Source organism: Notolepis coatsorum (genome assembly GCF_963971535.1).
Source record: "Notolepis coatsorum genome assembly, chromosome: 1".
NCBI lineage: Eukaryota > Metazoa > Chordata > Actinopteri > Aulopiformes > Paralepididae > Notolepis > Notolepis coatsorum.
Genome location: NC_140165.1, coordinates 288304299 through 288448477, shown reverse-complemented (window position 1 = coordinate 288448477; position 144179 = coordinate 288304299). Strand labels below are relative to the sequence as shown.

Sequence of the window (144179 nt, the reverse complement as noted above, 5' to 3'; positions counted from 1 at the left end):
AATGATGATAATCATACACATATTTTATATTTTAGCTTCAATATGGTACCATATATGAGGTACTTTGAACATAACCACTAACAAATATTCCATCACAAACCCATGAAGTTCAAGTTCAGGAAGGTTCAGATTTGGGATGCTAGGCGTAAGAGTGTAACTTAAAAATCTACAGGCTGAATGAAAGTGGTGTTAAAAAGAAAAAATTTAACAATTCCAAGATAATTCAAAGATACACACCTTTGCCACATATCTTGGCTACAAACATAACCACTGCAAAGTTATCCAAAAAATAAGAATATCAAAGGACAATTTTTTATGACCCAATAGAATACACTTAAAAAGGTCAGAGGAACTCAAATCGTGTTTCGTGGAATGACTCAGTTGCTTATGAGCAAGCTCAGGGTCAGATAGAACTGCATGAGATCTGACAACCGAACCAGAGTGTGCAATGGACCTGGAGAGGCAATTAAAAACTATGTGGACTCAGCTGCAACAAAACTCAAACATCATAACGTGCACTGGCAGTAGACATTTAATCATGGCAGAGAATGTAAATATGAACTCGCTCGCATCCAAGACTGTTTTATTTTGTCAAAGGACATATAAAAAAGGTATCATGCTACTATTTTATGCATCCATGACATTTTTCACTCTGGTACTTCCTGGCAGTGGACTTCATGATGACCTTCTGCAGTCTTTGAGGAGCTGTCCTCTGTGCTGCATCCTAGCAGTTAACAGTATTATTATGTTGCTGTCGTATTCTCTGAAAAGCCTGGTGACTTGCAAAAACACCTTCTCAAGTAGGTAAACTGTGATGCAAAATAAAACAGTTAATTCTATTATTCAGTGAGGACTTAGAATGGGCCTACCTACAGACCTCTCAAGGGTCATGTATATTCTGGCTGCTCCAAAGTATCTAGTCTTTGTTGCAGCTATAGGAAAATTAATGAACTATTAATAGATTGCTCCTAGCTTAGTCTGTGGTCTATGCAGCTGTGGTCCCGTGAACAAAGCCTTATAATATATACGTTTATCGCTCTGATAAGGCAGGGGATTTCGAATTTTAAGCAGCAGTTTAGGAACAAGGAACAAGGAAAAATTGCTAGCCAAAACTAGCTTAGCATCACAAATCAGTTCACCAGTGTCAGTGCATTCTCTGCAACATCCGGTCATTTAATTACGTTAGCAATTTGGCTTTTAAAAATTGGAACTAAACATAACATCCTATGCAATGCAATGTTCCCATTAAGCCTCATGCAGTATCAAGAATCAACCATTGTCAACCATCACCCTCAACATAGGGGCCCCCCAGGGCTGTGTTCTGAGTCCCCTCCTCTACTCCCTGTACACACACGACTGTGTGGCTTAGCGGAGTAGCAATACAATCATCAAATTTGCTGACGACACAGTGGTGGTGGGCCTGATCTCTGCCAACGACGAGAGGGCCTACCTGGAAGAGGTCAAGGTCCTGGCGGGATGGTGCCAGGAAAACAGCCTCTCCCTGAACGTCAGCAAAACAAAGGAGATGATTGTGGACTTCAGGAGGTCGGGGGTCAAGGACTACAGCCCCCTCAGCATCGACGGGGCACCGGTTGAGAGAGTCAACAGCTTTAAGTACCTCGGAGACTTCATATCCGAGGACTTGACATGGACCACACACATTGACAGTGTTGTGAAGAAGGCACGACAACGCCTCTACTTCCTCAGGCGCCTAAGGAAGTTCCAAGTCAGTCAGAAGATCCTTAAGAACTTCTACTCATGTACAATAGAGAGCATCTTGACCGGCAACATCACCTCCTGGTTTGGGAATAGCACTGCACAAGACCGAAGCAGACTACAAAGAGTGACACATTCAGCCGAACGCACAATTGGAGGGGGGCTCCCCACCCTCCAGAACATTTACAACAAGCGTTGCAAGGGCAAGGCTAAGAGAATCATTAAAGACTCCAGTCACCCGAACAACTGCCTCTTTGAACTGCTGCGGTCAGGCAAGCGATACCGGAGTCTCAAGGCGAGCACAGAAAGACTCAGAAGAAGCTTCTATCCCCTGGCCATCAGGCTGCTAAACGAACAATGAATGAACACTACACAACAACAACCACCATAGATCCTCCCCTACACAACAACAACCACCAAACGCACATAGCACACACATCCACACGCACACACTCACTTTAAACAAACACACTGTAGCACCCACTCCACACACTTTATAGCACACACCCACTTTAAACAAACACACTGTAGCACCCACTCCCCACACTTTATATTTATTGATGAAGGATTGCACTACAACTCGTACACCTTACTGTAAATTGTACCTAAATTGTACCTCATCCCATTTCTGCTTTGCACTAGTACTGTACATTAGTACACTGCATAGTATTGTATATTATATGGTAACTCAGAACATTGTACATATGTCTATACCGAACACTGTGACCTCATTTTCTTCTTCTAAACTACATGCTATACTATGTTATTTGATACTATCTTGTCTAGCACAGTCTCTGGAGCGTAACAGTAAGAAGCATTTTGTATGAAAGTATTCTGTACTTCTGTATGACAACTATTAAAGAAACTTGAAACTTGAACAAAATGACAGGTAAACAGAAGAAAAAAAAAAGACACAAAATAATGCACCACGGCTTGATGTCATAGTGACGTGACAGCGTGAGACGTCTATTGGAATTCTGTTTGACCCAAATGCATCTCCTGTCAACTAATTAGCAAACATTGCAACAGGAAATAATCATGGGTCATTTGAGAATATTACTGTTGTCACTTTGAAACCATCTATAAAAGAAGAGCCAGACTGGCTACTTTAACTATGGCTGTAATTCTGTTGATGAAAACCAACATCAGACATGATGTGTAGTGTTAATATTAGTGAAATGTCCAATGAATGTTTAATATTTAGTTGTTCACAGTATTTGTATTGCATTTTAAAACAACACATTTCAACAACATAAACAAAAACAGAGACATTGAAAAGAAAAGAAATAAGAAAAAAAAGTCGAAAGAAAAAACAAACATGAACAATCAGCTATTTGAGGTACATCCAGTCTCTCCTTCAGGTACATCCAGTCTCTCCTTCAGGTCCATCCAGCCTCTCCTTCAGGTGACATCCAACCTCTCCTTCAGGTACATCAAGTCTCTCCTTCAGGTGCATCCAACCTCTCCTTCAGGTGCATCAAGTATATCCTTCAGGTACAACAAGTCTCTCCTTCAGGTCCATCCAGCCTCTCCTTCAGGTGACATCCAACCTCTCCTTCAGGTGCATCAAGTCTCTCCTTCAGGTGCATCCAACCTCTCCTTCAGGTGCATCAAGTCTATCCTTCAGGTGCATCAAGTATCTCCTTCAGGTGCATCCAACCTCTCCTTGAGGTGCATCAAGTCTATCCTTCAGGTGCATCAAGTCTCTCCTTCAGGTGACATCCAGCATCTCCTTCAGGTGCATCAAGTCTCTCCTTCAGGTGACATCCAGCATCTCCTTCAGGTGCACCAAGTCTCTCCTTCAGGTGCATCAAGTCTCTCCTTCAGGTGACATCCAGCATCTCCTTCAGGTGCATCAAGTCTCTCCTTCTGGATACATCCAGCCTTTCCTTCAGGTGACATCCTGCATCTCCTTCAGGTGCATCAAGTCTCTCCTTCAGGTGCATCAAGTCTCTCCTTCAGGTATCATCCAGTATCTCATTCAGGTGCATCAAGTCTCTCCTTCAGGTGCTCCACTAATTAACCCCAGAACTTCTCAAACAAGGAGACATCCAGTGTAGAAGGATCAGTCTCCATGCTAGCAATGTAACAAACCTCGTCATCTGGAGTTTAGTTGCAAAGAGATGCTGGATTCTAAAATATTCTAAAATTCAAAAGGCCTGTCAGCAATACGATAATGATAGGAGGCAAGAGGCAGCTGTAGATGTGTGTTTAAATGCCACATGCATTACATGGGGGGCATGGTCTGATATTACAACTGCTTCACTATTTCTTTTTTATTTAATTTTTTTTTTTTACAATTCACCTTTCCTAATCAATCTATGTGTATGATTGGTGGACAAGGGGGGGGGAGATAATCTTTGTGTGAATGGCTTTTAGAATCTCCCAATGGTCAACCACTCATCCTCTGCGGGTTCAGGACACAGTTGAAGTCTCCCGCCATAATTAAACGATGGGAGTTAAAATTAGGGATTGAAAGCCATAATTATGCAAAAACTTGTCATCATGGAAATTAGGAGCATATACACCAACCAAAACAAGTAGAACATTATATAACTTCCCCACTACTACCATGTCATCTTCCCTGGCTATCAGAGAAAGATTGGGAACAAACACAAGGGTTATTCTTATTTATCAAGATCACTGCCCCTCTGGGGGAATGAAACACCTGACCTACCTTTATGTAAATGCCATGATCTTGGTTTCTCAAGTGAGTTTCTTGAAGGAACACTATGTCTGCCTTAAAAAAAATGTAAGATGTGCCGATTCTAGGTGGCGTAACGGAGATTGCGTTCGTCACCAACCCCGGAGCGGCTGGATTCGCCTGTTCGAGTCCAGCTCACAGCTCCGGGGTTGTCACCAGCTTGGCTGGCCGTTCACACTAATACAATTGGCAGTATTAGAGGGTGGGAGAAACTGGCGGGGTGGGTCTGGGTCGTTGTAAACAGCGACTCCTACAGTTCGGTCGGGGCGCCTGCTAAGCGCGGATAGGATCTAAGTGGGATAGTGTGATCCTTCCACGCGCTACGCCCTCTCAGTGAGAATCCGCACTGCCAGGTGAAAAGAAGCGGTTGATTGGCTGGACGTGTGTCGGAGGAAGCACGTGGTAGCCTCCACTCTCCCAGACCGACTGTGGGGGGTAAGTGCGCAACGACCAGGAAGGGGATTGGGAATTGGCATAACGACTAACATTGGGATGGGAGAAAATCGGAGGAAAAAGGAGGGGGAAAAAGATCCAAAAAAATAAAGATGTGCCGATACTCTTCCCTCTCTTTCCTGCCTCAGTATACTGTACTGTAGCACTGGACTAATATATCCCCTCTATTCTCCACATGTATCATGCCATTCTATCTCCATATACGTTTGCTCAGCCATATCTCAAAACGTGTGTTGCTAAACTGCAGCTGCAAGAAAAACAAAAAGCCAAAAGAAAGAGAGGAAAACAAAACAATAAACAGATACAGCCCACCCCCTCTCCCCAACTAAAAGGTGTTAAACTCCCTCTTTCTTTTTACACCCTGCTCAGTGTCACGGTCCTGCTGAATTAATCAGCCCAACCCTATTGACTTTAGCTCCCTCCAACATAAAATATATCTAGAGCACCTTTCTTATGCTTTCTATGCAGCCCTGGGAGAGATTTGAAATACTTGAATGGAAGAAAACAAACAGTAAACCTTGTCCTTAACTCAATCTGCGCCATCCACGTATATATACGTGTTTGCTCGCCATGCGTTGAACACCAATCACATATATATACGTTATTAGATCGTTTGATCTTTTTCCTTTGATCCCCACGCTACAGACTCGCCCGGAGTGATCTGAATCATTTTGGCACAGCCACATACGCTTGAACTCCAATGCCGATCGAATATCACCAGATGGCAGTATCGTCTACCATTTGAACTCGGATAGGAAGGCAGCATTATTGTCATTGAATGCATCGAGGCATCGAGACTGGCTCTGTGGGGGAGGAGCTCTCCCACAACCAGAGCTGAGCAGATCCGCTCGCCTCAAAACCTAGTGTCCAGTAAACACGTGTAATTACTAAGGCTGTCAAAGTTAACACGGTATTAACGCGTTAACGCCCGATTCTATTAACGCCACAATTTATTTTTTACTCGCGATTAACGTTTTCCAAATTATTATTATTTTTTTTTTTACTAGACTTCACTCAAGTGTATTATTGATACTCTCATTGATACTATGTTTGTTTCTGACTCAAAGTGTGTGTGTGTGTGTGTGAGAGAGATAGAGAGGGCGGGTGAGAGAGATGAGGAAGGGGCAAGAGAGGAAGAAAGCTGTGAGAGTGTGTGTGAGAGAGGGGGGTGAATGTAACAAGTTCCTAAAAAATATTTTCCCCTATTATTTCATGCACTTTATTCATTGTTTTAAATTATAATTTTCTTTTAAGTTATTTTGTGCATCACTCTGTTTTGAATTTGATGCAAATTTGCAATGCATGAGGGTCATCCTTTTGTGTTAAATGGCTGCATAAAGAAGGCATTTGTTGACTCATGTTGATAAGAGTATTCAAACTTGAAAAATATCAGTTTAAGGTAGATACAATTTTTTTTTTAAACAATGCAATTAATTTGCGATTAATCGCAAGTTAACTATGGACAATCATGCGATTAATCAGATTAAATATTTTAATCGATTGACAGCACTAGTAATTACATATAAACTTGTAATCGCGATCGCCGATGGGATCATTGGAATTATTCTTTTTGGATTACCTTCTGGCTACGGTAAGGACCCCCTATGTCTATTTTACCGAACGTGGATCATGTTTATGTAACTATCACAGTGGCTCACTGTACCGGTCATAAACAAGGCTTTTTCTAACAATCAGATTTTCGGGGTAAGGCTATTTTCAGGAATTAGCCAGGATCACTCTGAAACTATACAATATTCAACACGGTATAACACGTGAACATATACATGAATAAATGTATTCTTTTTCACATGTTGAACGATGGATTGTTAATGTCAAATGAGCCATAGTATTGTCTCCATAGCTATAATATAGATATAGCCCTGCAAACACCCCAACGCACAGTGAAAATCCCTATACTTTACAGCGCTGGCACACTAAGTACAAAGATGGGAAAATAGCGTGGCAGTCAATGTGTTAATAGGACATTTGATATTTAAAATCAAACAACTGCCAGCAAAGCCTACAACCCCATCTACAAATACCACAAAAGAAAGTAGCCCATAGGCTCATATTTGGTTCACAGTATTTCAAACCAAATACAGGACTTGATTCTCTCTCAAAACTGCACAGTATTATTATTAATATTATTATTATGCGGGCTGCTGAGTGGCACAGTGGGCAAGGCGCTCGCCACTAACGCAGGAGATGCTGGTATCGAGCCCAGCTCTCGGCGTTGCTACCGGCTTGGCCGGCCGTCGTACTAACACAATTGGGCAGTGTTAGAGGGTGGGAAAGCCGGTGGGTGGGGATTGGACGTTGTGGACAGCGACCCCTACAGGTCGGTTGGTGCGCCTGGTGGTTAAACGTTGGAGCTCTATTAGAGCAAACACACAAGCTTCCAATAATGGTGACTGTACTGTTCCATCATGTGCAAGAGTTCGTTTGGACAATCTGCCTTCTCTGTTAACAGGGCAAACTTATCGAACTCTCTGCCTACTGGCTTAAAACTGGAGTCCAATGCCAACGTCTTCAGCAGAGGACTCAAGGTTGCTCTGGAAAATATTTGTTGTTGTTCTGATTTAATTTTATTATATCTTTTAGAAAAGCCTCAATGGACTAGTGTTGAAAACTAGCACTTGTGCTATAAACACGCAAAACAACGCATCTGGTCTGTCCACTGTGGCACATCCAATGTAGCTGTGCTGTCCATTTTAAATAAACGTTTTCATTCATTCATTCATTCATTCATTCATTCATTCATTCATTCATTCATTCATTCATTCATTCATTCATTCATTCATTCATTCATTCATGTATCCCCTCCCTACTTCCCATTTCCCCACGTGGAATGCACCTTTTTGGATAACTGACATGCTGGTGCTCTAGTAGTGTGCCATCTATTGGCTGAATGTTATCTGTAGTACTTTTAACCAGAATAATAAACTATTGTATCACCTGAACAAGAACAGAAAACAAAATGCCTCAATCCAGTTGTCCCTTCATTACCCACTACATATTACTGAAATTAAAGTAGAGTTACATGAACATCCGTATTAGCTTTCACAAACAATACCGTGAGTCTCAATAACCCTCTCAAATGAATGTGACCAGGTGAGTTGGCCTGTAACTGAGTCCATGGCTTCATGCAGGGTACCAAAGTTGATTGTTGATATTACACTCTTGTTCTCTTAAAAATAAAAATAATTACACTCTTGTTCTCTTAGCGGTTCAAAGTCATATCTGTGTTTTCTGCTTAAAATGTGTCTGCCCCCCTTCATCAAATCTTTATTTATTCTCGAAAAGACAATTGAGGTCACCCTCATTTTCAATGTCGTCGAGACTTTACAGATACCTTGGGTTCCATAAAAGAACATAGTCTAGTAGTAAACAGAGAAGAGAACAATGCCTGTCGGCTACTGTTAAAGTTAGAGGTTCTATGTAGGATTGCAAGTAACTGTCTAACTGTATATATAACTGTTTCCACTAGAGGGCGCTCTAGGCGGAGCCACTAATGCTGCCTCTCACGGAGAGAAGAACTCATGTGCTGCTGCTTTACCATGTGAATAATAAACCACGCCAAAGGCTAAAGATAGAAACCATGCCTCTTGACCACATTATTGTCGCCCCATAGCCAGATTCTGTCAACAGCTACCAGTATTATTCTTACCACGCCATCCTTTGTCTCGGTTTACTAGCCATACGTCTCTAATGGTGGTAAAAAAGAGCTTTGTCTTCACTACATTGAAGGTAGCCCTCTGCTTGCTTATTTCCGTTGGTAAATCAGGGTATGTGAACCACTGTGCCCTCAAAGCTGAGGGATGAAAAATGCTCAGCCCCCAACATCTTCGGGTTAGGTTTCTCCATGAATTTAGTGAGGCAATTTCCCTCTGCTCCTTCTGGGATGCCGGTAAACCTATATCCCCGACCCCCGTTCTAATTTTGGACTGCGGACGAGGGCATCCGTGAGACCCTGTGCCATATCAGCTTGCTCCATTTTCACCTGCGTCTGGTCTTGGTGGAATGTCCCCATTTGCTCCCCCATTTCTCGGCGCGGAGGGGCAGAAATATCTGCCATAGAGTGAATTTGTTGAAGACAAAAGTCACATTTGGAAATGTGTACTGGAAATGCCAACAAAACCTTCCCAATGTGCTTCATTACATGCACAATTTCTCAGGTATTTTCCTGCTTTTGGTCCGGTTTGCATTCAAACCTCAAACAAATTCAAACTCCTTTGGATAGTCGGGTTGGTTTTGGGTGGTGTGAAAGCTCATTTGAACTTGTTTGGTGCAGACCAAACAAGTGAACTCTGGTACGCCTGAAAATGTGGGTCTCGGTTTGGTTGCAAATGAACCCTGGTCCTGTTCTTTGAGGTGTGAAAGCAAACCGCACCAAAGGCAGTAAAACACTTGAACATGTGTGCATTTAATGAAGCCGACATGTCTGTTATATTTCCAAATGTGTGATTTTTCATCATCATTATTTTCATATATCGTTGTTGTTATTTGCTCAGCTGGTAAGTTAGAAATAGCCAAAGAATGTTGTGATATTAAACATACACCTCATATGCATAAGATGACAGTAGCCTGACAGTGGTGCATAATTCATTACTGACAAACATGTCATAACAGACAGAGATCATGCGATTCTGTGTAACAAACCATCTGGCGCATTAGGTTATATAATCTCCCATTTAAATACATCTTTAATTAAGTTGTATAGTGACATGAATGAAATTGTATGGGGGATATGTGTTGCCAGATTAGATTGAGAAACGTATCCCCTTCATACACTACGTTTAATATGCCTGTGCATCCTGGCGACCCAGCGTAAATGTACATGGTGCATTTATATAGCGCTTTTACAATTTGTTCCTCACATTTTACCCATTTACTCACACATTCACACACCGATGGCGGAGGCAACCATGCAAGGTACCAACCAGCTCATTGGGAGCAGTTAGGGGTTAAGTGTCAAGCTCAAGGACACTTCGACACGCTGCCCGGGAGGAGCAGGAATCGAACCGGGAACCTCCGGATTACCAGGCGGCTGCTCTACCTCCTGAGCCACTGTCGCTTCACATCTCCTCAGTGCCTATGCCTCTGATGAAAAAGAATGAGGACAAGACTACCAAAATGAAAGAAATATACCGGCAAGTTTGAAACCCCGTTTTCACAGCATAATGTTGGCAGGTATGGGATACATAATTAAAGACTGACCGGTTTGGTGCACTTGACATAGTACAGTGTGAAAGTAATGAAAAATGAAAAATACAACAACAATGTTGCAACTTCACCCCTGAGTCTATGGAACTATAGGTGCAAAAGCCATATATATCTTGAGTGGAAGGCAACTTTAAATATATTCAACAAAGTTTTCTGATAAACAGCTCTATTTGTTGACATTGTAACAATACACCAAATAGACAGTTTATATTGTGGTTCGTCATCTCCTAGTAGAATACATTTCATACCTCACAATCCCTTTGCAACTGATATTCTCAGTCATTCCTTTTGTCTTGTCAAGTATTTGTTTCACTTTCAGCTTGGCAAAGTTTTTAACAACTCCCCATTTGACAGGCAGGCAGGCGCGGAGTGGCCATTGGGAGAGTTGGAACCATTCCTGATGGCCAGCGCTCACCAGGCTGCCTGATTTAGCTTGTGATCAAAATACTGCACCAAATCAGTCAAAATTAAATGTTCAGTCCGAATCACATTGATTATATTAAGCAGATTGAGTGTAGGCTACAAGGCAAACCCTCACATATGGCCTGCAACATTTATTTGTTTATTAATTAATTTGGGCCCATTCCCTCTCCTCATGTCGCAACTCAACTGGCAAATCAAATGCACCTGGTCTTACTGTGCAAGCAGCAGCAAACTCTGGACGTCTCTATTGTCGCCTACAGCGCTCTCTGTTGCTTTGCCTGCATTGTTTTTTTTACGAGTGAATACAAATGCATCAACCCTGATTTCATGGGCCACTGGAGGAGCTATGACCGATTATATTCAGATTTTAGTTGTAAGGTGAGAATTTTATTTACTTTCACTTAAAGGAACACGCCAGCTTTTTGTGAAATTATCTTATTTGCCATCTACACTCAAGTCAAGAGTCAGAGTTTTATTTGTCACGGCATACAAGCATACAGTGAAATGCGGGTGGTCATGCCCGCAGCGATTGTGCAATAATACAGGTAAGAATAAGACATTTGTGCAATAATACAAGTAATAAGAATAAGACATAACAGGTATAATAAGACATAAGAGTTAGACAAGACATAAGACACCCTGGAGTTAGACAAGCAGATAAATACCCTTTTCCTCTCTGTGCATTAGGCTTAGGGAACAGCCTCGCCGTTAGCCTACTGTTAGCGTCATTCACTGGAAGTAGGTGTGCCAGTGTAGCCTAGTTCCCAACAGTCACAAAATACACTTCAAATTCAACTCCAAAACGTTCCTGTAAACATGTGACCTGTGTATTTACCACGTGGAGAAAAGAAAAATAATAATTATACATTTTCATTTTCTATGCAGATACTCTGAACTATTTTTTGCTGACCCACTGCTCCCTGGGTGCAGTGATTTCATCACCTCAAAAGCCCTGTTTTGAAGAAAAAAAATCAGAGTATATAGCTGCTTAGAAAACAAAAATATCAAAAAGAAATTCTCCACGTGGTAAATACACAGGTCACACATTTTTTTACAGGAAAGTTTTGAAGTTGTATTTGCAGTGTATTTTGTGACTGTTGGGAACTAGGCTACACTGGCACACCTACTTCCAGTGAATGACGCTAAGCTAGGCTAACAGAGCGGCTGTTCCCTAAGCCTAATGCATGCACAGAGAAGAAAAGGGTATGTATCTGCTTGTCTAACTCCAGGGTAGATGGCAAATAAGCAAATTTCCCAAAAAGTTGGCCTGTTCCTTTAACGTCACCCATTTTTGACAACTCGGACCGCAGGGGTAGTCCCATTTCTGTTGCATGGTAAATGGACTGCATTTATATAGCACTTTTATCCAAAGCTCTTTACAAGTCATGCCTCACATTTGCCCACTCACTCACACATTCACACCCCGACGGCAAGGGCAACCATACAAGGTGCCAACCTGCTCATCAGGGTTAAGTGTCTTGCTCAAGGACACTTCGACACAGTGCCGGGGTGGAGCCGGAATCTAACCGGGAACCTTCCGATTACCTGACGACCACTCTACCTCCTGAGTCGTTAAACCACTAAAATCCTGATCCTAATGTGGAGATTATCTGTATTGCACAAGACAAGTGAATGCTGAGAGAGAGAAAGATGCAGAGTTGAGGGAAATATGTGTGTGCGTTGTGTGCATGTTCGTAAACAAATAATTGTATAGGCATATTCTGCTCATTGAGGCATCAGTGTAACTGAAGTTTATTTATTTAATTTGTTTATTTGGACGGGACAATGCAAAATTAATGAACACTGTGGAGTGTAAAAATTGCCGGATTTAGCACGAGGCTAATTTCCATCCGTTGTCCCCAAACATAAAAACAGCACTCATAGAAACAGTAAGAAATGTAGTCTACAAATACATAAAAACAGGACACGTAAAAACAGTAAAAAAACGTACAAATACATAACAGCAATACACAGAAATACTAGTGGCTAGAGATATGTCACATGTGTTCAAGTGCATTTACAATAACGTATTAAGCCGGTATGGACAACATTTTAATGATTTAGCTGATCAAAGTAAATGTCTAATACAATATCACGGCATTATCATAGGAGCCCTGTTGTGATTGTTGTATGACATTGGTGAGAATATATAATGGTACAGTAGATGTAATGGCACAGTACAGGGAAGAAAAAAGCAATAGAAAGTGCTGTTTTTTACCTTATTTTCTAGCACTCGCTTGTATTTAAATATGTTTAAGTTAAGTATTGTGTGATTTTGTGTGAAGGGTGGACTAGCAAAGTAAGATTTTCATTGTATGGCAAACTGATGTCCTGATGTCAATGATGTCCATATGATTATGGTTTGCAGCTCTGTAAGGCTGTGCTGTGTGTGACCATGCCAGGCCTGGCCTGCGTGGGGTATAACTCCCGGGCCTGAGTTATAGTCCCAGTCCAGCCCTTCTGACAGGTAGTTTACTTCTGTCTAGGTTCTAGTTTCAGAGGGAGAGTCCAATTGCCATGCCCACAAACTATAGACCAATCAATTCACACTCTACCCCCCCCCCCCTCACACAGTGCACATCATCCCCATGCTAGTATGTCCTTGTGCTCATGCGTTTTTGTGTATGTGCTCATGCATCCTCAAAGGAAAAAGAAATGGGGCTGGGGGACATGGTTCACACTGTCAAGGACCAGCTTCTCTCTCCTGTGCTTCACTAGGACCACATTTCTAACTAATGTAATTTACCAGCATCCTGTGAAACAGAAATTGCTTTTGAGAAATCATTGCTCGAATTGAGTGAGGTACTTAGCCAGCTGTATGACTGAAGGTAAACATGGCTGACAGAAACAATTTAGCAGGAAAGTGATAACGCCACACAGACCCATGAAAACGAAATGTATAAATAATTACCCATAATAGCCCTTTGTTAGTGCACATCGGCTTGCTTTGTCATTCCATGTGTCTAATAGGCCAATATTCGGAAATGTTTCAAATGTGCATACGCATAGGGCCATAGGCAGACCAGACCGGACAAGGATCTCACTGGTACAATGGAGCTCAAACTGATAAATACCGTCTTTTGCAAGTGAATGAGGATATATCATTTTTAAGATTGGAATTAATGTATGTCTGGTCCATTATTTCAATGAATAATATAGTTAAAGAAAAGCCCATTTAAAACACTTCCAAGCTGTTAAGAAAAAGCAACTGGTTACATAGTTTTTCTGGGTCTCTTTAGCCGTTTGTACTTGTATTTTTTAGGGCTGTCAGTTTATCGTGTTAATTAGATAATTAATTACACAGCAAATTATCGCATTATGAAAATTAACTCAAAATTAAAATACATTTTTATTTTATTTACATTTGTTTTAATCTCATTCATTCCATAAGAACGTAGAATACACATTTACAGACTTTTTTTAATATGGTCCATTTGCATGTTCTTGGTATCTGATTCTAGGGATCTCAGGGACTGTATTCCCAGTGTCAGAAATACTGTGTCTGTTACTAGGCTTGAGTAAATTGTAATGAACCAAATGAGAATATCAATAAATCTTTTTTTTTTATCTTATCTTATCTTTATCTGATTATGAATAACACCATGCTAAAATTGACCAGACCTGAAAAATCTAAGCAAATGAATAAATGGAAGATGATTAAACAGAAGGTTTTGTAGATACAGTACTGAATTCTGCCATCCGGACGCAGGCCATTTGAAATATGATTATAGAATATAGAATATCAGGCCTAAAATGGTTATGCGATTAATTAATTACAAATCCTGTAATTAATTAGATAATATTTTTGTATCGCCTGACAGCGCTAGTATTTTTGTTTGACCAGTGCTGAATAGGGTGACCAAACATCCTGATGTGGGACAGTCACGCCTTTTAAACCTTTTTCCCACGTACCCCAACAGGGAAATTATATGAATTGTTATAGCTTTGGTCTATTTATTTATTAACCACCAATCTTGTACTGATGGCAAGTAGCCTAGCCTTACACACCAGTGTCTCCCTTACTTGCCAGAACCTCTTTTCACACTGCTGGCTACTTACTGCAAGCTGTATTTTCAAGCCCAGTTTGAGTAGACTAGTTTCAAGTTCAAGTTTCAAGTTTGTTTTTATTTGTCACATATAAACGTACATGTACTTCACAGTGAAATGCTTTGTTCTGTATGAGCCCCAGAGAATGTGCTTCATATAGTAAAACAAAGTAAAGGAGGAATAACACTATACAATATACAATATAATATACTCTTGTTCTGTTTTGAGGGTGAGATGAGAATCTGAAGCCTCTTGTCTGCCATGTCTCTTTCAGTTTCACTGACCCCTCCAAAGAAGCCCTTAACATCAGTGGCAGGTTAGATGCCTTCAAATGGTCCATACACACAACCCACCTTTTGTGGTATTCACAACATGTGTGGCTGTTCAGAATGCGTGGCAGTTGGGAGTGGGCCAATTGCTTGGCCCCTGGAAGTGCTGCTTGCAGCGTTTCTCAAGAGCTGCTGTATGGCTTCTTGCAGTGTTCTCCAGAACCGCTTATCCGATCGACTTCCCACTCAACACTGCACTCCCTTGGGTCGTCAGCAATACACGTGTCAATGCACTTCCTTGGGTCCTCAGCAATAGTGTGAAGTTGACTATCTCAGCCCCTACCACAAATAGGCAAAACAGGGAATGTATTCCCAGTGTCAGAAATACTGTGTCTGTTATAGGCTTGAGTAAATTGTAATGAACCAAATGAGAATATCAATAAATTTTTTTTTATCTTATCTTATCTTTATCTGATTATGAATAACACCATGCTAAAATTTACCAGACCTGAAAAATCTAAGCAAATGAATAAATGGAAGATGATTAAACAGAAGGTTTTGTAGATACAGTACTGAATTCTGCCATCCGGACGCAGGCCATTTGAAATATGATTATAGAATATAGAATATCAGGCCTAAAATGGTTATGCGATTAAAATGCGATTAATTAATTACAAATCCTGTAATTAATTAGATAATATTTTTGTATCGCCTGACAGCACTAGTATTTTTGTTTGACCAGTGCTGAATAGGGTGACCAAACATCCTGATGTGGGACAGTCACGCCTTTTAAACCTTTTTCCCACGTACCCCAACAGGGAAATTATATGAATTGTTATAGCTTTGGTCTATTTATTTATTAACCACCAATCTTGTACTGATGGCAAGTAGCCTAGCCTTACACACCAGTGTCTCCCTTACTTGCCAGAACCTCTTTTCACACTGCTGGCTACTTACTGCAAGCTGTATTTTCAAGCCCAGTTTGAGTAGACTAGTTTCAAGTTCAAGTTTCAAGTTTGTTTTTATTTGTCACATATAAACGTACATGTACTTCACAGTGAAATGCTTTGTTCTGTATGAGCCCCAGAGAATGTGCTTCATATAGTAAAACAAAGTAAAGGAGGAATAACACTATACAATATACAATATAATATACTCTTGTTCTGTTTTGAGGGTGAGGTGAGAATCTGAAGCCTCTTGTCTGCCATGTCTCTTTCAGTTTCACTGACCCCTCCGATGAAGCCCTTAACATCAGTGGCAGGTTAGATGCCTTCAAATGGTCCATACACACAACCCACCTTTTGTGGTATTCACAACATGTGTAGCTGTTCAGAATGCGTGGCAGTTGGGAGTGGGCCAATTGCTTGGCCCCTGGAAGTGCTGCTTGCAGCGTTTCTCAAGAGCTGCTGTATGGCTTCTTGCAGTGTTCTCCAGAACCGCTTATCCGATCGATTTCCCACTCGACACTGCACTCCCTTGGGTCGTCAGCAATACACGTGTCAATGCACTTCCTTGGGTCCTCAGCAATAGTGTGAAGTTGACTATCTCAGCCCCTACCACAAATAGGCAAAACACACACACACACATATACACACAGCTCTTTGGTCCCTGTTCACATTCCCCTAGGCAAAACTAAATCTTTCCAATGTGAGTCTCTGCGGGCTGACACGGACATACCTCACACGGGCGGGGAGAGACTAGTGTCTAGTGATCCAGAAAGTGTCATGTCCCGAATGTCCATATTAGTCCACGTGGGACCGCCCAATTATGGCATGACCCCAGTGGTATCAGGTTTGCTTAATTCCAAGCAACTCCTTGCGTCTATTCCTATCGTAAGGCGATATCCTACAGCCCATTCAGACTCCTTCCATCAACTCAAATCTCTCTCTCTCTCTCTCTCTCTCTCTCTCTCTCTCTCTCTCTCTCTCTCTCTCTCTCTCTCTCTCTCTCTCTCTCTCTCTCCCTCCCTCCCTCTCTCTCATGTATCCCAATCCAAACATGAGGCTGTGGCTAAAGTTAGCTTGGCCTACAGAGGTATATAAGCCCTGGGGACTCCGGGATTCAATGCGGCATCACCCAGTCTTCTCTTTCTTGAGCATTCAACTCCCCACGCAAACCGTCTCAACATGGCACCCAAGAAGGCAAAGAGGAGGGCACAGGGAGGCGCAGACAGCGGTTCCTCCAACGTGTTCTCCATGTTTGAGCAGAGCCAGATCCAGGAGTACAAGGAGGCTTTCACAATCATTGACCAGAACAGAGATGGTATCATCAGCAAAGATGATCTGAGGGACGTTCTGGCTTCAATGGGTCAGTTGAACACGAAGGATGCAGAGTTGGAGGCCATGGTCAAGGAGGCCAGCGGTCCCATCAACTTCACAGTCTTCCTCCAAATGTTCGGAGAGAAGCTGAAGGGAGCCGACCCCGAGGACGTCATCGTTAGCGCCTTCAAGGTCCTGGACCCCGAGGGTACCGGAACCATTAAGAAGGAATTCCTCGCTGAGCTCCTGAGCACCCAGTGCGACAGGTTCTCCGAAGAGGAGATGACCAATCTGTGGGCTGCCTTCCCCCCAGATGTTGCCGGCAACGTTGACTACAAGAGCATCTGCTACGTCATTACACACGGAGAGGAGAAGGAGGAGTAAAGAGAATGCTAGAAGAAAAGAAACAACAACCCTTGCTATACTGTCTTCCCCGCCAACCCTCCTTCCTCATCCTTCCCGCTTAACCCTCCGTGTTCTGTCCCTCGTGATCCCCACATCAAATACTTGTCTCCTTTTCCACCAAGACACTTTACGCCAGAAGGCATGGATCTGTGGGAATGTCTGTTTGCCTCAGGGGGAAATGGGATTATTTTTTCCAATAAAATGATCTTGCAAAACAAAACAAAAAAATGTCTTTCCTTAATTATGATTTGTCTTTGCATCTTTGACAGTGAATAACACCATGCTAAAAATTACCAGACATGAACAACTTGTGTGTACAAAAAATCTAAGGAAATGAATAAAGGGAAGATGATTAAACAGAATGTTTTGTAGATACAGTACTGAATTCTGCCATCCGGACACATGCAATTTGAAATATTATTATAGAATATAGATATCAGGCGTATAAATTACTTTATTATAGCCAACTTCCACATCTATGGATCGGGCCAAATCTACTCTTTCCAATGCCAGAGTTAAATTTGGATTTAGTATCACCATGCGTGCAGAAAGAACCGAGAATGAAATCTACTGTATGTACAGTTCCATTCTTATAATTCAATATTGTTTATTGTCATGTGCACAGTTAAACAGACAGTTTGCCATACAACTTACTTTGCTAGTCCGCCCTTCACACAAAATCACACAATACTTAACTAAAACATATTTAAATACAAGCGAGTGCTAGAAAATAAGGTAAAAATAGATAAATATAATATATACAAGGCACAGTGAGTAACATTGCACGTTCTGATTCAGTGTTTACAATATAAATGGAGGTGACAGTGGGTCACAGCAGCAGTTAAAAAAAGATTCATAGTTTGGGGGAAGGGTGACAGTGTGGTCACAGCAGCAGTCAGGTCAGAGTGTCTGCCTGGTGGGGGGGTGGGGGGGAGGGGGGGGGGGCTAGGTGGGGTCGCTGGCATTCACAGGCCTAATGGCCTGTGGGTAGAAACTGTTTGTCAGTCTCGTAGTTCTGGCTTTCAGACTCCTGTATCGCCTGCCTGATGGTTGAAGAGTCTGTGCTGGGGGTGTGTAGTTATGTGCTCTCCTGGTGGCCCTGGTAGAGTAAATGTCCTGGAGTGAGGGGAAGGCTGCTCCAGAGATGTACTGAGCAGTTTTAATCACTTAATGGATATGGCTCCACCATTTTGGATCGGTTTACAACAGGGATTGTTGCTAAATGTTCACAGAAGGTAAACACACTAACTGCGCTCCAATCTATGCCAATAATGTTCAGTTTTGTGGTAGATAATCCTGAGAAATAAGAGAAATAAAAAATAATTATCAGGAAGTCATTTGCTTGCAGAAAGCTGGAATCGGCTGGGAAAGGTAGTTTTTCGAAATTTCAACGCTCATTGAGAGCTCTGGATGCCCTCTCCTCATACAACTACAAAACTTTTAGCGACGCTAATTCAAAATGGCGGATATTCGCAAAATTATAAAGGCATTCCATAAACTAAAATCTCACTTATAACAATTATAATAACTAATAATAATTTACCCTATTGGTAAACAAACGTATTGTTGAAAATATACACTATGACTGCTGTTGTGACATGGTTAGGGTCTTTACTTAAAAAAAGGCTACTTATATTAATACAGTCTGGAGAGATTGATTTATGACGTGGTGTCATTTTGGGCCGGTGCCGGACCTGTCGGGCTTAAGAGGTTAACCTTTTATCCATCGGGCAAGCATCGGGGTAGTTTTGCATAAAACGCCTGTCGATTGCATACCCAAAGTCATTTGTGATTTATTCATTGAACCACTTTAGCACATGCATGGATCTCTTTTGAAAGGAAACATTCTGAATCACTCTGAGTGCTAATGTAATAGAGTTGCAGAGGTTTGAACACACTGCAATAAAAGTTTTGTTTACTTAATTCTGAATTAGTTTGCAAACAAATGCCTGTGAAAAAGCCTGACGTCTTATCTAGTACAGGTCCAAAGTTGAAAAACAACATTCGGGAATAATTCGGTATGCAATACATTTCGACACGCGAGCAAGTAAACCTCCTTTCTCCTTCTTCTTCTCTCCCTTAATCGTAGTAATCATCCCTCATGTAAGATACCGTTAGCTCCAGAATTTCATTGCCTACAACGGTCAATCATTTTCACTGTCAGAGGTGACTGGTCCGTTCCGGGCCAGGCGAAACCGGATGTGGTTACTTGTCCGAAAATGTCCGCTCGTTGGTTGTTTGGTCTTGTAACCTGAGATTGGAAGCATGTAATAAGTAGAGTAGGGTGTCAATAAAACTGTGGCTATTTTAGCTTTCAAACAATGTGTTGGTTGATCTGCAATAACACAGCCTGAAGCCGACAGACAAGGGCAAAGTGCCGCGACGGCCCGCCCAATACTTAGGGGAATACCATTGAAATCGTTTTTTTTTTAATGTTATTTCCATGACAGTTCAATCAGTATTTGTTAACATCCAAATCCAAAAACAAGAGAAGTAAGAATCAAACTAGAAGTATAAAGTCTGGAGCTGCTCCATGGGAGATGGATTTTGTGGACCCACAGAATGTTTGTTTTCTTTTGTATAATTATCTAAATTAGCTTTATTCTACAGTAGTGGTCTCAGTTCTTAAACAGAAAATATACCTATAGTATGTGTCATCTATAAACTCTTTCCTAATTCATTGTCTATGGAGCAGCTTCCAACTTTATACTTGATGGCATCACATGTTTGAGTTTTAGCACTTTAGTTTTGGGATTTAGAGTTTTAAATTGTCCCTAATATTTGTGTACTGTCTTTGCCCAGAGGAATAACCAACATGAATTCTGAAATTAGGCATGGTTCCCCTTTAAGTTACAGGACAAAATGTAAAGTTTATTTTTATAGCACCACCATCTGGCCAATTTGACACTGCACTCCCCTGGGTCCTTAACATTACACCTGCTGAGACCAGTTCTTGAGATATGCAAGGGACACACACAGACGTTATACTGTAGTTAGATTGTAATTTTAGTCATATAAAGTTTGGTACAATAGGAAAAAAGCAACACAAATCCCAAATGCATAAGCCTGGCTTTCTTTTCATTTATTTTGAACAGACAGTAGTAGCAAGTTATAGTTCCACCTACTGTAGTGTCATATAGTCCCCCCTGAGATGGTTGGTACAGCCTGTCCCTGTAGTGTATCAAGCAGCAAACACAACAGTGAACATACACAATGGTTTTGGCAGCAGGGGTAAGTAGTTGTTGTTGTCCCCCATTTTCTGTCTGGCTCCAGAGATTGGCACAGGTTGCTAACAATATCTAAAATTAGCTATCAAGATCCAAAAATATCCATCCAATCCTTGCCCAAAAGAAATCCACATTTTCTGTTATTCTTCTTGCTGATTGAAAACGCATGGCTCGTTATTTCATCTGGGATAAGGAACTGTTGCTCCCAGTGACTGGGATTCCATTTCAACCACTAGGGTCAAGAGACCTTTTCATTCCTGAGGCCATGACTGTTAACACATTCCCTGCCAACAATGTTTATATACGTGTTTGGTCGTTTTCCTTTTTTTCGATTTTAATATTCTATTCAATGTCACAGACCTGTATGTTGCCGTTAAAAGGCATACTGGGACCCTGAGGGTGCAGTACTGGCCAGATCCTGCCAGGTGGCAGTATCGAGAGTGCAGAAAACCCTGTTCCAGACCCTGTGTTACACTCAAATGTCTCCGGGCGCTATATTTAGACGGAGCCGAGTGAATCGCTTCATCCGACCACTTCGAAACGCATCTGGCACACTCGATCCATAAGTTGTGCCAAATTATGTCCGGGACCAGATGGACACCAATACTGGAAATCGTGATCAGACAATTGGAATATTCTTTTTGGAATACCCCCAACCAGAGGTAAGGACTATCTGACATCAATTTCAGCTTGATCCAACAAAGTTTTCATATCGATCCAGCTGATTGGCTTCCGTGGTGTTCAACACGAATGCAGTTACTGGCCATCAAAGCATAAAAAAACAACCCCCACGGGCCCCACCCCCCCTTTCATGCATTCATGATGAAACATAATATCTATTATATACATTTGATTTGGAAATAGTAGCGTGTCCAGGCAAGAAATGCCAACGCTTATAGTAGAATACACGTAGGTGAAATAGCGCCCTATAACAGCGTTTCATGAATTATCCCGGATCACTCCTAAACTATACTTATATTTACCACAGGATAACGCATGAACGTATGCATGAAAAAATTATCTCTTTTTTGCATGTTCGACGGAAGAAAGTCAGTGTCAAATGACTATAGTATTGTCTCCATAGCTAGAATATAGAATATAGATATAGCTCTACAAACAAGGTGACCCACTCCTATCTTTAAAGCGTGCAGCTACAATGGGACCCGGCTAATCCCTGGCCCTGAATGAGTTAAAGGAACAGATAAACCTTTTGGGAAATGAGCTTATTTGTAATCTACCCTGGAGTTAGACAAGAAGATACATACCTTTTTTGTCTCTGTGCATGCATTAGGCGTCGGGAACGCCCCCACCGTTAGCCTAGCTTAGCGTCATTCACTGGAAGTAAGTGTGCCAGGGTAGCCTAGTTCCCAAGACTCAACTCACTCACTCCAAATACACTCCAAATACAACTCCAAAACGTTCCTGTAAACATGTTGTGACCTGTGTATTTACCACGTGGAGAAATAAAAACATTTAATTTGACATTTTCGTTTTCTAAGCAGATATATAATTAAAAAAAAATGCCAAACCACTGCTGTCTGGGTGCAGTGATTTCACATCACCGTTGCACCTTTCTAATGTCAATAAATCCAATGTGACTAGTAAGCGACAAGACTAACCTGACTGCTGTCTGCTGCTAATCATGGCCGACTTTGTAAGCGAGGAATCCTCAGAGGATGATGATTACTTCTGGACAAACCAAGATCCAGAACTAGGGCTGGGACTTTATCGCATTCATTTCGATTAATTAACTAGACAGAATTAAAAGTTAAGAAAATTGATGCATTTAATCGCATCATGATTTTTCTTTATTGTGTAAGCATGTTACCTTTCAAAGGAGACCAGACTCCTGTCTAGCATGTGCTATAAGTATAAAGTATAATAAATTGCAAATAACCGCTGGTTTGTTCATAAAAGAATTTAAAATAAGAGAAATTGAGATCAATCAAGAGGTTTTTTTATCCAATGGTCAACTGTTCTGGAATGTACTTGAAAGTACTGCATTTTACTTTTACCTCGAAAGTGCTTGAGTTTACAAAAGGTCCTTTGTGCTATATATATATATTATTCCTAAAATTGCTGCACTTTGTTAAAAATTGCATTGATCTGTTGGTCTGTGTAGTAGCTAATACAGGATTTTGCTGCTTAAACGTATATGTATAATGTATATTCATTGATTCACTCATATACCTAAATTCATTTGAATTGAAAAAAATTGCTTTTGCATCAAATATTGATTTGCGATTAAAATGTGATTAATTTCTATTAATTAACTATAAAGTCTCGACTTAATTCGATTAACATTTTTAATCGAGTTCCACCACTATCCAGAACCTTATCTTTTTTAACCAGAATATACAGAGGAGGAACTACAGGTTTTGGAAGCTGACCGGGCAAGAAGGGAGGCTGAGGCAGAACAGCCTATGGGGGAGAGTCAGAACCAACATGGACTGGTGGTGTAAATGTGGATCACGCCAACCTATGCTGACAGAAATCGAGTGTTTCTGCTGTACTGAATGTGCTGCCATCAATGATTGGAAGGCTTTATATATTGGATGAAGAGGACAGTGCACAAAGACAGTTGTCTATCGAGTAAGTGACTATTATAATCATCATGATGCATGGGTCACATAGGCTATTGTATACATAATAATAATAATAATAATAATAATAATAATAATAATAATAATAATAATAATAATAATAATAATAATAATAATAATAATAATAATAATAATATATTTCATTTATATAGCACACTTTAAACTCAGTGAGCTCTCAAGGTGCTTCACAGCAGAAGGAAAATACAATTAAAAATCAAATAAAAAGTTTAAAACATGCAAACATTCAAACGATTAAAATAAAAACATAAGAATAAAAAGGTTTAAAACATAAAAACATTTCAAATGAATAAAATAAAAAAACATAAAACATAGGAGCAGATTAAAAAACAGGCCCTAGTTGAAGTAAAATAAATGGTTACGGCTGGCCTTGAAGGCAGCAAGGGAGACTGAGGCCTTGATGGACCCTGGCAGCTGATTCCACACGGTGCTCCATGCCCTAATGCGTGGGACGGTGAGGAGGTTTTGGCTGCCAGACCTGAGTATACATTGCTAACTATATACGGTTGGTCTATCCATGTATTATGTTTCACCTGGGTGTTCATTGCCTTATGGCTAATAAAAGACCCGAGAGGTCCGGTTTCACAAAATTATGTATATGGCTAGGCTAACACTTTCATGATGGTTTGATTGTTTATTTGTAGTTATTCATACAGCATTTTCTGTTTTCTCAGTCAATACAGATTGTTGTGCTACCGCATCGTTTTGGAGTGGGCCCAGTGGGAGAGAAGTTGGGGAGAGGCAATCGAAAACCCTTGCCAGCATGTGTCGTTGGTCCCATTCACCAAAGATATCCAAAGATAGCTGGCTGCCATCCTGGAGAATCCCTCCCACCACCTCTACAATTAGCTAGTCAAGATATGAAGCATGTTCAGTCACAGAATTCAACCCCCTTCCCCCTGTATAAACCATAAGCTGTGTAGTCATTATCTGTGATTAGACATGTACAACTCATGTCAAATGATTAGACCTACACATGGCAGATTAGCAAAAAAAACAAGAGAACTCAAACTGAGAAATGATGTCATTTATTTTACAACAATACAACAAAATTATTCCCACTTGTGAGTTGAAAGAGTGATCAAAATATCAGTCATATTCCATTTTGTATGTATGTATTCTGCTCGGATCCATTTGAAGTATAGGGTGGCGATAGAGAAGATCGCCATCACCACGAGACATCCACTATACCTTGGAGAAATACAGGGAGAAATACATAAATACATGTAATAAGCATATATATATATGAATAGAAGTACTTAGCTGTTACGTGTGCAGGTAAGCAATTGTGAGTCCAATAGTGGAGGAAATAATGTGAGACAGAGAATGGGTTGCTCTTTTTTCGAGGTGTCTTTTAATATAAGAACACTGAGCAAAAGGGATACCAGGAAAAGACGCCGAGCGTCAACTGAGAGAAAGGTATACGTAACAGCAGATAAATATACAACGAGAAGGTCAGCACTTTCTCCAGCTCCTTCCACACGATCGACAGTCTGAAGCCTTGACAAGGACAGAGAGGAAGAACAAGTGAATAAATAGTCAAATACCAAACATTCCAATGCATCAATCAGTGACAGGTAATTGACAGCTCGTGACAACAACCAGTTGTGACAGAACAATCAGTGACACATCAGGAATAGGGCGTGACCAACAAATTGTGCAGATACCAACCACCAGGTGAAATAACTCCAGAATGACAGTAGGGTTCCTAAGACAAGAACCCAGAACGTTACACAGAAATGGTTAGAGATCCTGTGTTTGCAGCATTTATTTTACAATAAACAGTGCAACAATACAACAACATTATTCCAACTTATGAGTTGAAAAAGTGATAAAAATATCAGTCATATTCCATTTTGGAATTTTTACACACCACCACACACACACACCATCACACAGACACACACTGCCATTATTTATTTGACTATGTACCACTAAGATTTGCACTAAGTTCTCTTTTACTTCTATATCTATTTCATACATTTTAGCTACTTTTTATATTGTATAGTCATGTATATTGTGTGTGTATATTGTGTCCTATATGTTACTTTATGTTTATAGTGTCAATCTTTTTATATATACCATGGGAAGGGGGGGGGGGTAATAAAAAATGTCTGTATGTCTTGCACATTATGGGAAATGACAAAGTGTACTTATTTTGTATGTATTCCACTCTGATCCATTTGAAGTATAGGGGCGACATAGAGAAAATTGCACTACCTTGGCCATCACCATGAGACATCCACTCACAGAGACGGGGAGAAATAAATAAATACATGTAATAAGCATATAATATGAATAGAATAGAAGTACTTAGCCCAGCAATGAAGTAGAGCAGGCATGGTTTAGATGTTGGTCAGTGTAGGATCCAGAGTATGTTTACAATATAAATATGGAGGTGACAATGGGTCAGTTAAAAGTGTATTTAGTGACTCACAGTTCGTCAGGGGAAGGGTGACAGGAGGTCACAGCAGCAGTCAGGTCAGAGTGTCTGCCTGGCACAAAAGAAAAAAGGAGGGGGCGGGGTCATAGTAGGGCTTGGCGATATGGCCTATGGCGATATAATCCCAGATTATTTTTTTTAAATCCGATTTACGATTTTAATGGATTTTCTTCTCATGAAAACTAGAAACGCCAAGGAAATCATTCAAATAACCTTTGTTTTTATTTGACAAAAAAAAATTCAAACCAAGATGAATGTCCCTATTGGGATTGAACTGCAAACCTAACTTTCACCAATCTTCACTTAAAAAGAAATATATATAATATAAAAGGTTACTCTTGATCAAACAAAGATGAATGTCCTATTGGGATTAATAGTGCAATAACTTGCTTTTTCACCAAACTTCACTTAAAACAAATAAAAGGTGCCTAAACTATAAAAAAATAAATATAATAATATATATAATATAAAAGGTTACTCTTGATCAAACAAGAATGAATTTCCCTATTGGGATTAATAAAGTGCAAATCTAACTTTCACCAAACATCACTTTTTGTAAAATAAAAGGTGACTCTTAAAAAAAAATTATAATAATAATAATTGTTGAAAAAATCAATTTAAATAAAAAAATTCAAAATTGTCCTAAATCATTCATTCAAATTAATCAATAATATCGATTAATCGCCCAGCCCTAGGTCATAGAAAGGGTTAGAGTTCCCGTGTTTGCATTGAGCAGACATAGGAGCTGTAATAAGCATATCTTTAAGCATTACATCACACGCAGGAGTGGTTTGTGACCAATAAACCATGCCTAGGGGTGGTCGTTAGGCCCGAGGCGCAGCCGAGGGTCGTTAGACCCCCCTAGGCATGGTTTATTGGTCACAAATCACGACTGCACGTGGTGTAAAGCTTTTATACAACTGCCAGATTCATCCAACCTTATTTCTATACAATAAACACACATTAATCGAAGATTTATTGAAAAAACCATCCGCCAGAAAAAGTAGTTCCCACAACTCCATGTGGAAGCAGCTTGAAGTGCATCCAACCAAACTAACACATCCAACTGTGTATTATTGGAATGATTGAGAGAAGTTGCCTCATGTGGAAGCAGCTTGAAGTGCATCCAACCAACTAACACATCCAACTGTGTATTATTGGAATGATTGATTGAAAATTTTATTACCAGATGCAGAATGGGTACAATACAGTACGGCTCAATACACACAATTGTTAAGGGAATGCAGACCTACTTTCCATAGAACTTCATTCTTAGATGCTTCTATAGGTAAAACAAATTAAAACGTTTTCTTTGCCCTATAGGAAAAAAACGTTTTCTTCGCCCTATTTTTTTATTTATTTCTTTTAGCCTAAACTTAACCAGTTGGAAACCAGGGGTACAGTAATAAAATTAGCAATCAACCAATCAATCAATTCAATAGACCATGCTCACTTAAAACAGCGCTGCTTCTCTCTCAGTCTGACTCCCCCGCTGTTGCAGACAGGAGTGTGTGTGTGTGTGTGCGTGTGTGTGTGTGTGTGTGTGTGTGTCACAGTGTGTGTGTGTGTGTGCGTGCGTGTGTGTATGTGTGTGTGTGTGTGTGTGTGTGTGTATGTGTGTGTTTGTGGGTACGCCAGCGTCGGACAGTGAGAGAGAACGCTGCAGTCAGTAGAAAGAAGGAAGTAGAAATTTAAATCAATCAATTAATCTATCAATCAAACCGCGATTTTTCTTTTGTTCTAGATTGACTCAAGACCCATCAATTACATCATCCAACATTGTTTAAAGGGCTAACACATTCCCCTTGACAGAATCGCTTCATATTTAGTCGTTATGGTGCTTTCAACATAACCATTTGTTGTCCGCGATCTTGTTTTCTCCCGGAGTGAGCCGGGGAGGGTTATGTGATTCGGTTGTGGGCGGGTCCTGAGCCCAGGACCGTGGATTGTTGCCAATAAAGACGTGTGAATGGCCAATCAGAATCGAGAAATTTGCATGCCGTTGTATAAATATGCATACATAGTAGCAATAGAATCAAAGTATATAAGACAATTATAAAATTAAAGTAGTAAATAGAAATAAGAACAAAGAGGCACACAAAATGGCAACCAATGATGGAAAGCCATCAATAGACGGGAGCAGGAACTTGATCTCACAATAACCCCAAGGAGATCGAGACGACACCCCGCCGTAGTCCTAGCAGACCTGGATTACGCGGACGACATCAGCCTGCTCTCTCACCACGTAGAGCAAGCACAGGAACTCCTGTGCAGAGTGTTGAGACGGAGTGCGCCAAGGTTGGCCTTAGGCTAAATGCCAAGAAAACCGAGGTCATAATGTATAACATCCTCCCGGATCATCCACCTCTAACGACAACAGGATGCACTGCTCTAAAGGGTCAACTCGTCCGAGACAATTTTGAGTAAAAAAATAAATAAAGAAATTTAAATTTTAGAATACTTGTGATATTTCTTAATAATACTGTGTCATTTTAAAGTAAACAGAAATTAGTTTTGAAGATACATTTCACGGGTCGGGTCGGGAACCAATGGCTCGCGAGCATGTCCGGGTCATTGTAAAGGTAAAGAAATAAATTTTATCAGATAGCCAACTAGTTTATCCGCTTCAACCCTTGTAACGGAAAAGATGACGAAAAGAAAAAAAGACGATGATTACCATGCATTCCAGGCTGCGTGGACAGAGGAATTTGCATTTGTGGAGAGAGCAGGATCTGCGGTATGTCTAATATGCAATGATAAAATTGCATCGATGAAACGGTCAAATATAAAGCGGCACTTCGATACACACCATGCTTCATTTGCATCGAAATATTCAGCAGGGGACAGCAGGAAAAGGGCATGCGAGGAGCTACAGCGGAGAGTGCAGACGAGTCAGCAGCAACTACGTGTGTGGACCAAGCAAGGTGACAGGAATTCTGCTAGCTTTGCGAGTGCTTTGGCAATAGTAAGGAATGGACTGCTTGATGACTTCCCAAATAAAGACAATCAAACGAATAAAAGACATGCCCCTGTCCTGTCAGCAAGAACTGTGCACGATCGTAGCATGATGGCAAATCAAGTCGAGGAAACACAAATTAAGGACATAAACGCCGGGACATATTTTTCTCTCGCGTTAGATGAGTCAACAGACGTTAGCCATCTATCTCAGTGCATTATAATTGCCAGGTATGCTGCAGGTGACACACTGCGTGAGGAAAGCTTGGCTGTTTTGCCAATGAAAGGGACAACAAGAAGAGAGGATTTATTCATGTCTTTCATGGAGTTTGCTAAAGAAAAAAAACTACAGATGGATAAACTTATTTCTGTCTGTACTGATGGTGCACCCTGTATGTTGGGGAAGAACAAAGGATTTGTAGCGCTTCTCCGTGAACATGAAAAGAGAGCCATCCTAAGTTTTCATTGCATCCTGCATCAGGAGGCGCTTTGCGCTCAGACGTGCCAGGAGCTTGGTGAGGTGATGTCGCTGGTCATTTGAGTGGTCAACTTTATTGTTGCCCGAGCTTTAAATGATCGCCAGTTTAAAGCTCTGTTAGAAGAAGTTGGGAATCATTATCCCGGTTTGCTTTTACACAGCAACGTGCGTTGGTTGTCAAGGGGGAAGGTGCTCAGCCGTTTTGCAGCTTGCCTGAGTGAAATCCGGACTTTTCTTGAAATGAAAGGCGTCAAGCATCTATAGACAACACTGACTGGCTCCTGCAGTTTCACTATCTCGTGGACATAACTGGCCATCTGAACCAGCTCAATGTGAAAATGCAAGGTATTGGACATACAATCTCATCCCTTCAACAAGCAGTGTTTGCATTTAAAAGCAAGCTGGAAGTCTTTCTCAGGGACATTGAAACAGGTTGTCTTCTGCACTTTGAAAGACTGCAACAATTTAGAGATGCATGCTTAGCAAGTGACTCCACTTAAGATCTGGATCTCCAGCAGCTAGCTGGCTTTATGTCCAATCTCCTGCAGTCATTCAAAGCACGTTTTGGATAATTTCATGCGCGCACTGGTCTTTTCAAGTGCCTGAAGACATCAGCCATGTGGATTTGAGGGCTGTGGGTGTGTGTGTGTGGGTCACGAGCAGATAATAGGGAATCTTAAAGTTATACGTAAAACGAATAACCACAAAACTGCTTATGCAGACGTTTTAGGAGAAGGGGGAAAATAAACAACGCAAAACAACCTTTACAGGTGAAAGCCTCAAAGTGAGTATTTAAGAAAATAAGTAAAGTCCAAAAAAACAGGACGACACTCATTAAAGGGGTATTGTAGAAAGAATAAATAAGCCACAAAGGCAACTCCTAAAACCAGAGTTTATATTGAAAACATAAAACAATAAACCTCCACCAAGGGAATTTATGTGCAACGGACAGTTCCAAAAGAACAAAAGAAAACACTACCATAAAGGACTCAGCCTCTATAAAGTAAAGTGTAAACTAAGCCGAAAACAAGATGGCTACAAAAGAAGGCTAAATGCTGAATAGGGCAGCGCTACACTTAAATATAATGAGCCTGACCAAACGTATAGCCAGCATAAGGAAAATGAAAAAGCAGTCTCCAAACTTAAATAGACTCCACGTGGCCATAGGCACAGCTGCACTGCATCAGGTGCAATCAAGCCCACACACCTGCCAACCCATGAGGCAATTAACCACAGGGAACAGGGATTGCCAGCTATCCCTCACAGAGAGGTGAAATAAAGCAAAAATAGACAGCTGTCCCTCTCAGAAAGGTGAAATAAGGCAAAAACCATGACAGTGGATGAGTAAGTTCAAGTCACCTTGTAACTGAGGGGTACAATTCCCTGACTGTATTGATAAGTATGGTATCATTAAACCACTACCGCTTTATGTACTTTAATTACTGGCCATACAGTACATGATATATAAATATGATGAACACTTCCCACAATGAATCGGTTCCACACAAAGTGGTAATTAAGTATTTATTGCAGCAAAAGGTACATAATATACTTCTCTATTTTACTTTGGATGCGCTTATAAGGCAAAGGAATGTGCGTAGGCAAATCAATAATGAATGTCCATTCTCTGGTTACGCAGGAGATAATTATACAACCTGAATCTTAGGGAATTATATCTATGGTACACTAGTAATATATAGCGGGAGATACTGGAAGGGTCCCCCCGGTTGTAAGCCAGCAGGGGTAGAGGATCTGTCGGTAGTAGAGAGTCTGGTCAACGATGACTAAGGAGACTCCAAGTACAGGAGATGGTGCAATAGTCTCTTGATCCACAGACGAATACAGCTGTTCTCCGTAGACTGTAGCTCCACAGTGAAGAAAGCTAGCCGGCCTCAGGCTCTCTGAGGCGCAGACTCGACGTGGCTCCTCACAGGGTAAATCCCACACATGTAGGCGTCGGCGATTCTCCGCTCCATAAATCACAGGACCAAAACAAATATAATCCAGCCGCAAAGGGCTATGCAGTCGTCGGGTAGATTAATCCAGTGTACATGTCCACACGGTTCTCGTCTAGGTCTCCTCGGGTGAAAGCGCCATGAAAGCAGCCCAGCCTGGGTAAGCACTCTAGCTGGTACGAGGAAGCGTTGGTGATGCTGGTCACTGTAGAACTTTAGCCGCACGATACACTATACACAAATAGACTATTACTGACTTAATAGAAATATGTCGCACTCGACGGTATAGCGCCAAACTCTGACAATTCAGTTATTAATTCGCACGCGGTCTCAATGCTCTATTTGGGGCCAAACAGGCCATACTTCACCGCACGTTGTATCGTGGGTGAGGCTTCAACTTATTGGGTAACTCTACTTCTGTATTCACCTGCGCCATATTTATATGCACGGCGAACAATCTAGTGCCAACCTCATTTCTGTCTCGTATTCCTGGGCAAGGCCGGGCATGTACAGACATGTCTTGACGGTGGCCTTGAACCTGACTCTGGAGGCATGGCCCTGGCGCCTGTGGACCGCTGTCCAATAGGAGAACGAAACATCATGGTCCGTACTAGGCTAAAGGGATATTCCGTGTATATGTACAAGGAATATACAAGGGATATCAAACGATATACAAATACTATGCAATATATATCAATCAATAAATATATATATTCGGTTTAATCTGATCCTTTGTAACACACCTAATGGAGAGTTGGAAAGTATTGCGCGACAGCGAGCAGAGCTGGAGAGGGAACACAAGACAAGTGGACAGAAATAAAAAATCTTCAACCTGAAGACCAGCTGATTCTTAAAACTTGGAACGAGCTTCCTGTGACATACCACAAAATGCAGCATGTGAGTATTGCCGTATTGACAATGTTTGGCTCTCCATATGCATGTGAGCAGTCATTCTCGCATATGAGGAACATTAAGACCAACCTACGCTCACGTTTAACTGATGGAAGCCTCAACGCCTGCATGAAGCTCAAACTCACCACGTATGAACCAGACTACAAGGCCATCAGCAAAACCATGCAGCACCAGAAGTCGCATTAAAAGTAAGACATATTTTATTTATTATACGTTAAAAATACTATATGGCTCTCAATGAAATATATTTAGAAATATTTGGCTTTTATGGCCTTCCCAGTCAAAAAGGTTCCTGACCCCTGACCTAGAAGAATGTAATAAAAAAAGTCAACCAACGAACAAGATTCTTGTACCGGATCTCCTCTCTGGTAAACAAGAATACCCTGAATACTCTAACAGGAGGGCTTGCACCTCATGGTACCAAAGCACCTCATAGGCACTAAAAACAAGATTACAAACATCACAAAACAAACTAGTCAGACTACTGCTTGATCTTACTCCTAAAACCCACCTCACCCCTGCCCATTTTGACAACCTAGGATGGCATAGATTAGATGACAGAGTACAGCAACTTGCAATGGGCCTAGCCTACAAGATACACTACACCACTAAGGTACCCATGTACATGTCGAAATACTTCCCAAAGGTCAGTGAATACCACGACCACAACACCAGAGAGAGTTCCACAAATCATGTTCAACCCAGATTCGGCTTAAACAAGGGACTAAACACGTTTCGCAATTATGCTACAACAAAGTGGAACGTCCTACCCACAGCCGTAAAACCCACCTTCAAAACGGCCTAAAAGAGGACCTACGGGAGGCTGCAATTCGAAACTGGCCCTGGTAAATGTCCAAACCCCCCCCCCACCCAAGCCCCTCCAATGTGTACTTTCTTCAAAATTGCGAGAGTAACCCCCTGCACAAAAAGGGCAGCAAATTGGAGCCAGGCAACTACCGCCCCGTTTCAAACTCCAGACAGCAAACGTTGACGCTGCCATTGTGGTTCTGGGCGATTTCAACAGCGCGCGTCTTAAAAAGGTGTTGCCGAATTTCTATCAGCATGTGACCTGTCCCACCAGAGGCGAGAACATATTAGACCATGTATACTCGCAATTTAAGAATGGGTACAAGTCACAGGCTCTTAGTCCATTCGGTAAGTCCGATCATGCCGCCATTTTTCTTTTGCCAAAGTATAAACAAAGTCTCAAGCGAACGCCGGTGGTCTCGCGAGAGGTTAAGCGTTGGACCGTGACGTCAGAGGAGTCACTCCAAGCTGCACTTCATTGCACAGACTGGAGTGTATTACGTGATAACACAGCCAATATTAACGAATACACTGAAACGGTGCTTGACTATGTCTGTACTCTGGTAGAAGAAACAATCCCCTCCACCACAATTAAAATCTACCCAAATCAAAAGCCCTGGGTAGACAAATCCGTCCGTGAGGCTCTGAAAGTGCGCACATCAGCATACAACACCGGGCTGGTGACAGGCAACATGGAAGAACACAAGATGGCAAGATACAACGTCAGGAGAGCAGTAATAGAGGCAAAACGGCGTTACAGGGATAAAGTTGAACTTCAGTTTGAACAGGCTGACTCTAGAGGCATGTGGCAGGGCCTCAGAACAATGACAGATTACAAAGGCACCTCCCTCAAACTGAACAGTGACATCTCCTTAGCAAATGATCTCAATTCCTTCTATGCGAGGTTTGAGGCTGTGAATAAAAACACCAGCCTACAAACCACGGCAATGGGGGGGGGGGGGGGGGTCTGCTGATGGAGACTCAGTGTTCAGGGTAACAGAGCATGAGGTGAGACGGATCTTTAAAAAAGTGAATATCAGGAAGGCAGCAGGACCGGACGGCATCCCCGGCCGCGTCCTAAAAGTCTGTGCCGACCAACTGGCCCCGGTATTCACTGACATCTTCAACCTGTCCTTGGAACAGGCTGTCATCCCCACCTGTCTGAAGAAGTCCACCATCATCCCTGTACCCAAAAAATCTACGCCCGCTTGCCTCAACGACTACCGCCCTGTAGCCCTCACCTCCATAGCCATGAAGTGCTTTGAGAAGCTAGTGAAGGGCTACATCTGTTCCTCCCTCCCCATCAACCTGGACCCTCTGCAATTTGCATATCGCCCCAACAGGTCCACGGAGGACGCCATAGCCCATGTGCTGCACACAGCAGCATCACACCTGGACAAGAGGCAGGGGAACTATGTGAGAATGCTGTTCATCGACTACAGCTCAGCATTCAATACCATAGTCCCCTCCAAACTCATAGCCAAGCTCAGGGACCTGGGCTTGAACTATGACCTCTGCCAGTGGGTCTTGGACTTCCTGACGGGCAGACCCCAGGTGGTAAGAGCAGGCAACTGCACCTCCTCATCCATCACGCTCAACATAGGGGCCCCCCAGGGCTGTGTTCTGAGCCCCCTCCTCTACTCCCTGTACACACATGACTGCGTAGCACAGCGGAACAACAACACCATCATCAAATTAGCTGATGACACAGTAGTGGTGGGCCTGATCTCTGCCAACGACGAAAGGGCCTACCTGGAAGAGGTAGAGAACCTGTCACAGTGGTGTCAGGAGAACTGCCTCTCCCTGAACGTCAGCAAAACAAAAGAGATGATTGTGGACTTCAGGAGGTCGGGGGTCAAGGACTACAGCCCCCTCAGCATCGACGGGGCACCGGTTGAGAGAGTGAACAGTCTCAAGTACCTCGGAGCCCACATATCCGAGGATTTGACATGGACCACACACATTGACAGTGTTGTGAAGAAGGCACGACAACGCCTCTACTTCCTCAGGCGCCTAAGGAAGTTCCAAGTCAGTCAGAAGATCCTTAGGAACTTCTACTCATGTACAATAGAGAGCATCCTGACTGGCAACATCACCTCCTGGTTTGGGAATAGCACTGAACAAAACCGTAGCAGGCTACAAAGAGTGACACGTTCAGCCGAACGCACAATTGGAGGGGGGCTTCCCACCCTCCAGAACATTTACAACAAGCGGTGCAAGGGGAAGGCTAAGAGAATTATTAAGGACTCGAGCCACCCGAACAACTGCCTCTTTGAACTGCTGCGGTCAGGCAAGCGATACCGGAATCTTAAGGCGAGCACAGAAAGACTCAGAAGAAGCTTCTATCCCCAGGCCATCAGGCTGCTAAACGAACAATAAACACTATGCAACAACAACCATCAAATGCACACAGCACACACACCCACACACTCACTTAAACAAACAACACACTGCAGCACCCACTCTCCACACTTTAGATCACACAAACACACTTTATATTTATTGATAAAGGATTTGCACTACAACTCGTACACCTACTGTAAATTGTACCTAAATTGCACCTCATCCCATTTCTGCCTTGCACTATATAGTATTGTATATTAGTACACTGCACAGTATTGTATATTATATGGTAACTCAGTTACGTCTATTCTGCATCGAACATTGTACATATGTCTATACTGAACACTGTGACCTCATTTTTTTTACTTCTAATTTACATGCTATACTATGTTATTTTATTTCATACTTATCTTGTCTTGCACAGTCTCTGGAGCGCAACATTAAGAAGCATTTTGAAACTATTCGTACCTCCATCTCGAAAGTCATGGAATTTCTTTTTTATACGAACAGGTCGAAAAGTACCTTGCGGAAAAAAATCAAATCTACGAATTCCAATCTGGCTTCAGAACATTGCACTCCACTGACACATGCCTTCTCTATTTGAACGACCACATCAAACAAGAGGTGGAGACGGGCAAATACTGCGGCATGGTCATGCTGGACCTACAAAAGGCCTTCGACACTGTCAATCACAAGCTAAACGCAATTGGTTTTGATAGTCTACCAGTGAGCTGGAGGCAATCCTACCTGGAGGGGAGAGAACAGATGGTGGAGGTAAACAGTACTCTATCCATCCCCCTCCCAGTGAACTGTGGATGTTCCACAACGAAGCATACTAGGACCGTTACTGTTCATAATTTATGCAAATGACATGTCGTCAGCTTGTGACTGCAACTTGTTCCTGTTCGCGGACGACTCAGCCCTGCTAGTCTCTGACAAGAACAAGTTACAGGTTGAAAAAACCCTCAGCTTGGAACTAGGCAGAATCTGCACCTGGCTCGCTGATAACAAACTATCATTACACCTGGGCAAAACAGAGTCCATTCTCTTCGGTTCAAAAAACAAACTCAGCAAGACAGACGGCTTCTCAGTTACAGTGGGTGACAATATTGGAAAGATGAAATTGATCGGATCGGGAAATCCCTATCTAAAAATATACTCATATTCACCACCACGGTACAAAACGGGAATGTATGGATGACATTTTTTTTTATTTTTCACAAATTGAAAGATAGGGTCTCGCCACCGAGGAGACCCTAGCCCCAGGTCCCACTCCTGAGCCATCGCCTCTACCCTCCTCCCTCCCCTGCTCCAGCCCTCCTCGTCTCCCTCGTCGACCCCCTCCCCCCGGCCAAGTTCCCACGGGTCCCGTTCCTCGACCCCCCTTCCCCCAACCCCTCTTCGCCGGCGCTGCGTCCCACCCTCCCACCCTGCCCATTCCTGGGTGGCCTGGCTGGCCGCCTGGGAGTCGTACATTGAGGGGGGGGTACTGTAATCAAATCAAATCAAATCAAATTTATTTATAGGGCCCGACAACACACGTTAATGTCCCCATGGGCCGTACAGATCTTCTTTAAACAAGTCAAGAAGAAAACATAACAATAAGTCAAGAACAGAACAAGAACACCATAAGGTGCAAACATTTTTAGATGGATGCAAATAAATGAAAGAATGCAAGCACTCCCAGACATACCCCACGCGAAGGTAAGGAAAAACTCACTAAAACCTAACAATAGGGAAAAAAGCTCCACAGGCAGTGTGGAGGAGAGAAACCTTAGAAGGGCCATTCAAGGGGGGATCTCCCTTCTTAGATGTTGGTGATAGTAGTGTTGCAGACGGACAGTTGGTAAGCATGCACTCATGTGTGTAGTGGAACACAGATGAGTGCATGCAATAGCAACATTTTGAAAAATTAAAGATAGAGCTAATAGCGATAGCAACTGAACATTTTGAAAGATTAAAGATAGAGCTGATAGCAATCTATTTGAGGCACAGGGGCGGCGCAAAGAGGGTCACGTCCTCCCCGTCTTAGTCAAGGGACATTTAACACTCCGGTCGTTGCTCAGGGACAGCCGGAGACAGGGAGATAGGGGGCGGCGCAGAGAGGGTCACGAACTCCCCGACATCATCGCGGGACATCCGGCACTCCGGTCACCACTACGAGACCTCCGGAGACAGGGGGGCACGCAGAGGGGGTCGCAACCTCCCGGCCTTCGTCACGGGACGTCCAACACTCCGGTCAACACTCCAGGACAGCAAGTCATAGGGAGACAGGGAGACAAGACAGGCGTTAGACAGCTCATGAGATTGTAGTAGGCGGACATAGCAATAGATACAAGTGGTAGGCATATATGTGAATGGAGTAGATATATGAAGTAGGCGTATTATGTGAATAGAAATGGAAGTACTTAACCCAGCAATGAAACCGCATTGACTGTTAATCTGTTAACAGTCTGTTAATACTGTTAATCAGTTGACAGGACCACGGACAGACGGCGGTGAATAACTGATCCAAGGCCTCGGAGGTGCATGTAGAGCAGTCACTACAATCTTGGCCAAGACCCCGAGGCATCCATCACCTTAGTCAGCGCCAGGAGACGGGCACTCAGAGAGAAGGGGGGGGGGAGAGGGGGGGGGGAAGAGTTAGAGAGTTCCCATGTTTGTGGTGCTGCAAAGGAGCAGACATGTAGTACCCTGTAGTGCCATGTAGTACCATGTAGTACCCCGTAGTGCAATGTAGTACCCTATAGTACCCTGTAGTGCCATGTAGTGCCATGTAGTACCCTGTAGTACCCTGTAGTACCCTGTAGTGTCATGTAGTACCCTGTAGTGCCCTGTGGTACCCTGTAGTGCCACGTAGAGCCATGTAGAACCCTGTAGTGCCATGTAGTACCATGTAGTACCATGTAGTACCCTGTACCCTAACTAAACTACCCTGTAGTAAACTACCCAGTGGTACCATGTAGTACCCTGTACCATAACTAAACTACACAGATTAATCTAAAGGTCAGTCCCCGACCAGGTGAGATCAGGGTAGGTTGAAGGAGAGAGAGAAAAGATGAGTCTTAAGCAGGGATTTAAAAGCTTCGACAGAGCAGGCGCCCCTGATGACGGCAGGTAATTTGTTCCACAGGTAGGGAGCGCGGTAGACAAAGGCTCTGTGGCCGGCGGACTTCTTTTTAACCCTAGGGGTCGATAGAAGCCCCGCATTTTGTGAGCGCAGAGCACGAGCGGGCGAGTATCGGGAGATGAGATCGGATAGATAGAGCGGTGCAAGCCCATTTAAAATTTTGTAGGTGAGGAGTAACACTTTAAAGTCAGAACGGGCTTGGATAGGAAGCCAGTGTAGGGCGGACAAAACTGGTGTGATGTGATCAAATTTTCTAGTTCTAGTTAGTATCCGTGCAGCCGCATCTGTAACGCTTCCCCCGGTCCTGCTGGAGCAGACGGCAACCCTCCCCCCGGTTCGGCTGGTCCAGGATTCGGACCTTCACAACTTCCCTTCATACCCCCTTTCAATAACAATACACCACTGCACAATACAACACTGCCACCTGGTGGACTGATCCAGATGTGGCAGCTCTGGCATCAGCTCACTCACCTGTGTAACATTATTTGCCTCATTTATGTTTTGTATATTCGTTGTCTTTGTTGTCTGTATTATTTCCACTGTGTTAGACTTGTGTCCCTACTGTAAATGTGTTTTAGTCTTGTGTGTCTCAGACATCCAGAGCTTTCAATGAGCTTTGGAGATTTTCAAAAATACACTTCCCAGAGGCCTCTAGGTAAAAAAAAGCTAATTACTTCTGCATGAATTCTTTTAATATCTCTTATTACTCGGGATAATATACCACAAAACTGAATGTTATTGGAATATATTGGAGCACAGTTAGTTTGTCTCCCCTATTTTGAGCATTTAGCAACCATCCGATTTGAAATCAGTTTAAAAATGGCGGCACTCTGGCAAGAATAAGAAACCTACTGTACATACAGTAGATTTAATTAGCTGTTCTTATGCACGGCTGGTGATACTAAATCCAAATTGAACTCGGCCATTTGAAAGAGAAGATTTGGCCCAATCCATAAATGTGCGAATTGGCTATAATAAAGTAATTTATAGGCCTGCTATTCTATATTCTATAATAATATTTCAAATTGCATTGGTCCGGATGGGAGAATTCAGTACTGTATCTACAAAACCTTCTGTTTAATCATCTTCCCTTTATTCATTTCCTTAGATTTTTCTGTACATGTGATCTCAAGAAGGTACTGAACAAGCTCATGTCTGGTCATTTTTAGCATGGTGTTAAAGATGCAAAGAAAAATCATAATTCATATTCACCTTTGTTTCATCAGAATTTAAGCAAGCCTAGTAATAGACACAATATTTCTGACACTGGGAATACATTCACTGAGGTCCATAGATGTCCCTAGATACCAAGAACATGCAAATGGACCTTGTAGAAGTGGAGCAATATTCCATTTACTTAGGTATGTATTTTAGGCAGATTTTCAGAAAATAGGGCTCCAGGTTGAAGAGGTTAATGCAGTATTGCTGTAGATGAGTTCATGTCTGCTAGTTGGCTTAGAACTGTTTGCATTCAGACAGACAGCCCCCCCTCTCTCTCTGTCCCACACATGCACATACACAGAGATCACACACACAGGTTAAGTCAGCCAGATCAAATCTTTCCTGTGACAAAATGGCATCCAATGTAATAAAAAAAGTCAACCAACGAACACGATTCTTGTACCGGATCTCCTCACTGGTAAACAAGAATACCCTGAAGACTCTGGCAGGAGCACTCATGCAAGGGTACTACGACTATGCATGCACCTCATGGTACCAAAAGCACCTCAAAGGCGCTAAAAACAAAATTACAAACATCTCAAAACAAACTGGTCAGACTACTGCTTGACCTTACTCCTAGAACCCACCTCACCCCTGCCCACTTTGACAACCTAGGATGGCTTAGAGTAGACGACAGAGTACAGCAACTTGCAATGGGCCTGGTCTACAAGATACACTTCACGACCAAGGTACCCACACCAGATTCGGCTCAAACAAGGGACTAAACACGTGACGTTTCGCAATTATGCCACATCAATGTGGAACGCCCTACCCAAAGCTGTAAAGGAATGTGAATCACTACCCACTTTTAAAAACACTCTCAAAAAACACCTACGGGAGACTGCAATTCTAAACTGGCCCCTGTAAATGTCCTAACACAACCCCCCCCAATGTACAGTAAATTACCAAGTATGGTCTTGTCAATATTCCAATGTACAGTTTTTCTTGTTCAGTTGTACAGTGTCCCCCACCCACTCCTCCTACCCAACCTCCCCCCCCCCCCCCCACCTCCTCCAATGTACAGTTTCTATGTCAAATGTATATACTCTCTTTTCTGGACTCTTTTCGTATCACAAACGGTACTGTATTTGCAAATCTGGTATGTCATAAATGTATAGATGTAGCAGTACTGTCTATCTGTATGTCATGTATGTCATATATGTTATGATGAATTGAAAATGGGGGACCCTGATGTAAACAAGACAAAAGTCTTTCTCTGGTCTGCATCCCCTTAACAATTGTATGTATTGAGCTGTACTGTACTGTACCCATTCTGCAATCTGTTAATACAATTTTCAATCAATCAAAAGGATATAACACCAACATTGCATTCAGTGTATTAAATGTGTTCCTCTTTATCTTTTCAAGATTCACTTGAAAGTGACCGGGTTGAGCGCGGCTGGGTGGCGCAGCAGACTAAGCGCTCGTCACCAACGCAAGAGACACTGGTATCGAATCCGGCTGTCACCGTTGGTGATCAAGCCAACAACCGTTGTGTCGTCTGCAAACTTGATCACCAGGTTGGAGCTGTGTGTGGCTACAAAGTTGTGGGTGTACAGGGAGTAGAGGAGGGGGCTCAGGACGCAGCCCTGAGGTGCTCCTTTGTTGAGGGTCAGGGGGTCAGAGATGATGGAGCCCATCCTCACCACCTGGCGCAGATCCGACAGGAAGTCCAGGATCCAGCTGCACAGGTTGGAGTTGAGGCCCAGGTCTCTGAGCTTGGTGTCCAGTATGGAGGGGACTATGGTATTGAAAGCTGAACTGAAGTCTATGAACAGCTTTCTCACATAGGTGTTGGGTTTGTCCAGGTGCATGAGGGCGTGGTGGAGGGCAGTGTTTATTGCGTCGTCTGTGGAACGGTTTTGCCGGTAGGTAAATTGGTGGGCCTAGGGTGGGTGGGATCTCTTTGAGGATGGACTTCTTCACAATCCTCTCCAGGCTTTTGCTCACTATGGGAGTGAGAGCAACAGGGCGCCAGTCGTGACCTTGCTTTTCTTGGGCACTGGGATGATGGTGGCGGATTTGAAGCAGGCTGGAACTTTGCATGTGGTGAGGGAGAGGTTGAATATCCTGGTGAACACCCCCGCTAGCTCTGTCGTGCATGCCCAGAGCACTCTGCCTGGAATTCCATCCCGGCCGCGTCTATATTAAAGCCAGCCCAAGAGTGCTTCCGCATTCGCCTGATTGGCCCCGGTAACGCAATGCAATGAGCATTTTCTTTTTTGCCACTCACTCGCGGAAATTGAATACATATTATCCAAACGAGGACCAGATTCACTCATAACGCCATAACGTTATTTCACGAGCCCAGCTGTCAGAAACTGTACATTGTAACGTTAACACAGCCCAGCTGTCAACTGTACATTGTAACGTTATGTTATTTCGGGTATTCATAACGTTATTTTGCGCGACTGTACATTGTAACGTTAACACAGCCCAGCTGTCAACTGTACTTTGTAACGTTATGTTATTTCGGGCGTTTTATTCATAACAAACATTGACGCGATTCCGCCAACACATATGTAATATTAATAGGTTTTGCTATGCATAGAATAACAGAACAGATTGACAGGTGGTGACAAAGCACTGGGCATTTATTTAAAAAGCTGTCAACTGTACTTTGTAACGTTATGTTATTTCGGGCATTCATAACGTTATTTCGCGCGACTGTACATTGTAACGTTAACACAGCCCAGCTGTCAACTGTACTTTGTAACGTTATGTTATTTCTGGGCTGTGTTAACGTTACAATGTACAGTCACGCGAAATAACGTTATGAATGCCCGAAATAACATAACGTTACAAAGTACAGTTGACAGCTTTTTAAATAAATGCCCAGTGCTTTGTCACCACCTGTCAATCTGTTCTGTTATTCTATGCATAGCAAAACCTATTAATATTACATATGTGTTGGCGGAATTGCGTCAATGTTTGTTATGAATAAAACGCCCGAAATAACATAACGTTACAAAGTACAGTTGACAGCAGGGCTGTGTTAACGTTACAATGTACAGTCGCGCAAAATAACGTTATGAATACCTGAAATAACATAATGTTACAATGTACAGTTGACAGCTGGGCTGTGTTAACGTTACAATGTACAACATGGCGTTATGAGTGAGCGAGTGAGTGGCAAAAAAGAAAATGCGCATTGCATTGCGTTACCGGGGCCAATCAGGCGAATGCGGAAGCACTCTTGGGCTGGCTTTAATATAGACGCATCCGGGCCAGCTGCTTTTCTGATGTTAATGCGCTGGAACTCCTTGCGCACTTCCACATCAGTGATGACTGTGGTGGGGACAGGCATGATGGGGGCGACGCGGGCAGGGGAGGGGTTGTTGACCTCGAACCGGGTGTAGAACGTGTTAAGTTCATCCGGTAGGGAAGCAGCAAGGGTGGCTGTGTGGTTGTTCCTCCCCTTTAAGTCTGTGATATTCTGTAGGTCTCTCCAGACATTCCTTGTGTCGTTGCTGTCCAGCAGCTCTTCTATCTTCTCCTTGTATTCCTTTTTTTTGCCGTTTTTATTTCTCTCCTGAGATTGTATTTGTTATTTTTTATTTTGTCCATGTCTTGAGATTCGAAGGCTTCGTCTCTTTCCTTGAGGGCCACTCAAACTGCAGTGTTTATCCAGGGCTTTTGGTTGGGATAAACCCGGATTGTCTTTTTAGGTACAATGTCCTCCATGCATTTTTGGATGAATCCACAGACTGCTTCTGTGTATCCATCTATGTTCTCTGGCTCCTCAAACACACTCCAGTCTGTGCATGCAAAGCAGGCTGAAAGCGTGGCCTCTGATTCATCGTCCCATCGAAGTACTTCCTTCTCGGTGGGCGGGGCCTGCTTCAGCTTCTGCTTGTAGGTGGGAAGCAGCAAGACAATAAATAAATTAAATATAAATTATTTAAAGGGGACATGCATTGCTATTCCTTTCACTATTTGGGCAACTTTACACAATTCCTGTGAGTCTATGGAACACATCTGTAATGTTTTTTTTCAAAAAAATGCATTGTTTTATATTTTTTATCAATTACTCAAAAGCAAAATTTTTCGACTTCAAGATTCCAAGCTGTTTGTGCTGGGCTCCGCCCATAAGCGCTTTGAGTGACAGTCGCCCACAGTCTGCGACTGGCAGACAGAGAGAGACATAGAGAGATTGAGGGGGCAGGGCCGCAGGGGGTGTGCGAGTAGTGCGGTCGCACAGGGCCTCGCGGGAAGGGGGGCCTCGAGAAAAAATAAATAAATAAATTATAATTTTTTTTTTTTTTTTTTTTGCGATGCCCCCCTTCCCGCGAGGCCCTTTCAGACCCAAAATCTAGTTTTGCTTATATGCTTATATATTTCACATTAGACACGTTTGTAGAATGTGTCTGACTTGTTCCTGGCTCTGCGGCTCTGCAGATTGGAGCTCTGAGGCTCTGCAGCAGATATACTATTGGTTTCAATGAGGGGAGGGGTTACAGGTAAGGTACAATCGGCCGGCGTGTGTCTGACTATTTCGCGCATGCAGCATTGGAGGTCATGCCAGCCAAGACGAAGAGGACGGTCGTTCGGCAGATAGATTGAAGATGAAAGTTGTTGCATGTTAGAAAGTTCAGTCAGGCTAGCCATGTCGGCTTAGCTAAAGGCAGGGACAGCTAGTTAGCTTTAGCTACGTTATCGAGTGCTAACATGTGGTTCAGTCAGGCTAGGCATGTCGGCTAGAAGCTTAGCTAAAGGCTAACTAGCGTTAGCTCCACGGTAGGAAAATGCATCGACGTCATCTCCTTCCAACTTTGCCATTGAATCTGCGTTAGGGTGAGTTTTTCAAGCAATCTATTCTGTTCCCGCTGTGGTCTCTGTCTCTCTGTCTCTCTCGTGCTACACCCACCCGCCGTGGTGTGTGTCTCTCTGTCTCTCTCGTGCTGCACCCACCCGCCGTGGTGTGTCTCTCTGTCTCTCTCGTGCTACACCCACCCGCCGTGGTGTGTGTCTCTCTGTCTCTCTCGTGCTGCACCCACCCGCCATGGTGTGTGTCTCTCTGTCTCTCTCGTGCTACACCCACCTGCCGTGGTGTGTGTCTCTCTGTCTCTCTCATGCTACACCCACCCGCCGAGGTGTGTGTCTCTCTGTCTCTCGCGCTACACCCACCCGCCGTGGTGTGTGTCTCTCTCGTGCTGCACCCGCCTCTCTCTCTCTCTCTCTCTCTCTCTCTCTCTCTCTCTCTCTCTCTCTCTCTCTCTCTCTCTCTCTCTCAATTCAATTCAAAAAGCTTTATTGGCATGAAATTTCACAAATGTTGCCAAAGCACAATATAAGATCAAAAGAAATAAAGGAGATGGTGCGGTGAGTAAAACATGGTACATATACAGTATATGTGTCCTACTGGTTGTCCCTTTTCTTGTGACATGAATTGACATATTTTGCAGCTAAAACTGCACATTCTTTCTGTTCCCCCAGGAGGAATGGCAATTTCTGCACTTCTGTCATACTTTGGAATTCTGGGGAAATAATTTCAATTTTTGGAAAGAATTCCTCCCTAATATTTCTGTAATTTTCACATTGTGTTAGGAAGTGTAGTTCTGTATCTACGGCTCCCTCATCACAAAGACAGCACAACCTCTCCTCTCTGGGCAGCCAGGTCTGTCTGTGTCTGCCCTTCTCTATCACCAAACCATGGTCACTCAGTCTGTACCTTGTCAGATTCTTTCTTAGATTCTTATCAGTTACTGTGCTGAGGTAGTCTGCCACAGTATACTTCTGTTTCTAATTTGTGTTGTGATTGTGTGAGTTGATTCCAATACGTAATGTATTTATCTTTTTCTTTGGTTATAATTTAGTTAGGTCTAATCTTCTGAGGCTGGCTAGGGTTTGTGATGTGAGATGTCAGCCAGTTTCATTATGAGTTGACAAAAGGGGCTCTTTGTAGGTCTCTCTCTCTCTCTCTCTCTCTCTCTCTCTCTCTCTCTCTCTCTCTCTCTCTCTCTCTCTCTCTCTCTATAATTGACAGTTGACAGTATCATGCCCAGCCTCGGGCAGCGCTATTATTTAAGAATATGTTGACTGTATGCCCAGCCTCGGGCAGCGCTATTATTTAAGAATATGTTGACTGTATAAAAAAAAAAAAAAAAAAAAAAAATTTTTACCTTTAGGGGGGCCTCGCGTTTAAATCTCGCACAGGGCATCGCATTTCAAGACAATGCATTGGTAACTTGTTTCCAGGGGTGTAAAGTACTTGAGTAATTGTACTTTGTTACAATACTTAAGTACTGTTTTGGGGGATTTGTACATTACTCGAGTATTATTAGGTTTGTATACTTTGTACTTTTACTCCATTACATTTCAGAGAAAAAAAACATACTTTTTACTTTTTACATTTAAAATACAGACCTACAAAGTACAAAGTACAAATCTCACAGGTCCAACCATTTTAATAGTATATTTTAATTGTTTATCTGGCCGAACTAACGTTAACGTTATTAATCCTGCGACTGCAGGTAAACAGCCAATCAAATCCCCATCAATGGAAAATGAACCCGCCCATACCCATGCTGATTGGTCCTTGTGCAACACTAGAAAGCGGGGATCTTTGATTAAACAGCTGCTATCAGAAGAATAGACAGTCAGATCCGCATTATGCTGTGGTTAATATTGTGATATTATTCAGGGTACTCCAGTATTCTGTCTTTAATATTGTGATATTATTCAGGGTACTCCAGTATTCTGTCTTTAATATTGTGATATTATTCAGCGAACTCCAGTATTCTGCCTTTAACCCTTTGATCGCCGGGGTTAAATTCATAATTTACCATCCCTCGCCAGCCATATTTAACATGGAGAAGTTCCCCTTCTTTGCAGGGCTATAACTTTTTAAATTGTATTGCTAAATTGACATTACCATGGCCCATTCAAAGTCCTATATCTATTGTTCAGGGTGTAGAAACGTTATACTTTTTCATTCACATATTCATACTAAAATACGGTCTAAAGTATAAGTATGTTTTTATCGTTTTCTGCAGCTTTCTCCAGAACGTGATTTATAGCCCCAAATGCATTATATTGATGATTGTATACAGTTTGATAGCAATCGGCGCGAGATAACATTTTTCAAATGGACGTACTTCTAGAATGATCTACGTATGATCTGATGATGACCGGATGGGCGGGGGGTCGTTTATAATTCTGTGGGCAACGTTATATCATTCATCTAGTGTGGGTGATATGATAATTGGAGCAGTTAGTATAGAAGACATTACAAAATAACGCTGAAACTCACCGTAGCTTCCTCGCGCCGTTGGGAGATGAGCGTGGAACAGAATTTTTTTCTATTATGGGATATAGAAATACCCGATCCATTTCCAGGTTGTATAATAGTATATACGTCCAAATCATGTTGTTTATCGAGTTATTGGCAACGGATCGATATCCATTGCGTCGAGCTCGAGTCCCGGGACCTATAGCGAGTGATCGGACCAAATTGAAATGAGCACCAACGTCCACTTCCCTGTTTATGTCCTGGGCGATCTGCCGATCGGCCACCAGATGGCGCTCTTGAACCATTAGAGAGTTGACAGGGGCTCACCAGTACATATAATGTCTCCGGGGGAGAAATATGATTTCGATCACAGATTTTTGAAATATTGATATCAATGACGCTGTACAGCGTCATCGGCAGAATAAGCATGGCGGGGAATGACGCTGAAAAGCGTCAACGGCGATTAAAGGGTTAATATTGTGATATTATTCAGGATAATCCAGTATGCTGTGGTTAATATTGTGATATTATTCAGGATACACCATTCTGTTTTTAATATTGTGATATTATTCATGCTGTGATGTGAATGCCGTCCATGTTAGTTTACCTTCAATGGAGAAGTGCATTAAATAATTTTAATGCAAAAAATGTGTCCTCTTTCATTTCAGCATTGTCTATCGCAGAACACATTCCATTGTGGGCAGAGTGTATGCTTGGTTTCATTCCAGCCTTGCCTAAACACCAGCTGATGATTTCAGAGTTTGAGACCCCTGGTCTATCCCTTTCAAAGATATTTTGACAGTGATGTGCAGTGCTCCCAGGGAGAAGCCCCACACCAGCCCCGCGCGTTCAGGTTGTGTGTAAAATGCGTGTGTTTGTTTGCCCGTGCGGTCAGGTTGTGTGTGCGTGTGTGTTTGTTTCCCCGCACGGTCAGGTTGTGTGTAAAATGCGTGTGTTTGTTTCCCCGCGCGGTAAGGTTGTGTGTAAAATGCGTGTGTTTGTTTCCCTGACAGAAGCTCCTCTCCCTCTCTATCTCTCTCTCTCCCTCTCTCTCGCTCGCTCGCTCGTTCTCTGCCTCTCTCTGTCAAAACCCGCTTGAGGAAGTGCAGGTATTTCCACTTGCTCTGCTGTCGCTACAACCATAGAGGGGGCGTTAGTTATGCAGATCAGTGCCTTATTCACGTCAGCAAAACAGTCAAATCAGAATGACCTAATTCACTGGGAGAGGAGATTGTCTCAACTGAATTAGAGCAATCCGCCAATATGCTAATTAGAGCCACAGACCCATTGGGTCTCATTCCCCAATATTTTCCAAAGAGTTCTCTTGGAAGACTTATCTTGGAACCGACTGAGACAGAATCAATGACAAGTTCACTCTGAGTCCTCAACATGCTGGTAATATGTCTTAAGTGTCTCAAACGTTCGCACATGTGATATCTGCGTTCGAGAATGGCACCATGTCTCAAACACGAACGCGCGTCCCCGTTCAGGTCATTTGCATACAAAACAACGCCTCCAGAGGGGGGGGGGGGCCCTCGCAGGTAGGAGTCGGGCTGTCGGAGGATACTGTGACGCTTTCTGTACTCGACATACTGCAGTGTAGCCTGTAGGCCTTGTGTACGTATGTATGTATGTGACAAATAAACCTCTTGAATCTTGTCATATTCAATCAGTTTCAGTAACTACAGAACACATATTGTAATAGACTCACTTGTTGTTGTTTTGTGGTCCGGCCGTCTGGACAGGACAGTCTGGGCTTGCATAGCACATTTCATGATAAAAAAAAGTATCCATTTGTTCTGATACGACCGCCGTAACAGCGTCGTCGCCAGCTGTCAATTTGTCTGCTATCGAAGACGTAGATGATCCCGCCTCCTGCTCTGTCAAGTCGATTGGCTGCTTTGCCTTCTTCGTGAAACCAAAATTGGTTAAAAGGCTTACTTGTTGGATTTTTCGTTTCGACATTATCCTGAGTGATTACCTTATTTACCTGTCAAACTATCACTGTCACTCACAGGTTACAACGTGGGTCAAGTTTGATTTGTGCCTGCAGGCTGCAGCGCCGCCACGCTCCGAATGGTAATTGCAAGAATAGCATGCATGTTGCCATATTACGGTGTGAATTAGTGCGAAAATCATTAATCATACATCAAAATAGCCTAATTTTATTATTATACACGATGATGATACAGCCAATGGCTCACCGAGCTGCCCCATGGTTCGCACCCTGGATCTGGTACAGGAATCTAGTTTGTTGGTTGACTTTTTTTATTACATTTGATGCCATTTTGTCACAGGAAAGATTTGCCTCTAGGATGGAACCTAGGTATGTAATTTCATCTTTCCTTGTGACAATATTGTCACCCACTGTAACTGAGAAGCCGTCGGTCTTGCTGAGTTTGTTATTTGATCCGAAGAGAATGGACTCTGTTGTACCCAGGTGTAATGACAGTTTGTTATCAGCGAGCCAGGTGCAGATTCTGCCGAGTTCTGAGCTGAGGGTTTTTTCAACCTGTAACTTGTTCTTGTCAGAGACCAGCAGGGCTGAGTTGTCCGCGAACAAGAACAAGTTGCAGTCACAAGCTGACAACATGTAATTTGCATAAATTAGGAACAGTAGTGGTCCTAGTATGCTTCCTTGTGGAACACCACAGCTCACTGTGAGGGGGGGGATAGAGTACTGTTTACCTCCACCATCTGTTCTCTCCCATGAAGGTAGGATTGCATCCAGCTCACTGATAAACTATCAAAACCAATTGCTTTTAGATTGTCAATCAGAATGGCGTGATTGACAGTGTTGAAGGCCTTTTGTAGTTTGAGTAAAATTTACTCCGCGAAATTTACTGTGTACACTCTGCATCTTCTGGCAGTCTCAGACCCACTCCTATCCGAGCTCTGGGAGGGTCATCAAGGAGAACCTGCCTTTTCTCAGTCCTTGCCCCACAATGGTGGAATGAACTACTCTTTTAAACATTATCTAAAAAAAATATAATAATCTAACCCTAACTAACCTTACTGTCATGCACTTGTCCTAATAAACTAACCTACATTGTAGCACTCAACACTTTGATGAACATTGTTACTCAACTGATAGAGTTGTGCCCTTCCTGACGACTTGACGTACAGAACCTGCAAGTCGCTTTGGATAAAAGCGTCAGCTAAATTACTACCGTACTTTTCGGACTATAAGCCGTGGCTTTTTCCCCCATTTTTCGACCCTGCGGCTTATATAACGGTGCGGCTTATATGTGACTCGACGTGACCAAACCCGAAAATGTAAAAATCTAAATATTGCTTTTTTGACTGCATTGAAATGTTATTTATCTGTTCCCTTATTTGCTAAACTTAATACAACTTGTAAATTAGTTAATTCTTGTTATTTGTCTGACAGTATTGTGTTCCAATGCTAATTACATATGGTAATTAAACATTAAAACACCTGCGGCTTATAGTCCAGTGCGGCTTATATATGTACACATCATTCAATTTAGCTGCTGCGGCTTATAGTCAGGTGCGGCTTATAGTGCGAAAAGTACGGTAAATGTAAAATGTAAATGTAGGACATTAGCTCTGGACTCTACTCTTTTTCTGGAGTCACACTTTCTGGACTCTCTCTCTCGTTCTGTCTTTCTCTGCTATTCTCTTATTTCCTACTATACTTTTCTCTCTCTCCTTCCTGGTCATATTATTAATGTTTGTTGTGAAGTGTTCCATGGACCACCTCACGTAAATATGATTTATGATTTTGATGTTTTCAATAAATACATATTGTTTGAACTCCTATTCTGTGTCTAATGCTTTATATTATTCTGTTTTAACCCTGAGTAAATGGACCAGCTGAGGTGTGTCCAAAAATCACCCACACTAGTGATATTGAAATATCTTGGTTGATTCATACACATGCAAATTAGACAGAATTCAAGTGGTGTATTGACAATCGAAAGTGTAACAACCAGGCCGGAATGTGGACCCAAGTGCAAACAGGAGGCAGATGACGAGTAAAAGCCAACACTGGGTATTTAATGATCTGAAGCTGGCGGGCAGAAACAGAATACACAGTGGGAGTGGCTGGCTGACTGCAGACCAGACAGGCAAACTACTAACAAGTAGCAGCTAGTAACACTGGGGAACACAGACTGACTGGGGGGGTGGAACATAAATACACAAGGGGGGGTAAAGACTGATTGATGACAGCTGGTGAAGGACTGGGAGACAGGAATGCACGTGGGAGACGCGAGGACATCTGCAGGAGAAAAAACAAGGAGTAGGGGGGGACACTAGGGAGAGGGGGAGACCGGGTTGGAGCTGGATGTCACAGCCGTGACAGATAGATGCAACTATTATGGCCTTTGTGAGTATAGTAAAACCATGTTTATCCCAACCCCTCTGGAATGGATGGTGTTCATTAGACAGAAATGTTGAGATTATTGAAATATGCATGAATTATTTAATAAAGTACACGTTGTTTCCAGAAAATGTGTTCATATGATATGTGTTTAGATATGCAACAGCCTGGTGAAGTAGCGCATGGAAGAAATACAATATCCGGCCAGTTTAACTGAGGTTTGGATAGATGAGGTTCTGCTGTAGCTTTAATTGAGTCCAATTATGTCAATATGAAGAAACATCTAAAAAGGAATGACAGAATTAATGCTTTGTTTGTTATGATATTCTCCCGTTATTGGTGTAACCCATGAACAAACGTCCATTCACTGTGACTGTGCACCGTGAGCACATCATTGTCCAATCAAAACAGAAAACTCTTTACAGTGTTGAGGCCTGGCACTCTTTATGCTGCTCTTGGGATTGTCTTCCATCTCTTAAGAACTTCTCCCCCCCCCCCCCCCCCCCTTTGAGCTTTGTGAAGCTCATCACATGTATGCAGGCTGCTTCTCGAGCACAAATCCAATTTCTAGCGACTAATCTGCATTCTTCCCTCCATGCAGCCTCTAAGTAAACATTTCCAGCATTTTGGTGGACAGAGTTGGAAGTGGAGCATGCGACCGCAACTGTTTAACCTTGCTTCCAGGTCCAATTGTTATTTATGCTCAGGGTTTTATTAGCTGTGTTTGCAGTTGAAGATAAGTCTAAAAATATGCAATGTACCAATTTGCATAGTTTAATTTGCATAGTTTTACATTTTGCCCCTGGAAAAATAAATATATCCATCCTTTATTAATATAAAACTGAATGAGCCACGTAACCATTAACTAATTCATAGCCGTCTTTCACATGATAATTATTTTAATCACCATTTTGAAAGCGCCGCGACGGCAGAGAACACAATTCCCACCAACTCCATCATAACTCATGATCGCTAACTTAACAGAAAGCGCATCATCGAAGCGGAGATCAACTTAAACGATTTGGCGCGCTAAATGAGTCGTTCTCTCGTGGGCGGCCGTGGAGGAAGTGGGAGAGTTGTGTTTGTGTTGCGGTGCCACTATACCAGCAACTCACTGGCTGACACACAGCTGAGCCGCTGCTACTGCTGCCATGATAACGTATGCATCGGGGAGAGAAATCCAATTGTCGGGAATCATGTCAGCGGAGCAGCTGAGTTGGAGGCCAAGGCTTTTGCTCATGATTTATTACCAAAGCTTTGCCACATTTGCCAATAGGAAAGCACTTTCAGTAGAGTCCCGGGAATATAGAGAGATGGATGAGAATAAAGATTGAGTAATATTTCTTATCCTCTCCAGTTACCTCACATTCTCTCTGGACCTCCCTTTATTTGTGGCCAGCAGGAATAACAACAATTACATTGTCAGTGTGTGTGTGTGTGTGTGTGTGTGTGTGTGTGTGTGTGTGTGTGTGTGTGTGTGAGTGAAATAGAGATAGTACTGCATGTGTATGAGTGTGACTGCACGTCTTTGTGTGTGTTTGTGTGCACATGCATGTGTGTGAAAGAGAATCATTGTATGTATTTTTCATTTTTTTGTCATTTTGTCATTTCAACATTTATTTTGAACACAACGCAGTATTTATTTATTTAATTTTCTTTTTCATTTTTTTTCCCCCTTTTATCCTGTTTTTGTGTCCCAATCTTGTTTTCCAATGTGTCCCTGGCTGTTTTGCTCTGACGAGAGGCAATCTCAGTGCTGAACAGCAGTAGCGCCAAGCACTGCAGGGTGAGTTGGATCATGGCCCGTACTTCCTCCAGTGATCTGCGTGGGAGATTATGGAGTCTTCAAGTGTCACTATCTTGGAAGCACTGAAAGGAAGTGATTCCATTCCAGCATGTTTGTTCTGACTCGAGTTTCATAGCTACCCCACAAGTACTTATTATGGCTGTCAAGCACTATATACTGTATGTCTGTGTGTGAGTGAGAGAGAGAGAGAAATACAGTAGAATGTCTGTGTGTTTATGTGTCATACTGTATGTCTTCTTTGTCTTGTCATGGTGTATATAGGGGGAAAGAAACCTGCAATACACTTAATCAGTGGAAGGACAAATACATTTTCAGAGACAAGGAAGGGACAAGATGCTGGTCTTCCGTCAGCAGCCCTCGAGAAATGTAGACCTCGGAGCTCCAGAATGAATGTAAGAATGTAAAATTGCTTACACCAGTAGGAGTATGTGAGGCTTATTTGTTTGAGCAAGAGCTTTGCGATGTTTAGGGCCTTAGATCTTTTTGACATATTCAACTTAAGCTAATCTTTTTTTAAAGGGATTTTATGTCTTATAAATGGCCTTTTCCAGTGTTTAGCATTGTTTTATAGCAATGGGGGTTAGTATATTTGGGTCTGTGTCTCTAATTACCATTTTGGCGGATTGCTCTAATTCAGTTGAGACAATCTCTCCCCCAGTGAATTAGGTCATTCTGATTTGACTCGCAATGTGACGTAGCAAGGAGCTGATTGAGCTGATTGTGATCTGATTGGCTCTGTGGTTGGAGCCAATGCCGGCTCTGTGGTTGAAGTCACCGCCCACAATCAACGCCCACAATCAACAATTTGCTGAGAAGCAATGAGACCAGCTGGGACCAGCTGGCCAGGTCAGTGAGGTGTTTCAGGTCAGGATGGGAAATCAAGATATAGTGGTTCCCACAATCAACCTGGTCCCAGCCTGTGTAAATAACCTACTAAAGATACCAGTTAAAGAAAGAAAGTCTTCAAGAAATAATATAACTTTAAATTACAATTATAAATTACATCTTCAAAGTAAAAGTGGTGTAGAAACTGTTTATATAAAGGAAAAACCAAGTGTTATTACTAAAGAATGCATATTCTGTGATGAAAAGAGGTTTTTAAATGTATTTTTACAAGGATAAGGTTAATAAGCTAACCAAGACACCTTTGATTGAAAGTAACATTGCTTGTTTGAAACCACAGTGAATGCACAAGTAAAAATAAAACAATTTTAATAATATGGTGTAATATTATTGTCATAGTCACAGCACGAGCGTACTTCACTCCCCCTCCTTTTTCCCTCACATTCACCACACACTCCTCTTCATCCTCCTTTCCATCCACCACCCACTCCTCCTCATCCTCCCTTCCTCCACGGAAGCCTCACGCCCTTATATGGCCAGCATCCCTTCACTTCCCGTCACTCAGCCCAGCTGCACCTCATCCCCCTGATTTGCACGCTGTCAGGCACCTCACTCCTCACAGCTGTATCCCATCCCCCGTTGATGAAGACCCTACTTCTACCAGACGACGCTGACCAGAAGTCATCGTGGTGTTAAACATCACTACCTAGGTACGACGTCTTGGCCTGAAGCCCTGCTAACCTGCTCTTGTGATTATTCCTTGCTCTAATCTGTTTCTCTTGTGCCCCAGGACCCCCGTTCCAGTGCACCTTCCTGCCTGGATATCTCATACTGCACAAGGAGTGCTCTTGCTCTCTCTCCAGACACAGACCTGTGTCTTCTGCCCACAGCTGCACTGGGAGTGCACCTGCCCTCACCCCCCAAGAACATTCTAACCCCTGTATGTTGCACATTCCTGTTGTACTACTTGTCTGCTTGGGAAATACCATTAAAACCCCTTGAAACGCTCCATTCTCCTCTCCTGTGTTCAGAGATTGGGCTGTGTTCAAAACCCACTTCTCACAATTATGACAAAACGATTCTAAATGATATGATAATGTTAGGTAAAACGAGACCAAGATGAATATTGGTATATTGTAGTAAACTAAAGATTAATTCAAGTGGATTTTACCTATATTACAAGATGTGGTAACTGTAGCCGTTTGCTGGAGGAGGTCCACAGATTCATTGGGGTTTGAACATGAACCAAGGGCTTGATGTTGATTGGACCGGCAAAGATGACGTCGCTATGAAAATGATGTCATCGAGCCGGCTCTTGATTCATTATAAATGGTGGGTTCGTACGACGGCGGGAGATCAGTGAGAAAGGCGTAAGAAGACGGAAGGAGACGTTGGACGGGCGGCCCCATCGATGAAGGATAAGCTATATTCACATTGCCAAAGAGAACGCTGATTCCGACCTTAAATTGTTGTATAAATCCACTGTTTTTGAATGACAGCAAGTGTTTTTTAAGAAGCAGCCATTGTCTTGCTTTTGTTAATAAACTTGCAAGAAATCAGGAGCGCTTGTCTGGACAACCCGTAATCTGGCTTAGGGGAAACATATATAGGGAGAACAGCATTGGCCCTAGCACAGAACCCTGCGGAACCCCACAGGACAGTGGGGTAGAGTCCGACATGAACTGACCCACTGACACAGAAAAGCTTCTATCAGCTAGGTAAGATGAGAACCATCTCAGTGCTGACCCAGAGATCCCAAACACATCATTGAGCCTATGCACCATAACCACATGATCAACCGTGTTGTGGGATCATTTGGTTGTTTCCTCGAATCAGGACAAAAGGATATCGAATATTAGACTCAGGACAATGAGTTCAAACATCATGTATGGTATTTTATTGAATAATCAGAAAGCATAATTACATGAATTATCGGGTGGTCCATGGATCACAGACAAGCTTGTTGACAGCAATGCAGTATATAGCAGAGTCGCCAAGGAGCTCTGCTTCCCTCTATTCTAGATGCTCTGATATACTGTCCGACCTAGGGTGTCTTTGCTGGCTGACCAATCAAGTGTGAGACACCTGTGTCCTTTCCCATATGATCCAGCTCAGAGACCAGGATGCATAGTTATGTAACAGGCAAATGCACAGGCGTCCACCCTGCACTGACCAGCCACCTTTCTGGAGATAAAGGGGGCCCATCTAACCTTGGCCTAAAAGCCTCTCATTGTAAAAGGCAACCATAGTGTTCTCAAATGTTCATACTGATTGTACTGTAATCCTATTTATCAATGACTTTTAACTTAAGCAATGTTCCTAATTAACTAATATATTTATATATGATATAAGCCTAAAGTCTGACGTTAATTTCCGACAGTGTCAAAGGCTGCGCTGAGGTCCAATAAAAGTAATACTGTATGTTTACCATCATCTGCAGCCATTACAATGTCATTGGCAACCTTAAGAAGGGCTGTTTCGGTGGAATGATTAAGGGGTTAAACAAGACTTGAGCATGACACCAACAGTAGGTGTAATATTTCACAGTGTGTAAATAGCGCATGTAGAAGTGGCAGTATCCACAACATGTGACAGAACCTGGCCTTTTTGGGTTTTCATTTTGGCACTAGCCACACTGTAGCTGCAGAGGTAGGTAGGTTCCCTTCCCCACTGGCCTGGAAAGTGACCCTCACATATTCCCCGACACGAGCCGGCACCGGTGTTTGGCTGTTGGAAAGCCGACATTAAAAGGAAAATGTTCACCCTTTCGATACTGTGTTTAATTTATTGTACAAATGAAGGCTTTTTTGTTAAATGTGTGACTGTGAATTTTTTTTTTTTTTTTTTTTTTTTTACAATTACTTACCTTAGTTATTGCATGTCTATCAGGCCTGTGTAGATGTAGTGTCTAAGTGTTTAATTGTGATAATAGATCTACACACACACAAACACACTGTGTCTAATCATTGTGCAACTGCCCTTTATCATCTGATGTCTTTAGTCAAAGGTAACAGGTTTGTGCGTAACGGCAACCAAGATGTCTATGAACACAATACTTGTGCCCAGCATGTGCAGAGCATTCTAAGCAGTGTGGGGTCCCCACTCATTGTGGCATGGTCTGTTCTCTCATTTGTAGGTTGTGTTCAGTCTTCATCTTGGTCATTGTTGCGTTCAGAATGTGAACGATGAAATGGATGTCTCCACATGGATTGGTAATCCCATACGTTTTAGGTAATTTATGCTAGCCTGCTAACTCCCTGCCATGCAAAGTAGCACTACCCATATGGAAATGTGACATTTGCCTTGTTTCCCACCACCTAATGAGCCTGTTAACATTCAGTTGTTCACCCTAATTGGCTCTTACGCTAACCGGATGGAGGCACAGGACTACAAATAATTGCTCTCTTCATGAGGCAATGTCTAATGTACTCATTTAAGCCAGTCAGTTGAATCTGGATATGTCTGACGGAATGAAAAGATGTCCACACCCAACTATGCAAGAAGACAGTACATTTCAGTATTTGTATGTTACGTTCACATGATTTTTTCCACATTTGATAGAAGATCATTTCTAGAGCAGGCCATGTGAGGTCATGTTTCTTTTTATGTGAATATTCTTGCATGTTTTGATGACAACTGATTAATAAAAATACATAAAAAAACAGGCTTATTCAGCCTTAAACATTAAACCATAATGATACCTAGATACCAAAAAATTCTGATTGGATAACAGTATGTTATTTCAACACTGTCAGCTTACAGTAGCTGCAAATGTGTCTTCCCATGCTTCAGATCATAGTGGTTTTGATTTGTGATTTATGGATTCTGCATCTTTCCTTCTGTATTAAAGAAGAAAGGCTGAACGTTCTTTCTGTAAAGTCTAAACATCTAGGGTTATTATTGATTCTGATAAAAAATGTAATACCCATAAACAAAATCAGCCTATTATCATATTACAAATATAGCAAGAATTGGATACATATCTAATAAACATTCATTTGTGCCTTCATCTTTAGTTTAGACTACTGTAATGGTATTTGTTTCCAGTTTCCCCCAAAAAAGCACCCCTTGAGATGCATCATCTCGTTTTCAAGGGGGTCCTCAACACAGTACATATAAGTCAACAACATCCAGACAAAACTAAATACAAACTATAACAAATGATAAACAATTCAATGACACAAAACAATACATACAAAGACATGGATATTAGAACAAGAGATCTCATACAAACCCCAAACCACACCCGGACCCGGTTACATGTATTACAAATGTAAAACCAATACAAATCAAAAACAAGAACAAGTACATTTTAAATAAACAAGCCATGAAGTTATGGACATAGATTGAAAAGTATCTGCCCGATTTATACAAGTGATGGCTTATTTTGATGGTATGAACCTGTACTTTCATATTATGGAAAAACGAAAAAACCCTAAAGTCTGTGCCTGGTCACATATACTAGGAACAACAAAGAAAGGTTGTTGAGTGTGTCAAAGGGAATACAATGATCTAAATGGAACTAAAAGCTGTTTTAGGTATAATGGATAGTTAAAGTGAATGCATTTGAAAAAAAAAGCAACCAATGAAGATCTCTCCTAGAGTGAAGTACATCATGTAAGTGTATCATACATGATGCAATGATGTATGCGGTAAGGACACCTCAAAGCAAATCTACAAATATTATTCTAAGCTACATGAAAAGGTTATAGATGCATTTCTGAGGTAATCTGAAGTGAGAAACACTGTGGGAAACATAGACCTAACCTGAACAACACCATTTTCAAAGTTGCTTATTACAAGTTGTCAAAACAAAACATTGTCTTACCTAATGTAGTAGCCTTCTCCCCTGTTGCTACCTGACCGTGATGCATATTCCGTCCAATCCTTGCCAAGAAAGTTGGTAATACAAATGTATCCACATTTTCTGTTATTCTTCTTGTTCATAGAAAAACCGACCTCTCCTAATTTAGTACTATCTTGTGGCGACAAATGCACTTGGACGCTAATAACTCAACAAAACTAGATGTATTCTTCATATGGCACAATCACCGAACTCTTGCCGACAGACTGCAGCTATTTTAACACCCCGCGGATGTCAGGGATGGGAACGGTTCACAAAATCTAGGGTTCGTTTCTTATCACGGTCTTGGCGTCACGTTTTTTTTAACACTCCAAAAATACCATACATCAACATAACGCTGCTGTCGGGACAAAACCTCATAACTCCAAAAACCCAACTTTTCAGCAGCTGAAAAAAACTAACACAGATTTGAGGGTGAATAGAGTTAAGAGATTTAGACAGATGATCGGTTTAATGCTTTCCCATTGTTTAAACTTTGTAAAACCCACACACACATATGGAGGATGATCTACGGAGTTGATTTATATAATAAAAAAAAAATTCAAAAAATGGAGTTATGAGGTTTTGTCCCGACAGCAGCGATAAGATATATAGCCTAAAAATAATCCAACTTTTCAGTTATTCTCAAGGACATAGTCATGCAAAAACTGAAAGAATGAGGCAGTTTGACATCAGACATCATTTTGACAGTGACCGGGTTAGAGCTAGGAGAGATTTTGGTACTGCAAGAGGAGAGGCATTGCCGATTTAAACATGCTTCTCATTTATTTGGTAAAAAAAAAGTTTAGAGTGGTTTGCCTTAAATAATGTTTGGCACACAAAGACCGAACTGCAGGGGCGGGGCTAGGGGGTGGCTACTTGGGCTCAAGCCCCGAATGTATTCTGAAAAGCCCCGAATCTATCTATCTATCTAAAATGTTTTTTTTTTTTTTTATTCATCATTGTTACATGAAAATATGTTTGCACCAGATTTAGCAGAGGCTAATTTCCATCTGTGGTCTATCCAGCTGCTAACTGTATTTGAGTGAGTTAAGTCTTGGTGTTATGGTAGACTCAGACCTAAGCTTTAAATCACAATCAACAAGTTGACAAAAACTTAATTCTTCCACCTTAGAAACATAGCTAAAGTACGGCCATTTATAAATCAAAAGGACGCTGAAAACCAGATCCATGCCTTTATCTCAAGCCAACTCGACTACTGTAATGCACTCCTTACCGGCCTCCCGAAAAAATACGATGATAACTATTTTATTGCAATTCATTAAATTAAAAAAAAATCTGCCGTGGATGGGGTTGTGCCTGACCCCCTCCAAACCACCCCTTGCCTGCCCAAAAAAAAAAAATATGTGACTGGGCATGGGGTAAGGTCCAATTTTTTATTTTATTTTTTTACATATTGTGAAAGTACAGATTCATACCTTAAAAATAAGTCATCACTTGAACATTTTGGTGGGATATTTTGCAAGCTACATCCTATAAATCATGGTGATATCAGTAAACGCATTCAGAGATTAATGGTCTTCGAACTTGTGGAGAGCTTCACACCTGTGATTTAATCAACTACAACCCTACCCAGAATGCATTGTATTCCATGGCCCCCCTCTCTCTGGGGACATTAACACCTTGCATCAGGCTCTTTTGTTATGGCAATGACTCTGTCTTGTGGCAAGTTGTTGTGGCAGTTGAAGTGTAAGTCTAAAAGCCTTGTAAGTCTAAAAGCTAAATGACTGTATTATAAGGAAATGTTAACCTTCTGTAGTGTGGTAGTGAAAGGTTAACCTTCTGTGGTGTTGTAGTGAAAGGTTAACCTTCTGTAGTGTGGTAGTGAAAGGGTTAACATTCTGTAGTGTGGTAGTGAAAGGGACCCTGATAATAAACAAGAGACAAATCAAGTTTCAAGATTTTATTATCATTTAAAATAACACGAGAAAAATAGGCATGATAAAAATAGTCAATGTTCAATGTTCAATGTTCTGATGGCCTCTCCAGATGATCACTGTGGTCTTTTTGAACCGCCGCTGGATATTTTGGCTGGTGGTGCTGGGCATGTTATGTCCTGGGCTTCCTCATCACAGAACTCTCTGATCTTGTGGAACAGATAGTGTTGTCTTGCAGAGTCCAGTCCCGGTGGTGGCAGCACAGGAAGTCCATCTATAGGCGGCAGGACACGGACGTCACGGAGCAGCTGGAATCTGGTTTCAGCGCCATCAATAGACATCTTTGCCACAACCACACCAGGTTCCTTGGAATCAAAGCTGCAATAATAAAGTGAAACGTTAGTACAGGGCACATAACAATATCAATGCATTTGTATCATTTGCCAATGACATTCTTTGCACTAAAGTGTGAATAATTAATTACAGTAAATACACAACACACAGTGACCACACCCACCTAAAGTGCTGGTACTGCTTGATCTGTGGCAGTGGCTTGAAGTAAGGCCCCAGATGTTCCTGCCAGTTGTAGGACTCCACGATTACAGTGCCATCTTCCTTTCCCACTAGCTGTGGTATGTTGACTCCAGCCACTGAGCTGTTGTAGTGAAAGGGTTAACCTTCTGTAGTGTGGTAGTGAAAGGTTAACCGTCTGTAGTGTGGTAGTGAAAGGTTAACCTTCTGTAGTGTGGCAGTGAAAGGGTTAACGCGCGGCTCATCTCTCCTGCCTTGCGCTGCACCAAGCAGCAGCAGCACCAGCACCAGCAGCCACGCGATTGTACATTTGTAACGTCAACACAGCCCAGCTGTCAACTATGTTATTTAGATGTATTTAGCAATTAGGTTGCAAAAAATGCACCCTAACGAAATTGGTTCGCTCATAAAATTCTAACTGTGTTTTAATGGTTTTTAATTAAGTTAAAACACGCGTTTTATAACGGCGTCAAGGCCTCTTTTTTTAATCCTTTTTTTTTAGACACTGCGTTACGTTGCTTATAACTTATAACATTAAGATAGTGTATTAACATTGTTATTCTCTCTCTGAGAAAGGAGAGCTAAATAATGTGTCTGTGTGTTAACACCTCTTAAGTACGAGTACTTGCTACCCGGACAGGCCGCACAGCCCGCGCGTGTAGTTTTTCTCCTCACTTGAGAGAAAATGTGTGGAACTATTATAACAATAATTACCTCATTTACAAGTTGTATTTAAGTTTGCAAATAAGGGCAAATAAGGGAACACATTAATGACAATTCAAATATGTAAAAAAAAATCAAGATTTCAATTTTTTGGATTTTCTGAACAGCAAGACATTTTCTTCATTTCAGAGCACCTCCCCCTTGCGAATCAAATCGGGTTTGGTCACGTCGAGTCACATATAAAAAAAATAAAAAAATAAAGGGCACCTATCAGGGCTAAGCCCCGGATCTCCTACAATCCTAAATCCGCCCCTGCCGAACTGACTGAAAAATATAGGCAACATTAGTCAAAGTATTAACTTAGTGCAAACAAACAAAATAATTAAACCTTTCCATTTGTGTGGCCACATTATAGACAAAGGCCATCAACATAAAGTATGCATATGCTCAACCAGCACTAGACTTTCTTATCAAAAAGGAAAAGTCACAGAAAATATGATTAGGGTTTTACATAAGGACGTTTATGGGGTTTCTTGTATTAACCCTTTACCGGCCAAGTAACGTTCGGGGTTCTGTCTTAGGAACCCAACTGTCATTCTGGAGTTATTTCCCCTGGTGGTTGGTATCTGCACTCACTGTTGGTCACGCCCAATTCCTGATGTGTCACTCCCTGTCACCACCAGTGGTGGCTCGCCACTAGGGGCGCTGGGGCGCCGCCACCCCTGGTTAACCCTGGTTAAAAGAGAGAAGAAGAAGATTTTTTTTTTAATTCTTTTTTTTATAGCCCTATAAATAATATAAACATGTTTAAAATGAATAATATTTACTCATTTTAAGTATGTTTGTGTTTCCACTGCACAATATAACGTTAATATATCAAATATAAATAATCGTTTTCATGAACAGGAAGTGACTGTGATAGAGAATACGTTCCGTTACCGTAGCCGCATTTCTCCTAGCCGCATTTCTCTCGGGCTAGACGCAATATCGCTTACAGTGGGCGTGCACGCCGTGCACTGGTTTCATCGCTGTATCCGTCGCAGCCAATCAGTGCGTAACGCGCTGTGCGTTGAAATATGATGTATTATGATGGAAGACGGGCGCGTTTTGAAGCGGTCTAAGCAAGCAGCGTCTATAATTTCCGTAGCCGCATTTCTCTGAGACGCTCTCTGATTGGCCGACGCCAGTATTTTTCCGTAGCCGAATTTCTCGGAGACGCTCTCTCTGATTGGCCGACGTCAGTTTCTGGTTAGGAAGTTAGTAAGTTAGTTACTCGAGGCTGTTGTGTTGTGATGCAGTCACTCTGGACAGTGGGGATATACATCGACAACAACAGTCTGGGAGACTGGGACAGTGGACATTATACACTTTATCAAGCCCTCCGGACCACGTTTCAACTAACTACAGTGAGTTAATGAGTTAATGCGGTCTCTCTCTCTCTCTCTCTCTCTCTCTCTCTCTCTCTCTCTCTCTCTCTCTCTCTCTCTCTCTCTGTCTCTGTCTCTCTCTCTCTCTCTCTCTCTCTCTCTCTGTTTCTCTCTCTCTCTCTCTCTCTCTCTCTCAACACAGCGTGTTAATTTCGCTGTGGCCGGGTATTGCATAATGGCTGAATGAATGAATGGTAACTTGTTTAAAATGACAAGATAGGCCTATATATGTGTTCATTATTGATTTGATGATCATACGTGTACTAATGTAGTATGAATCAATTAACTCGACTTAATGTTGGTAACGTTATGAGTCAGTATTCGCTTGGCCAGCTTGGCCAGATGATTGCGACCACCCAAGTGTAGTTTATACCGGCCACCACTGGTCACCACTGGTCGCTGTCACTTTGCTGTCAATTACCCTGTCACTAATTGACGCATTGGGATGTTGGTGTTTGACTATATATTCACTTGTTGTCCTCTCTATCGCTGTCGAGGCTTCAGACCGTGTTTCGTGTGGAAGGAGCTGGAGATACTGCTGACCTTCTTGCTCTTGATTATTCTCATGTATCTACCTTGCTCTCAAGTTGACACCCGGCGTCTTTCTCTGGATTCCCTGTGCTCTGTGTTATTACATTAAAAAGGCACCACTAAGAAAGAGCAATCATTCTACACTCGTATTATTTCCTCCTCTACTGGACTCACAATTGCTTACCTGCACTGCAACTGTAACAAGTAACCATTTTTGGCCATTTCCCCATACAATATATTTAGCCAGGTGGGAGAGGGGGGATCTTTAATCTATGAAAACAACTTCTTCCAGCCAATCAGTACAGGTCAGGCTATGACACAGATATTGTCACCATCCCATCTAACCAATCAGGATAGACCCTGGGGATCTGCAACTTCCTTCTTTTCACCACAGCAAAATAATGCAAATTTTTGCACCCGCTTCTACTCTTCAAAATCCATTATTTCCTCAACAAGTCATGGTAAGTTGATAACATTTACAAATTTTTGCAGTTGAACAATCATTGTAAAGGATGGGATAGGTGTTTTTTGGATTGGATTAGTGAAATCAGGATTTGTTGTTAGCTAAAAAGTGGTGAAGCCATAAACGGTCATATGCCCCTTCAGGTGAAGTGACATAGTGTCCATTTTTAGACATATGCCCAATGCATCTAGTCAGTCACACTTAGGGTATTACTTCTACCATGTAGTGCCATGTACCCTGTAGTGCCATGTAGTACCCTGTAGTACCATGTAGTACCCTGTATTGCCATGTAGTACCCTGTAGTACCATGTATTACCATGTAGTACCCTGTATTGCCATGTAGTACCCTGTAGTATCCTGTAACGATTGGGGGTGATGATGAAGGTGAGAACACAGTATGCAGACAAGGAAGAAGGAACGGAGGCAGAGACGAAGGGTGATGCTTAGAGAAGGGATATTTACTAACTCACAACCAAACTACAAAACAAAAGGGAGGCACAGCCGGGCTGGCTCTGGGACAAACACGGACTGATAACGAAAAACAAAGAGCACCAAACATTGCTAACATAACATACTGATGAACAAACTCACTTGACAGTACAACAAACTTACTTGACAGGACATAGGCACACAGGCACGATACGGGAACAACACGGGGACAATGACGCCACAACAATCCAAACAATAAATACTGACACTAATTAACACTGATTAATAATGTAAAACAGCTGGGGGAAGAAGGCACTAGAACTAAAACAATAATCAACAATACCGGAACAAGGACTAGGCCAGGGGTGGCCAACCAGTCAGAGACTAAGAGCCACACAAATTACTGTGGTACCACAAAGAGCCACACCATATACCAGTTTCTCAACCTTTTTTTTCAGTCACGGCACCCTTCATGTGTTTATAGGTCTCACCCTCTGGCCTCTGAAGTTGCTAATGTCTTTTTTATTTGGGCCTCACAGGGTTAAAAGTACCCTGTGAGACCCACAGTTGCAAAATTACAAAATTACTTTTAGCCATTTAAAAAAATAATGTTTATTTAAAAAATGTTAAAGGGGAACTATTTTACTATTTCTTTCACTATTTGGGCACTTTTACACAATGCCTGTGAGTCTATGGAACACCTAGGTTTTTTTTTTTTTTAATGCATTGTTTTGTATTTCTAATCAAGTACTAAAAACCGCATTTTTCTACCTCAAGGTCTGAATCCGTTTTGAGGCTGGGCTCCAACCACTGTGTGGCCTGGTGCCAACTGCCACATCAACTGCCACATTATTATGCAGCTGAGAAATCTCTGACATCACAGATATGCACATTTTCAGATGACTCAGTTCAGTGAGGGTGAATATTGTGAGAGGAGAATTGGAAGAATTCGCCAATATGAGAATTAGAGACATATATCCTATTAATATAAGTCCACATAGCTAAGAAACAATGGTAAACACTGAAAAAAGCCATTTATAAGATAGTTCCCCTTTAAGCACATGTATAGTCAATTGGTCCTGTTGTTCAGCCTCACAATGCTATTTGATAGTAAATGTGTTTATATGTCCCACCCTCTGGCCTCTGAAGTTGCTCATTTCTTTTTAATTTGGGCCTCACAGGGTTAACCTCTTAAGCCCGAGATATACAGTAAAAGTGTATATTTTCAGCATTACGTTTGTTTACCAATTATTTTAACTGTTATTAGTGAAATATAAGATTATAGAAATCTCAGGGCATTGAGTCGGAAACCGGCGCATATTGACAGGAGGAAGTGGCACAGCCAAAAGTGAGTGTAGTCTTTTGAAGGAAGAGACTCAGGGCTTTCAAATTTTGAAAAACTACCCTACCCAGCTCACACCAGCCCCTGTCAATCATCTGACTTCTGGATTTACTTTTTAATTTCTCTTATTTTTTGGGATTATCTCCCACAAACCTGAACGGTATTGCCATAAAACAGAACGCAGTTAGTTTCTCTACCTTTCTGTGAACGTCTTGCAAAAAACGGTGTTGCAATATGATGAAAAATGGTGGAGAAATTTACATTATAAAAAAGATGGCAGAATTCAGTACTGTATCTACAAAACCTTCTGTTTAATCATCTTCCCTTTATTCATTTGCTTAGATTTTTCAGGTCTGGTCAATTTTAGCATGGTGTTATTTACAGTCAAAGATAAATTCTTTTTTAAATAGAATTGATATTCTCCTTTGGTTCATTACAATTTACTCAAGCCTAGTAACAGACACACTATTTCTGACACTGATCCATATATGTCCCTAGATTCAGATACCAAGAACAAAAAAAAAAAAAAAAAAATTTGTATGGATGGAAGAGCCGCACATTGACGGGTTGGCCACCCCTGGACTAGGCTAATACAAAACACAGAATCAGAATGCCAACACAGAGAAAACCTAAACAGACAACACTTGTAACATAGACACTAATTGCCACAACAGAATGTTATTAATATGATCAAGCAGGGTCAATGTTGACTGCAGCATCTGCAGGTGACCGCTAGATGGCGGCATGCCACTGGGGCATTGATTCTCCCAGACCTGAGCTGGTCTGGGAGTGTAACAGTATCCTGTAGTGCCATGTAGTACCATGTAGTACCCTGTAGTACCGTGTAGTTATATAGTTTTGTCCGCTATTCTTCTTTGGGCCTTTATCGGCTACTGTTGCCATGGCAATGCAAATTCAAGAAAACTCCCAATACATTTTCTTATTTATTTTATGTTATGAATCAGCCTGCCAAGTTTCATAGATATGCCCCCTAAGGATAAATATGCCCCATAGCCCCCACATTTTTAGGGTACCGGTCGATGACCTGTTCACAGACACTTTGGTTAACCTTAATTTACAGGGAAAAAATTTAATCAATTAAAATTTCAAAATTGTAGATAACTTTTAAAATAGCACAAAAATAACATTCTAGAGTTGAAATTGTGAATTTCCAGGTATTTCAAGAAGTGACCGGTAAAGAGTTAATAATGATTCGCACTAAGAAATGTTGTAACTGTTATAAAAACATTAAGAAAAGAGGAGATGTTACAAGGGAATGGGGAATGTTATATAAACCCCCCCACAGTGGTGTGTGGAGTTGGTACGTCCCAGCTAGGGTGCCCACCTGTCCCGCGATTTGTGGGACAGTCCCGATATTGGGACGTTTGTCCTGCATCCTGCTACAACAAAACAATGTCCTGCAATTCAAAGATAAAAAAAAAAATATATATATATATATATTTTTTTTTTTTTTTCAAAGATTATTATTTAATTTTTTTTTTAAATGTTGTTAATTCAATGCCTCGTTCCAAAACCCTCTTATATTTAAAATCAAAAAATCGGGCAACGTCACAAACCAATGCATTGCCCAGCGGAGCAGCTCACTCGAGTCTCGCGAGGCGCGCTGCCTGTCACCTGTCCGAGCGAGGCCGGGGCAGCTGTGTGTGTGACGTCAGTCACTCGAGTAGTCAGCCGCCAATATTACTGATACAAGTTGTTTAGCTAAGAAAAACAAGGAAATGGAGGCAAAAAAAATAGACTTTGCTCATATAACAGAGACTGGGACAAGAAGTATACGTGGCAGGAGGGGGACGTTAAGAGGCTCGCGGAGCGTCATGTATAGTTGTTCAGAGGAGCGCCTCTTCAGCAAGTCTGGCCCGACTATTATTGAGAACTGAATCAGAGGGTCGGTTTGTTATAATAACAGAATACACGGGGAGTATCGCCGGGACACTGTCCAGAGGGAAGGGGGCAATAGAATCCGGAGGCTAATATCCCCAAAACCGGAGGTGAGTGTCTCAAATGCCTTCATTGTCACCAGTTGGTATCTCGTTATTATTATTATCACTATCAGTGTTGGTGGCGCAGTGGCTATAGTGTCATCTTGTGCTGCACTGATGCTTGTTGTGAAGACACAGACCCTGACACTGTGACTGTGTACTTTCCCGGAGACAGGTTTAGAACTTAAGTCGTACAGTAATAATGGAGCACGTTGTACAGTGGGTAAGACTCCCCTCCTCCTCTGTCACAAAACGCCAATGTTCCCTGGAGAGTGCACATGTTCCTGTTTGCATAGGATTAATGGAGTGATTTTATCAGCTTACCAAGATTGATGGTTACCTGCTGAAAGTGTGATTAAATAAAGATGTTGGTGACATAGACAGTAGCGGCTGAAGGTGATTGGTGAAGCATCTATACAGTTTAATAAGATTAATAACAAAATGTGCTATATATAGCCTACCGTCTGCGTCGAATATGAAATAAAGGCATTTAAATAATAAATACATTTCTTTAATTTTAATTAGCAATAAAAAATTTATAAAAAATAATACTCTCTGTTGTCAAGCCTCGTCAATATACCCCCCTTCCCCACTCTGGTGTCGTGGAGTCACTTTGCTGTGAGCGTTTCCACGCTTAGCTTGCGGCTAAGGTTAGTTAGCTCACGGCTAAAGTTAGTTAGCTCGTGGCTAACGTAACGTTAGCCTAGCTCGAGGCTAATGTTATAACCGAACAATACACACATGCCCCGAACCGTGGAGGTCGTACCGAACAGTGTACGGTTCGAATGCGTACCGTTCCACCCCTAGTGGCTACAAGTGTAAACCACTATCGCTACCTTCACCGTTCTGCAGATTTGAGCTGAGCGTGTTTGAGATCAATCATACCGCATTGTGTGCTGTGGTCTACCGCCCCCTAAGTACAATAAGAATTGTATTAATGACTTTTCTGCCTTCCTGGCCGATATCATGCCAAATTATGACCATGTCCTGATTGTCTGTGATTTTAATATGCATGTGTGTTGTTCTGACAACCCTTTGGCAAAGGACTTTTTAAACACCATCGACTGTTTTAATCTTGTCCAATCCGTGTCTGGCCCCACGCATGAACGTGGAGACACAATTGATCTGGTTTTATCGTATGGTTTACCTGTTTTTAATCTAGAGATATGGGGATAATTTTTCTCTGATCATAGCCTGTCTTGTTTGACGCTGCACTTGGCTGTAACACAGTTAAACTGTTAGGGTTTGTAACCGACCTCAAACACAACGGCACAGAGAAAGTTGTTCAGAGTTAGCCAAAGCAAGGGCGTATTTATTTTCAGAGTTACAAGATGGAATGAAGTTGAGCAACCGAACAAACGGGGAATCTGGCATGTGAAGATTGTTGCGGCTCTGCAGATACTCCCAGTAGGTGGTGGTGAGGAATTGGCTTGTGACGTCTGAAGCGGCTCTGCAGATCCTCCCAGCTTTCACTCCCGGTGGAAACGGAGAGAGAGGGAAATCAGAGTTAGCCCAGCGCACAACAGAAGCAGAGAGGTGAATGATCCAGTATATATCCAAGTGACTTGATCTTCGGTGTACCACAACACAAATTAGCAGAGAGGTGAATGATCCAGTATATATCCAAGTGACTTGATCTTCGGTGTACCACAACACAAAATAGCAGAGAGGTGAATGATCCAGTATATATCCAAGTGACTTGATCTTCGGTGTACCACAACACAAAATAGCAGAGAGGTGAATGATCCAGTATATATCCAAGTGACTTGATCTTCGGTGTACCACAACACAAATTAGCAGAGTCCAGACAAAAAACAATACGGTAATCCAAGGTGTAAATCCAACACAAAAATAGGTTTGAACAGTACAAACAAAAACGGGATCTCTTCGGTGTTTCACAAACACAAAAAACTGATGATCCAAAAAGAACTGTTTCCAAAAAACTCACCAGAGCGCAACGCGTAAAGCGGGCAGAATACGAGGCGCAGCTCCGAACGGGGAACCAGGTTCTCCACAGGGATTCTCCACGAAAGTCCTGGAGAGCAAAGACAGCGACGGGGAAGGCAGGCAAATGCAGGAGTAATTCAGAACGATCCAACATCGATAGTAGGGGAATCAGAGTATATAAAGCCACAGGGCGCTGATTACAAGCTGTGACAGCTGCGGGATGAAATTGATACTTGCTCCAGAAGCGTGCGACGGGGAAAGCACCAATCAACACGGCACCTTACAGGAACGGAGCGTGTGGCGGGGAATGCAATTAATCAACAAAGTACCTCAAAGGAACAGAGCGTGTGGAGCGTGTGGCGGGGAGCGGACCAAACCTCACAGTACCCCCCCCCTCCACGGGAGCCACCCGGCGACCAGGCCGACCCGGCTCGCCTGGATGGGCATGATGGAAGTCGGTGATCAGGCCGGGATCCACAATGAGCTGGCGGGAGACCCAGCTCCGTTCTTCCGGACCGTACCCCTCCCAGTCCACCAGGTACTGGAACCCCCGACCCCGCCGTCAAACACCCATCAACCGGCGGACCTGCCACTGGGGGTGACCGTCCACCATCTCGGGAGGAGGTGGTTCCGGAGCAGGAGGCATCAGGGGACTGAGAGAGACAGGCTTAACCCGGGACACATGGAAAACGGGGTGAATGTGCATGGACGCAGGAAGCTTAAGACTCACCGCCGCCGGACTGAGTACCTTCAGAACCTCAAAAGGTCCGACGAACCGGGGGTTAAGCTTCTTGGCCGAGGACCGAAGTGGAAGGTCCCTTGCGGAAAGCCACACCCTCTGCCCAGGGTGGTACGTCGGCGCAGGAACCCGGCGCCGGTCAGCCCCACGACAGGCGCGCTCTGATGACCGGAGCAGCGCGGCCCTGGTGATCTCCCAGACCCGATGGCACCGGTCGAGGTGGTCCTGTACGGAGGGAACTGCCACCTCCGTCTCCTGTGCAGGGAAAAGAGGGGGTTGGTAGCCCAGGGATACCTCAAAGGGTGAGAGGCCGGTGGCGGAACTGACCATGGAGTTGATGGAGTACTCGACCCAGGGAAGGAATCGGCTCCAAGAAGCTGGTCTCTCGGCAGCCACACACCGAAGAGCAGACTCCACACTCTGGTTCATCCTCTCCGTTTGTCCGTTAGTCTGGGGATGATAACCAGAGGAAAGACTGACCGTTGCCCCCAATCCCTTGCAAAAAGCCCGCCATACCTGGGAAGTGAACTGGGGCCCCCGGTCCGAGACGACGTCCTGGGGAAAACCATGGAGGCGAAACACGTGGCGTGTCAGGAGGTCCGCCGTCTCGGCCGCCGAGGGAAGCTTGGGAAGGGCCACGAGGTGAACCCCCTTGCTGAACCGATCCACCACGGTCAGTAGGCACGTGTTCCCCTGGGAGGAGGGAAGACCCGTGACGAAGTCCAGCGCCACATGTGACCAAGGACGGCTCGGAATGGGAAGCGGCTGCAATAGCCCGGAGGGTGCCTGGTGGGAGGCCTTGCTGCGGGCGCAGACTGCGCAGGCCAGTACGAACTCCTTGACGTCGTTCCTCATGGTGGGCCACCAGAATCGACGAGCCAGGAAGGAGAATGTGCGATGAACGCCCGGGTGGCAGGCGAACCAGCTGGTATGGCCCCACTGGAGGACCCGGGACCGGACCGAGTCGGGGACGAAGAGACGATGAACCGGTACATTGCCTGGAGCGCGATGGAAGCGTAGGGCACGCCTTACTACCCCCTCGATGCCCAAGGTGACTACTCCTACCACCCTGGCCTCTGGGAGGATGGGAGTCGGGTCCTCAGTGGTTGGAGCCCCCTTGGAGTGTAACCGGGACAGGGAGTCGGCCTTCGTGTTGCGGGAACCAGGGCGAAACGTCTGCGAGAAGTCGAACCGACTGAGGAAGCTGGCCCATCTTGCCTGCCGGCCATTGAGGCGCTTGGAAGCACGAATGTACGTCAGGTTCTTGTGGTCCGTCCAAATGGTAAATGGCTCCTCGGCCCCCTCTAGCCAATGATGCCACTCCTCCAAGGCAGCCACAACTGCCAGCAGCTCCCGATTGCCGATGTCATAGTTCCTCTCGGCAGGGAGGAACCGACGCGAGTAGAAGGCGCACGGATGTACCTACTGGTCTATTGCCGACCGCTGGGACAAGATAGCTCCCAGTCCAGTATCCGAGGCGTCCACCTCTACGATGAACTGTCTCTAGCTGTAGGCTGTGGTCGTTGGTTAACTCTATCTGGACTGCCAACGCTGTTCTGACCCTCTCTGTGTCGGCTGAGGTCGTCATGGTTGGATCGTAATGTTAGGGTTTGTAACCAACCTCAAACGCAACGGCACAGAGAGAGTTGTTCAGAGTTAGCCAAAGCAAGGGCGTATTTATTTTCAGAGTTACAAGATGGAATGAAGTTGAGCAACCGAACAAACGGGGAATCTGGCATGTGAAGATTGTTGCGGCTCTGCAGATACTCCCAGTAGGTGGTGGTGAGGAATTGGCTTGTGACGTCTGAAGCGGCTCTGCAGATCCTCCCAGCTTTCACTCCCGGTGGAAACGGAGAGAGAGGGAAATCAGAGTTAGCCCAGCGCACAACAGAAGCAGAGAGGTGAATGATCCAGTATATATCCAAGTGACTTGATCTTCGGTGTACCACAACACAAATTAGCAGAGAGGTGAATGATCCAGTATATATCCAAGTGACTTGATCTTCGGTGTACCACAACACAAAATAGCAGAGAGGTGAATGATCCAGTATATATCCAAGTGACTTGATCTTCGGTGTACCACAACACAAAATAGCAGAGAGGTGAATGATCCAGTATATATCCAAGTGACTTGATCTTCGGTGTACCACAACACAAATTAGCAGAGTCCAGAGAAAAAACAATACGGTAATCCAAGGTGTAAATCCAACACAAAAATAGGTGAGAACAGTACAAACAAAAACGGGATCTCTTCGGTGTTTCACAAACACACAAAAAACTGATGATCCAAAAAGAACTGTTTCCAAAAAACTCACCAGAGCGCAACGCGTAAAGCGAGCAGAATACGAGGCGCAGCTCCGAACGGGGAACCAGGTTATCCACAGGGATTCTCCACGAAAGTCCTGGAGAGCAAAGACAGCGACGGGGAAGGCAGGCAAATGCAGGAGTAATTCAGAACGATCCAACATCGATAGTAGGGGAATCAGAGTATATAAAGCCACAGGGCGCTGATTACAAGCTGTGACAGCTGCGGGATGAAATTGATACTTGCTCCAGAAGCGTGCGACGGGGAAAGCACCAATCAACACGGCACCTTACAGGAACGGAGCGTGTGGCGGGGAATGCAATTAATCAACAAAGTACCTCAAAGGAACGGAGCGTGTGGAGCGTGTGGCGGGGAGCGGACCAAACCTCACATAAACTTGGCGCTCCTGGTCGCCGTTACCGGATTATTAACCCTTTCACTGCCAGTGATGCCAGTAACTAGTTCTAATCTGATTACTTTTTTCAGTAAATAGTCATCTAACTTGTTACTTTTTACAAGCCAGTAATCTGATTACAGTTACTTTTCCAAGTGGCTGTGCGTTACTATTTAGTTATATCTCATAATGCTGATAAGAGAGCCAGGGATACAGTCAGCTACCTCTCCTAGAACCCAGACCGGAGATGGGACGTGCGCTCGCGCACGCATGCACACAGCCACACACACATGTTTACGCTTATAGCTAATTTTAGAATAGCTTCAGCATGAAGTTAAATCAACTATCCAGTTAGTTTTATAGTGTAATTTGGCTACTTGAGAGAGAGTGAGAGAGATTCCTGGTGTGCGCAACTTGCGGAGTACGCACTGAGTCCGTTGTCTCAGAATGGATGGAGTGCCTGAGCAGTGAACAGCTGCAAGTGCAACCTTATGGCCTGATGGCTGATGACGTCTCATGATGACCTGTCTTAGCAGCCAATCATGATTTATGACATTATGCACTTTCAATAATAATAATAATAACTTTATTTGTATAGCACTTTTCATACAGAGGTTGCAGTTCAAAGTGCTTAACAACAGTAAAAAATACAGGCATAAGCGAGCATAAACATTTAAAATGTAAATACAAGAGATAGAGAGGTAGCAATGTTAGGCAAATCACAGTTCTTCAACAATACAAATAATAAAATAGAATAGATTAGATTAGTAAAAAAGTGCAGTTTGATTAAGTTTAAAATAGGCAAAAAATAATAAGATAGAGCGGACAGTAAAAAGTGTGATAAGATTGTTCAATAAAGAAAAAATATATATAACAACAGAGCAGTGTATCGCTCTTAGTACTTTGAGTTTCCATCGCTCTTAACACTTTGAGTTTCTTTACAAAGTACAGTTCTAAGTTACCTTATAGAACAACAGAGCAGTGTGTCGCTCACAACAACAGAGCATCACTCTAACATCATATAACCGACATATGAATTTCATTGGAAGTGTATGAAAGTAGGTAGAGTAAGAATATAGCAAGGTATGGTAAATCACAGTGTTTCACATTAGGATCTAGCATCCCAATAGGCTCTCTGTTTACAGTTTGATTCAGTAATACAAATAATATTTTTTTTTGTAAATGATTCAGTTTAAAAATAGTCATCAGTAAGAAGTAAAAAGTGTGATAAAATAGTTTTCTTAAAATGACAGTGCATACAGTAGGAGGTAGTGAGATACAATTAGCATAGAACCGACACATGAATTTGATAGGCAGTGTATAAAAGTAGGCAGGGTAAGAATAGTGCAGGTAAGTACAATTTGTGTCAGGATATCCTTGATGTTTCTATAATAATATTTCCCCTTGCCACTAGGTGGTAGCAGATATCTATCTTCAAATATTTGCCTGCATTACCCCACAGTGAAATGCCTGAGCAAAGAGATTAAAGCTGTCTTTTAAAGATGTCTAGCGAGTTGGCTTCTCTGATGTTTTGGGGTAGTTTGTTCCACAGTTTTGGGGCATAGTTGATAAAGGCTGCATTACCGATCCTCTTTTGACTGTTTCTGGGAGCCTCTAGTAGTCCAGCAGCTGATGATCGCAGTGTTCTTGCAGGTGTGTAATTTATTAGAGTGTTGGCGATGTAGCTAGGTCCCTGTCCATTTAGAGCTTTGTATGTAATGAGAAGGACCTTAAAGTAAATTCTAAATGTTACAGGAAGCCAGTGTAAAGCAGCTAAGACTGGACTAATGTGCTCTCTCCTTTTGGTTCTAGTTCTGTATCGTTAGTGGCTTAGCTTGGCATCGCCTTCTGCACTATCTCGCGTACGTGCACGCGTACTGAATAAACCACAAATGTACCTCTAATACCAGTATTAGTCTGACCACACCCCTCATCAGCTTACCTTCATAAGCAGGTGTGTGGTCACCTGCTCTCCTCCTTCTCGCTTTCACCACAAGGAAGAGGTGCCTCGGTAGATCCCCACACTTGACACCATGATGGAAGAAATTGGATTAGGAACAGCTTGGGAAACAAGGATACGTTGACATCATATCTTTATTTTCTCTCTCACTATTTTCGAGAAAATACGGCGATATTGTCTTCGTACTGGAGTGTCTAGAAGATGATGATCATTCTACAAACCCTCCACCGGTTTTCGTATTGGGAGCACGCCGCTGCATGCTTCTCAACTGCAGTTCCTTGCTGTGTTTGTTGGGGTGAAACCTGTCAGGCCACAGCTGAACTGTCGGACATGCCGCTGTTGTGAGGAGCGGTGCGTTCCAGGTTGGGTGAGTAGTGTTTGCTGGCGGGCTCCACTTGTCTGTTAGTGCTATGGGGGCTACTTGACAAAGTTTATGGAAACCGGCCCCAGGCTAGGGTCCTTTGTTTAGCCGTCTAGGCGACAGAAGGCCTTGGTCTGGCGACCATTATAGTTTTAACTAGTGGGCCGCGACCATTGACACTGGTGATCCCTGTGTGTTCTGGACGAGTGGATTCTCTCTGTCACCGTGTTAAGACCCCATCTTTCATATCCAAATGAGAGTATTCCTTCACGAGGGGATATGTGCATGTAATGTGCGATAGCGGCAGATTCATGTTCAAAGTCAGCTATACAGGCCAGTTGGTACTGTGCTGATTCCGCCGGACGTGTTAATGTCACCGTTGTGAAGCGGTGTTGACGTCTTGTTTTCTCTTTTCTCTTAAAAAGTGAGGAGGGTTCAGAACGGCGGCCTGTCTGGGTGAGTGTTATGTCATTGTTTACATGTTCATAGCTTACGGTTAGCCGGTCGGTGGCCTGGCGCGGGGTAGCTTGGCTTCTCGCGCGCCGCCGGGAGCTCGCTCCTGATCGCGTGCGTCGTAGATCGGCGTCTCGCGAGCGGAAGCAATAGCACCCGAACGGTTGGAGCAGCCGTTAGCTTGATGCTATTCTGTTGAACGTGCTTTGATTTTTAACATGTTTTACACTCTTGACCACGACGTCATCCTTGACAGGGGATGTTCGTCAACCCTGCCTGAGCCTAGACGGGGATTGCGTCAACAAAGAGGACTGTAGCGACTGGTGGAGCGGCGACGCTGCCCGGATCGAACAACACGGGACGGCTGTGTTCTACGGTGGCTTGTGACTGCACTTCGCTGATCTGCGTTCCGGGCAGGTACGGGGTTGGCCAGACCCTCATAACACGTCTTCTGGTTTTACCTTGCTAAATGTATTGTGAATGACGGTGTTTTTTCCCAAAACGTGTGTTGTTGCAATGCATTTGAGATACGTTGCGGGTTGTGTGTGAGCTGTTTTTGTCACTGGCAGTAGCTTCTCCGTGCAGGTCGTGATGTATTGATCTGGTTGTTGTGTGAGAAACATCATGGTGTTTATGTGTACCGTGTACTCACTACTAAGGCAACTAACCTATGAAGCTATGCTTGGTGACGAGTGAGTAAAAGAATGTTCTTTCTCAGACTGTAATGACAATGAACAGTGAGTTCACACATTAACAGGTTTTCCTGTTTTAACTGGCCGTATTGAGGGTAAAATAGGAGGATTGTGTTTTCCCCCCCCGGTTCCCTGGGGACTTTATCACCTCCTATCAGACATGTTGTGCATTAATTGTGTCTTTTGTGTGGTAGGGATACGATGTAACTCTCAGCTTGATTGCTGAGGTTGTGCTAAATCTGCTGGAGAAACTTATTTCCTAAAGGGAAATTGGTTTGGTTGCTGTCATGTGTGCTTAGCAAGGCCTGTGGTCGATACTAATCAAGAATGATGTATTCTCTCATTGTGAAAAAAACGGCGTTCCTCTGTTGAGTGTTTTTGCCATTTTTTGTAGGTGATGATGGGTTGTGTGTGTCATGTGACCTACAACTGGGTTGTACTGGCCACAGAAGCACATGTGTATGTTGGACCGGGGTTCTTAGAGCCCTCTCTATTCTGTGTTTTTCCTTAGTAAAAATCAGGTAGCAGGTTAGCTCGTGCGCTGTGTGGAGCTGTGAAACGCTTCATAGAGCTGACTATGACTGTGTCATATTCTCTTTTTGTCGTTACGTCGTATCATGGGTGTGGGGTCGTAAAGGGGTGAACTGGTAACCTTTCCTCTCCCCATTGTTCTGTCGGTCAGGGGTACACCCCCTGTCCTTCAAGGTTCCCGTCACGTGGCGGTTCGGCACGTTACGGGGGGGGGGGGGGGGGGGGGGGGGAGGGAGTTCCTGGTCCCACGGCCTGGTATATTGGGCGTGTGCACCGCAGGAATTCCCCCGCCATAGAGTACGTCACCGTGCGCGTCTCTGTTGGTAGGACTTCCGTGTGCTGTTCAGGTCCATGTGATGGATCTGTTTTCAGGGGGGGTGGTCAGGGCTCCTCCTCACCAAGCGCCTACTCAGGCCTTCTGTGAGTTCGGACTCCTTCTTCCATGTGAGGAAGCCTCCATCAGAGTACAGAGCCTTCCTCCTCAGATTGTCAAAGTGAGTGGACCCTCTAGAAGGGTCCTTTTCTATTGTATGTATATTCGATTCAATTCGTTTATTGAGTGTGTATGGGTTCGGTGCCTCTTCCCCGGAGGCCCTAAAACCAGTTTTTTACATGGCTCAAGGTGCAATATATTCTTTTCAATCTGTACAGCTCGCGTGGGAAGTCTCTCTGGGGATCCCCGTCTCTTTCCTATGGGAGGGTGGTGGGATGTAAAAATGTGAACATTTTTTACCCCGGCTGTGTAGACTGGGATACATACTGTTGATGCTTCCTTCTTTCTATTCCAGAAGTGTTGGAGTTAGGGAGTGTCACACCCCTCTTGTCGTTCCCCTGGGCGCCTTGGGGATTCAATGACAGGTCTAAATAGCCTGTTCATTGATGGGGGTGTGTCCCGACGCACGTATAGTGCTAGCTCGCTGTAAACAGGCGATTGACTGGCACGCCTTAGTTGCTTGTGGTTGAAACAGCGTTTTTATAAAGCAACTGAGATGGGGGTTTTTCCTCTTCCGGCGACCACATCCCATGACCTGGGTGGGTTGTCGACGGATTCTCGTTCATGTCTGGGGGATGATGACGGGATGGATCTGAACATATGTAGTGGGGTCTCACGCCCTTGGGGTGGGCCACCAGGCGCGGTTCGTCCCGACGTCTGGGTGGCGCCTTCTTTTCATGTTAAGATCAACACGCATATCTGCCCTTCTCCTGGAGTAGGCATGTCGGCGTGGTTAGGGCACGGGACTGGTTCTGGTCACGCTGGTCCAGATCAGTTGAACCCGTTGTCCGCCGGGGATGCAGATCTGCTGTTCTGGTACCCTGAGGGACTTGGGCTTTTTTCAGGGGGAAAAATGCCAGGTCGGTCTGGGTGTCACAGGGTTAAGCGCTATGGAGACCCTGGTTGGGTATGTTTTTACTCAGCACTGTCGTCATGGCTTACAGCCATGCCATTCTGTACGCGCTCGATCTCGTCGGATCTCGGCCGCTACACAGGTTGGTCCTGGTTAGTACTTGGTTGGGAGACCGCCGGGGAATACCAGGTACGGTGTGCTTAGGGGCTGGTTCTCCATTATTTTTCGCTCCTCTCTCACGCATGGCGAAGAGGGGCCTGTGGGGGTGGTTTTTTGACCTCCTCTGGTGACCCTGTGCTTCCCGTACCGCCAGGCCCGGTCCGAAGTGATGTTTGCGACCCGTAGGCCTGGGTTAACCCTTTTTGGAAACTGAAACACTTGTACTGCGGTATAGCCGGTGTATACCCGCAGGTGTGTTTTGGAGTTTTTTCTTGAGGGGTTATAGGAACAACCACCGCATTGGGTAACACCGAGGTGGTTGATTCCCTGGTGTGTTGGAGCAGTGTCAACTCCCGGGTTCACCGGTTGAGGGTGCCCCTGCACGTTCATGACGTCTGCCAATCGTGTCAGCCTTCTCTGCCTCGACCCCTCTGGGTGGGGGTTGTTAAATGGAGGCTTGGTCATGCAACACCGCCAGCTTACGCTCCTTCCGCCGGGGCGGCTGTGTTCAGCTGTCCCCTCTGGCGCCTGTCTCGTCCGCAGTCTCCAGGCTAGGGTTAACAGCCTGTTGCCTGGTTTTTCCCCGGTGCGCTGCCTGCTTCCGTTGGTTAACCTTTTTTGTGTGCTTACGGCCATGCTGACTGCCTATTCTGCAGGGTCAGTGTGCCAGGCGGTGTACTATTGGGGGGACGGGGCCCGCTCGGCTTACGGCCATACCGACCTGAACACGCCCGGTCTCGTCCGATCTCGGAAGCTGGGCAGGTTCTGGCCTGGTTGGTTCCGCCTGGGAATACCAGGTGCAGTAACTGAGGGGCCTTTGTCCGAATACGCTGGCGATGTGGGGGGCGGGGCACTACGTGCCCACCTGGTGGGGTCTTGATGCTGGCATCATGGACTTCTCCGGGCCCCCATTCCAGGGAGTCCAGTCCTTTTGGTGGGTCTGGGTCTTCCTTCGTGCTCCGCTGCTACGGCCTTGCCACGGGGTTGGGTTTGCCCTTGACCCCGTGATTCTGGGGGCAGTAACGAGGTTGTTCCTCCGTTCGTTCCCGGGTGGCATGCGGGTTGTGCGTGTGTGTAGTCGTGGGGTCAAGCCACGGTCTGCTCACCCTGTGCGTTGAGTTGCTTGAGTGCCTCTTCGCACGGTCGGGTCCGTCGCCCTCCCGTGACGTCCCTAATAGGGGGGCTACCCTCCATTAGGGGGGGTCGGGGGGGCTCGGCCCTCCCTGTTCTGATGGTTTTGGGGGGCTGTCAGCGGGGTGTATTTGTCAGCCAAGTGGCTCCGCTTGGCCTCCCTTGTGCAGAAGGCGATGCCAAGCTAAGCCACTAACGATACAGAACGTTAGGTTATGACTATAACCAAGTTCTGTTAGTTAGGGGCGATGCTTGGCATCGGACGCCGCTGCAGCCCTTGTCCTCACCTTGTGGTGAAAGCTTGGGAAGGAGGAGAGCAGGTGACCACACACCTGCTTATGAAGGTAAGCTGATGAGGGGTGTGGTCAGACTAATACTGGTATTAGAGGTACATTTGTGGTTTATTCAGTACGCGTGCACGTACGCGAGATAGTGCAGAAGGCGATGCCAAGCATCGCCCCTAACTAACAGAACTTGGTTATAGTCATAACCTAACGTTAGCAGTCGGGCTACAGAGTTTTGGATTAACTGAAGCCTCTCTGTGGTTTTCTTAGGGAGACCTGTGAAAAGTGCATTACAGTAGTCTAACCGGCTAGATACGAATGCATGAATTAGCTTCTCAGCATCGTTCTGATTAATAAATGGTTGTACTTTTGCTATATTTCTGAGATAGAAGAACGATGTTTTCATCACTTTGCTAATATGAGAATTGAAGTTCAGTTCTGAATCTATGATAACCCCGAGACTAGTGACCTCAGATTTGATCCAAGGGGTTAGTCCTCCCAGGTTCTTTATTAATGTTTCTTTTTTAGTTTTGGGGCCGATAATTAGAATTTCAGTTTTGTTCTCGTTTAGTTTCAGGAAGTTCTTACTCATCCATTTATTTATTGCCAGTAAGCAGTCTGTAATGGAGCTAATCGCTGTATCATTTGGTTCAGCAGATATGTACAGTTGTGTATCATCCGCATAGCTATGGAAATCTACATTATGTTCTCTGATGATCACCCAGCGGTAACATGTAAAGGGAGAAGAGTAAAGGACCTAAGCAACTCCCTTGTGCAACTCCATAGTTGTTGTCGTATATATCAGACATGTGATCTCCTAGTTTAACATAGAATTTCCTCCCTCTGATGTATGTTTTAAACCAGCCTAGCACATGTTCTGAGAAACCGTCATGGTTTTCAAGACGATCGATTAGAATATCGTGATCGTTTGTATCAAATGCTGCACTGAGATCTAGCAGGATAAGGATGGAGATCTTATTCTCGTCAGAGTTTAGCCTGAGGTCACTGATTATTTTGGTGAGGGCAGTTACAGTGACTGAAATTCTTCTAAGATGTTGTTTTCTTCAAGAAAGGCATTTATTTAAACTGAAACTATCTTTTCAAGTACTTTACTAATGAATGGTAGGTTGGATATTGGACAATAATTTGCCATTACATTACTATCCAAGTTAGTTTTCTTTAGTAATGGCTTTACAACTGCTGTTTTAAAGGCATCTGGGAAAATACCAGTTCTAAGGGAAGTGTTTATGATATCTAGCACAGGGCTTGAAACACTATTAAACACCAGTTTGAAGAAAGCTGTAGGTATAGGGTCAATGTCTGAGGTGGAGGAGTTACATTCTGAGACAGTTTTGCAGAGTACATCTAATCTAATGTGATGCATGTGAATCTTCTAAGGCATTCTAAAGCATTATTTAAAAAAAATATTATGTTGTGGCAGCAGCAGGGGGGACGGTGAAGACTTAGTAACCTAGTTAAGTAACTAGATTACTTTTTAAAGGAGTAAGCAGTAATCAGATTAAAGTAATCTGTAGCATCACTGTTCACTGCTGAGCGTTTATCTGCTGTTTTCTGTCCAAATGATGTCATTCCAGTATGTGATGATGTTGAGACCCTTAGCTTGTGGTTTACTGACGCCTGTCAAACTACTATGGACACTGTTGCCCCATTTAAGACCAGGGCCCCGTTCCCCGTACCTGGATAACTGAGTTAGCCGGATAACTTTCGGTTAATTCTGACTTAAGCCGGACCTTCCGGCTCCCCGTACCTGGATTTTCCAAATCACCATGACAACAGATCCAAAAGTTTGAGCCTGGTCGAAAGCAGAGTTTAAGTTCAAGTTAGCCTGAACCATCGCCACGCCCCCGCAAAAAAGTGACAGCCCGTTTCCTGAAATTATTCCCACAGTCTACGATCTGCATTATACCATTCTGAATTACGTTTTTGTGCTCCATTCTTCCAGAGGGGGCTTTTGAAATGTAAAATAGACCCAAAATGCTGATACTAAATTCACTTTGTCCTAAATAATGCACGTTATATATACCGTGGCGCTCGCTCGGTGCGATGTACACATTATGACGTGGTTATTTTAATTGTAACTGGGATTAAGATGTCTGATGAGATGCGCTGTTTGACGGATTTGAGAAATTGAATGAGCCGTTGACGTCACATTAATGAATGAGGATAAAGAAATAAAACTTCATTCAAAATAAAGAATATTCTAAACACGGGTCTCTCGTTCATTAATGTATAAACAATGAATTTATCCCATCTGGCACAGTGGCGCAGCGGTAGTGCTCAAGCCTGCCAACCCAGCGACCGGTGTTCGAAACCCCGTGTTTCCTATATAATTTTTTTGAATATAATATTAATGATTATACGCCAAAGTAGCCTGGTTTTAAGTTAAAATATTATAAATCTACATGCATTGAGGATGTCATTCTTTATATAGCTCTCAACGTGCACCAAATTGAATTATTCCTATATTGCAAAAAGAAGGAAAAGACTAGGGTTTCGAACCCCGGTCGTCTGCGTGAAAGTCAAAAGAACAACCCGTTAGACCACAGTGGAGATAAGTTAAAGATCGACTATACATCAATCAATGGGTAAGAGAGCCGTATCGTAATTCTGTATAACAGTTTACCTAATTATTTTCGCTAGCAAGATCTCATTTGATTATTCAATCCAGCAGGCAAGTTTAAAGAAATATAATCTGATTGATTGAGGTAATGAGGGACTTAAAGTTAGCCTATAGATAACGCATTTAACTTGTCGGCGAGGCGATTGAGCCGTATTGCAATCTGTCAATAAAGTTTTAAATCAATTAATCAATCAATGCCGTTAGAGAATCAGGATCTCTGCCATCGATACGTGCTGGCTTTTCACCTGAAGCGGCCGCGCGCACTTAGCCTGGGTCTCAAGTCTGAATCGAGTTAACGAGACTGAATCCACCTTCGAGGAACAGGAAAATCCCGGCTTCAAACATCGGGTTAACTGAATCTGGATAATGACATCTTGATCGACTTAGTTGAACCAGGTACGAGAAACAGGGCCCAGACAGCCCAGAGTTAAATCAGAGCCCTGGATGAATGACTTGACCCGTTCTGCGAAGCGTGAGTGCCGCAGAGCCGAGCACAAATGGAAGAAGGACAAACATGTATCTCTTCAGATGCTAAGAGACTGCTGGCATCACTTCCAGTATATTGTACGGGAGCCTAGGACAACATATTTAGCTGACATTATCATGACAAACTGCCATAAGCCCCGTGTTTTGTTTAAGACCATCAACGATGTACTTAATGCACCACTGACTACCTGTGTGGAGGCCTCTCGTGCTGCCTGTGAAGGTTTCCTTAACTTCTTCATTGGTAAGGTCTCCTCCATTAGGGCTCTTATTTCACTTTCTGCTCATGACCCCTCCGTTTTTGTCCCCAGCCCTGCTGTATTTTACACGTTTGTGCCCACAACTCTGTCTTCCTTACAGGAGGTCATGGGCAAAATGAAGCCCTCGGGCTCCCCAAACGATGCTATTCCACCTTGACTCTTTAAGGAAGTCTTCCCAGCTGTTGGGCCTACTGTACTTAATATTATGAATAGCAGCCTGTCCTCTGGTGTGGTCCCTGCACTTTTTAAACATGTGGTTGTGCAGCCTCTGATCAAGAAGCCTGGGCTTGATCCTGCAGCCATGTCAAATTTTTTACCCATCTCTAAACTGCCATTTTTATCAAAGATCCTCGAGAAAATTGTCTATACTCAGCTAATGAATTTTTTTAACAAGCACAATTTTCTCGAGGTTTTCCAATCTGGTTTTAAAGCCCTGCACAGCACTGAGTCAGCACTTTTAAGAGTTTTTAATTACATCTTTTTAGCTACTGATTCCAGTGACTGTATTGTCCTGGTCCTTTTAGACTTGTCGGCCGCTTTTGACACGGTGGACCATGAGATTTTAATTGCTCGCCTTGAACAGTGGGTGGGCATCAGAGGCATATCCCTTGAATGGTTCAAGTCCTACCTGGCAGATCGAACTTTCTGTGTTAGGCTTGAGGGCTCTGTGTCCTCTACTGCCCCCCTATTGTATGGTGTCCCCCAGGGCTCTATACTTGGCGCTGTCCTTTTTTCTATTTATTTATTGCCCCTTGGTTCCATCCTCAGAAGACACAGCATTTTGAAGCAATAATCCACGCATTTGTGACTACTAGGCTGGATTACTGCAATGCACTTTATATAGGGGTGAGTGGATCCTCGGTTGCTCGCCTTCAGATGGTGCAGAAGTTGCAGAACGCCACTGCACGTCTTTTAAAGGGGAACTATTTTACTATTTATTTCACTATTTGGGCAATTGTACACAATTCATGTAAGTTTATGGAACACATATGTAGGGTGTATTTAAAAAAAAAAAATTGTTTTGTATTTGTAATCAAGTACTCAAAAGCAGCATTTTTCTACATCAACATTTTAAGCCGTTTTGAGGCTGGGCTCCGTCCATACTCGGAATGCGATTTGAGTGATTTGAGTATCTTTTTTTCCCTTCTTTTTCCATTTTTTTCCCTCCCATCCCAATGTTAGTCGTTATGCCAATTCCCAATCCCCTTCCTGGTCGTTGCGCACTCTACCCCCTACCGTCGGTCTGGGAGGGCGGAGACTATCACATGCTTCCTCCGACACATGTGTAGCCAGCCCACTGCTTTTTTTCACCTGGCAGCGCCGACTCTCACTGGGAGAGTGTAACGTGTGGAAGGTCACACTACCTCTCCCAGATCCTTCCCTTGCTGTGCAGGCGCCCCGACCGAACTGTAGGAGTCGCTGTTTACAACAACCAGGACCCACCCACGCCGGCTTTCCCACCTGCTAACACTGCCAATTGTGTTAGTATGGACGGTCGGCCAAGCCGGAGGCACCACAGCCGGATTCGATCCCACTGGCTCTGTGGTGGTAGACAGACGCTTAGTCCGCTGCCCTACCTGGCCGCCCTCCTTTAGTTATTTCTTCTACCATCTCCATCAGTGCATATGTAGTAGTTCTATTTTCCCTAAACCCATACTGGTGTTCACTCAGTATTTTGTATTTGCCAATGAAAAGATCCAGTTGTTTCACAAATTATTTCTCTAATATTTTTGAAAATTGAGGAAGTAGAGACACTGGTCTATAATTGTCCATTTGATGTTTATCTCCATTTTTAAATATTGGTATTACCTTTGCTGATTTCATATTATTACGAAAAACACCTCTTTGAAAAGACAGATTACATAGGTCAAATGTTTTACAATAGACTCAATTACTTCTAATAATTACCATGTCAATTGAGTTTATATCAGTTGATGTTTTGTTTTTGAATTTACTTACAATTTCAATTATATCAATTTAATTTAGCCCACAAAGGAACATTGAACTGATATTACCATTAATCAGATTATTAAACATATCTTTTTTATCCTCAGGCACAACCATTTTGCTGGCCAAAGTAACACCCACAACGTAGTCATTGAAATCTTCAACAATGCTTTTTACATTGTCCACTTTAGCATCAGAGGATATTTAGAGAATAACTTGGAAATTCAGATTTATAACCTCTATTCCGAATAATATGATTATTTTCCAGGTCCTTTGTATATTATTTGCACTGTCCTCTAATATTTTATTGTAGTATTCCTTCTTCTGTACTCTCATAATGGAAGTCAGTTTATTCTTATACAGCTTATAATGTTTTATTATATTACACTCACTGAGGGACACGAAGAAGTCAAGTCCGATGGGATTTGGGAATCTCAAATACAAATCGGGATTGGAATAAAAAATGCATTTATATTAAACAATACAGAATATACAGCACTTCTTGGGGTCTGTAGGGTAAACACTTATTCCCTCCCCCCTGAACATTTATGGAGATGTATGGGCCTTTTAAGTCAGTGATAAAAGTGTCTTTTAAGGATAAGTGAGCTCCTGCACTGATTATTATAGTTCAATATTCAATATTTGATCACCAAACCCCCCCAAAAATCATAAAAAGGGGGCCCCCGCCTGAAAAGGGCCCCCAAAAACCGGGCTCTTATAACACACTAGGGCTGACCCCTATTAGTCGAATAGGGGTCAATTCTGCAAAACAGAATTGCTCCACCTGCCGGCCAAATCCTCCCCCCTGACCGACCTTTCCATCACAGTCGAGAATGCAGCTGTGACCGCGTCCCCGACCGCCAAGAACCTTGGTGTTGTCCTCGACGACCAGTTGAACTTCTCTGCTCACATCGCAGCGACAACCAGAACCTGCCGATTCCTCCTGAGCAACGTCAGAAGGATACGCCCCTTCCTGACAAAAGAAGCCACCCAACTCCTCGTCCAATCAACAGTCATCTCCCGCCTCGACTACTGCAACGCACTGCTCGCTGGCCTCCCGGCCACTGCCACTAAGCCTCTTCAACTCATTCAGAACGCAGCGGCCCGCCTGATCTCAAACCTACCGAAGTCGGCCCATGTCACCCCACTTCTTAGGGACCTGCACTGGCTCCCCATTGCTGCACGAATCCGCTTCAAGGCCCTTGACCTAGCATACCGTGCGGCAAAGGGAACTGCTCCCGCCTACCTCCGGTCAATGGTCTCTAACTACACACCCTCAAGACCCCTACGCTCTGCATCTTCTGGCCGCCTCAGACCTACTCCTATCCAAGCTCCGGGAGGGTCATCAAAGAGAAGTCGCCTATTCTCAGTCCTTGCCCCACAATGGTGGAATGAACTACCCACCCCAGTTAGGACAGCCGAAACACGTCCAATCTTTCGCCGTCGACTAAAGACTCACTTCTTCAACCATTATCTGAATTAAAAAAAAATAAAAAATCTAACCCTAACTAACCATACTGTCATGCACTTGTCCTAATAAACTAACCTACACTGTAGCACTCAACACTTTGATGAACATTGTTACTCAGCTGATAAAGTTGTGCTCTTCCTGATGGCTTGTCGTACAGAACTTGTAAGTCGCTTTGGATAAAAGCGTCAGCTAAATGACTAAATGTAAATGTAAATGTAGTCGACTAATCGATCGAAAGGAGCCGTAGTCGACTGCCAACCTCTTAGTCGAATATAAAAAAGAAAACAATTTTTAATCTTTTTTTTACATTTTTTGTATCATTCTTTCCAAAAGAATTTAATTTTAATTCTTTAATTCAGCAACATTAATGCTTCTTACTGTTAGAGACTGTGCTAGGCGCGACAATGCTGCTGCGGCGTTGAAGTGGGAAAGCGGCAGTGAAACACAGCAGCCTCTGGCGTTGCCGCCTCGGCCGCTGCCGCGGGGCGGGGCCGCGGCGTGTCACGTGGCCGTCGCGGCCAATCAGGCCAACCCCGGAAATCAAATCCTTTGCGGAAGTGATACACGCGTCCTGGACCCCCCCCCCCCCTGCCCTGTCCCCGGGCGGTCATATGGGCCATTTGGAATCAGACCCTTGAGGGGGGGTTCTGTCACATCCCACCTGTCCCTGCTCACTTCCCTCTGCCTTCTCATGGACAATTCCCCTCTCCTCATCCTCCATTCTTTCCTCATGGACAGTTCCTTCTTCCTCCACCTGCTGGACAATTCCCCTCATTACACCCTGGACTCCTGATACATTTATGTATTGTCATCTTGTCAAGTCTTCCTGCCTGCCTGTGTTCTTTTGTGTTTCCTTGTCTGGTCTTGTTGTCCTGTCTGGTTTAGGTTAGTTCTTGTCTTGTGTATTATGTTCCTAGTGGGTTTAGTCTGTCTTGTATTTGTGTCACTTTAGTCTGTCAGTCTGCTCCCCCTCCCAGGTGAGTCTCATTGTCAATCAGTCCTCTTGTGTCAATTACCTTGTGTATTTAAGTCCAGTCTGCCCTGTCTTCCGTGCACATTCATTGTCTACTGTTTGCTGTCTCTGTACTCTGTTCCTGGTATCCTGTTCATTGTTGTCTATGTTCCTGTTTGCCTTTTGGATTCGTTACTCAGCCCGCCTGCCATGCGGTTCATGCCATGTTAAATATTTGTTTGTAGTTTAGTTCTAGTTTATGTTTCCCCCTCTTCCAGCGTTGGCTGAGAGGTATTCTTTTGTAGTTTCAGTTTATGTGTTTGTTTGAGCTTCAGTAAATATCATATCATCACTACCCGCCATGTTCTGCCTGCTTCCTCGCCTACCTGTCTGCATATGGATCCCACCACCACTTCCACTATGTCTAACCTTCACACCTAGTAGCCAGGTTATTAATTTAATTCCACATTTTTCATATTTCCTTTAATGCCAAACTCAATTTATGTGTTCTTTCTAGTTTATTCAGCTTGTTTTGTAATACATGTCTATGTCTTATTCCTTGTTTTTTTTTCTTATATGAAGATATAATATTTTCCCTCTCAAAACAGCCTTCAGTGTATCCCACAAAATTGGAGGTTGATTGATTGATTTGTATTTGGAAATTACAAACACATCATAAAAACAAATTATCATGACCAATTTGTATTCCTGAGGATATCACCTAAAAGCATTCATTAAAACACTTATTTCCAAGTTGGTCCTCGATGGAAGAAGACATCAACAATTTAAAACATACAAACATAAAAACACAGCACCTATAGCCTACTCTACACTAGCCCTGGAATCTGATTGTCTGCCCTATGGCTGCTGAGCCATTTGCTCTTCCCATAATTTAGCCTTTACCTTTGTTTTAACTTTGGTACCTTTGCTTTTGGTTTGACTTTGCTTGGTAGGCAGAGGTAGTTCATTCCAGAGTACTCTACATTATCCCTGAACTATAGATTCATGAATTCTTTATAAAAAAAAATGGAATTCAGTTTCCATGTAGTATTTTTCAGCCACAGACATAGGCGTGGGAAGGTGGTTTTAGCTCGGGGTGCTGAAATTCAAAACAACAAATAGTTTGAGCTGGTAAAGTGATTACGTAATGTTTAACTATGTTGCGATTTTCATTCCTTCTTGGTTGAATCGTCGTTCGAGTTCTGACTTAACTAGGTCCAGGGCCTCGTAAAACTCATGCTTCCACTGAAGTTCATATGTTTCAGACTCCAGCGCTTCTGCTTCACTGGTGTCGTGAAAGCATGCCGGGGTTCTGCTAACCCTAGCAGGATGCAGCATCTTCAAGCCATTCTTGGCTGCACCATGCCTCACTTTGGCTATGATTTCCTGGATGGAGTTGTCCTGTCTCAGTGCATTAATCCGTCCTGTTATCACCTTCACACACTCCAGCGCTCCAAGTGCACTCGCATTGGCACTCTGGAGGGTTTTAGCTACCGTCTCGCACAGTCCGAATAGGGCTTCACAGCATAGACCACTGCACTTCCGCGTTACATTGAGCTCAAGGGAGAGAGAGCGGGGGGAGAAAATTAATGAATGTGGATGAGAGCCTTGACATTAAGTGGTTGTAGCTACGGCTGTGGGGCTGCTGGAGACATGATCCAATAGACTTTTATATGCCTGAGTATCCTGAACACAGAGACTCAGAACACGGAGAGACCAATCCCAAGTCAATCTGCACTTTCTCTGCCAAGCTATAGTAACTTTTTCGCACCTACTCCTCAACTCCGCAGATTGATAAACCTAGATCTCTGGACAATCCAGAGAGACTCCGTGGGCAATCTGTGCATGCAGAGTTGAGGAGTAGGTGTGAAAAAGTTACTATAGCTCAGCCAAGAAAGTGCAGATCGACTTGGGATTGATCTCTCCATGTTCAGGAGACTCAGGCGTATAAAAGTCTATTGGATCATGTCTCCAGCACCCACACAGCCGTAGCTACAACCACCTAATGTCAAAGCTCTCATCCACATTCATTCATTTTCTCCCCCTACTCTCTCTCCCATGATTTCAGAATACCGGAAGTGTTGCGGTGGTCTATAGCAGGCCATAATAGGTCCTCCCCTTCATTGCCTGTTTGTACAAGCCAGCGATCTTTGCCCTTGTATCCCCTCTAACCAGTGGTGCAGTGGCAAATTGACAGTAGGTCAAACGCTCCACGCGCGTGCGCGCGCATGCACAGTTTTTTTTGGCTGCTCTCGTCCTGCAGCTGGATACTATTGCCTCACAGCGCGGCCGTCAGCGCGCGGCCGAGAGAGCACCGCTGGCTCTGCGGCTCTGCAGCTGCATGCTTCTCCGGGAGTCCGGTTGGATAATGCCATGTAAAAAGCGATTGCGCGTACTTCAGCCTCAGTGACCGAGGTATAACGCCGTTATACCGAGTTATACCAGCACTGCACCACTGCCTCTAACACTTAAGAAGTCAACACTCTTGGAGTGTTGTAAGCAATAAGCATTTCCAAAAGTTGGCTGTAAGATGAGCAAACTTGAGAAATTGCCACCATGCGACCGTGCAAACACACCACATTGCAGACGACTTCGTCACAGCCAAAAAGAGATTCATACACTTCCAAGTTTGCGCTTTGCTAATTCTCTGATGAGAACAGAGATGCTTTGGACAAAGTTCAGTGAATCTGCCACAAGGTGGACCTCTCGCGCTACTTCTTGCAATACGAGGTCTAAGGAGTGATTACTGCAGTGTACAAATTGTGAATCTGGGCAATCTGGAAGAAAAATATCTTTGATGCATGAAAAAAGAGTTTCAGCCATAGAGTCAGGAGCATTATAGAAACCCAAAAATGCGGCGGCTGGGTGGCGCAGTGGACATTGCGCTCGTCACCAACGCAAGAGACACCAGGTTTGCCTCCGGCTTGGGCCAGCCGTCATACTAACTCAATAGACCTATCGCTAAGCCACGCCCCCTTTGAAAACTCGGACACAGAGCCGACCGTGAATGACTCTCGTTGACGATGGCTGCAGGCAGCCCCTTTCCTGACTGTGATGCAAGCCTTGCTTCACAGTCACGAAAGGGGCTTATGCCGCTGGAGATTTACCACAGCAGGTAATAGACCTGTTTTTTAAAGATAACACAAATATTTAATCTAGAAGCAGACAGAGAGGGTTACAATATGCAGTGGAAAAGTACGTTCATGAGATACACATTTACCTTAGACCTCCATGGTGATGCAAGCATTAGCTATAGATAACGTCTCAAGCATTACTTACAGTTGACTTGATTGAAGATTACAAGAACTATGACGATAATCCATGATTACTATTGCTGATACATTTAGTTTAGTGGTCCAACGCAGTATATGAGCTAGACCCGACAGTTGTGTCACTAGTCACTAGAATGAGGAAAAAAGTGAGAGCTGTCACTTGCCAACATTCCTCCTCCATAAAGGGGTGAGACTTCAGAGAATGGTATGCTGCACATTCTAGTGTCAAATCAGGTCAAATGATTGATTACACTAACTATAAAGACCAAAGTAAAAATACCTAATAATAAAATAGACCTAATATAGGGGGCGACAGTGGCTTGGGAGTAGAGCAGTCGTCTGGTAATCCGGAGGTTCCCGGTTTGATTCTCGCTCCTCCCAGGCAGCGTGTCGAAGTGTCCTTGAGCAAGACACTGATGAGCAGGTTGGCACCTTGCATGGTTGCCTCCACCGTCAGTGTGTGAATGTGTGAGTGAATGGGTAAGATGTGAGAAACAAATTGTAAAGCGCTTTGGATAAAAGCGCTATATAAATACAGCCATTTACCATTTACCAAAATACCTGTAAATCACAGTAAATGGGTATACAGGTCAGGACATAGCTTTTCTTATAACACTAAGTATAAGTTATATTTAATATAAATATAAATAAATGCATATACAACACATTCTCAAGATAGATCACTCTGATTAGAAAAGAAACCCCACAACTAAAGTGTACATAAATACAGTGGCGTCATTTCAGTAAAAGCCAAGGTATGGCAATTAGGGAGGGGGGGTGGGTGAAGGGGGGGTTTCCCCCCCTTGGTGGATTTTTTTTGTCAAACCTGTTGCGCAATAGTCACTTTTGGTGAGTTGTTTCTATACAATTCACTTATATGACATTTAGGTATGACACAGGACTACACACGCATTTTTGTATAGAAATGTGTCAACAGACTAAGGCAGGGAACCACAATATTTTGCATACGAATTATGCAGAATGTAATATCATAACTGTAACTGAGGGGTACAATTCCCTGACTGTATTACTAGATATGATACTTACTACCACTACCTTTGTACTTAATATTCGGCCACCCAGTACTCGGCATAAATATATTATGATGAACACTGTCACGTAGATGAAACGGATCCAACACAAATGTACGAATTAGAAATAGGTCTTTATTTCTACACAGCGATGGTGTGTAGAGCAAGCACTTAATCAAATCAATCACATTTATGAATGGGAATTAGTATGCACTTTTATGGCAAGAGTATTCGTCGGTATATCAATAGAGAATGTCCAATCTCTGAAGGCGCAGGTGGTACATATACGACCTGGAATAGTTAAGGAATAACAGCAATGATACTTTAATGATTATAGACTGGATACACTAGGGGGGGGTTAATCCGGTCGCTTGTAAGCCGACAGGAGTAGGAAGGGGGGGGGGGTAGAGTCCGGCTGCCTCATCCGGCCAAGGGTATCCCAGGTGAACCCACTGTAGTGCCGTTCAATGCGCCGGCGATCCTTGGACCGCAAATGAAAGCAGGTGGACTCTCTGTGAGCCGGCTCTCTCCGGTCCACGGGGGAGAGACGTGAAGCGACCTCGTCTTGCAGAGCGTCTCCTCACCTTGCGTCCTCTCCAGGGGGGGGGGTTCCAACACACGGCAGTGTCGGGGGTCTTTATCCATGGAATAATCAACGTATACAAAGCATAATCCGTGCCTGGGAAGGCGGGCTGTCGTCGGTAGAATAATCCGGTATACAGGTCCACTCGCTCGTCGGCTCTGGGGCTCCTCGGGTGCAATCTCACATGGGGTCAATCATCCTGGATAAGCAGCCAGTTCTCTGCCCGAAACGATGGGGTGCTGACTACGGTAGTATTCTCACCGCACGAAGCACTATATATTAACAGACTATTATTAGCTTAATAGACTACGTCCAACTCGACGATATAGTGCCAAATATGACTATTCAAATATTAATATACACGATGTCTCAATACCGATGGTAGGCCGAACTTGGCCTTACTCCCACACGTGGCGTCGCAGGGAGGCTTTACGTCTGTCACTCTATTGGAGGGTAAGAAACTGGACTGAAAAGGAAGTCCTACTTTAGTAGCGCAGTATATATACGCACTATGAACAAATAGTCCCATTAGTGGTGCGGTAGCCAGATTCCTACGCGGAACTAGGACTTGTTCGTACATGTTGAGCGGTACGTTTGAACTGGGTCTGGGGGGTATGGCAGCCTGGCACCAAGGTCTCGACCAATAGTAGAATGGAGACTATTGTGGGATGTTCAGTAGGCTAGAATGGATATTCAATGCATATTGTACAAGGAATATACAAGGGATATCAGGGAATATTAGAGAATATACAAATACAATTAAATATATATATATAAATAAATATATATATTCGGTTTAATCTGGCCCTTCACAACAGCCACCCCCTGATTGGTCCCAGACCTAATCAGTTAAGCAGAGACAGATTAATCGCGTTGTCTATTTACACATAAGGGTTTGCTGTAGGGGTCAGTCAACTTCACAAAGTCATAGGGTTATAGGGTCATGGTCATCATCGATTGTGTCTGGGAGTCGGGGCAGTTCTATGAGCCTCGCCACGGGACGGGTGTAAGTGCGACCCTGGACAAGCACTTCAGCTGCTCGGACCTTGCCGTCGGCACCGGTGATCACTTTGCTTACGCGGCCGGCCGGCCACATAGCTCTGGGCAGTGATTGATCAATAATCATGACGACTGTTCCTTCTGTCAAATTGTCTCTCTCCTTTACCCACTTCTGGCGGGTCTGTAGAGACGGTAGGTAGTGCAGTAGGAAACTGCTCCAAAACTTGTCGGCTAATACTTGGCTGTACCTCCACATTCGTCGGCCGTTCGCTTCTTCAGGCCGGTACATTGTCTGGGGTAACGCGGGATCTAGCCGCCCCATCAGGAGTGTGTTGGGGTCTGCGGAGATAACAGTGCTCAATCCACAGAACACAGGCTTCTTATTCTCAGCCTCCTCCTGACTGGCTTCCCTCGGGATAGGCGTGGGCCACTCTCCTTCCGGGAGCTTTAGGAATGCTGGGCCGTCACTGTAGACATTGCGACGGGTGAGGTCATCCAGGGGCATCCCCCGGGTGATGACGTCAGCTGGGTTCTGTTTTGTATCAACGTAGCGCCACTCTGTTTCTCCGGTTAACTCTTCGGTTAAGTCTTGAATCTCGGTGACTCTGACTCCCACGAAGACTTTGTACTTGCATGAGTCCGATTGGATCCAGGCGAGTACTGTCGTGGAATCTGACCACAGGATTGTTCTAGACACCGGTATGGTGAGCTCACGTTGGATGAGCGTGGCTAGGTGCGCTCCGGCTAGGGCTGCGCAGAGCTCTAGACGTGGGATAGATTGTTGCTTGCGTGGGGCTATTCTCGAGCGGGCGAGGACAAATGCTGTGTAGATCTCTCCCCCCTTTTCTTGGGCCCGCAAGTAGGCTACTGATCCGTATGCGACCTCTGAGGCGTCACTGAAGACGTGTAAGTCCATTTTACATGTCTCTGGCCTCACCGTGGGTGGGAAGTAGCTTCGGCGCATATTAACGCCTGGGAGTGAGTGGAGCTCCATCTCCCACTCTCTCCAGGTGGATGCAAGGTGTGCGGGAATGGGGTCGTCCCAGCCCTGGTCCTTGTCCCACAATGCTCGTACAATCATTTTTGCCCTGGTGGTGTACGGTAGAATACATCCTAGCGGGTCATATTGTCGGGCGAGTGTTGTGTACACACTCCGTCTGGTGGTCGGCGCCGCCGCCGGCCTTCCCTGCTCCGTAGTCAGGGGCTTGTGTCTGTAGTGAAGCGAATCTGTTTTGAATCGCCACACCAATCCCAGGGTCATCTCCTGGGCTTCTCCCGGGATTGTAGCCATCCAGGTCTCGCTGCTGGCTGCCTTGTCCTCGGAGGAGAGGCTGCGCAGTACTTGCGGATCGCTGCTGGCCCACTGCCTGAGATCAAAGCCGCCTTTGATCAATGAGGCGCGGAGGTTAATCAGGAGAGCCTCGGCTTCTTCCTGGGTTGAAAGGCTTTGTAGACAGTTGTCTACGTAGAAGCTGTTCTTTACGCTGTGTCGGACCTCTTCGTCCGCTGCTGGGTCCTCTGCTACATGTTTCTGTAGTGCAAATGTAGCACAGCAGGGGCTGCACGTCGTTCCGAAGGGGAGGACTTCCCATTGGTAGATGGCTGGGTGCTCATCTCCTGGCTTCTCTCTCCATAGGAACCGTAACAGGGGTTTGTCCTCCTCTACTAATCTCACCTGCAGGAACATTCCTTTAATGTCCCCGCTGATGGCCACCTTTTCCTGGCGGAAGCGGAGTAGAACGCCGAGTAGGGAGGGGCCGAGTGTGGGACCGGGCAGTAACTCTTTATTCAGATTTTGGGGTCCGATCTGGTAGCTGCAGTTAAATACTATGCAGTCTTTACCGTTGTGATGGACCTTGTGGTGAGGCACGTACCACGATTCAGTGGTCTGGTCAGCCTCTTTAATGTCCATCTTTGTGACGTGTCCCGCTGTGATGAGCTTCTCAATCTCAGCGCGGTATACACTCTCTTGGGCGGGGTTCTTGGCTAAGCGCCGCTCCGTGTTCAGCAGGTACCGTTCTGTGGCGTCTGTCTTGGCGTGGAAAGTAGGCATTCCTTCTCGCCGCAGGAGTGGCGTGGCGTATCTCAACACGCCGTTGACCGGGACTCTCTTGGTCCCTGTCTCGAGGAGGTGAATGGCGTAAATGTCATCTTTAGAGCGAATGTCTTTCCTTCTGTTCTTAAAGGGCATTTGTTCCAAGGTCCATAGCCGCTCTACGTGTTGCAGGAGTGCGGTTTCTCCCTCTGTGACTCGGGAGTGGAGACATCTAGTGGCTGTACTTCGGTTGAGAGATTTGGCGAGCGGGCCTTGGAGAGTCCATCCCAAACGGGTCTCGACTGCTGCAGGACAGCCTCGGGGTCCGGTATGAACCCGGTCTATCGGGACAATGAGGTCTGCATGGTCGGAGCCTATCAACAGGGTCGGCATAGCATTGTCTATGAGCGGGATCGGTAACTTGCGCAGATGTGCATATTTCTCCATCAGCTTGGCGACGGGGTATGTGTACCGCGACAGTCCTATTTCTTGGCTGGTGAAAGCGTCTGTAATCTGGTACCGTCGCTCAGGCTGGCCGCTTGCTGCGATAGAGAATGAGACATTCTCGCCCTTTATCGTCTTCAAATCTCGTCTTATTGTCCGAATTGTCATTTGGGTTTCGCTTCCCCGCAGCCCTAGCTGGGCCGCAGCGGAGGCGAGCAGAAGGGTCTTCTCTGACCCGTCATCGAGGACGGCGTAAGTGTCCAGGACTTTATTCTGGTAGCTTAGTGTCACACGCACTACTTTTAGGAGTACTCGGGCTCCACTGCTGCTGGCGGGATCGATGTACATGACGCTCGCTTTGCTGCTGGATGGTGCGGGTGAAGGGCGCCGTCTGTTACTGTCGTGAAGTATGTCCAGATGGGCTCCATCGCACTTGGTGCACCTTTTCTTTAAGCGGCATTCGGCTGCCATGTGTGAGCGCGCACAGCGAAAACAGCGCTTGTTGGACTTTATCCATTGACTTGCTTCCTCCGCGTTCAGCTTGGGGAAGGAGTCACATTGCGCTAGCCAGTGTTCTTTCTCACAGTAGGGGCACACTATCTTCCACTTCTCCGTTCTGGAGGGGGTACTGTGGCTCCTGCTGCTCGGTACTGACTCCGATTGGTGCATCACAGTCACCGATCTTCTTCCATCATTTAGTCGTCTGGTTCCTTCTCTGGAGCCAGGGGTGCTCCGTCCGAATGTATCTAGCCGTAGGCTGCTGACTTCTCTCGCCAGGAAGTCTGCTAGATCGAGGAGGTTCGGTTCGGGGCCATTCGGGTCTCGGTGGTCTCTCTGCCGCCTAAAACGCTCCTGTCGAGCGGGCGGCAGCTTCTCCAAGATCCTTTCCACATTTGAGTTGGCGTAAAGTTCATGCCTCCCCTTCTCTCTCTGCGCTCCCAACATCCCTACCAGGGACTGCACTCTGATGGACAGGTCGTCCAGTGCTCGATTGTCTATTGCTGGGGGTAAGCGGTCGATGTGTCGGATCTCCTGGATCACGTAATCCCATATGCGCCCATACCTCTGGTCCAATGCTACCAGCGCTGCTGTGTATGGGGTGGTGGAAGTCGCGTAGGCGAGCGCTATATTATGTGCGCGGGGTACCTTTAAGTGCTTCAGTAGGATGGCGTATTTATGGCGTTCATCCAATACATCCACCAACATGGTCTCCAGACACATGCGGAGTTCTGTATACTGGGCCCGGTTCTCTTGGGTGAAGTCGGGTACCATAGGCGTGCCAATGTATGACGCTGACTGTGGATACATCGGCGAGCGTTGGGGGAGAGGCCTCCTAGGCGAGTCTCCTCCCGCTCCTTGGTATGGGCTGGTACCGGCAGTGTACCATGGCCCGCTTGTCCAGGTGCTGTTCCTCGGTGCGGGTCGTGCGTCGTGCTCACCCGTGTATAGAGTCGGGGGTCTGTAGCGCAGCTCCGCGGGAGTATAGCCTGGGCTGTACCGGACCTCCCGGTCCGGTAGAGTACTGTGCTGTCGTCGGGCGTGGTTCTCCTCCTCTTCCTCTTCGTCTTCAGTTAGGTCATCCAGTGCTTGTAGTCTCTGGTTTAGCCTCTCCACAGGATATGCTGCTCCTTCCCGGTTGCTAGGTCTCGCTTGGACCGGTGGGGGGAGGTGGTCTGTGGGGGGTATAGACCTCGTCTGTTGGTCAAGTTCAGGGTTGTTTACTCGGCTAGGGGATGCCGCACTGGAGGTGTGTCTAGACGAGTTCCTGGAGCCTCTGGCGGAGGGAGAGGGTGTTGTCCGTCTGATCAGCTGTTCTATTAGTTGCGCTTGCTGTCTGTCGCGCTCTGCGTCCCGTAGAGCACCAGCAGCTGCTCGCTGGCTGTCTGCTCGGTCTCGGGCCACATTCTCTTCCCTCTGAATGCGTCTTATTTCTAGACGTATATGCTCTTCATCGCTCCGCTGCTGGATCTGCAGTCGGTCGCGTTCAGCAGCGGCGTTCAGGCTGATGAGGAAGGCCTGCTGTAGGGTCCTCTCTGCCTCGCTGGGAGAAGGCGGTTGTATAGGGGAGCCTTCCCTCGGGGTACTCCTTGCGGAGCCTTGGAGCTCTATCTCCACGGTGCTCTCCCCGTCTTCTTCCGTGCCGAGTTCTCTCTCGGTAGCGTTGTGTTCCTCCCGGGACTCATCGGGGACTACTTCTTCAGTACTGGCGGGGTGTGAAGTCATGTCTGGTTCCCACTGGTCCCCACCGTGAACTTGGTCAGTTACATTAGAACCCGTAGGGGCCTCTATGGTCGGGGTAGTCTGGGCGTTGGGGTTAGACATACTTTTACTTTCTAGTTTTACCGCGTTTACTGTTAGTAGAAGACTAGGTTGTTGACTGACAGCGTAAGCCTCTAAGTACTGAGGGAGCCGTCGTTCGCGCTGCGGGCGTTGGTTAGGAGGATCGTTTCGTGGAGTGTTCATCATAGGCCATTTCAATATTAATAACACTATATTAATATTACACTGATTACCATCCGGCTCGAAGGACCAATTGTAACTGAGGGGTACAATTCCCTGACTGTATTACTAGATATGATACTTACTACCACTACCTTTGTACTTAATATTCGGCCACCCAGTACTCGGCATAAATATATTATGATGAACACTGTCACGTAGATGAAACGGATCCAACACAAATGTACGAATTAGAAATAGGTCTTTATTTCTACACAGCGATGGTGTGTAGAGCAAGCACTTAATCAAATCAATCACATTTATGAATGGGAATTAGTATGCACTTTTATGGCAAGAGTATTCGTCGGTATATCAATAGAGAATGTCCAATCTCTGAAGGCGCAGGTGGTACATATACGACCTGGAATAGTTAAGGAATAACAGCAATGATACTTTAATGATTATAGACTGGATACACTAGGGGGGGGTTAATCCGGTCGCTTGTAAGCCGACAGGAGTAGGAAGGGGGGGGGGGTAGAGTCCGGCTGCCTCATCCGGCCAAGGGTATCCCAGGTGAACCCACTGTAGTGCCGTTCAATGCGCCGGCGATCCTTGGACCGCAGATGAAAGCAGGTGGACTCTCTGTGAGCCGGCTCTCTCCGGTCCACGGGGGAGAGACGTGAAGCGACCTCGTCTTGCAGAGCGTCTCCTCACCTTGCGTCCTCTCCAGGGGGGGGGGTTCCAACACACGGCAGTGTCGGGGGTCTTTATCCATGGAATAATCAACGTATACAAAGCATAATCCGTGCCTGGGAAGGCGGGCTGTCGTCGGTAGAATAATCCGGTATACAGGTCCACTCGCTCGTCGGCTCTGGGGCTCCTCGGGTGCAATCTCACATGGGGTCAATCATCCTGGATAAGCAGCCAGTTCTCTGCCCGAAACGATGGGGTGCTGACTACGGTAGTATTCTCACCGCACGAAGCACTATATATTAACAGACTATTATTAGCTTAATAGACTACGTCCAACTCGACGATATAGTGCCAAATATGACTATTCAAATATTAATATACACGATGTCTCAATACCGATGGTAGGCCGAACTTGGCCTTACTCCCACACGTGGCGTCGCAGGGAGGCTTTACGTCTGTCACTCTATTGGAGGGTAAGAAACTGGACTGAAAAGGAAGTCCTACTTTAGTAGCGCAGTATATATACGCACTATGAACAAATAGGCCATTAGTGGTGCGGTAGCCAGATTCCTACGCGGAACTAGGACTTGTTCGTACATGTTGAGCGGTACGTTTGAACTGGGTCTGGGGGGTATGGCAGCCTGGCACCAAGGTCTCGACCAATAGTAGAATGGAGACTATTATGGGATGTTCAGTAGGCTAGAATGGATATTCAATGCATATTGTACAAGGAATATACAAGGGATATCAGGGAATATTAGAGAATATACAAATACAATTAAATATATATATATAAATAAATATATATATTCGGTTTAATCTGGCCCTTCACAACAATAACTGTATTATTTTTCTTGCAATTGAGCCAATTTTCCTTAGGTACGGTTTTGAGGTGTGTGTTCAACAGAATGTAGTATCAAAAACACGTTCACAAAAAGTATGGGTTACTGAATGCTGAACTGCACTGTTATAATCACTAAGCCATTGTAAGACCTTACCTGTGTCCCTGTATCACTTGTCTCTGCTGCCCTTTGATTAAAAAACGTCTGTATGTCCATTTTCCTCTTTTTTTTTGCATATTTGAGTTAGTAGTAAAAGTCACCTAGTAAAAGTGAGATAATTGACTATATCAAAACATGCTAGGGCTGTACCGAATAGTTCGAAGCTTCGTTCATAATGTTGACATTCGAATTCTAAATCAAAATAAAAAAAATATTTATTATTATTATTATTTTTTTTTGCCAAGGTATGGCGAGTGCCATACCTTGCCATACCAAAATGACGCCCCTGCATAAATAGCCACTATTTCTAATATATACAATAAATATACATGGATTTACAGTTACACAAATGGATGTACGATATAAACTGGAATAGCGAACAATATCATGTGTTGTTGTGATACATCTATGGTAATTTAACATTATATTATTATGGATTAATAGCCTGGTCTGTTGACATTTGCAATATCAGCAACTGTTGATGAAGATTAAGTACTTTAACATTGTAAACCAGCAATCTGAGGGACACAGAGCAGCATAACTGGACCACTTTAACAACCTTCAGGTCAATCGAGGGTTGAATGCACTGAAATACAAGAACACCCTATAGAATATGTATACTGTACTTTTACTTTTGAAACTTAATACAGTACTGTAGTTGTAATGGTACATAATTCACCCACAGACCTATTGTTAGGAACATTCTAGAAAATTAGTGCCGCCCGAACATTCTAGAACGTGTGTGATGATGTCATGGCAGTACATTCTAGAACCTTAGTTCTGCCCGATCATACTGGAACGTTGGTGATGATGTCATAGTAGAACCTTCTAGAACCTCTAACATTCCTATTTAAGCATTCTGTTTAGCTTTCTAGTAATGTCCACCTTCCATTGGGGGAGCCTGGTGCCCACAGGCCGGCACTCCTCATCTGGAGTAAGAGGGGAGGAGAGAGGGGTGATGGATAAGGGGAGAGGGATGAGGGGGAGGTGAATGAGGAGAGAGGTGAATGAGGAGAGAGGGATATTATTCAGTTAGTAACATCTCCAGCACACCTCATTCTGTGAAAAAAACACAAAAAGCTGAGTATTAGCTAAGCATAGACAGATAATAATAATAGTTCATTTATGGAGCATCTTTCATACATAAAATGCAGCTCAAAGTGGATTTTATTGACAACAAACATAACAACTTTGACAGATCAACATTTGTGTTTGCCTTGTCAGGGATAAAACGAAAAGTCCAGGGCCCTCATTCACCAACGTGACTTACGCACAGATATGTGCTTAAGCTGTGCGTACGACCATTTCTAAGCAAAGAGTGGGATTCATCAATTTCAACTTGAACTTGACTTCGTGCTTATGTGTACGCACAGCTCTGAGCATACTTAGCTGACGCCCAGTGGTAGAATATCGTTACTACGGCACAAGCGCTCCTCAGTACATGCATTCGTTTCAACGCGGAAATAAAGACACTGGCGCGTGTTCTGTATGACCCCCGTAATTCATTATAGTTCATTGTGAAATAGCGATATTAGTGTAATTATTGTCAAACCCTAAATAGCATGTGGAATAGGTCTTTCTCTCCGAATGAATGCAGGTTTATATATATAGCGTTATCGGGTGCACTGACTGCGCTCGCAGGAACTGTTTTCAGAGATAGCATCAGATAGGGATGAATGAATGAATGAGGGGCAGTCTAATTGCAGAGAGAACATAATATTAACTAGAGTCCACTACCCGAGACACCTCCTTCATTTGTACCGCAATTTGGGACCCAAATTGGAGCTATGAGCTTAAAAGCTTTTCCGTGCTTATTTGAGAAGGTCCAGCTGCAGAGCCGGAGAGACAGACAGCAGAGAGACAGACAGACAGATAGACACTGTTCCACAGTGTGTGTGTGTGACCACTAGTCTCCTAGTAGAGACCCCCCCCCCCCTCTGGACCACTTCCCAGTAGAGACCCCCCCCCCCCCTCTGGACCACCTCCTAGTAGAGACAAGTTTTCTGAAATTTATGTTTATATATGCAAATGAGGCACTTCCCCATTAAATATGTGGACATTTATGGATGCAATAAGTAAAATGAACAACTAAACGTGTGTTATTGACGTTTTATTGTCACTAGTTTCATAGAAGACATGTTTAGGAAGCAAAATATAACAAAATCTCAAAATCAACAAAAAAAGGATATTTGCCTATTCACCTGCAGTGTCTCGCCTTAATCCTCATCTTCGTCTTCTTCCTAGAGAAGTCTCTACTAGGAGGTGGTCCAGAGGGGGGGGGGGGGGGGGGGCTGAGTCTCTACTATTAGACTAGTAGTCACACACACGCACGCACGCACGCACGCACACACACACACACACACACACACACACACACACACCCACACACACACACACACACGCACACACACACGCACACACACACACACACACTGTGGAACAGTGTCTGTCTGTCTGTCTGTCTCTCTGCTGTCTGTCTCTCTGCTGTCTCTCTCAAAATAGTATAAGTGCTATCTTGGCCCTGAGAGTTGCTCTCCGGCTCTGCAGCTGGACCCTTCTCCAATCAGCATGAAAAAAGCTATAAGCTTATAAAACGATTTAATATGCTAAACTTCGTTTTAAATTCCTTAATTCACTTTTGTTTATTTCATAAAGATTTTCCCGACATAATGCTACCTGCCCCGACCAGATCCGTGACTCTGTTGCGATACAGATGAATTATCTACTCAGAAAGCTTATAAAACGATTTAATATGCTAAACTTTGTTTTTAAATTCTTTAATTCACTTTTGTTTATTTCATAAGGATTTTCCCGACATAATGCTACCTGCCCCGACCAGATCCGTGACTCTGTTGCGATACATGAATTATCTACTCAGAATAGTATTATAAAGTGGCTATCTTTTATGCTGTAGATCACTGCTGGTATGTGCGTGCAGAACCTTTATTTCAGCGGGGACTGTAGTATTTATTTGACGTTACTGTACAATATATGTGTATTAAAAGACGGAGCTGTCTTTTATTGTATTATAATAATTATTAATATTAAAAATAAATTAAGAAAGGCATTCTTATTCCAGCATGCCATTAATGACACTAACGGGCAACGGCAAAACAGTGGTTAATGGTCTTTATTAGTGTTTGCGGTGTCCAGGCAGCAATGGTCTTTTAGGAAGTTAATAGATATAATATCCGACAGTGTACAACACCCTCGGCTTAGTCCACTTTTCCACATTTCATGGGGGTGGTCCATTACCGTATATGGTTAATCGGGGCGGTTCTGGTATGCAAATACGTGAAAGTGTGCACGAGCCTCGGCGCAGGGCCAAGGTGATATTTATCATGACAGGTGTGCGTAGAACCTGCGTACGCACGTGTGGTAAATCCCGTTTATTTTGTGCGTGCACTTATTCTAAATTCTGTGCTTACGTGTGGAAATAGAACATTTTCCACGTCACGTTGATGAATGAGGGCCCTGGGCCCTCATTTATCAATTTTTCTTAGAAAGTATTCTATTTTCATATGTAAGCACAGAATTTAGAATGTGTGCACACACAAAAAAACGGGATTTATCAACCGTGCGTACACAGGTCCTACGCTCCTCCGTGTTGATAAATACCTCTTTGTTCTACCGTTAATGCTCGTGCATGATTATCCATATATGGTCATGAAAGTGATGAAACACCCCCCATGGGATGTGAAATAATGGACTGACCCGAGCGGAACTCTGAGAAACTTCACGGGAGATTGTTCACTGAGGCGCTGCCGAACCAAGAAGACACAACGCGTGTTATGGGATAAATAAAAGGCTGACTTGTAAACGGTGATGTCAGATATCAACGGCTCCCTAAGACCATTGCTGCAATTCTGCCTGGACAGCTCAAAATACTAATAAAGACCGTTCGTTGACCACTGTTTGGCGTTGGTGGTTTGATTGATTGATTGAAAAGTTTATTAACAGATTGCAGAATGGGTACAGTACAGTACAGCTCAATACATACAATTGTTAAGGGGATGCAGACCAGAGAAAGACTTTCGTCTTGTTTACATCAGGGTCCCCCATTTTCAATTCATCATGTGTGTGTCATTATAACCGTGCTGTAATATGAATGCCTTTATTAGTTGTGTTCGATTGGCTATAATATGATTTTTAGAGGCATCTATTTTGAATTAATGAAAACTTTATTTAACAGATTGCAGAATGGGTACAATACAGTACGGCTCAATACACACAATTGTTAAGGGATGCAGACCAGAGAAAGACATTTGTCTTGTTTACATCAGGGTCCCCCCCATGTTGTTGTCGGTATTAGCCTAATACCGACAACAAAATAGATGCCTCTAAAAATTATACTAAAAGTTAGCCTATATGAATTACATATAATAGCAGCCATAGCCTACATTATGCAACAGTAACTTGCGCATACCAGTGTATGCGAGTGCGACGGACCAGTGTATACCTTATATCATATCATATTCATATAATAGTTTACTCTATCAGCATACCAGCATGTAATACGTTCTGAGTGTGTATCTACCTCAACTCCTTATTATTTTGCGCATAGATTGCAGAAATACGGGAACGTTTTGATTTATATTAAAAGGCTTTGACATTGTAAAACTAAATACGTGGAATTCTGTAAGCATAATACAAGTCATATCACCCACACGATATATGCTCTGTGTCCAGAGCATGTATGCTTTTCATTCATTTAAGACACATTATTGCAAGGGTTTTGTAATACACATACACCCTGGTCTCATTGCAATGCGTTTTTTATTCTTTCTTATAAAGTAGGAAGGCGGAAGAACACTATATCGTGGGTGTTCATATGACTTGTATTCTGCTTACAGCTTCGAAATTCCACTTGTTTCGTTTAACGTAAAGCCTTTTAAATATAATCAAAGCGTTCCAGTGTTTCTGCGGTCTGTGCGCAAAATAATAACGAGCGCAGTCAGTCAGTACACCCCGTATATTCCAATAACGCTATATAAACCATGCTGCATTCATTCTGAGAGAAAATACCTATTATTCCAAATGCTATTTATAGGGTTTTGACCATAATTACACTACTGTTGCTATTTTACAATGAACTATAATGAATTACGGTTCATACAGAACATGCCAGTGTTGAAACTAATGCACAGAAGCTTATTTCCTTGTTGTAATAATATATTCTACCAACGGGCGCCAGCTAAGCATGGTCCGACCTGTGCTTAAATATACGCACAAAGTCAAGCACAAGTTCAAATTGATAAATCCCACACTTTGCTTAGAAATGATCGTACGCACGGGTTACGCACATATCTGTGCGTACGCCACGTTGATGAATGAGGGCCCAGGACTTATTTACTGTTTACATCGTTGTCCCTGTTGTTACTGGTTTCAAGTGGCACTATGGCATCTGAAGTGCATCGAGCATTCTTAGTGCATGTAGTAGTATTCATGTTATTAGTATTCTGTTGTCTGTTAGCCAGTTCTTTATACTATCAATGGTGGTCACTACATTACATCTATAACTGTCCTTGTTGGTCATCATTTCCACTGTTATGCACCTGGCTTGCGGTAACGTTGCTGACGTTATGATGCAGAAAGCTATACAGAAGGCTCACGTTATGATGCAGAAAGCTAACCTTATGATACAGAAGGCTCACGTTATGATGCACAAATATCTGCGGTATCGTTACATGTTGGCAGCTAACGTTAGCTAGCTGCTAACGTTAGCTAACTGGGCTGGATATACGAGAGCTAGTTCGCAGTCAAAGTCAAACATTAGCAAACTAATAGTTTGGTCTACGTTTCTAATACATGCCGTCAAATATTATGTCTTTATGAATTGACGTTACCTTTGAGCAAACATAAGTGTCCTTGGTAATGGTCTTCACATTCAGTTGTGCATGTGTATCGCTTGCATTTCTCTAGTTTTCGTTTGGGCTTCGGGAAAGGTATGAAATATACTCCTCCATCCAGTCTTTCAGGGTACCTGGTGTCCGAATTACAGGTACCCCACACACAGCGTTTCACCATCGGATATTAAGTAGATAATAACATATAAACTGAACTCTTACACAGTGGTTTTGATCACAGCCGTCTGGTTTGATGCAGCCCACAAATGGCTTTTCTGGTGTTGACCGAGTTTTCTGCAGCAAAGTTTTTGCTGTGATATGATTGGACAAATTCTATTTTGGGGCATGGTTTAGCGACAGGTCTATTGGCAGAGTTAGCGGGTGGAAGTCGATGGGTGGTAATCTGGACGTTGTGGACAGCGACTCCTACCTAGGTTGGTTGGGGACGCCTGCACAGCAGAGACAGGAAATGGCGAGGGTAGTGTGAGCCTCCCACACATTACACCTCGCCAATGAGAGTCCGCGCTGGCAGGTGAAAGATGTGACAGGCTGCTCCACATGTATCGGAGGGGACACGTGATGCAAGGCTTCTATCCTCCCTACAACCGGCCAGTGGGGGGCATATGTGAGCAACGTTCAAGACAGTGGAGGGGATAATTGGCACAATGGAATTGGGATGGGAGAACAAATTGAAAAAGAGGAGAAAAAGTGGATACAAAAAATGAAATATGTCAAATAAATAGAAATAGCAACGTGAAAAGTATTTTCCAGATGAGCTGTTGTTTTAGACTGCCATTCAGGGTGATGATGTCACCGGAACTCTGAATCAGTTGTCTTTCAAGACAGCTTTTCTCCCGTGCCCTCATTTATCAATAATGCGTAGAACGTGTTCTATTTTCACTCCTACGCACTGAATTTAGAATGTATCTATGCACAGAAAAATCTGGATTTATCAAACGTGCGTACACAGGTTGTACGCACACATGCAAGTACTCTGTGTTGGTATACCAATTGTTCTTACGTCTATGCTCGTGCACCATTCTAAGTATTTGCATACAGAACCGCCCCTAATTTACCATAATATGGTAATTAAACACCCCCATGGGAACATGCCTGTTTGTGGAATAATGCGAGAAACTTCACTGAGAGCGAGATTGATCACAGGTCATCTAACCAAGAAATTTAAGGTATATGCATTTTGTTGTGAACAATCTTATTTTTTTTTTGAGAATAAATAAATCCAATGAAGTTGTCAATTTTACACGAGCCAATGGGTGCCAAGGGTGTTGACTGACGCAGTCCTACAGAACCAGCACATTGACAGAAATAAATGACAAGCTGACCCCACATTTGCACTGTAATGACTGAAATGAACGAGCCACTGAAGCAAAACTCGTAACCACTATTTTGCGCATGCGTTTACTGTATACTGCAAAATAAATGCCTTTTTTCGTTTAGGTTTTTTAAAGTTAGATTAAGACCTTGCAAGGGTAGATTTACTTAAAACTGCTGTATGATCCTCTTGACTAAATTGCTGTGGCATTTGGATGTGGGTGTTCTGCGTCTGCCCCCCTGTGCCAAGCACAGCCACCAAACTTTCAGCAAGCCAACTGCCCTCTACAATGGCTTTTGACTCGTTGGGTTGGTCAGAGTCATTAACCATGGCTTCAGTGCAGTGGAGGTTTCTCTATGACAACACGTGAAATACAAATTCACTCATAATTCATAATTATTATTAATTTACATATACCTATATATATATATATTTTTTTTTAATTATTATTATTATTTTTTTATTATAAATGTTTTCTTCTGTAAAAAAAATACCAGTGAATTTTTTTTTCTTCAAAAATGGCCAACATTGACAGCTCTGAGCAGGCCTGCACTGCAGTATTGCCTGCAGTAATTATTCGTGCAGAATATCTGCACAGGTTGACCCATTGTTAAATAAATAATAAATAATAGCCAATCGAAATAGGCTATTAACTTCATCTAAGCACGGACTGTGCAGTTAAACTCTTGCCATTGAATGGAGGATTTAATGATTGACAGCCCTTGACATCGAATACACGGAGGTTGAATGATTGGCAGCCTTGCAAATCCAATCAGAGTCTGCCTGGTAAAATACATGCAGAACTGCAGCTGGGCTGGCGTCAGTGTTCTAGTCAAAGTTGTGTTCCATCATCTCATGTGTGCATTTTGCCTGAAGAAGAACATTAATTTGCCTAATATAATCATTCATATTTTAGGATCTTTATTCGCTTGTTCACTTATTGTTGTGCACTGGATGATATATATTTTTTATGGGCGGCTACGTGGCGTAGTGGGCAAGGCGCTCGCCACGAATGCGGAGACGCTGGGCTCGCCTGTTCGAGCCCGAGCCCAGCGCTCCACATTGCTTTCAGTTTAGCTGGTCGTCCGTACTAATACACATTGGCCGTATTAGGGCGTGGGAAACTGATGGGTGGGGATCGGGCGTTGTGGACAGCGACTCCTACAGGTCGGTTGATGCGCCTGCGCAGTAGAATCAGGAAGTGTCGGGGGCAGCGTGAGCCTCCCACGCGTTACTCCTCCCACTGAGAGATCGAGCTGCGCAGGTGAAATGCGACTGCTGTTACCTCAAGTACCGGAGGGGACTTGTGCTATGTATGACTTAGTCCACATTGCAGCCGGCTTGTGGGAGGCAAGAAACAGTGTTTGTGACAGGGGAGGGTTGAATTGGATGATACGAAATTGGGATGGGAGAAAATATAGAAAAATGGGAGAAAAAGTGGATCAAAAAAAAATATATATATATATTTTTTATCTCAGTTGAAGACTAGTGTAGTTGTAGTTGACGTGAACGTGCCATCTTGGACAGTGAAGGCAAGCTAACTTGTAGCTAGTAGTTTACAGTACAGCTGTAACAACACACAGTAGGCTAAATTAAACTTTGCGCCAACATTAGGACCGAAGTATAAACCAGCAACTGAGCAACATGAAGAGGTGGACTTATGCACCTGGATCAGAAAAAAGTAAGTTGTAGTGTTTGTAAAACGAAAGCCTGATTAGCCTGGATGCTAACGTTAGCTAACTGTTTAGAGAACAATGTTGTTAACTTGGCTATGTCACACATAAACACAATGTAATGTATCACGTTGGCTGCTAATACAGCCTGCAGATAATATTTGCATGTGCACTGTGTTAGTGTAAATTAATGAATGTTGCCGCTAGCTTGTGGCTAGGCTAGCGTTCTTTGCTAATGGCTAATGTTAGCTAGCCGAATTGTTTAGACTTGATTAAGGGATTGAATGAAACGTTGTTAACTTGGCTATGTCACATATAAACACAATGTAATGTATCACGTTGGCTGCTGGCTGCTAATGCAGCCTGCAGATAATATTTGCATGTGCACTGTGTTAGTGTAAATGAATGAATGTTGCCGCTAGCTTGTGGCTAGGCTAGCGTTCTTTGCTAACGTTAGCTAGCCGAATTGTTTAGAGACTTAAGGGATTGGAACGTTGTTAACGTGGCTATGTCACATATAAACACAATGTAATGTATCACGTTGGCTGCTGGCTGCTAATCCAGCCTGCAGATAATATTTACATGTGCACTGTGTTAGTGTAAATGAATGAATGTTGCCGCTAGCTTGTGGCTAGGCTAGCGTTCTTTGCTAACGTTAGCTAGCCGAATTGTTTAGAGACTTAAGGGATTGGAACGTTGTTAACTTGGCTATGTCACATATAAACACAATGTAATGTATCATGTTGGCTGCTGGCTGCTAATGCAGCCTGCAGATAATATTTGCATGTGCACTGTGTTAGTCGTGCTGCCTAAATGAATGAATGTTTGCCGCTAGCTTGTGGCTCAGATCTAGTGCCTCTGTGGAGGAGGAAGTAAACATTGCCAGGCAATCTGGTCAATGTAGTTCTCCCTCTTTTCACTCAGTTAAAGGAGACATGACATGTTGGTTTGATGAAATGTAAAGTGTAAATTAAATGAATATTATGTATATTCAATAGTAGTATTGATAGTATATTAGCCACTGTATACTGTACATGGTCTGCTTGGTTTGATCGGGCCGCCGAGCCATGGTCTGCTTGGTTTGATCGGGCCGCCGAGCCATGGTCTGCTTGGTTTAATTTAGGGGAGTGGTCTGCCCTGCGGGGGGGGCCCCGACATATTGCGCAACGCCACTGCATACCATTGACTCAGAAAGGTCTGTTTTATTGAAATCGTCACAGCAGTATAGTTTGTTTACACTTCAGAAGGATGATATTTAAACATGGTCCCCAACATGAATGGAAGCGAATGAGGAGCCTGACACCTTGGAGAAATGGGGGTGTTGCAGCGTTGGGGATGTTTAAAAAATACAATATAATTTAATATATAATATAATAATTTGTGCTTCACCTAAAAATTTGGTCAGCAGCCTCCACTGCTTCAGTGGATAACCCCGATCACCCGCATTTAAATGATATTTGAATTACAGATACCCCAGTAATAACATTACAATTGAATTAAATAAAATTAGACCTGAATGAGTCATGCTTTCCTCCCGGCCACCGGCAGCGACATTTATTAGCAAAATGCGCATCGCAGATTATCTTTATATTAAAACCCTCTGGAGTCTAGACGGTTATGCTCCTCCTCCTTAACACATTGGGCGCCATGCATTGTGCCCATCATTATGCCCTCTCTGCCACCGCTGTAAGCCTATGAAGATGTTTACCTTCTTTGCAGGGCTATAACTTTTTAAATATTATAGCTATATCTGCATTACTATGGCCCATTCAACATCGGGTATCTATCGTTCCGGATGTGGGAACGTTATATTTTTTCATTCATACATTGTTGTGTTAATACCGTGGAGAATATAAGTATGTTTTTAAGCTTTTCTGCTGTAATTCCAAAAACGCTAGTTATAGTCCCTGAAGCATATGATAGATTATCGATTGGTGTTTCTTTCCTATACACGCTATATTAAAAAATTCAAATGTATATGATCGGTATACATTATGCTTCATCATGCGTGAAGGAAAGGGGGGGGGGTCGTTATAATTCCTTGATCGTCAATAACGGCTTTATTTAGTATGGGTTGATATATTGATCAGATGGTTTGCAGTGAAATGAATAAACAATCGGGCTGAAAATAACGTTAGTGTCCTCGTACCGTTCGCAGATGAGACTGGAGGAAAAATATCCCAATTATTTGACGTCGATCTGCTAGATCCATATCCGGTTTTATGACGCAATAAACGCCGAAATCATATAGATGATTTGCGTTTAGAAAGCGATCCAAATGCACTCGAGTGTGTATATATTGATCCACGCCACAATATATCTCTGGCGGAGGAATTTCCTCTATGCACCGATCACCACTTCTGATTTGGCGTAAGTGTAACTCGCCCGACCATCCACCAGGCGGCGGTATTGAGGCGTTCCAATATCAGAACAGGGTGCCGCTGCAATCCGGAGGGAGGCTGGATGAATTATGAATGCCATGGCGAAAAAATGAAATATTGATCCCAAACACGTGATACGCTGTTGTTGGCGTTCAACGCATGGCGGGCAATAACGATTTACGCCGTTTATGGCGCACAATGTGTTAAGAAATTTCAAAAAAATCTAATTTACATAATATGAAACTACAGGTTCATACCTTCAAAATAAGTCATCAATTGTAAAATTCGAGACGATAGTTTTTAATCAATGTCCTATGAAACATTCTGGTACAATCCTTGCCAATTTGCTGCAAGAGGGTCTGAAGAGAATTCAGTGAATTCAGCTAAATGATAAGGGAACTACACTCCTTCCCAGAATGCAATGTGATGTCAATGTCACTAGACTAATTCACACCTGGAACAAAGGCCCTTTGTTCCTTTGTTATTCCAATGACTGGGTCCATACAGGCCTAGAGTGACAACACTTTGATTTGATGCCATGTACACACACTACTTTAAACTTTTATTTTGCTCTCAAAGTGCACCAGATTGATGCATTTAACTTAAAAATGTACACAAAAAAAGTTATGGGGGGGCATGCCCCCGGACCCCCCTAGAGGGGCTGATGTTCACCCACCACAGTCTCACAAAATCCTGTGGGAAACACTGTTACTATTATTAGGGCTATTATTAGAGAGAGAGAGAGAGAGAGAGAGAGAGAGAGAGAGAGAGAGAGAGAGAGAGAGAGAGAGAGAGAGAGAGAGAGAGACACACAAGGAACATCAAGTTAGACATTCCAATCAAAATCTGGCTCAAAATATTTGACCGATTTCCCTATGGTTGCGAAGTCTGGGGGCCACTTGCAAACCAAGACTTCACCAAATGGGACAAACACCCAATTGAGACTCTGCATGCGCAAATCCATTCTCTGCACCCAACGGAAAACACCAAATAATGCATGCAGAGCAGAACTAGGAAGATACCCACTAATCATCATCATAAAAAAAAAAAAAAAAGCATTTCAATTCCACAATCACCTAAAAGAAAGTGACCCAGACACACTCCACAACAAAGCCCTCACCTACAGAGAGCCATATGGTTCTGGGACTCTGCTCACAAACATGAGCAGAGCCACAAGACAGAAACCACACTGGACTAAATCAAATTATAAGAAAACAAAAAGAAAACTATATGACACATTGGAAAGAATCAACCCAAAACAAGAGCAAATTGAAATGCTATTTGACCCTAAACAGAGAGTACACAGTGGCAGAATACCTGAGCACTGTGACTGACCCAAAACTAAGAAGATCCTTGACTAGGTACAGACTCAGCAAGCACAGCCTAGCCATCGAGAAAGGCCGCCATAGGCAGACCTGGCTCCCAAGAGAAGACAGACTATGCACCCACTGCACACAAGATGAGGTGGAAACTAGGGGTGGGAATCACCAGTTTCATCACGATATGATACAATATCGATTATTTGGACAACGATAGGATATTATCCGATATCACACAGTCTGCCACGATACGATACAATTCGATTCAGGTGCCTGCGATCGATATGAGACGATATTATATGCCCATTTAACACAATCAGTAACATTTAAATCAACAAAAAAAAAGGCAATGGAAATATCATTTGACATTTTTATTTTTGAGCTCTTCCAGACATTTAAATGAAAAACAATCTATTGTTTTTAATACAAATAGACCTCCTGTTCACTGTTTTTGGTTCATTTTTCTTAATTTTTTCTATATTAATATCCTATTCACTGTCACAGAGCTGTATTTTGGCTGGAAAATGCATATTGGGAGTCCGAAGGTGCAGTACCGGCCAGATCCTGTTAGTGGGGCTATCTCGAGAATGCACCCTTCTTCCCAGTCCCCACTTCTCTCTGCCTATGGCTCTGGGTTAGCTTGTTGTTAGCTTACGCTAATGTAGCGTTATCTTCGATCTTTAACGCAACGTGGGCATAATGTAATGGCGAGGATTGCAAAGCAGGTTAGATGCATTGGACCTGTTGCGGAATAAAACAGCAGGGACATGTTTTGGGTCGCAGAATAGGCACACTAGCCTTGCTCTAGTGACGCTCTAGACGCTAATGCTGTGTGCTCTTGATCTGAGCCGAGCGGATACGACACATGGGATTTTCAAAATAAGAGTATCGCAATATGAATCTATCTTTTTACGTTGCATCAATCCTATTTGATTATTGATAATAGATCGATATATCGATCTGGATCGATGTATCGTCCCACCCCTAGTGGAAACCGAGCTCCACTTCTTAACAACCTGCCCACTATACCAAGACATCAGAGACATATACTTCCCACAAATTGCAAACACCCAAAGAGACTTTGAAAACATGGACAATAACTCAAAACTCCCATACCTACTGGGAGAAATACAAGAATGTGCAAACACAGCAGCAAGATTTGTGAGCTGCTGTGACATGAAAAGGACATCCAACGGAATACAACCACCATGAAGACTGTACAAGAAATTCCTTCTGTAATGTACTGTTGATTTCTCTGTTTGATTGTTTTGTTTAGTTTGGCTTTGGCAATGTAAACGTATGTTTCCCATGTCAATAAAGCCCATTTGAATTGAATTGAATTGAGAGAGAGAGAGAGAGAGAGAGAGAGAGAGAGAGAGAGAGAGAGAGGGAGGGAGAGAGAGAGAGAGAGAGAGAGAGAGAGCGAGAGAGAGACTCCAGTAAAAAGTAGCCTAGCTTAGCACAATGAATGGAAGCGGACAGTGCGGGTTAGCTAGGCGACGTCATCTTTCCTTCACAAAGCGCATCGATGCGTAAGCTGTCAATTGGAAAGCAGTCCGTGTTTAGACAGCAGGGCGGGTGACCAACACACCAAACTCGTCACACAGCAGCCAGTGGCTGATACTGTAGTTCACGTAGCCCGCTTGAATGAACTGTGAGAGATAATTCATAACTCGTATACACACACGCACTCTGCCATACAGTAGTTCATGTTTTAGCGCGACGTGGGTATACAGGACTGGTGAGGATGCAAAGCATGTTAGACTATTGGAACCGCTGCTCGCAGAGTTTTCGTTGCACGTAGAAGCAGCTCGAGATGAGTTGTTACAGAGGTCCACGCTGCGTGTCTATTATGAAATGACAATTGCGAAGCAGCCCAGCGCACACACATACACACACACCACATTATTCTGCGAAGCAGTGTTGTATCTGATAATGATACTAGGTACCCGCGTTGTTGTCAGATCAGCAATATACTCTTGTGAAGAATGGGATGTCCAGACATGCGCTCCTGACTTTCTTGCAAGTTTATTAACAAAAGCACACAATGACTGCTTCTTAAAAACACTTGCTGTCGCTCAAAAACACTGGATGGATACAATAATTCAAGGTTGGAATCGGCATTCTCCAAACTAATCTAACAAGAATGTCCGCTGATCGTATCCCGTCGTTGGCAACGTGGATATAGCTTATCCTTTACCGATAGGGCAGTCCATCCGACATAATCTCCATTTTATTCTTCTTCATCATCTTCTCTTTCAACTCTCATATAGTGTCTTGATGGCCCTGTATTTGTCCAAATTCACAGCATTGGTCTAGTGTTTGGTGAATTTATTGTATATTTGCACATTCTCTGCGTACTTCACTTACAGTACTCTAATCACTGAGAAGTAGAATTGCTAAATGTGTTTTAGGTTAAGCACAGCAGTGTGTGTAACTGGTTCAAACATAATTAAGTCATATGAAACGTGTGTTTCATATGGTAACAAATGTAGTTTTTATAAATTAGTGTATGGTTTTGACAAGTGTTTAATTTAGCAAAGGATCTGATGTGTTCTGATAATTGTGTGTGTGGTTGTGCTAATTGTGTGTTTTGAAACACCGGGCCCCGTTTTCAAAATCATGCTTAGGCAATAAAAAAAAAACTGTATTGTGTGTTTCATTATATACATATGTTTCAGTCTTCTCATAAAAAAAAGATTCGATTTTTGGGTCTTTTCCTGCCTTTGGTCCGCTTTGCATTCACATCTCAAATGAACCGCAGCAGGGTTCACTTGCAAGAGTGAATGAGCTTTCACACCACCCCAAACCAACCGGACTATCCGAGGAAATTAACCAGGGTTCGATTAAAGCTTATTATAGGACACTGGACATGGGTATGGATGGCTCCAGGTGCTGCTGCGTTAAAGTGCACATCTTCAATATCTGTACTATTTAAAAGCACAGTGCAGGACACACTCAAAGGTTATCGCACCTCAGAGATGGCAGTGGACATGTATGACAGGACAAAGGCCATATGTAATGGCCTTTGGATTGAGGAACATACTACCAGCCAAAGGAGGAAGCAGAAAAGGATGGACGAGTATGTAGTTGAGTCATCTTGTGGCACAAGCTCAGACCTCAGCTCAGAGACTGTTATATCCAGTCGTCGACAGAATGCTGCAAGAGCTTGAGAGCAGGTTCTCATGAGTTAGATAACAACTTATGAGAGGCATACAGGCATGTTATCCAGCCTCAGACCAGTTTCTCTCAGTGGAATTGCTGCAACCCCTCACCACACATTACAATATCCAACTATTGCCAGAGGAGATCACAGTTGCAAAGTGTTTCCTGGTCAGGACAGGCAGAGATGCAATCCCTACTATCCAAAGTGTCTTTTCCCTCCTGGATGATAATAATAATAATAATAATAATAATAATAATAATAATAATAATAATAATAATAATAATAATAATAATAATAATAATAATAATGCATTTGATTTATAAGGCGCCTTTCAAGACACTAAAAAAAAAGTCCACAAATAGGTGAATGAAAAAATTATAGGATCAAATGAAAACTACTTACTAAAAATGGATGTTTAAAAGTACTAAAAACCAACAAAAAATACCAAACACTAACAAACATTCAGCACAGACAATGGGAATGCTGACATAAAAAAAAAAAAAAAAAAAAAACATATATTTTTTTTAGATCCAGGGCTAGGAGAAAAACATCCGGGGCTAAAGCCCCGGAAGCACAGGGCTAACGACGCCACTGCTGCAGAAGCAGTGTGTGTGAGCAGTCAGTCTGCAGAAGCAGTGTGTGTGAGCAGCATGTGGTGGAGAACAGAGAACAGTTGTGCTCCACTCCCCCCACACCGTCTGTCCACAGATGCAGCCAGGAAGAAGGAGAGTCTGTTACAATGTTTGTTAGAAAATTAGCGGAACATTGTGAATTTAGAGATTCACTAAACGACACATTGAGAGACAGGCTTGTGTGTGGATTAAGAAATTAAGGTGCACAGAAGAAACTACTGACAGAGAGTGATTTGACACTGGAGAGAGCTGTCAATATCAGTGTAACAATGGAAATGGCATCAAAGGAAGCGCAGCAGTTACATGCAACGACGAGTAGAGTGCACAAGGTCAGTGGCCAGGGTCCGTGTTTTCGTTGTGGAAAAACAGGACATCTTGCACCAACATGTTGGTGTAAAGAAATGGATTGGAGTAATTGTGGAAAAAAAGGCCACATAGAGCATGCATGTAGAAATAAGAAGGGCACAGAAAATTACGATAAGTCTGGTTTTAAAAGAAACACTGGAAATTACAAAAAGAAGAGACATGCTCATGCTGTTGAACAAGGAGATAGAACAGCTAGTGACTCCTCAGATGAAGAGGCGAGGATAAATCTCCTCCTCTGGTCATTATTATATAGAACACACATATTTTGAATGCCTTCGGCAGATTTTCTTTTTTTGCCATTTTAATCTAGATTAATCTAGATTAACTCCAGGATTGCAGATAGATTAATCTAGATAAAAAAATGTATGCCCACCTCTAATTAACACATGAACTGTTTTGTCCCAGAGTAAACCACAAAGCTGACATTCACAGGAGTTATTTTCAGTTCAGCGTATCAAGATCTATAAATTACCTTATTCATTAAACTTATTTACCTAGATTTCTTTAAAAGAGAGCATTTCTAAATAATTATCTTAAATGATACTAATTCAACCAGTTACCCTTGATACTCAAACTTAATTAGTTTACACAATAGTCTTGTACTTTAGTAAAATCACTTGACCTCCCTTTATCCTGTACATTTGGCTATATACCACTCCAAGTTTACTATCAAAATGTTTCCCAGGTTAAACACATCCTTTCAGTGATAATTGTACTTTAATCTGGTTTAAATTGAATATAGAAAAATAAATGTCTAATGTGTCCTAAAAATCACTAAACATTATCTCCTCCTGTGGTCTGGTTCCCAGCCGAAGTTAGCTTTTCACACCTCTGAGAGAAACAGCTGATTGAGCCTGCTTGCATGCAAATGTATTTGTCTCTTTTCTTCAGTTCCTCACAGCATTTTCTGATTACTTGCATTAATTACAGAATGAGTTATTCTTAAAAGATATATACTTTATCCCACATAATAGTTTGAAGATGTAATACTTTAAATTACTTTTTTAAAAGGCTTGATTCAACCAGAAGCTTTATTCCATGATTATATTTTAAGTGACACACAACACTGTTGATACAGTTGTTTATCACATATACATGTGATTTGAATGTTATCACCGTTATTGGCCGAACCATTGTTTTGAGTCTTCTGGGGTGAATCATATCCCTTTTCCTTCTGTCGTGTGTTGCTTTGAAGCTAGCTGAGGTGTTCTGTATACAAAATTGGTTTCTGTGAGACATCCTGGCTCACGTGACGTGGGACAGCTGGTCCCTATATTGATTTAGCTGTTTAAGGTCACTGGAGGATTTTCTCTAAATGACTTCCTCCTGAATTCCCAATTTGGAGGGTAATAGTTATTTAAGCATATGTATAATTTAACTGCCAAATTATACTACAGCAGCTCAGCGCACACTAGGGCTGTCCCCGACTAAGCATTTTCCGTTAGTCGACTATTGGTCGACGTAAAAAAAAAGTTTAATTTTTTTATTTCTTTTTTTTATCATTCCATTTGGGCTGTGGGGGGTGCTTAACACTTTCTCTGCCAAGGACGCCTAAACTCGTCATTCCCCGCCATGCTCATTCTGCCAATGACGCCATAACACGTCATTGCGATTAATATTTCAAAAATCTGTGATCGCAATCATATTTCTCCTCCGGAGACTTGAGATCTACTGTTGATCCCCTCTCAACTCTCCAACGGTTCAAGAGCGCCATCTGGTGGCCGATCGGCGGATCGCCCAAACCGGAAACCGGAAACGGAAGCTGGTGCTTATTCCAATTCAGTTCGATCACTCGCTAATAGTCCCGGGACTCGAGCTAGACACAATGGATAGCAATCCGTTACCAATAACTCGATAAAGAACATGATTTGGACGTATATACTATTATACAACCTGGAGATGGATCGCATATTTCAACATCCCATAATAGGAATATTTCTGCTCCATGCTCATCGCCCAACGCTATGGTAAGTTTCAGCGTTTTTTTTTAACGTGTTCGATACTAACTGCTCTAATGATCATATCACCCACACTAGATGAATCATCTAACGTTGGCCACGGAATTATAAACGACCCCCCCCCCATCCGGTCAACATCAGATGATAAGTAGTAACTTCTAGAAGCACGTCCATTTGACATTTTTTATCTCGCGCAGATCGCTATCAAACTGTATTTGATCATCAATATAATGCATTTAGGGCTATAAATTACGTTCAGAAAACGTGCAGAAAAAGCTGCAGAAAACGATAAAAACATACTTATACTTTAGACCGTATTTTAGTATGAATATGTGAATGAAAAAGTATAACGTTCCTACCTCCTGAACGATAGATAATTGACATTGAATGGGCCATAGTAATGTCAATTTAGCAATACAATTTAAAAAGTTATAGCCCTGTGTTAGATCCTGATCAATCTGGCCAGTACCACGTCTTCGTCTGTTTGGCTCTCCATCCTTGCTCGGCTCGCTCGCTGGGTCCATGGCGCTGGCCTTGCTTGGCTCGCTGGCTTGGCTCGAGTCCATGGCTACCCCTTCACGCCTCGGCACTGTACATAGTCTCTTCCTTTCAAGCAACTTCAAAGCAAGCAATAATCCGGGTCCAAACGGCAACAACTGTTAGATCCTGATCAATCTGGCCAGTACCACGTCTGTTTGGCTCTCCATCCAATTCCTCTGCGTTGTGTCATTTTAATGGTCCTGACGTCTCCGATACCGGTTGATTAAATCCTTATCTCACCCCGTTAGTACAATCCACAAACCATAATAATTCTCCACCTCCGTAAGAATCTGAAAAAAAAAAATCCGACACTTCGACAACGTGAAATACCTTACAAGGAAAAGCGTGTTTATTTCTCTAAACAGAAACCTCAGCTCAGATGTTAACAGATTGTATTGTCCTTGAAGAGTCTATTCTAATGACCTTTCGGTGTGTTCAGTCTATCTAATGATCTTTCAGTCCAGTCTATTGTCCCTCTGTCTCTCAGTCCAACAGTGGTCAGGCCTGTTCGTTAGTGTGACGTACGTGGGTTGGTCATTATCATTATTACTGTATTTGGAAGACCATGTGAACATTAGATTAGTATCGTTTGTATGTGTGTGTGTGTGTGTGAACATGAGAGCTAATGATATCTCTTCTTCTCTTCCTGTCAGGTGCTGCCCGTCCCTATACTGAAGGGTGCTGATTGCCTAATGAAGGACAGCTGATGGCAATCACATCAAGAGGGGCGGGTGCACAAGTAGCTGACAGCACACACACGTCGGGATTCCTTCTTTGTGTCATTTTCCAGTGACCTCAGTGTATGAGGTTGCCTTTGTTTGCCACTGCGTGGATATATATATGTGTGTATGTTCATATAGTATGGATATGCAGTTAGCCCTAGTCCATAGACCTGATGGACTGATGATGGTGCCAGCCTGTTTCTGCACATTGTGTATGGAACCGTGTGCTCTCTGATGTTCACACGGCCACATAGTACAGTAGCCTCAAGGTTTGTCTATCTGGGTTGAGTTGCCTTATATGTATATCTTGTTTGTCGTCCCCTACCTTTTCCCCTGTGCACCATGGAGGAGGTTTAAACCCCTACCTCCATTCAATATATAATTTACGATTTGGAAAACGTCTTGTGTTGTGTCTTTTTTCACCTACACCTGGGACCTTGATTTTGAACATATTTACTGAGAGGGGCTGCTTTTGCTCATGTGCCGCCCTCCAGTTGTTATTATCAGACCTGCGTACATGACATGGGGGCTCGTTAAGTTTGCGCAATTGTATGGTTCCTTGTTGGTAAAATAACGGGGTGACTTGTCGATTGAAGCATATCAGGTGTAATAAGATAGCGTTTTCTAAATTGGTAAGTTAGTGGGTTCCATTGTCCGTGCTACATAGTTGATTGATGTAAACCATTGTTGTTGTGATGCTCTTAACCATTCTATTTTTCTGCCACATAGGTAACAGGGGGGGGGGTCACCTGCTTGGCTAGAGGGTGGGGGGCACGAGTCGTGATTCCGGTGGAGCGCGCAATGAAATCGGTAAGCGACTGAAGATATGTGTAGCCTTCATCCAGGTAGTGGAGTAGTTTATCTGGGATAGGCTAGAGTGACACAGGTGACTCCTAGTTGAGTGGTTAGGACCATTTGTTATTGTTTTCATTTAGTAGATGTGGTCAGTTGGATTGTTTTGGTTAAGAGGTATAAAAGCAGAATGTGTCTATTATTATTGTGCACGGTCATGGTTAATTAAGTGAGGACGTGATATATATATATTTTTTTTGGGTGTATCATAGTCACGCATAAAGACATATTATGGCTGCGTCGGCGTTTGTTTTTGAAGTCTTCGTGGCGGATCCAATAGAGGATCAGGTGGAAGGTTGCACTAAGGCGGAATTATGCCTTATTGCTAAGCATTATAATATTACTGTGCAAAGTTCCCAGTCCAAGGCGGATATGAAGGCGGCTGTAATAGCGGGGTTGGTGGAGCAACAGGTGTTCAGCACGGCTCGGGGAGTAGTGAGTCATAGTGACCAGGAGGTTGAACACACTGGCGAATGGGTTGACTCTCCCTTGCGTGATCTTAACCCGGAGGGTGGTGCTATTAGGAAGAATGGTAGTACGCCCAGAGCTGAAAGTGAGGGCGCGGGGGATTCGGATAAAGAATCCACGTCTTCTGGCCATACGCGCTCTAGTCTGCGTTTTGCCCGTCTCCAGAGGGAGGAGAGAGCGCTTTTGCGCATAGAGGACAGAGAGGACAAAGCAGCTGTACGAGACAGCTGTGTTTCGACATAAATGAACATTGTATCAACAAATGTGCTTTGTTTTGTATTAATTTAGGGTTGTGCCATTATTATTATGCAAAGATAATAATTGTGATTAATTCTGTAATGAGTTGTGTGTTTCTAGCATCCTTGACACCCAAGGACAACGATGGAAATAAGTCAAGAGGCTTTTACATTACTATCCTTGACAGCAATGTAAGCTGGATTAATGATCTGTTTATGTTGTGGAGTCTAAATAAAAACCTGAAACCTGAAACCAGACAGAGAGGACAAAGCGGCTGTACGAGACAGAGAGGAGAGGGAGAGAGACAGGGAAGAGCGAGGAAGGGAGAAGGAGAGAGATAGAGAGTTCCAGATTACACTAAAGAGGATGGAACTGGAGAGTGTTGGCTCTTCTTCGCCCTCATCTGAAGGTTACCAGGGCAGTTTTAATGTTGGGCAGCATATTGCTATGGTTCCTGTTTTTCGAGAGTCTGAGGTGGAAGCATTTTTTGTTAATTTTGAGCGGGTAGCGTGGGCTTCGCATTGGCCGGAGGATCAGTGGGCACTATTATTGCAATATAAGCTCACGGGTAGGGCTCAGGACGCATGCCAGTTATTATCGAAGGAGGACAGCATGGTATATGAGAAAGTGAAGGGTGCTGTCTTGCGCGTATATGAACGGGTGCCGGAGGCGTATAGGCAGCGGTTTAGGGGACTAAGTAAAGCTCCCTCGCAAACACATGTGGCATTTTCCCATGAACAACGGATGATGTTCACTCGTTGGTGGTGTGAAGCGTGTAAGGTGGATGGGGTCGAGGCTTTGAGCGAGTTAATCCTCATTGAACAATTTAAAAGATTTGTGCCCGAACACATGATAATACAGTTAGAGGAGCGAAAGGTTTCTACCCTCCAGGAAGCTGCAGTTTTGTGTGACGAGTTAGCAATAATCCACAAAAATGTTTCTGTACGAAATGGTGTGTATGTAGGAGGGGGCGCGTTTTCTCCGTCGGGGCCGCCGTATCGCAGAGATGACGAGCGACCATTCCGACCTCGCTCACCGCCGTCTCGAAATGCCTTGGGTGACGAGCGAGCATTCCGATCACGCTCTCCGCCGTCTGAAAGGGTGTGTCATTATTGTAAAAAAGAAGGGCATTTTGTGAAGGACTGTCATGCGCTAAGGGATCGACAGGAGACCAGGGAGTCAGCCCAGGAACCGAAAGGGGTGGGGTTGATTGGTACGGTGTCATGTCCTGACCAGCATAGCTCTTTTGAGCCCTTTTTGTTTGATGGTTGTGTGTCCCTGTCGGGTAAAGTTGGGGACTACCAACGGGTGAGAATACTCCGTGATACAGGAGCCTCTCAATCGTTCATCCTGGCTGATGTATTACCATTGGATGTGGACTCCTGTCGGTCGAGCGGATTGGTGAGAGGTATTGGCATGGGGTGTGTGCGCGTGCCGTTGCATAAGGTGCATGTACAGTCTGCACTGATCACAGGTTGTTTTCCGGTCGCGGTTCGCCCATGTTTTCCCGTAAAGGGCGTGGATTTCGTCATGGGGAATGATATCGCTGGGGGTAAGGTCGTCCCTGTGTTGGAGGTTGGAGACGCTCCGTTTACTAACTTGTTGTGTGATGCATTGATTAATAATCACCCCAAGGTTCCTTCTATTTGTGCTGTCCCTAGGCATTTTGAGGCGGGGGATGAGGGGTTTATTGTGCTGCCCACGCCTAGTACGGTGCTCACTGCCCGGTTCTCAGGACCTTATGTGGTAAGAGGAAAGGTCTCTGCCACTAAGTATATGTTGCATACGCTCGGGCGGCGGAGGAGGACACGCTGGTGTCATGTGAATAGGCTAATGGAAAGTCCTGCCCACGTCTCGTCGGAGTTGAGATGTGACAGGACTGTTGTTTCACATGCTGTGTTGTGTTCTAATGTGCCTTACAGGACGCACAGGGTTGATGTTGGGAGTGCGAACACCATTGAGCAATTTGCGTATGGTTGACTACAGTATACTGTCATGGCCTCGGTATGAGGACGGTGCCAGCCACGTCCGGCGGCTGATGCGTCTGGTATTGGGTGAGGTGGTGGTTGACCGTGTGGGCCCAAAATAGGGGCATGTGGTCTATATGGAGTGTGATTTCTATTTATTTTTGTTCTGTTGGTACTAATCGGATGTTGGTTGATAATAAGTGATAATGTTTTGCTAACCCTGCGGGTTCGCTCTTATGGGGGGAGGTGTGACGTACGTGGGTTGGTCATTATCATTATTACTGTATTTGGAAGACCATGTGAACATTAGATTAGTATCGTTTGTATGTGTGTGTGTGTGTGTGTGAACATGAGAGCTAATGATATCTCTTCTTCTCTTCCTGTCAGGTGCTGCCCGTCCCTATACTGAAGGGTGCTGATTGCCTAATGAAGGACAGCTGATGGCAATCACATCAAGAGGGGCGGGTGCACAAGTAGCTGACAGCACACACACGTCGGGATTCCTTCTTTGTGTCATTTTCCAGTGACCTCAGTGTATGAGGTTGCCTTTGTTTGCCACTGCGTGGATATTTACATTTACATTTAGTCATTTAGCTGACGCTTTTATCCAAAGCGACTTACAAGTTCTGTGCGACAAGACAGCAAGAAGGGTATAACTCTATCAGCTGAGTAACAATGTTCATCAAAGTGTTGCGTGTTACAGTGTAGGTTAGTTTATTAGGACAAGTGCATGACATTAAGGTTAGTCGGGGTTAGATTTTTTTTTTTTTTTTATCATTTCAGATAATGGTTGAAGAAGTGAGTCTTTAGTGGACGGCGAAATATATAGATATATGTGTGTATGTTCATATAGTATGGATATGCAGTTAGCCCTAGTCCATAGACCTGATGGACTGATGATGGTGCCAGCCTGTTTCTGCACATTGTGTATGGAACCGTGTGCTCTCTGATGTTCACACGGCCACATAGTACAGTAGCCTCAAGGTTTGTCTATCTGGGTTGAGTTGCCTTATATGTATATCTTGTTTGTCCTCCCCTACCTTTTCCCCTGTGCACCATGGAGGAGGTTTAAACCCCTACCTCCATTCAATATATAATTTACGATTTGGAAAACGTCTTGTGTTGTGTCTTTTTTCACCTACACCTGGGACCTTGATTTTGAACATATTTACTGAGAGGGGCTGCTTTTGCTCATGTGCCGCCCTCCAGTTGTTATTATCAGACCTGCGTACATGACAGTTAGCCAAGACCATCCTCGTGGTAGCCGAAGCTAATGATGATGTGGCATTCCCCCCCCCCCCCCCCCGTGATAAGAGGAGAGAGTCTCTTGGTCCCTTCCCTCCTGTGGGATTCGTTTCTTTGGTCTGCCTCACACCCGGAAACACTGTTCGACTTATAGATCTTCGTCGTCGCAACGACGGCCCACCCCTTTCTGGTTGTCATGTGCCGCTCTGTCATGACAACTGCTAAATAACCTTTACACACATCAAAACGCAGTTACTGTCAAAACCTCCATCGCGCTCTGCCTCTGTGGCCCCTTATCTTTGTTTTGTCTTCCAATCGGAATTCAAAACAAACACTCTCGCTGGCAGTGTGCTTGTGAAACCACTGGTTCCACCACCGTCAATATCATCCCGTGATGATAATGATATTACCCTCTTAAAGCGTCTCTTTATATCAGTTTATAACCAAATATACATTGAAAAAACCACCATTTTCTCTCACCTGCAAAGAAGGGGAACTTCTCCATAGACATATAGAGCTGGCAGAGAGGGGTATAATCATGTACATAAGCCTGGTGAAGAAAGTGTTAATGTCTGAAGGAGTCGACTGAAGGCTTCTTGTCCTCTGCAAAAGCATGCAATTGGTCCACTGATGGATACATCTTGATATTTGTCTAGTATAGTGTGTTCATCAGATGGGTGAAATCCTCTTTCAGTGCCTCTGTGCCTGTTTTCGTAGGCAGTTAGCCTCTGGTATGCGTGCCATTAGCGTTAGCCACGCTTCTATGCCTCTTTTCTTTAAAAAATAAAAAATAAAAAATATATTCATATTATTATTATTATTTTCTTTTTTATTATATTCGACTAAGAGGTTGGCCAGTCGACTACGGCCCCTTTCGACCGATTAGTCGACTAATCGATTAATAGGGGTCAGCCCTAGCGCACACACATACACAACGACTGCAAAAGTCGAGTCCCATGGATATTATTGCAAGAGATAATTCATACATATTATGAAAAGCCGATCTGTTGTTTAGAATTTGGATGGGGGGTAGGTAGGCTCTGATACCTCTCCCCTCTTCGGGGGTCTAACACCTTTTCACACACCGCTCTTGTGTGTGTGCGCGTGTGTGTGTATGTGCGTAGTATGTAGTTCTCTGGGGATACAGGTATAATTAGAACCATACCATCTAGCAAGAATTAAACATATTTACAAGTCATATTAAGTTTAGCAAGTAAGGAGACATATATAACTTCTCAAAGCACTTGAAAATGTAATTTTTCTATTTTTACCGATTTCTGAAAAGAGGTACTTTTTGAGCATTTGGGAGCAATTCTAAATCCCTTTGTTCTCCGCCCACGGGTGCAAAAAGCAGTTTGGACTCTCAAGGGTTCTGAATTTGTTTATTGATGGAGCTTTGACAGCTACATGGGTACAGTCTATTGCTCCGATGATGTTGAGAAACCCGGCGATGGCGTAAAACCCTCTCTTGACCTCGGCCTGCTGTTTTGATATGGGTATTGTATGTATTTGGGGGCTGGGGAAATTTTGACATCCAACACTGCAGGCATAATCCTGCTCATTGAGGGTTGGGAAATGACCAACCCATCCCCAATCTCACGCTGGACCATGCCGGTGGCCAAAAATCCCAGGGTGGAGAGGACTTGAATGTGCACAGGGATGGCATTTGTGTGTTTTGTTCCAGGCTCCAATTTGGGTCCCAAATTGCGGTATCAAGGAGAATGTGTCTCGGGTAGTGGACTCTACTTACAGTATGTGCTTACAGTTCAGCTCCAACTCCATAGTGAAGTTTGCGGACGACACAGTGGTGGTGGGGCTGATCTCTGACAACGACGAGAAGGCCTACCGGGAGGAGGTTGAGGTACTGGCACGCTGGTGTCAGGACAACAGCCTGCTCCTGAACATTGGTAAAACCAAGGAGCTGATTGTGGATTTTAGGAGAACACAGCAGGGGACACACACACCACTGAGGATAAACAGGGCTACCATGGACAGGGTGAGCAGCTTCAAGTACCTGGGGTCCACATCTCAGAGGACCTGACATGGACAACACACATAGACTCAGTCGTGAAGAAGGCGAAGCAGCGCCTCTACCACCTGAGACAGTTAAGGAAGTTCAGAGTATCGGGAAAGATACTCCAGTCCTTCTACTCCGGAGCTGTAGAGAGCATCTTGACTGGAAACATCACTGCCTGGTATGGAAACAGCACGGCACAGGACAAGAAGGCCCTACAGAGAGTGGTGAGCTCAGCTGAGCGTACTATGGGTATTGCACTACCACCCCTGCAGGTCTTATATAACAAGAGGTGCAAATCCAGAGCCTGCAGAATAATGAAAGACCCTCACCACCCCAACAACAGCCTGTTCAAGCTGCTGCGGTCAGGCAAACGCCTCCGAACACCAGCAACTAGGACAGAGAGACTTCGGCTCAGCTTCTTCCCCCAGAGTCTTGAACACTGAACTCTCCACACACTAGCACACATGAGCACACACACAACACACACACTGTATACGCTCACACACTAGCAGTCACTTTAGCATGAACACACACACACACACACATGATGCACACGCTCACACTCAACGGTCACTTTACACAATGAAAAGGTCACTTTAAAAACAAGAACGGGAGTGGTTCTTGTACAGTAAACAGATGGATATAGCAAGCTAGCATAAGGACACATAGTACAACTGTAGATTGTATAGTATAGCATTGTATAGTAGTGTACATAAGACCCAGTGCCTCATCCGTAGCTAACAGTGTAATGCACTATCGCAGGACCTTAGCATGTCTTACCATGCTTTTTGTAAACTTATGTACATTATACCTGTTATGTCTTATTCCTATTACTTGTATTATTGCACAAATGTCTTATTCTCATCCTATTCTTATTACTTGTATTATTGTATTGTATTATTGTATTATTATTGCACAATCACTGCGGGCATGACCCCCCGCATTTCACTGTATGCTTGTATGCCATGACAAATAAAACTCTTGACTTGACTTGACTTGCTCTTGGCAAATAGACTGCCCTATTTCTGAAAATATGCTCCCCGCGGAGCGCACCCTGTAACAAGTCTTCCGATAACGCAAGATAAACCATGCTGCATTAATTCGGAAAGAGCTATTCCAAATGCTATTTATAGGGTTTGACAATAATTACACTCATGTCTCTATTTGGGGCGGCTTTGGCTCAGGGGTAGAGCGGGTCGTCCAATGATCGAAGGGTTGGTGGTTTGAATCCCGCTCAAGCCCATGTCCATCCCATTGCCGTTGTGTCCTTGGGCAAGACACTTAACCTACTTGCCTCGTATGAATGTGTATGCATGTGAATGAATGTTGGTGGTGGTCGGAGGGGCGGATGATTATTCGCCACGCTTCCGTGAGTCTGCCTCAGGGCAGCTCTGGCTGCAATTGTAGCTTACCACCACCGGTATGACTGTGTATGAACTAATAATGGACTCTGTGAAGCGCTCTGGGTGTCATGAAGAGCGCTATATAAATCCAAGTAATTATTATTATTTTACAATTAACTATAATGAATTATGAGTCATACCAAAAACGTCGGTGTTGAAACTCTGTGTTTAAGTTTTCATATTATACCGCTTGGTGCCATGCACGCACGGTCGCACAATCTCAAGCACACGTTCATATTGATAATTCCCACACTTTGCTTCGAAATTATCGTATGCACGGTTTACGCACATATATGTGCGTATGCAGCATTGATAAATGAGGGCCCTGGTGTTTACTTTGGCCAAGCTCGTCAGTGAGCTCAGCTGTGCGTTTTGTCTGTCCTCCCAGAATGCCTGGCCATCAAAGGAGGTGGTAGCAGTGCTATCCTAATGACTAACCCTGCCTTTATCCCAGAGAACACCAGCAGCTCTTTCCACTCCAGGGATATAGTTCTTAAGGCTTTCTATCCCCTCCCCCATGCTGACGATAGGGAGAGGAACATGCATCTGCTATGTTCTATCCATGCACTCTCTATCTATGTGAGGCACATGACGGATTTCAGGAAATCGTGGCAACTGCTCATGTGTCATGGTAAGTCAACCGAAGGCTCTTCTGTCCAAACAACGTCTCATTGGCTGTGTGAGGGTATCTCTCACTGTTACACCCAAGCTGGTCAGACTCCACCAGTCAATATCAAGAGCCCAATCCATGCATGGAGTATGTGCCTCCTCTGCTCTTCTCTGCACAGCAGCTTCTTGGTCTTATCCTTGCCCCTTTATCAGGTTTTATCTGCTGGACATGTCAGAGAATTCTCTCTCTCACTCCTCATTATCTCTCTGTCCTTTTCATCCTTATTGCTCTAGCTAGATTGTAAGGTATCTGGGCTCCCCAGTTTTTTCATGTGTTTTAAGTAGGGATGTCCGATATTATCGGTCTACCGATATTATCGGCCGATATTATAATATCGGAAATTATCTGTAAAATATTTTACATTTAACCTTTATTTAGCCAGGCAAGCAAGTAAGAACAAATTCTTATTTTATTTATTGTCAAAAGTGTTATGGTTTGTAACCGACCCCAATCGCACAACACAAGACAGGTATGAGAGTAAGCCAAGAACTGGGCATTTATTGAAACACACAGAAAACGGCACTGTCCCTTTAAGGGAGAACACAAAATACTGGATAACAAGAATGGGAAAGGTACAGTGCCTTTAAGAGGCGAGCTGGCTAAGGGGAAGGCAAAGGGAAGGCTAACGGAACAGGGCCGGGGCAAGGGACAAGGCAGGAAAACAGGGAGGACTAGGAGGACTGGACAGGGAGGACTAGGAGGACTAGAGAGGACTAGGAGGAGAAAACAGGGACAGAGGCCCGCGGAGGCGGGCTGGGGACAGGGAGGACTAGGAGGACTAGAGTGGGGAAACAGGGACAGAGGCCCGCGGAGGCGGGCTGGGGACAGGGAGGACTAGAGTGGGGAAACAGGGACAGAGGCCCGCGGAGGCGGGCTGGGGACAGGGAGGACTAGGAAAACAGGGTAAGGCCTTGGAACAGGGCGAGGGCTGGAGCTGCTTACAGGGACAGAGAAAACAGACAACGCCTGGGATACAAGCATTAATGAATGTTGCTGCTCTGCAGCTTCTCCCGGGATGGTTAGTCTGGGGAAGCAGACAGTGACATCAGAGCCGCTCTGCAGACTTCTCTCGGCAGATCTCCGAGGTGGTAAACGGGACCGAGAGGGAGAGAGGGAGCGGGTTAACTCAGAGTACAGTTGGGAACAGAGCAGGTGACAGGAGAGGTGACTTGTCCCAAAAACAGAGTAATCCAAGTGACTGAATCTTCGGTGTATATACACACTGTGAGTCACGTCCCAAACACAATTCCACGTGATAGAATCTTCGGTGCAGATAAACACTGTGAGCGAAGTCCCAAATACAAATCCAAGTGATAATATCTTCGGTGTGTAAACACACAGTGAGCGATGTAAAGGCCAAATATTATCCCAATGAACAATCCAAAAAGCTGATGCTGGGTGAGTGACTGTCTGACAAAAAGCAGGATATCTTCAGTGTCAATAAACACACGAAAAACGAATAGGATCAAAGACAGTCATAAAAACTCACCCAGGCGCTGTGCGTAAAGAGAGTAGGATCAAAACGGGGCGAGCGTGTCGCCACGGGGAACGGGATGTCCAAGCGGAGGTCTGAGTGGTGCGCGACTGCTTGGAGTACGCGCCGGTACGAAGGGCGCATCTGGCGCGGAGGTCTGAGTGGTGCGCGACTGCTTGGAGTACGCGCCGGTACGGAGGGCGCATCTGGCACGGAGGTCTGAGGGGTGCGCGTCTGCTTGGAGTACGCGCCGGTACGGAGGACGCATCTGGAGTGCGTCTGAATGCGCGTCTGGAGTGAAGATCGCGTCTGCGCGGAAGAGCGCGCCGGCTCGGAGAGACGCATCCTCCCGTAGAGTATTAGGAAGCGATGCGCGTCTGGGCGTCTGCTGCGCGGATGTCTGAATGCGCGTCTGGGCGTCTGCTGCGCGGAGGTCTGGATGCGCGTCTGGACGTCTGCTGCGCGGAGGTCTGAAGTGGAACACTGGAATACCTCCCATAGAGGATTAGAGAGCGTAGTAACAATGTCTCCATCCAGGCCAACGGCGACAGGTGGCCAAAGCTTGAGTGCATCTCACGCCGGAGATGAAAGCAGCATAACAGACAGAGAACCTCCCGAAGGAGTCTTGGTGATAGAGATATGATACGGAATGATACGGGACGACCCGACAAGGCTAGAGGGGAAAGCGAGGTACTTAAAGCCCACAGGGGAACTAATTAGAATGCACATCAGGTGCGTGAAGGTAATTGATACTTGAAACTAGAAGTGTGTGTTCGGCACCAGACCAATCAAACACATAATGACAGGTAGTCCAAGGGTGTGGTTGCTGAAGAGCAAACGAACGCGAGGGTGGGGGCTAGTGAGGTGAGGAGAATGCAATTGATTAACAGAAAACTAAAGGAACAGAGCGAGTAGGCTTAAAGGAACAGAGCGAGTAGGTGAGCAACGGACAAAAACCTCACAGTACCCCCCCCTCCACGGGAGCCACCCGGCGACCCAAAAATACAGACAGAGCGGCAGGGGAAGCTACAACAAAAGTGGGGCTAGCAAGGAACAGGGTAGCTGAGGGGCAACCAGGGTAGCAGAAGGGTAACTAGGGTAGCTGAGGGGTAAGTAGGGTAGCTGAGGGGTAACTAGAGGAGCTGAGGGGTAACAAGAGGAGCTGAGGGGTAACTAGAGGAGCTGAGGGGTAACTAGAGGAGCTGAGGGGTAACCAGAGGAGCTGAGGGGTAACTAGAGGAGCAGAGGGGTAACAGCCAGGGCACTGATAGCTACAGGGCCTAAGCCAGCTGTAATGCAACATTAACAAAGAGGCTGCGCTAGCTGCCGGAGCTAGGCTAGCAGACAGGGCTGGAACAGGGGCACTGGAGAGGGGAACAGGGAAGGGGCTAGCAGAGGGAAAGGGTAGCTGCCAGGGCACTGATAGCTACAGGGCCTATGCTAGCTGTACTGCTACATCAACATAGAGGCTGCGCTAGCTGCCGGAGCTAGGCTGGCAGACAGGGCTGGACCAGCATGAGAGAACAAGCTAGCTGGAAGGAAAGTCCTAGCTGTGGGGAACAGACCTTGCTAGCTGAAGGGGCAATCCTAGCAGTGAGAGAAAACTGACCTTGCTAGCTGAAGCGGCAGTCCTAGCAGTGGGAGAAAACTGACCTTGCTAGCTGAAAGGGCAGTCCTAGCAGTGGGAAGACTGACCTTGCTAGCTGAAAGGGCAATCCTTGCAGTGGGAAAACTACACAAAAAGTGGAGGCCATGCAGAGGGACCGGGTTAGCTGCCTGGGCATGGCTAGCTACAGGGCCTATGCCAGCTGCAAGGGCTGCATTAACAAAGAGGCTGTGCTAACAGCCGGGGCTAAGCTAGCAGACTGGGGCCATGCAGAGGGACTGGGTTAGCTGCCAGGGCAGCTAACGAGGCTAACAGGGAAGATAACCGGGGAACTAGAGGGAACAAAAAAAAAGGCAAACTCAACCACACCGTCTGTGCTGGCTGCGGTCGTCGATTGGTCGGGTCGTACTGTTATGGTTTGTAACCGACCCCAATCGCACAACACAAGACAGGTATGAGAGTAAGCCAAGAACTGGGCATTTATTGAAACACACAGAAAACGGCACTGTCCCTTTAAGGGAGAACACAAAATACTGGATAACAAGAATGGGAAAGGTACAGTGCCTTTAAGAGGCGAGCTGGCTAAGGGGAAGGCAAAGGGAAGGCTAACGGAACAGGGCCGGGGCAAGGGACAAGGCAGGAAAACAGGGAGGACTAGGAGGACTGGACAGGGAGGACTAGGAGGACTAGAGAGGACTAGGAGGAGAAAACAGGGACAGAGGCCCGCGGAGGCGGGCAGGGGACAGGGAGGACTAGGAGGACTAGAGTGGGGAAACAGGGACAGAGGCCCGCGGAGGCGGGCTGGGGACAGGGAGGACTAGGAGGACTAGAGTGGGGAAACAGGGACAGAGGCCCGCGGAGGCGGGCTGGGGACAGGGAGGACTAGGAAAACAGGGTAAGGCCTTGGAACAGGGCGAGGGCTGGAGCTGCTTACAGGGACAGAGAAAACAGACAACGCCTGGGATACAAGCATTAATGAATGTTGCTGCTCTGCAGCTTCTACCGGGATGGTTAGTCTGGGGAAGCAGACGGTGACGTCAGAGCCGCTCTGCAGACTTCTCTCGGCAGATCTCCGAGGTGGTAAACGGGACCGAGAGGGAGAGAGGGAGCGGGTTAACTCAGAGTACAGTTGGGAACAGAGCAGGTGACAGGAGAGGTGACTTGTCCCAAAAACAGAGTAATCCAAGTGACTGAATCTTCGGTGTATATACACACTGTGAGTCACGTCCCAAACACAATTCCACGTGATAGAATCTTCGGTGCAGATAAACACTGAGCGAAGTCCCAAATACAAATCCAAGTGATAATATCTTCGGTGTGTAAACACACAGTGAGCGATGTAAAGGCCAAATATTATCCCAATGAACAATCCAAAAAGCTGATGCTGGGTGAGTGACTGTCTGACAAAAAGCAGGATATCTTCAGTGTCAATAAACACACGAAAAACGAATAGGATCAAAGACAGTCATAAAAACTCACCCAGGCGCTGTGCGTAAAGAGAGTAGGATCAAAACGGGGCGAGCGCGTCGCCACGGGGAACGGGATGTCCAAGCGGAGGTCTGAGTGGTGCGCGACTGCTTGGAGTATGCGCCGGTACGAAGGGCGCATCTGGCGCGGAGGTCTGAGTGGTGCGCGACTGCTTGGAGTACGCGCCGGTACGGAGGGCGCATCTGGCGCGGAGGTCTGAGGGGTGCGCGTCTGCTTGGAGTACGCGCCGGTACGGAGGACGCATCTGGAGTGCGTCTGAATGCGCGTCTGGAGTGAAGAGCGCGCCGGCTCGGAGAGACGCATCCTCCCGTAGAGTATTAGGAAGCGATGCACGTCTGGAGTGAAGAGCGCGTCTGCTGCGCGGAGGTCTGGATGCGCGTCTGGGCGTCTGCTGCGCGGAGGTCTGAATGCGCATCTGGGCGTCTGCTGTGCGGAGGTCTGGATGCACGTCTGGACGTCTGCTGCGCGGAGGTCTGAAGTGGAACACTGGAATACCTCCCGTAGAGGATTAGAGAGCGTAGTAACAATGTCTCCATCCAGGCCAACGGCGACAGGTGGCCAAAGCTTGAGTGCATCTCACGCCGGAGATGAAAGCAGCATAACAGACAGAGAACCTCCCGAAGGAGTCTTGGTGATAGAGATATGATACGGAATGATACGGGACGACCCGACAAGGCTAGAGGGGAAAGCGAGGTACTTAAAGCCCACAGGGGAACTAATTAGAATGCACATCAGGTGCGTGAAGGTAATTGATACTTGAAACTAGAAGTGTGTGTTCGGCACCAGACCAATCAAACACATAATGACAGGTAGTCCAAGGGTGTGGTTGCTGAAGAGCAAACGAACGCGAGGGTGGGGGCTAGTGAGGTGAGGAGAATGCAATTGATTAACAGAAAACTAAAGGAACAGAGCGAGTAGGCTTAAAGGAACAGAGCGAGTAGGTGAGCAACGGACAAAAACCTCACAAAAAGTATGCATAATGTTGGTGCGGCTGGGTAGCGCAGTGGAGAATGCACTCGCCTACCACCGCAGAGACTCTGGGATCGAATCCAGCTGTCAGCGGTACCTCCGGCTTGGTCAGTCATCCCTACTAACACAATTGCCAGTGTAAGCGGGGTGGGAAGCCGGCGGAGTATGTGTCCTGGTCGTTGTAAACTGCGGTTCCTACTGGTCGGTCAGGGCGCCTGTTCAGCAGGGTGGGGATCGGGGGGAAATAGCGTGAACCTCCAGACGTGTTACATTCCCCCAGTGAGAATCCTCACTGTCAGGTGAAAAGACGCAGCTGGCTGACTCCACATGTATCGGAGGAGGCATCTGGTAGTTCTACACCCTCCCTAGGCCGACAGTGGGACAATGCACGCAACGACCAGGAAGGGAATTGGCACAACGACGAAATTCGGATGGGACAATTATTTTGTTTTAAAATAAAAAAATTAAATAAAAGTATGCATAATGTTGTGTTAATTCCACAACAAGAGATATGTAATGTTAATGACCTGAAATGATTCCGTTTTTTGTGGGGGGGGGAACCCTGGATATATCGGTATTGGTTGATATCGGTATCGGAAATTTAGAGTTGGACAATACCGGTATATCGGATATCGGTAAAAAAGCCAATATCGATCCCTAGTTTTAAGCACTGGAAGCACTGTCTTCCCTTTGGGGTTACAATATGTAACTCCTACACCATGTCATCAGGCATTACATTTTTCCATGTTAGAATGCTTATCTACTAGTCAGCTATTCTCTATCTGGTGCACACTTTACACACTAACGACCCTAGATCGTAGATGTTTTTAATCCATTCTGCCAAGTTCAAGTTCTTTAATAGTTGTCATACAGAAGTACAGAATACTTTCATACAAAATGCTTCTTACTGTTACGCTCCAGAGACTGTGCTAGACAAGATAGTATCAAATAACATAATAACATAATATAGCATGAATTTAGAAGAAGAAAAATGAGGTCACAGTGTTCGGTATAGACATATGTACAATGTTCTGAGTTACCATATAATATACAATACACAATACTATGCAGTGTACTAATGTACAGTACTATCTAGTGCAAAGCAGAAATGGGATGAGGTACAATTTTAGGTACAATTTACAGTAAGGTGTACGAGTTGTAGTGCAATCCTTCATCCATAAATATAAAGTGTGGGGAGTGGGTGCTACAGTGTGTTTGTTTAAAGTGGGTGTGTGCTATAAAGTGTGTGGAGTGGGTGCTACAGTGTGTTTGTTTAAAGTGAGTGTGTGCGTGTGGATGTGTGTGCTATGTGCGTTTGGTGGTTGTTGTTGTGTAGTGTTCATTCATTGTTCGTTTAGCAGCCTGATGGCCTGGGGATAGAAGCTTCTTCTGAGTCTTTCTGTGCTCGCCTTGAGACTCCGGTATCGCTTGCCTGACCGCAGCAGTTCAAAGAGGCAGTTGTTCGGGTGACTGGAGTCTTTAATGATTCTCTTAGCCTTGCCCTTGCAACGCTTGTAGTAAATGTTCTGGAGGGTGGGGAGCCCCCCTCCAATTGTGCGTTCGGCTGAACGTGTCACTCTTTGTAGTCTGCTTCGGTCTTGTGCAGTGCTATTCCCAAACCAGGAGGTGATGTTGCCGGTCAAGATGCTCTCTATTGTACATGAGTAGAAGTTCTTAAGGATCTTCTGGCTGACTTGGAACTTCCTTAGGCGCCTGAGGAAGTAGAGGCGTTGTCGTGCCTTCTTCACAACACTGTCAATGTGTGTGGTCCATGTCAAGTCCTCGGATATGTAGGCTCCGAGGTACTTAAAGCTGTTGACTCTCTCAACCGGTGCCCCGTCGCTGCTGAGGGGGCTGTAGTCCTTGACCCCCGACCTCCTGAAGTCCACAATCATCTCCTTTGTTTTGCTGACGTTCAGGGAGAGGCTGTTTTCCTGGCACCATCCCGCCAGGACCTTGACCTCTTCCAGGTAGGCCCTCTCGTCGTTGGCAGAGATCAGGCCCACCACCACTGTGTCGTCAGCAAATTTGATGATTGTATTGCTACTCCGCTGAGCCACACAGTCGTGTGTGTACAGGGAGTAGAGGAGGGGACTCAGAACACAGCCCTGGGGGGCCCCTATGTTGAGGGTGATGGATGAGGAGGTGCAGTTGCCTGCTCTCACCACCTGGGGTCTGCCAGTCAGGAAGTCCAAGACCCACTGGCAGAGGTCATAGCCCAAGCCCAGGTCCCTGAGCTTGGCTATGAGTATGGAGGGGACTATGGTGTTGAATGCCGAGCTGTAGTCGATGAATAGCATTCTCACATAGTTCCCCTGCCTCTTGTCCAGGTGTGATGCTGCTGTGTGCAGCACATGGGATATGGCGTCCTCCGTGGACCTGTTGGGGCGGTATGCAAATTGCAGGGGGTCCATGTTGATGGGGAGGGAGGAGCAGATGTAGCCCTTTACTAGCTTCTCAAAGCACTTCATGGCTATGGAGGTGAGAGCTACAGGGCGGTAGTCGTTGAGGCAAGCAGGCTTGGATTTTTTGGGTACAGGGATAATAGTGGACTTCTTCAGGCAGGTGGGGATGACAGCCTGTTCTAAGGACAGGTTAAATATGTCAGTGAATACTGGGGCCAGTTGGTCGGCACAGACTTTTAGGACGCGGCCGGGGATGCCGTCCGGACCTGCTGCCTTCCTGATATTCACTTTTTTAAAGGTCCGCCTCACCTCATGCTCTGTTACCCTGAACACTGCGCCTCCATCAGCAGCCGACCCCCCCCCCCCCCCCCATTGCCGAGGCTTGTGAGCTGGTGTTGTTATTACCAGCATCAAACCTTGCATAGAAGGTATTGAGGTCATTTGCTAAGGAGATGTCACTGTTCAGTTTGAGGGAGGCGCCTTTGTAGTCTGTCATCGTTTTGAGCCCCTGCCACATAGCTCTAGAGTCAGCTTGTTCAAACTGGAGTTCAATTTTATCCCTGTAGCGCCGTTTGGCCTCTGACACTGTCCTCCTTACGTTGTATCGCGCCACCTTGTGGTCATTCATGTTGCCTGCCACTAGGCCGTCGTTGTATGCTTTGGTGCGCTCTCTCAGAGCTTCACGGACGGATTTGTCTACCCAGGGTTTTTGATTTGGGTAAACTTTCATTTTGGTAGTGGGGATTGTTTCTTTCACCCTAGTACAAACATAGTCCAGCACTGTCTCCGTGTAGACATTAATGTTATCTGTGTCGCGGAACACATTCCAGTCTGTGTAGTGAAACACTGACCGGATCGTCTCCTCTGACGTCAAATCCCATTTCTGCACCTCTCGCGAGACTACGGGAGTACTTTTAATTCTCTGTTTGTACTTTGGTGAAAGAAAGATGGACGCATGATCTGATTTACCAAAGCCACTATCAGAATGAGCCTTGTAGCCACCTTTAAATTGCGTGTAACAGTGATCTAGGATGTTACCGCCTCTGGTGTTGCAAGTCACATGCTGATAGAAGTCAGGCAATACCTTTCTCAGATTGGCGCTATTGAAATCACCCAGAACCAAAATGGCGGCGTTAACGTTCGCCACTTGTATTCTATTTACCTCGTTGTGGAGTCTGGAGAGCGCAACCTTGTTGCTGGCTTGCGGTGGAATATACACTCCGATCAGGACGATCGCCGTTAACTCCCTCGGGAGGAAGAAAGGACGACACTTGATGGTTATATATTCCAGTTCTGGGGAGCAGTGGTTGGATAATTCCTTCACGTTAGTTGGATCGCTCCAATTTTTGTTAAACATGAAGGCAATACCTCCTCCACGTTGTTTACCGGACTCTGATGTCCGAACCCTGCGATGGATAAAGAAGTGATCTGCTGGTTGAATTGCGTGGTCTGGAACCTCCGGTGTGAGCCATGTTTCGGTGAAGCAGAGGACGTTGCAGTCCCTAACGTCTCTTTGATATTGAATCCTTGCTCGGATGTCATCCAGTTTATTGTCAATTGATTGTACATTGGCTAGCAATATACTGGGCAGTGGTGTACGGTGGCGTCTGGATCTCAGCCTGTTACGGATCCCAGCCCTCTTTCCTCTTGCCAGGGTCTTTGGGTATTTTTTGTTTAACTCCTTCCCCTTGTTTACCCCTTCAGGCTTTTCATTGGGGCATAAGTCTATCTCCTTTTGGTCTTCTTAGCCTTTTGGTCAACAGCAGGTACATTGATCAGGACTGCTCTCTCGCTTTGCCTATTAGTCCACTAGGCGAAGCAAGATGCAGAACCTGCATGACATATAACGATGGTTATAATTAAGGATAACTCAAGTTATATGAATAACACACTCCTATCTTTTAAAGCGTGGCAGTGCTATGACGGGCTCCATCTAATTCCCGGCGGGGAATGAGTTAAGAACAAGTATATTTTACCCTTTTATTCTGCTCGTGCTCTGGTGAGTATTGAGTAGGGGTGTAACAGTACACAAAGACCACGGTTCGGTACGTACCTTGGTTTTGAAGTCACGGTTCGGTACGGGTTATATTTCATTGGCTACGCTTTTCTGCTTCGCCTATGGGATACACTCAGCGTCTGTGTGCGTCAACTGAAAACTTTCACATGCACCTCCCATCTGTCCGACCACGCCCACCTCCGGCCAGTTCATAACCCAGGTGTGGTTGGTCAACTCCCCTTTCCTCATAGTTTCAACGACACGTGTGTGCTCACAGGCCTTCGGCAGTTGAAATGGAAATTGTGTTAATTAGTTAGGTGAGAGATGTAAGGATATTCCACCGACGTTCTTTTTCAGGACTTCCACCGTGTGTTCGGAAAAGGAAGTGCTTGGGACCGCTGCTTGTTATGGAGTTTTCCTAGCAGACCGGCAGTTTCTCGTCGGAGGACTGCTGGTATGCTGTGGCGCGGTCGGTGGAAGGCTTCGAGCCCTGGCGTGCTGCCTTCCGTGCTTTTTACCCCCGCACGGAGGGTTAATTGCATGCTTGACGTGGCGAAGCGCGTCTCTAAGAGAGGCGCGTCAGAGGGAATCCCCGACAAACAGGAGGGTTTCCTGGGTCCAGCCCTCGCCAGGTACGGAGGGAGCAGCACGCGACATAGCAGAAACAGGGTCTGTCTGACCGGGCATCTCTGCGTGTAAACATTGGCGGTTTGGACGTGTTTTGTGGAGAACCGTCCAGAAGAGCTGCGCCTTCATTCAAGGAAAAAGAGGCGTGTGACCAGCAGCAGGTGTGCATCAACAGGTGCGTGCTTGTGCTTGTTTTGACCCTGTGGTGTGTGTCCTTTGTCTTTCGAGTGAATAGGACCCCCCCCCCGTCATTTCCTGCTGTGTCTTCTCAGCCATTATATTCTACTGGCTTGGTGCTCTGTGTTTTTCCTTCTGTCCGTGGACCGCACTTCTTAAGGAGTAGCAGTAAGTAAAGTAGTAAGTAATTTATTTATATAGCACGTTTAAAAGCACAAGAGCCAACCAAAGTGCTGTACAATCAAAGCTTAAAACCAATGTCCTAATATAAAATACACAAATACAAAAATACAAAAAGGCACAGCAGGACAAAACAGTACATTCAGAGAATAGGACAGTAGGACAACACACGGATAGGGGAACACAAAGTACAGTAGCACACAGGGGACATAGGAGCATAAGAAGAGATACAAGAGGGAGGGGGCAGGATAAAATTACATGGGAGTGTGTGAGTTAGGGTGTGGGAGAATCAGGGTTTATTGAAGGCCAGGGAATAGAAGTGGTTTTTTAGACGGGCCTTAAATGTCTCCAGCGAGGGGGCAGATCGGATCTCCAGGGGAAGCTGGTTCCATAGCTTGGGGGCCACGGCCTTGAAGGAGCGATCGCCTCTCTTTTTGAGTCTGGTGCAGGGGGGGACCAGCCGAGCCTGGTTGGAGGATCTTAGTGACCTGGGTGCTGCGTAGGGGGTGATGAGCTTGGTGATGTATAGGGGTGCTGCACCAGATAGTGCCTTAAAGGTGAGGAGGAGGATTTTGAAGTCTATTCTAAGTGGGACTGGGAGCCAGTGTAGGGAGGCTAGGACTGGTGTGATGTGCTCTCTCTTTCTGGTGCCGGTAAGGAACCTAGCTGCAGAGTGCTGGACCATTTTGAGGCGGGACATGGCTGCCTGACTGATGCCGGTGTAGAGGGCATTGCAGTAGTCAAGGCGTGAAGTGATGAATGCATTGACTACCGTTTCCAGGTCGACGGGTGAAAGGATTGGTTTTATTTTACTGATGTTGTGGAGTTGGAAGAAGCATGACTTGACTACGGCATTTACCTGCCGGTCGAATTTGAGCTCTGGGTCAAAGATTACACCCAGGCTCTTGACGTGGGGTTTGAGGTGGGTGGAGATTGTCCTAGGCTGTTGGAGAGTGTTTTGGTGGAAGAGGGGGGGCCAAACAAAATGATCTCTGTTTTATTTTCATTTAGCTGTAAGAAGTTGAGGGCCATCCAGCTTTTTATGTCCCTAAGACAGTTTTTAAGAGAGTCTAGGTTATCTGTGTCAGAGGGGTTGAGGGGAAGGTAGATTTGGGAGTCATCGGCATAAAAGTGATATGAAATGTTGTGTTTCTGGATGATTTCGGCCAGAGGGAGCATGTAGATGGAGAAGAGTATGGGGGCCAGGATGGAACCTTGGGGGACCCCATACGGTAGACTAGCTGTGGGGGAGGAGTGTCCACCCAAACTGACCGAAAAGGAGCGGCCGCTCAAGTAGGATGCAAACCAGTTTAGGGCAGACCCCCCAATACCTAGCCTGTGTTCGAGCATGCTAGGACAACCTGGGCTTCCCCTCATGTTATGTTCACGTCAACGGGGAATTGTATGTTTAGACATATTTTTATATATATATATGTATATGGTGTATTGTGAATGAGGTACACTGGGGGACATAAGACTATGTCTTCCCCTGGTCTACATCCCACTACCAGTTGTATGTATTGAGGCGTGCTGCATTGTACCCATTCTGCATTGTACCCATTCTGCAATCTGTTAATACGATTTTCAATCTGTATTATGTTTCGTTTTCAATCTATGTATCAGGTGGCTTGCGCCTTATATCACCTGTTTTAACAAGGTGAAGCACCGCGTGGGGCCATAGAGTGTGGCGCATTCCCCACCCGTGTTTTGTCATGAGGACAGGGAATTGTATGAGGGGCCGTTTTAGGTCATATACCGTCACTGTCACATATACATATTGAAATGTGTCTCGTACGTCCACACTCCCCACTCGTGTTATGTAATAGCACGGCGACGGGGTATTGTGGTTTTGGACATATATGTATATATATATGTATATGGTATATTGTGAATGAGGTACACTGGGGTAAATAAGACTATAATGTATTTTCCTTGGTCTGCATCCCCCTAACAATTGTGTGTATTGAGGCGTGCTGCATTGTACCCATTCTGCAATATGTTGATGCAATTTTCAGGCACTATATCATGCTGGCCCGCGCTTTATATCACCTGTTTTGAACGAGGTGAGGCGCCGCGGAGCCATGCAGTGTGTCCACACTTCCCACTCATGTTGTGTACACGACAACGGGGAATTGTATGTTAGACATATATTTATATATGTATATATATATGGTAAAATTGGAAATGGGCTGCACTGGGGTAAATAAGTATAGTAGTCTTTCCCTGGTCGGCATCCCTCTGACAATTGTGTGTATTGAGGCGTACTGCATTGTACCCATTCTGCAATCTGTTGATACAATTGTTGTCCCCCGGAAGACCGGGACTACAGGTTCGCCCTTCAGGGGAACCGTGGAGGGGCCACGACACAAAGGAGGTGAATAGAAGGAGGTAACGGGTTTCCTTGTTGCCCGGAGTGGTTTTATGTATTGTTTTGTTGTTGGGTGCGACTGTGGTAGTGGGACGCTGGAAAGCGTTCCCCCCTCTCGCCCACATTGTACATAATTCCTCTATTCTTTGCACTGTATATACGTTTATGTTTGTTGTTGTTTACGTAGTTGTTTTGTAATAAAAAAGCCAGAGTGAAACCGGCAGGTTCTGTTCAACAAACGTGCAATTATTCCTTCGTTACCATGTCTGATGTGATACCAGACGATGCCACGATTTCCTTTTCTCAGGTATGACGTTTTAGTCATGTCCCCATGAGAAAATGCCTGATATGATGCTAGACGGCTTAACGCCATTTTGCCTCGCCTGTGGGGAGGCACAATGGTAGCAGGTCTTGCGTTTTTTGTCATCGATGGGTCCTTTTTCTGAGTAAAAATTACTGTCTGATGTGTGGGTTTTGGTCAAGTGCCCCGCCGTTCTATTGTTATTGTAATATAATTTGACCCCGCTGCCTCCTGGCGTTTAGCCCGGAGGACTGCGAGCGGTGCTGAGGTTCCATTTATTTTTATTTGAAGACTTGGAACTGGCGTTACACTCGGCGGGGGCATTGAACTTAATCGGTTGTGTTGGATATGACGTTTTAGTCTTATCCCCCATGAGAATATACCTGGTATGTTTTCTGACTGTGTCTGATACTAGATTGTTCAGTGACCCTACAGTCTGTGTTATTTATAATAACGCTAAAGCCGCTGTATCCGGTGGCGCTCAGCCCGGAGGCAGGTGGGCGGTGCCTGGTCCCATTTTTTCAAATTGAGACCAGCGTTGTACCTGAAGGGGGTCTTTTACAATCTATTCATTTATGTATATAACGTTTTGGTCTTCTCCCTCGGGAGAAGGTCCTGATGTGAGGGGCTGTGCTATATTTATTCATTAAATATCTTAGATCCAGCTCCTCTGGTCAACCATGAGCGCGAGCAACATGCTGCGTTGCCGCTCGCACTGGGAGGAGGTAGGTGGTGACATTTTGTATGTCTATCGTCTCAGCTGGGTTTAACCGCCTGAGTCTGTTCATACATATTGTGATATGATACTGTCTGGGGAGAGAAAGCTCTCTATGGGGGTGTTTCTCTTTCGGCTTGGTGGAGCCTGGCGTTTTTTAGACATGGTGACAAGTGCAACTCAGGTATCACTTGTATGTTAAACTGGGGAGGGACGGCGCTACGTTCCTCACGTAGTGACGTGTACATGGAAGTCCCACCCAGGCAGGATGGCCTGCCGCCGTATTGGCGCCTCGGCTGTTTTTTGTATGTCTGTATTTGCATATCTGTATTTGCATAGAGGGGATTCCCCGCTATCCGTCGGCGGATATATGGGGACCCTTGCTGGCTCTGGCGTTAGCAACCAGGGGAGTTGCATGCGCACTTCCCCGGTTTGAGTTTCTTATTTAAGGCTCTTTTTCGTCTCACGCTGTTTCGGGCTCTGCTGTGATAAAGCAGGTGCCACAGCCACGACGACCAGACAAAGTCGGTTTTATTCTGAATTTTGTTGGGACGTTTTGGTCTTCTCCCTCGGGAGAAGGCC

At 44.3% G+C, this 144179-nt stretch overlaps 1 protein-coding gene across 1 annotated transcript; it reads left to right on the top strand.

The window, feature by feature from the left end:
* Positions 1-16907: 16907 nt before the first annotated feature.
* LOC311226844 (myosin regulatory light chain 2, skeletal muscle-like) lies at positions 16908-17743 on the top strand. The gene has a single exon (XM_084312264.1). The coding sequence runs from the start codon at positions 16962-16964 to the stop codon at positions 17475-17477; it is 516 nt and encodes a 171-aa protein (XP_084168390.1). The 5' UTR covers positions 16908-16961; the 3' UTR covers positions 17478-17743.
* Positions 17744-144179: the final 126436 nt, after the last annotated feature.

Bases quoted from the DNA above. Each gene is read 5' to 3' on its own strand.
- LOC311226844 (XM_084312264.1), top strand. From the start codon at position 16,962: ATGGCACCCAAGAAGGCAAAGAGGAGGGCACAGGGAGGCGCAGACAGC.